Source organism: Somniosus microcephalus, chromosome 12, assembly GCF_052327205.1.
Source record: "Somniosus microcephalus isolate GS21.2 chromosome 12, FLI_Smic_1.0, whole genome shotgun sequence".
Taxonomy (NCBI): Eukaryota; Metazoa; Chordata; class Chondrichthyes; order Squaliformes; family Somniosidae; genus Somniosus; species Somniosus microcephalus.
This window is the reverse complement of record NC_140998.1, coordinates 55,347,339-55,491,517: the sequence shown is the minus strand read 5'-3', so window position 1 is coordinate 55,491,517 and position 144,179 is coordinate 55,347,339. Positions and strand designations below refer to the sequence as shown.

Sequence of the window (144,179 nt, the reverse complement as noted above, 5' to 3'; positions counted from 1 at the left end):
GTAAAACATTAAATAAAACTTAACAAATTAAATTAGAATTTGATTGGCCGGGGTGATGATGCACTCTAGTCCCCGCGGCACCCACCGGTCTCAGAAGGCCTCAAGTGTGCCGGCAGACACCACGTGCTCCATCTCCAGGGCCACCCGGGCGCGAACATGGCCACGGAAGAGAGACAGGCAATCGGGCCGAACGACAACTGTATCTATTACTTATTTTTTATTTACTAAGAAAATATGTAATTAGCCCCATCTGGCTATCTAATTTCACTGCATGTGACTTTTGGCTCATGTATTGGACAACACTGCCCCAGCCCATGGGCATTGGGGTTCAAGTGCTGCACCTCTGTCAAGCCTGGATTGAGATTTGTTGACCCAGGAAACGAACCTCCAATGTGATCCCACCACCAAACACATCTTCCCCTCACCTCCCCTTTCAGCATTCTGAAGGGACCGCTCCCTCCGCGACACCCTGGTCCACTCCTCAATCACCCCCAACAGCCCTTCTCCTTCACCTGGCACGCGCAGGAGATGCAACACATGCCCTTTTACCTCCTCCCTTCCCACTGTCCAGGGCCCCAAACGCCCCTTCCAGGTGAAACAGCGATTTACTTGTACTTCTTGCAATCTAGTATACTGTATTCGCTGCTCACGATGCGGTCTCCTCTACTTTGGGGAGACCAAACGCAGATTGGGTGACCGCTTTGGGGAACACCTCCGTTCAGTCTGTAAGGGTGACCCTGAGCTTCCGGTCGCCTGTCACTTTAATTCTCCGCTTCACTCCCACTCTGATCTCTCTGTCCTCGGCCTATTACATTGTTCCAATGAAGCTCAACGTAAGCTCGAGGAACAGCACCTCATCTTTCAATTAGGCACTTTACAGCCTTCCGGACTCAATATCGAGTTCAACAATTTCAGATAATAATCCCTGCCCCCATTTTTCATGCAGTATGATTTTGCCATTCCCATTTGCAACATTTTCACAGTATGTTCTTTCAATTCCTTCCTCCCCTCCTAGTCTCTGCACCTGCTTAATATGTTACATCTCCAGCTTTTTCCAGTTCTGATGAAGGGTCCCAGACCTGAAACGTTAACTCTGTTTCTCTCCCCACGGATGCTGTCTGGCCTGCTGAGTATTTCCAGCATTTTCTGTTATTATTTCAGATTCCCAGCGTCCGCAGTATTTTGCTATTATCTTGGACCTTTCTGCTCTTGTAGGACTCAGTGCCTGGTGTTGGTCCCCCCTGTGGGTCAGTGCGGTTTCACACCAGCAGTTACCTGTCATCTCTGCCATGTGGTCCTGCGGGATGCCCATCACTTTGTAACAAGCTTCGATCTGCTGAGCGACCAGGGGCTTGGTCGGGGCCATGAACACGATCTTGCCCGAGGGGTACCAGCGGTAGAAGTTGTACATCACCACGGCCGCGATGAACGTCTTGCCCAGGCCGGTGGGCAGGCACACCAGCGTGTTGTGGAAGAGCGCGGCCCGGGACATGTCCAACTGGTAGGTCCGCAGCGGCCAGTTGCTCGGGTAAATCCACAGGTCGCCGGAGGACGTGTCGAAGCCGGGGAGGGTGGCGGGGTCGACCCGGCTGTCGGAGCCCGGGGGACCGCCACCGCCCAGGCTCCGCTCAGCCTCAAACACCGCCACCAACAGCACGTCGTCATCCTCGCTGCCCTCAAAGCCATCCTGCGGGGCCGGGGCAGGAGCGGGAGCGGCCGTTTCCCTCGGGTCCTGCCGCCGTCGCCTCGGCCTGGGATCGCCATCGCCGCCGCCGCTCCGGCCCTGGGGCTGGGATAGGGTGGGCTTAGTGCCCCAGCTCTGGAACAGCGTCCGCTGCCGCCCGCCACTCATTGCAGAAGCGTTTGTGCGACTTTATTCAGGCGCCGCGCCGGGCCGGGCGCCATGGTTTAACCGCTCGGCCCGCCAGCCTCCGCTCGAAGTTGCCGCCTCTCGGTGACGCAACGAGGTCAAAGGAAACGCGAGCTCTGGGCTGCCGCTCACAGCGACACGGTGCGAGTTAACGTGTTGACAACACCCTAAAGTTTGGATGCCTGCTGCTTTATTCAGTTGAGTTTCCAATCTGGGTCACTTCGCTTTTCTTAACTAAAGAGACACTTTTTTTTCAGGCAGTGCATTCCAGATCATAACAACTTGCTGCCTAAAAATCAATTCTCCTCCAGCCTCTGTGTGACAGCCAGTGGCTCAGTTGGTAGCACTCTGGCCTCTGGGTCAGAAGGTTGTGGGTTCATAGTCCCACTCCAGGGACTTGAGCCCAAAAATCTAGGCTGACACTCCAGTGCAGTACTGAGGGAGTGCACCTCTTGGCTGTAGCACCGTAGACTTGGCCCTAAACAGACAATACAGCATGGCTGATTACCTGACCATGGTAAAGGATAGCAAACTGAGAAAAACCTTGACAATGTACAGACTTAGTGAACATAGCCTGGCGATCGAAAAAGGTAGACACAGGCAGACCCGGCTACCAAGAGAGGACAGGATATGCTCTCACTGCAGTCAGGGAGTGGTGGAGACAGAGATGCACTTCCTCACAGCTTGTAGAAAATATCAGGGCATAAGGGAGAATTTCTACCCAAAATTCACAAAAATATGTCCGGAATTCAGAAATTTGAATGACAACCAAAAACTCCCATACCTACTAGGGGAAGAGAGAAATTGTGTAACCTTAGCGGCACACTATGTTACAGCTTGCCATAAACAGAGGGACAACCACTAAATATAAGAAAAGAGTATATACAAATTATATGAATGTATATTTATACACTCAGGGATATATCTGTTTATACACTGTATGGATAGATCTGTATTTTTTGTGTTCAACCATGAATGTTTTTCAATGCTTTGGCAACATAAGATGTACCTTGTCATGCCAATAAAGCGATTTGAATTGAATTGAATTGAATTGAGTGCTACACTGTCGCAGGTGCTGACTTTCAGATGGGACGTTAAACCGAGGCCCCCGTCTGTTCTCTCAGGTGGATGTAAAAGATCCCAGGACACTATTTCGAAAAAGAACCAATATTTATCCCTCAACCAACATAACAAAAACAGATTATCTGGTCATTATCACATTGCTGTTTGTGGGAGCTTGCTGAGTGCAAATTGGCTGCTGCATTTCCTACATTACAACAGTGGCTACCCTTCAGAATTACTTCATTGGGTGTAAAGTGTTTTGGGACGTCCGGTGGACATGAAAGGCACTAAATAAATGCCTTTCTTTGTCTTTCTTTTCTGGTTCTTCAATTACCTTAAATCTGCATCCTCTGGTTACCAACCCTTCTGCCACTGGAAACAGTTTCTCCTTATTTACTCTAGCAAAACCCTTCATGATTTTGAACATCTCAATCAAATCTCCCCTTAACCTTCTCTGCTCTAAGGAGAACAACCCCAGCTTCTCTAGTCTCTCCACGTAACTAAAATTAAGCAAACACACGTGCCCCCTTGTCAAGGGGCACAACTGATAGAACACTAAATCATAAAACAAAGGAAACTTATCATTGGAACAGGAGGCAGCCATTTAGCCCCTCGAGTCTGTTCCGCCATTCAGTGAGATCATGGCTGACCTGCATCTTAACTCCATCCACCTGCCTTGGCTCCATATCCTTTCATACCCTTGTCTAGCAAAAATCTATCGATCTCAGATTTAAAATTATCTACTGCTTTTTGTAGGAGAGAGCTCCACACTTCTACCACCCTTTGCATGAAGAAGTGTGTAGTGTATGTAACCGTCCACCTTTAAGAGAACTATTTTAGTAACCGTTCCACCCTTAAGAGAACTACTTTAAGAGTTGCACTACTTTATCTTGGCTGCTGTATACTGTAATACCGGCGGTGACCACACCGGTATATAAGTGCTGTGTAATGATTTATTGGGCAGTTCCGCCCTGACCTTCGACTAGTAAAGACCTGTTAAAATTTACTCTTGTGGTCTGTGTAGTAATTCTCAATATAACACACAGACTTAACAGTGGCGACGAGTACGATCTTACCCTGCGGCAGAGATACATCCAAAGCAGTTTAACGGGCGTCGAGAAGAGGCATCCGCCCTCATCATTCTGCTGAGAAACGACTCGGGTCTGCAGAGCAAAGGAAGAATTCTGACACGAAGCCTTCCATCAGCAACAGGCAGTGATCATCCCTTCTATCACGGTGGTGGGTAAGCCGATCAGCGACAAGCAGCAAGTCGGCCACGTTGGCTGTGAAGTAGGGGAGGGAAAAACGGAGGATATAAGGGCGGAGAACTCGACCACGGCTGGGGAAAAGAGCCAGACAGAAGTCGGGGCCAGAGGCGCTGAGACTGGGGCAGCGTAAGACGCGGGAGAAAATAGCGGGCTGGGAGACGCAACAGCGTCGAGAAAGAGCTCGACCGCGACCGGTGAAAAAAGGCCGGGCAGCTACCGAGGCCGTGAGGCGCAGCGACCGGGACAGCGTAAGCGCGGGAGAAAATTTAAAAAAAACGCGGAGAACTCAGCCGCAGCCGGGGGGGAAAGGACCGGACTGCAAGAGGGGCTGTGAGGCACGATTTGAAAACCGCTGGGGAGGGCGAACGCAGCAATACGGCAATCACCATTACAGCCAGCGGGGGAGAAAGGCAAACGCGGGAAGCCGCCATTTTCGTAGGCGGGGGAAGAAGACGAGCGCGGGAAGCCGCCATTTTCGTAGGCGGGGGAAGAAGACGAGCGCGGGAAACCGCCATTTTGAAAATAAATAAATAAATAAAAGAAAAATTTCTTTTTGTCTCTCAAGAAGATTGCGAGGATGCCTAAGCATGATAACATCAACGATTTCGATCCCGATGTTGAAGATTGGGCAACGTATGTAGAACGCATAGAGATATATTGTAAGGCAAATAAAATATCAAATGAAGATAAAGCATTAACCTTACTAAACTCAATGGGTGCGAAGACATACGGGCTATTGAAGCATCTTCTATCACCAGCTAAACCGGCGGATCAGACTTTCGCTAATATTGTTGCTGTCCTGAAGGATCATTTGAACCCCACACCGCTGATGTTAGCGGAACAATTTAAATTTTATGCGAGAACGCAACTGAAAGAGGAAAGCAACGCGGAGTACTTAATTGAACTGCGTAAGCTAGCGAAATACTGTCAGTTTGGGGAAAGCCTGACAGAGGCACTGAGAGACAAATTCGTGTGTGGATTGTCGAAAGAAGGAACACAAAAGCGGCTACTTGAAGAGAATGATCTTACACTTGATAAGGCTGTCTCTATTGCAGCATCGCATGAAGCCGCAGCGAGAGGCACTGCGGAAATGCAGCTGAAGGCAGCGGTACTCAGCGTAGATCAAATGGCTTTGGGTACAACGAAATGTTATCGTTGTGGAAAGACAACACACGATCAGAACCAATGCTGGTTTAAAAACCAGGAATGTAGAAAATGTGGCAAGCTTGGTCACATAGCTAAAGTATGCCAGTCAGGAAAGAAGACCAGCAACAAAAAGCCACCGCAGGAAAGGTGCAGAAAGGTACATAAGGTGGCTGAGAAGAGTTCGGATGAACAGAATTCGGATTCAGACTCCAACAGCAAGGAACTGGGTAGTCTGAGAATTCACAATGTGAGTAAGGAAGCTGACCGACAAACTATCTGGGTCACACTGCGGATAGCTGGAGTCCAGGTGAAGATGGAATTGGACACCGGATCGGCGTTGACGGTCATGAATAAGCAAGATTACAAAAGGTTATTCAAACATATTCCCCTACGGGATACGAAGATAGTATTACAGACATACACGGGGCAAAGAGTATACCCCATCGGAAAGATAAAAGTCAAGGTGAGACACAAGGGCAAAGAACACCAAGGAATGGACTTATATGTACTATCTGAGGGAGGTCCACCACTTCTGGGACGGGAGTGGATCAGGAAAATAAATATGGACTGGCACTCCCTAAAAGCAATGACGGTAGATTCCGGAAAAAGAAAAGATGTCAAACCTGAACAATTGTCCAGAATATTGGATGAGGGCATAGGCAGCAGTGACAGTGACAAAGCAGGGAGTAAGAACTCGGTGAAGACAATCAGCTCAGACTCTGGAACTGATGATGGTAAGACCAGCCCATGTGCAAAAGACAAGTCTAAAATGGACTTGCATGCTAATGATGGAAAAACGAAGGAGTGCATAAATGCTTCAGGAGAGAACAAAGTATCAGAACAGAATTCCACTGGACAACAACAACATAGTTTGACAGAGAATTCTGATTCTGTCCAGTCTACAGACATGCACATTTCTGAGGAACACCGGGCTCGAACTCAACTCAATTTCAAACTACAACAGCAATTAGAACAAATGATTTGCCGTTTTGAGCAAGAGATGAATGCAACGAAAAAGTTCTTTGACACAGAGTGGGAGATTCTGGAAAGACAGCAGAAGCAGCTGATTGAGAAAATGGAACAGGAACACACAAACCGGCTGCGCGATGAGGCCAAACGAATCAAAGCTGAGCAAGAAAGGGAATATGTCAAATTCATCGATCAGTTGAAAGCTAAGAAGAAAGAGCACCCTTTTGTGAGCAGTGTCAGCAGTAATAAGCCACTCAGGGAATTGGTGACAGAGGCAAAAGCTGAAGTGATGGAGGAAATAGAAGACAATAGAGAAGAAGCAGAAGATGATGACTCATCTGAACCATTATCACCCCTACCAGGTCACGCACGTGGTCCCTCCGAACTGAGCCAAATCAGTCTGGAAGTAGAAAAACTTCCCAAGGTACTCGAGCCTTTAGAAGTCAGCAATGCTGGTTCTGAAGTTACGAAAGTTCAAGCTGTTAAGTCCAGTGAAGGACTATTAGATGAGTCACCCCAGCAACGAGAACCTACTACACCACCGAGAACTACTACACCACCGAGGCGTTATCCGGACCGAGTCAGGAAGCGCAGGAGGCGCCTCCGCAGAGGCTGAATCTGTGAACTGTTTTTACATGAAGTTGTGTATATATGTTATGATGTTATGTTTAATGGGGAATATATATACTGTTAAGCTAAAAAGGGAGGATTGTAGTGTATGTAACCGTCCACCTTTAAGAGAACTATTTTAGTAACCGTTCCACCCTTAAGAGAACTATTTTAAGAGTTGCACTACTTTATCTTGGCTGCTGTATACTGTAATACCGGCGGTGACCTATAAGTGCTGTGTAATGATTTATTGGGCAGTTCCGCCCTGACCTTCGACTAGTAAAGACCTGTTAAAATTTACTCTTGTGGTCTGTGTAGTAATTCTCAATATAACACACAGACTTAACAAAGTGTTTCATAACTTCTCTCCTGAATGACCTGGCTCTCATTTTAAGGTTATGTCCCCTTGTCCTAGACTCCCCCACCAGTGAAAAAGGTTTCTCTCTATCCTATTCTTTTCAAAAATCCTAACAACCTCAATCAAATCACCCCTTAACCTTCTATATTCCAGGGAATATAAGCCTAGTTTATGTAATATCTCCTCATAATCTAACCCTTGGAGCCCTGGTAACATTCTGGTGAATCTGCGCTGCACTCCTTCCAAAGCCAATATATCCTTTCTAAGGTGCGGTGCCCAGAACTGTACGCAGTACTCCAGATGCGGTCTAACCAGGGCATTGTATAGCTGTAGCAAAAATTCCTCCCCTTTATATTCTAGCCCTCCAGATATAAAGGCTAACATTCCATTAGCCTTTTTGATTATTTTTGTACCTGACTACTACATTTTAGTGATCTGTGTACATGGAACCCTAAATTATCAAATTAAATAATAATATTATTACCCGTGTCGACTATGCACTCCAGTCCCTGTGGTGCCCACTGGTCATGGAAGTCTACGTCACTCTTGCTGATGGTAAATCGTATATGACATTTTTTTTTCATACTAACATTATTACATCAAAATGCTGCAATGTTTGAGAACCATTATTTGCAGAAAAAGTATTTTGGGAAACTTATTGGAATGGAAACAGACCCAGTGACAGAAGGATACATTTAAACATGATTTCTATCACTGTGCTATATGTTTGTAAACAAAATAGGTTTGCCTAATAATTTTTCATGCTTTTTCTAAGTTTTCAATTATGCACTGTAACTTTGGAACAAATACAGGTTGACTATCCCTTATCCGAAAACCTTGGGACCAGCTGTGTTTCGGTTTTCGGAAATTTTCGGATTTCAGAAGGTATTATTTCAGACTGGGAAACTCTGAACATTAAATTAATTTGGTAATTAGTATTTGTATTTAATATAAATTTTAAAAGTTCAGGCTACCTCTTGCGACTGTTCCGTGTCTCATTCCCCTTCCTGCTTCTCTGTGCTGCCGCTCACAGTCTGTTTACAGCTCCCCCTGCTCCGTGTTTCATTCCCCTTCCTGCTTCTCTGTGCTGCCGCTCACAGTCTGTTTACAGCTCCCCCTGCTCCATGTTTCATTCCCCTTCCTGCTTCTCTGTGTTGCCGCTCCCAGTCTGTTTACAGCTCCCCCTGCTCCGTGTCTGAATTCCTTGACTTAGCGGGGGTCTGGGGCTCGACTGCCACCGCCAGTTGTGGGAAAGCCGGATATCGGCTGACTCCTACGCTAAGCTGGCCTGCAAATCAGGTCAGAAAAGCATCGGCCGCGTCGGGTCATGTTTGGCGCCACTCGGGTTATGTCGTGCGCACGACTTACGCTCCACAAAAAAACTTTCGGTTTTCAGAGGTTTTCGGTTTTCAGAAGTGCGGATAAAGGATAGTCTACCTGTACTACTATTGCAGTAATGCAGCTGCTCATATGTTGGGAATACATTTAGAATTTGGCCTAAAGTACAAAATTAAACACTAACATTTTTGATTATAAATAAAACAATTTTATTCTGCTCAGTTTGCCACATTTTCTTCCCATTCTCTGTCCCATTTTACTTGATAGTTTCTGTTAACAAGCTGTGTAAATACTACAAGAAGAAAAAAAGTCTAGCATCTATATAATGCTATATTACTTCTCAGAAACATCCTAAAATACTTTGCAAGAATTACTTAGAAGTGCAGTTACTGTTGTTATGCACCATTTTGCACACGGCTAGAGCCTACAACAATAAGATCAATAGCCAGTTAATCTGTTTTTTTTGGTAACGTTGCTTGATGTAGCATAATTACCTGTTCTCCTTCAAAATATTGTTATGCAATCTTTAACATTCAGCCAAACAGGTAGATGGAGGCCTTCATTTCATGTCTCAGCCCGAGGACAGCTGCTCTGACATTGCAGCAGTCTCTCAGTACTGTCAGCCTAGATTATATAGTTCAAGTCCTGGAGTGGAGCTTGAACCCACAATCTTTTGACTCAGGCAAGAATGCCATCAACTGAGTAAACCTACCACACAGGATTACTAATCTCTGGGCTCCGAGGCAGGGAGAGAAGTAAAAAGAGCGGCGGCAGTGATATAAAGAGGTGAGGCGCAGGTAGGCCTCAGAGCGGCGGCGGCGGCGGACCTGTGAGGACCGGCGGCAGTGATATAAAGAGGTGAGGCGCAGGTAGGCCTCGGAGCGGTGGCGACGACGGACCTGTGAGGAGCAGCGGCAGTGATATAAAGAGGTGAGGTGCAGGTAGGCCTCAGAGCGGCGGCGGCGGCGGACCTGTGAGGAGCGGCGGCAGTGATATAAAGAGGTGAGGCACAGGTAGGCTTACCAATCTCCAAGCTCTGAGGCAGGGAGAGAAGTAAAAAGTAATCGAAGTGTGACATCACCAGAAAGCAGGTAAGTGATTGGTTGGTGAGTATTTCTCTCTTTTTCCAAACTTAAACTCTGTGGTTTATAGTTTCTAAGCTCTCTGTGGTGTAGCGGGGGCTGTTGGTAAACCAGGGCCCTTAAGTATATCATTTAACTGTAGTGTAATTGGTGGGATTGATTTGATTTAATTCAATCTGAATTAATTAAAGGGTAAGTCATGGCAGGAGAGCTCGGCCCCGTGGTATGCTCCTCCTGCGCTTTGTGGGAACTCAGGGACACGTCCAGTGTCCCTGACGACCATGTGTGCAGGAATGTATCCAGCTGCAGCTACTGGCAGACCGCATTGCGGCGCTGGAGCTGCGATTGGATACATACTGGACCATTCGCAATGCTGAGGACGTCATGGATATCACGTTTAATCAGTTGGTCACACCGCAGGTAAAGGTTGCACAGGCAGAAAGGAAATGGGTGACCAACAGGCAGAGTAGTAGGCGCAGGCAGGTAGTGCAGGAGTCCCCTGTGGACATCCCCCTCTCAAACAGATATACCACTTTGAATACTGTTGAGGGGGATGGCTTATCAGGGGAAAGCAGCAGCAGCCAACTTCCTGGCACCAGGGGTGGTTCTGCTGCACAGGACAGGAGGAAAAAGAGGGGTAGAGCTATAGTAATAGGGGATTCTATTGTAAGGGGAATAGATAGGCGTTTCTGCAGCCGAAAATGAGACTCCAGGATGGTGTGTTGCCTCCCTGGTCCAAGGGTCAAGGATGTCTCCGAGCGGCTGCAGAACATTTTGGAAGGGGAGGGTGAACAGCCAGTTGTCGTGGTGCATATAGGTACCAACGATATAGGTAAAAAAACGGGATGAGGTCCTAAAAGCTGAATATAGGGAGTTAGGAGGTAAATTAAAAAATAGGACCTCAAAGGGAGTAATCTCAGGATTGCTACCAGTGCCACGTGCTAGTCAGAGTAGAAATAAAAGGATATTTCAGTTGAATACGTGGCTAGAGGAATGGTGCAAGGGGGAGGGATTCAAATTCCTGGGACATTGGAACCGGTTCTGGGGGAGGTGGGACCAGTACAAACCAGACGGTTTGCACCTGGGCAGGGCCAGGACCGATGTTCTAGGGGGAGTGTTTGCTAGTGCTCTGGGGGAGGGTTTAAACTGAAATGGCAGGGGTTTGGGAACCTGAGCAGGGAGACAGAGGAAAGGGAAACAAGGATAAAAGCAAAAGATAGGAAGGAGAAAAACAAAAGTGGCAGTCAGAGAAATCAAGGGTTTAAATCAAACATGGCCACAGTAAATAATAATTCTAATAGGTCTAAGAGCGTTAAAAAAACAAGCCTGAAGGCTTTATGTCTTAATGCGAGGAGCATTCATAATAAGGTGGATGAATTAGCTGCGCAAATAGAGGTAAACGAATATGATTTGATTGGGATTATGGAAACATGGCTCCAAGGTGGCCAAGGCTGAGAACTCAACATCCAGGGGTATTCAATATTCAGGAAAGATAGGCAAAAAGGAAAGGGAGGTGGGGTAGCATTGCTGGTTAAAGAGGGGATTAACACAATTGTAAGCAAGGATATTAGTTCTGATGATGTGGAATCTGTATGGGTAGAACTGAGAAATACCAAGGGGCAGAAAACGTTAGTGGGAGTGGTATATAGACCTCCAAACAGTAATGCGGAGGTTGGGGATGGCATTAAAAGGGAAATTAGAGAAGCGTGCAATAAGGGCACAGCAGTTATCATGGGTGACTTTAATCTACATATAGATTGGGCTAACCAAATTAGTAACAATACTGTGGAGGAGGAATTCCTGGAGTGTATACGGGATGGTTTCCTGGACCAATATGTCGAGGAACCAACTAGAGATCAGGCCATCTTAGACTGGGTAGTATGTAATGAGAAAGGATTAATTAGCAATCTTGTTGTACGAGGCCCCTTGGGTTGGAGCGATCATAATATGATAGAATTCTTCATTAAGATGGAGAGTGAAGTAGTTGACTCAGAGATTAGGGTCCTGAATTTAAATAAAGGAAACTACGATGGCATGAGGCGCGAGTTGGGTAGGATTGATTGGGGAATATCACTCAAAGGGTTGATGATGGATAGGCAATGGCAAACATTCAAAGACCACATGGATGAACTACAGAATTTGTTCATCCCAGTTTGGTATAAAAATAAAACAAAAAAGGTGACTCAACCGTGGCTAACAAGGGAAATTAGGGACAGCATAAGATCCAAGGAGAGGACATATAAATTGGCCAGAAAAAGCAGTCAACCTGAGGATTGGGAGCAGTTTAGGATTCAGCAAAGGAGGACAAAGGGATTAATTAAGAGGGGGAAAATAGAGTATGAGAGTAAGCTTTCAGGGAACATAAAAACTGACTGTAAAAGCTTTTATAGATATGTGAAGAGAAAAAGATTGGTGAAGTCAAGCGTAGGTCCCTTGCAATCAGAATCAGGGGAATTTATAATGGGGAACAAAGAAATGGCAGACCAATTAAATACATATTTTGGTTCTGTCTTCACAAAGGACACAAATAACCTCCCAGAGATGTCGGAGAACATAGGGTCTGATGAAAGGGAGGAACTGAAAGAAACAGTATTTGTAGGGAAATGGTGTTCGGGAAATTGACGGGATTGAAGGCCGATAAATCCCCAGGGCCTGATAATCTACATCCTAGGGTGCTTAAGGAAGTGGCCCTAGTAATAGTAGATGCATTGCTGGTCATCTTCCAACATTCGATAGAATCTGGAACAGTGCCCATGGATTGGAGGGTAGTTAATGTTACCCCACTATTCAAAAAAGGTGGTAGAGAGAAAATGAGAGAGCCTGACATCGGTAGTGGGGGAAATGCTAGAGTCCATTATAAAAGATGTAATAGCAGAGCACTTGGAAAACAGTGATAGGATCGGGCAAATCAACATGGATTTACAAAAGGTAAATCCTGCTTGACTAATCTACTGGAATTTTTTGAGGATGTAACTGGTAAAATAGATAAGGGAGAACCAGTGGATGTGGTGTATTTGGACTTTCAGAAGGCTTTCGATAAAGTCCTGCATGAGAGATTAGCGTGTAAAGTTAAGGCACATGGGATTGGGGCAAGGTACTGACTTGGATAGAGAACTGGTTGGCAGACAGAAAGCAAAGAGTTGGAATAAACGGGTCTTTTTCCGAGTGGCAAGCAGTGACTAGTGGGGTACCGCAGGGATCGGTCCTTCGATCCCAGCTATTCACAATATAATATTAATGATCTAGACGAGGGAACTAGATGTAATATCTCCAAGTTTGCAGACGACACAAAGCTGGGTGGGCTGTGAGGAGGATGCCGAGAAACTCCAGTATGATTTGGACAGGTTGGGTGATTGGGCAGAAGCATGGCAGATGCAATATATCGTGGATAAATGCGAGGTTATCCACTTTGGTGTGAAATCAGGAAGGCAGATTATTATCTGAATGGCAATAGATTGGGAGAAGGGGAAGTGCAACGAGACCTGGGTGTCCTTGTGCACCAGTCGCTGAAGGTAAGCATGCAGGTGCAGCAGGCGGTTAAGAAGGCAAATGGTATGTTGGCTTTCGTAGCGAGAGGGTTTGAGTACAGGAACAAGGATGTCTTGCTGCAGTTGTACAGGGCCTTGGTGAGACCACATCTTGAGTATTGTGTGCAGTTTTGGTCGCCTTATCTGAGGAAGGATGTTCTTGCCATGGAGGGAGTGCAGCGAAGATTCACCAGGCTGATACCTGGGATGGCAGGAATGACGTATGAGGAGAGATTGGGTCGATTGGGCTTATACTCGCTGGAGTTTAGAAGAATGAGAGGGGAACTCATTGAAACTTATAAAATTGTAACAGGACTAGACAGACTAGATGCAGGAAGGATGTTCCCGATGGTCGGGGAGCCCAGAACCAGGGGTCACAGTCTAAGGATAAGGGGTAAGCCATTTAGGTCAGAGATGAGGAGGAATTTCTTCACCCAGAGAGTGGTGAACCTGTGGAATTCTCTACCATAGAAGGCAGTAGAGACCAATTCATTAAATATATTCAAGAAGGAGTTGGATATATTTCTTAAGGCTAAAGGGATCAAGGGATATGGGGAGAAAGCAGCGACAGGGTACTGAATTTGGATGATCAGCCATGATCTCATTGAATGGCGGAGCAGGCTCGAGGGGCCGAATAGCCTACTCCTGCTCCTATCTTCTATGTTTCTATGTATCTATCTAAGAATTTTCATTGGAAAATTATATTAATTGTACTTTTTTTTGATATGCATCTTCCTATGAGGGGATACATTCTTGATTTTATCCCATTTTCTCCTGTGGACACTCCTTCAGGGCATGCACCTCCTCCAGTTAAAAAGGCAGTTCACCCTAAGGCTACAACATATGCTGCTTTTGGGCACCCAGCACACTGGTACATGGGGATACTCTGAGTTTCCTTTCCTCTTGTGGAGAGACACTTCCATTCAACATCTCCCTGCAGGGCACAGCTGAAATCAGAGACTCAACAAAGTGAGAAAATTGCACTACTTCTGTTTATTCTGGGGTTTTTTGAGTGGGGGAAAGAAATTAAAGTAGGTTGCACCAAGAACCACTGTGGTGCAGCCTTTATTAATTTTTTAAAAAGTATTTGGAGAACAAACAATTTTAACTCTTATATAGAATCATAGAATGATACAGCATAGAAGGAGGCCATTCGGCCCACCATGCTTGTCTTGGCTTTTTGAAAGAGCTATCTAATTAGTCCCATTCCCCTGCCCTTGCCCCATAGCCCTGCAAAGTTTTCCCCTTCAAATATTTATCCAATTCCTGTTGAAAGTTATTATTGAATCTGCTTCCACCACCCTTTCAGACAGTGCATTCTAGATCATAACAACTCGCTGCATAAAAAAAATTCTCCTCATCTCACCTCCGGTTCTTAATTACCTTAAACCTGCATCTTCTACTTACCAATTCTTCTGCCACTGCAAACAGTTTCTCCTTATTTACTCTATCAAAACCCTTCATGATTTTGAACACCTCTATCAAATTTCCCCTTAACCTTCTCTGCTCTGAGAACAACCCTAGCTTCTCTAGTCTCTCCATGTAACTGAAGTCCCGCACCTCTGGTACCATTCTATTAAATCTCCTCTGTGCCCTGTCTAAGGCCTTGACATCCTTCCTAAACTTTTGTGCCAAGAATTGCACACAATACTCCATCACAAGGCACAAGTCAGGAGTGTGATGAGATACTTTCTTGATGAGTGCAGCTCCAACAACACTCAAGAAGCTTGACATCATCCAGGACAAAGCAGCCCGCTTGATTGGTACCTCATCCACTGCCTTAAACATTCACTTCCTCCACCACCATGGCTGCAGTGTGTACCATCTACAAGATGCACTGCAGCAACTCACCAAGGCTTCTTCGACAGGACCTCCCAAACCCGCGACCTCTACCACCTAGAAGGACAAGGGCAGCAGGCACATAGGAACACCATTACCTGCAAGTTACATACCATCCTGACTTGGAAATATATATTCCTTCATCGTCACTGGGTCAAAATTCTGGAAATCCCTTCCTAACAGCACTATGGGAGCACCTTCACCACACGGACTGCAGTGGATCAAGAAGGCGGCTCACCAGCACCTTCTCAAGGGAAATTAAGGATAGGCAATAAATGCTGGCCTTGCCAGTGATGCCCACATCCCAAGAACGAATAAAAAAAAATCTGGGGCCTAACTAGTGTTTTATAAAGGTTTAGCATAACTTCCTTTATTTTGTACTCTGTGCCTCTGTTTATAAAGCCAAGGATCTTGTATGTCTTTTTAACGGATTTCTCAATTGGTCCTGCCACCTTCAAAGATTTGTGTACGCGCACCCTCAGGTCTCTCTCTTCCTGTACTCCCCTTTAAATTGTACCATTTAACACATAAACTTATTTATGGCATATTTAGCTTTAAGACTTTTCTTACTCAAATTTACTGTAAATGCTTTCATAGAGTTATTAAGACAAAGTAATTTTCAATTAACACAATGTTCAAAAAAACATGACAAAATATTCTTTTTCAAAAATACAGCATTGTGATTCCATTAAAGTGACAAGAGTTAAATATTAATGATTGGTAGAAGAAAGAGTTTTGCAAACTAGGCATGTGTATCAAGCAAATAACAGTGCTGTTGACTTTCTGTGTGTGACCTCCCTGCCAAGACACAAAGGTCAGTTTCACAACATTTTAATATTTCAAAAAAACAAGAGAACAGTAAATCACAAATTGCAGATTACTCGTGGGGAGAGCAGCTAATAAGTGGGTCCTGAAACTATTGGTAAAGTATTCAGCAAATTATGTTGGAGAACATTGTGGTACATTTTAGTAAGGCAGGATAGTCATTGATGAACAGCTTTGTAATGAATATTGTTAGTTTCACATTTTCTTATTGGACATCTCCAGACTAACACTAATTGTAAATAATCTAAAGGTTATTTTCTATCCTTTGTTGTGCTATGGTATGATTATGTGCTTTACCAAACACAGGGTGATATTTCAAGAATGCAAAAATCATCCACAACTAATGTTCACGTGTAAAATACTATTTAACAGTCACTAACAGAGACCATTTAAAGAAGTCCTAAAAGTTGTGCCAGGAGATGTATGGCTATAGAATGGAGAATGGGGTGATTCCACCATCCCATGCTCCCAGCTGTTACTTTAATTGAATTTGTCACGCATTGCGAGAGAAATGCAAGCCTTTATACATGTGACAAAATAAGTTTAAGTTGCAGTGAGATTTGGAGTCAGATATTTGGACTCAAGAGTCGTTACATCGACTTCTTAGTTTTCGTGCTCTATGTTTAAATATTTTCTGTATGTAATTGAATGGGGTTTATTTGGAGACTTGTGCTCGCAGGAAGCGCGGGCGGAGGAATTGGGTCTACAGCATTGTAGCCCTCACTGCAATCCACTCTCCCTGTGATCATGGAGTGCGGAATCATACCCAGTGGGCCAGATATTGCTGGAGTGGGGCATCTCGCAGTGTGCCCTGTTAATTAGACTTGTTCGTGCACATTTACGTTTCAAAAAATTTTGCCCACAAAGTTGCTGGAAGTGCAAGTTGATAACGGCGCAGCGAGGGCAACAGGGCATCTCTGGACCTTGGTGAATAACGGGACAAACCGTGTAACCAATGAGATATAAGGATTGAAAAATAAACAGAGGAAGGACTGAGATTATTGCTCAAGATAAAAAATCACGGGATTGGGGGTAATATTCTGGCATGGGTGGAGGATTGGCTCTCTAACAGAAAGCAGAGAGTTGGGATAAATGGTTCGTTCTCAGATTGGCAACCAGTAACTAGTGGTGTTCCGCAGGGGTCAGTGCTGGGTCCCCAACTCTTTACAATCTATATTAACGATTTGGAGGAGGGGACCGAGTGTAACATATCAAAGTTTGCAGATGATACAAAGATGGGAGGGAAAGTAGTGAGTGAGGAGGACATAAAAAACCTGCAAAGGGACATAGACAGGCTAAGTAAGTGGGCAGAGATTTGGCAGATGGAATACAATACTGGAAAGTGTGAGGTTATGCACTTTGGCAGGAAAAATCATAGAGCAAGTTATTATCTTAATGGCAAGAAACTGGAAAGTACTGTAGTACAAAGGGATCTGGGGGTCCTGGTGCACGAAACTCAAAAAGTTAGTATGCAGGTGCAGCAAGTGATTAAGAAGGCCAATGGAATGTTGGCTTTTATTGCTAGGGGGTTGGAATATAAAAACAGGGAGGTATTGCTGCAGTTGTACAAGGTATTGGTGAGGCCGCACCTGGAATACTGCATACAGTTTTGGTGTCCATACTTAAGAAAAGACATACTTGCTCTCGAGTCAGTACAAAGAAGGTTCACTCGGTTAATCCCGGGGATGAGGGGGTGGTCATATGAGGAGAGGTTGAGTAGATTGGGACTCTACTCATTGGAGTTCAGAAGAATGAGAGGCGATCTTATTGAAACATATAAGATTGTGAAGGGGCTTGATCGGGTGGATGCGGTGAGGATGTTCCCAATGATGGGTGAAACTAGAACTAGGGGGCATAATCTTAAAATAAGGGGCTGCTCATTCAAAACTGAGATGAGGAGAAACTTCTTCACTCAGAGGGTGGTAGGTTTGTGGAATTTGCTGCCCCAGAAAGCTGTGGAAGCTACATCATTAAATAAATTTAAAACAGAAATAGATAGTTTCCTCGAAGTAAAGGGAATAAAGGGTTACGGGGAGCGGGCAGGAAATTGGACATGAGTCTGGGTTCGGAATGGTCATGGCCCTGTGGGTAGTGGAGCGGGCCCAGGGGCCGTGTAGCCTTGTTCTGCTCCTACTGTGTTCTAATTCTGTTAGATTTCAGGAGATGGTTTTATTCCTGTTCCTGGCTGGGGTGGAGATCGCCTTTACAGAAGGTAAGTACTGTAGAAAATATAGGGACAGAGTGATCTCCTGGAAGAATTTCGATCGCCTAGATGGGTCGGAGAGGAATTTCCCAGATTTTTTTCTCCCAAATTGGCCATTGGGTCTTTATCTGGTTTTTCGCCTCTCCCGGGAGATCACATGGGTTCGGGTGGATGCAGAGTGATAGAAGATTTGAGGTTAGGATCAGATCAGCCATGATCTTATTGAATGGTGGAGCAGGCTCGAGGGGCCGATTGGCCTACTCCTGCTCCTATTTCTTATGTTCTTATGTAGAAGGAGGGTGAATTCAATGTCAAATTAGGTACAGAAAGAGAAATAAAGAGAAGGAAAGAAAGATTGGATTGAGAGAGAAAAAAGAGACAGGAAGGTAAAGTAAGAAAAAAATGTAAAATTAAAATTTGACATTAATTAAATCTCCTAAAACAATTTACAACCTAAAGGAATGAAACCCCACACTTATAATTGTTCACTTTCTGGGCAAGAGAGGTTGATTGGCTGTCATTAACAATTATCACATCATTAAAAGGGTACTTATGCTGTTAATTATGAGAGCTAACTTTCTGTGGCGAGTTTAATTGGCAATTAACATGTGTGATAAATCCATGTAGTGAGACAAGGACTCAAAGAGGCGAGGTATTAGGATTAATAAGAGTTCTTTATTAACAACTGGGAAACACATTTACAGACAGCCTGCATCAGCATCCTGGCATTCCACCTTGTGCTGACCTATACAGGAAGCAAACCTCTGGCCTTAACAGGAAGCAAACCTCTGACCTTAGCAGCAGCATTGGCTACAGCACCACCTGGTGGATAACCTTAATCATAACATCCCAGATTACTATATCCCTCCCCCTTAAGATTTCAGTATGAATTTCTTAACAAACAACCATTCCTGAGGGTCACATAAGGAGTCTCCATTCATCATGTTCCATACTTGACGAATCTAAAAGTTCAGTATCAATCTCTCTGGTGGCTTGCGAGACCTTTGTGAACGTCTAACAGTAAAGTCCCTGATTGTTTGTGGTGAAGCCACCAGCTGCTCCTGAGCAGTGCTCAGAGTATCTGACTCTGCAACGATGGTTTCCTCTTGACGAATAGGTTCCTGTGGAATTGTCTCTGTCCCTGGTGGTGGCACCACAGATGTACTTGGATAACTGGGGGCAACCCTGTCTTCAGTCATTGCATCTGGAACCTTCATTTCAATTTCCCCTTGTCTGGGAAGTATCTGATCTACATGTCTGCGTACTACTCTACCATCTCCCAACATGACCTTGTATGATACTGGACCTGTCATTGAGTCAATGAAGCCAGGAATCCACTTTGGTCCATAACTGAAATTCCGGGTTAGGACTGCATCTCCTTCTCCAAAACTTCGGCTCTTTGTTCTTTTGTCATGGTTCTCTTTTTGTTTGTTTTGTCTGTTTTCCATTTTCCTTTTTAGGTCTGGGTGGACAAGGTCAAGAGTGGAGAGTAGTCTACGACCTAATAACATCTCAACAGGAGAGAGTCCTGTGGTGGATTGAGGTGTTATTCTGTAGCTGAACAGAACCCATGACACTTTGGCTGCTAAACTCCCTTCTGCACTTTTTTTCATCATCTCCTTAAATGTTTGTACGGCTCTCTCCGCAAGTCCATTCGAGGACGGATGCTATGGAGCCGAGGTCACCTGCACTATGCCATTTTTTCTCAAGAACTCTTTTGTCTCTGTACTCACAAAACAAGTGGCATTGTCACTCACCACAATCTCCGGTAGCCCTTGATTACTGAAGCGCCGATGCAGGCAGTCTATAGTAGTAGTGGCGGAAGCAGAATTTACAAGATAAACATCCATCCATTTGGAATGTGCATCAATGATTATGAGGAACATCTTCCCCATGAATGGACCCGCATAATCTAAGTGCAATCTTCTCCATGGTTTATCCGGCCACTCCCAGGGGTGGAGAGGAGCCGCTGCTGGTGCCTTCCGGTGTTCCTGACAAGTGCTGCATGTCTTGACTAGATTTTCTATCTCTTCATCTAGCTTTGGCCACCACAAGTAACTCCTAGCCAAGGCTTTCATACACAAGACCCCAGGATGACACTGATGTAGTTGCTCTAGGATAGACTGTCGTGCTGGCTGTGGAATAATCACTCGTGCTCCCCACAACACGCAACCATCCTGCACACTCAGCTCTGTTTTCCTGACACTGTAGGGTGTGAAGTCAGCCCCTTCCGGATGCTGTGGCCATCCCCTCACCACATATTCTCGAACTCTAGACAGTACTGGATCTTTACCTGTCCATGTTCTTACTTGCTCTGCAGTCACAAGTGCCGTGTCAGTGTCCTCCAACATCAAAACTCTGTCCTCTGGAGCTGCACGGATAGGTGTGCCTGGCAGTGGAAGACGGCTCAAGGCATCTGCGTTCCCATGGTACTTGCCCGCCTTGTAGATGATGACATACTCATATGCCCTCAACGTCACTGCCCACCTCTGGATCCGGGGTGACACCATCTGTGGAACTGCTTTCATTTCATTGAAAAGAGAGAGAAGAGGTTTATGATCGGTGCATATGGTGAACTTCCTGCCATATATGTACTTGTGGAGCCTCTGTAACCCAAACATTACTGCTAACCCCTCTTTGTCTAACTGGGAATAGTTTTTTTCCGCTGGTGTTAGAGTTCGGGACATAAACCCTATTGGTCTTTCAGTTCCATCTTCCATGCAGTGTGAAAGAACTGCCCCCACCCCATAAGGTGAAGCATCACAAGAGAGAATGATGTCTTTCTCTACATTGTAGTGAACCAGCACATCCGACGACAGCATCAGTTTCTTGGACTGTTCAAATAAAAACCCCTGCTCCTCTCCCCACTGCCACTGTGTCTCCTTGTGCAGTAGTTTGTGAAGAGGTGCTAACACCGTTGACAAGTTTGGTAAAAACCTGTTATAATAGTTCAGCAGTCCCAGGTAAGCTTTTAACTCAGCCACATTTGTAGGAGCAGGGGCATCCTGCAGTGCTTGTACCTTCTCCTTGAGTGGATGGAGCCCGGTGGCGTCCACTCTGTGTCCCAGGAACACTGCCTCCTTCCCCAGGAAAGTGCACTTACTCCTCTTGAGCCGGAACCCTGCCCTCTCCAATCTCTGTAGTACCTCTCTCAGAGTGCTCAGATGCTCCTGGTCGGTTCTTCCCGTCACCAGAATGTCATCCAGATAGATGGAAACATGTGGAATCCCTTGCAGTACACCTTCGATTGTCCTCTGGAAGATAGCTGGACTAGATGAGACACCAAACGATGAGCGGTTATATGTAAACAAGCCCTTGTGTGTATTTATGGTGACATACTTCTTTGATTCGTCATCCAGTGTAATCTGCAAGTAGGCATGACTCATATCCAACTTTGTGAATTTCTTTCCTCCAGCCAGGTTTGCAAAGAGATCCTCTGTTTTGGGAATACTGCTCTAGTTTGGACACCCGATTGACTGTCAATTTATAGTCTCCACAGAGTCTTACTGAATTGTCCGGTTTTAAAACAGGTACTATGGGAGCTGCCCATTCCGAACATTTCACTGGCTCCAGTATGTTCTCTCTCAATAGATGGTCAAGCTCAGCCTCTACCTTTGGCTTCATGGCATAAGGCACAGGTCATTGTTTAAAAAACCTTGGCGGTGCCTCTTTGTCTACATAAATCTTAGCTGGGGGGCCATTAAATGTGCCAAGTTCCTCCTTGAACACATTCTCATGTTCACTCAACACTTCTTGCAAAGTCAACTGTTTGCCCGCATCTATTTGATGTACTGCGCCCCAGTCTAATTTAAGTTCTTTTATCCAGCCCCGACCTAACAGGTTTGGTCCGGTACCCGATACTATAACTACAGGTAGCTGTTCCACTGTGTCCCTGTGTTGCACAGTTACCTTAGCTGTACCTAATGTCGCTACTCGTTCACCTGTATATGTTTTAAGATGCAGGGAGCAAGGCTTTAACTCTGGAACTTTTGCACAGTTCCACAATTTTGAGTACTCTGCCTTGTTCATTATGGTCATGCCGCACCCTGTAACCACTTCAAAGTTCACCTTAGAGTCATTTACTGTCAGTTGCAATGTGATAGGAGCCACTTTTGGAATGTTCTCTAACATGCTATACATTATGAACATATCCTCTTCTTCCTCAGCTTCCCCGCTGATGTGGTGTGCTCCATGTTTTTTCACTTCTCTCCCTTGGTTTTGCTGTCCTCCCTCTTTTGGTTTGGATTCCTCCACAGGTAATTTCACCCTGCAAGCTCGTTTTATGTATCCTTGTTTCCCACACTTGTAGCACTTTTCCTCCAGAAACCAGCATTCACTCGCCAGGTGATCGCCCTTGCATCTATAACATGCCTTCACATGCTCACGTTGTGGTTTCTGACGCATGTTCAACTTGTGCACAACAACCTGACCTGCAACTTGCGTAGCATTAGCCCTGTATGAACCCTGTATTTCTTTTACATCTCGGTTCGCTGTCTCTATGGCTTGAGCAAGTTCCAATGCTTTTTCATAAGTAAGCTCAGTCTCGGATAATAATTTGCGCTGCATTCGGTCGCCCATTATTCCGCAAACTAGCCTATCTCTCAGCATTTCCTTCAGGTTGTTCCCATAATTGCAATCTTGTGCTAATTTACGCAACACCGCTACATAGTCCATTACACTCTCTTCCTCTTTCCTGTTCCTTGAATTAAACTTGAACCGCTGTACAATCTCACTAGGCTTAGGGTTGAAATGTTCTTTTAGCAAGGCCACTAATTCAACAAATGATTTGTCTCCAGGCTTTTCAGGACTGAGCAGATTCTTCATCAAACTGTAGGTTTGGCTTCCCACTGAACTAAGCAGAATGGCTTTCCTTGTTCCAGCATCATTTATTTCATTTGCTTCGAAAAAATAACCCAACACTTCACAGTATTCTTCCCAGGTTTGTGCTTGAATATCAAAAGCGGAAAGAGTTCCTACCATGGCAGCCATGCTCTCTTCCAGCTGGTAGCTAACCGTAGCTCGTAATTTTGTTGTTTAAACGTCCCGGCAGACTTTGCTTCTTTATGCAGGGTCCTTTAGTTTTCTCGTCGCCAAATGTGATAAATCCATGTAGTGAGACAAGGACTCAAAGAGGCGAGGTATTAGGATTAATAAGAGTTCGTCATTACCAACTGGGAAACACATTTACAGACAGCCTGCATCAGCATCCTGGCATTCCACCTTGTGCTGACCTATACAGGAAACAAACCTCTGACCTTAACAGGAAGCAAACCTCTGACCTTAGCAGCAGCATTGGCTACAGCACCACCTGGTGGATAACCTTAATCATAACATCCCAGATTACTATAACATGCAAATACAGCAACTTCAGGAAAATCACGGGGAGGTTAAGGGCAAGATGCCGTATTCGCGAAGCTAACGGCAGAGTGGCACAAGTTGTCCAGCAAGTTTTGGCAATTCCCAATTCACGGGGTATCTCTTCCTTGCTACACGTTGCTGGCTGATTTGTGCATTAATAATGGCGTGTGTCGTACAGACACCATTATTTTTTTCAGCAAATTCTGGGATAATGGTTTGTTCCTGTTATTTTTCTCTTCTCTCTCTTTCTCCTACAAATAGTAGCTACAGATCAGAACGTGCAACTGTTGAAGCAGATGTAATATTGGGGAACTGTAAAAACTACTCCAGTCATTAATGTATTTGAGTAAGTCATGCTCTGCTATGTGCAGAATGTGTCATTTACTTCTTCACCTGTTTGGTTTTAATTAAAAAAAGGGCTGAATTTGCTGAAATCTTGTGCCATATAGTCTATGGTGTATGTCATTATTATGGTGCAGATATTCCAGGAAATTATGGTTTAAGTGACTTATGCCATTACATACGCTACACCACTTTTACATCGCTCCATGGAGACCCTCGCCAAAAAAGTTGAACAGCTAATTATCATATATCCGCCCCAGTTAAAATCAATGGCGCGATGGAGTTTGCTGAACTAACGTCATTGTGATCACCACAGCCACTTAGACCATTGCAGAATGGCACTGGTGGGCTCAGTATGTTTGGTGCAATCACAGGAATTGTAGTTTACTGTTTAAATTAAGAAATAGTTGTGTTGCCCTCATTAGTTGTTTTTTTATTATTCAGTGGTGCAGTATTGACAGTGTCTAGGGTCACTGGTGCAAAGTGCAAAGCAACAGAGATTATATATATCTGGTCGGAGCAGGTTGACAGTTTCTAACCTTAAACTACCATCTGAATGTGACTTTTTTTTATATGTAATTCGGATTGTTAATCCTATGTGTTAGTGATCACAATGTACCCATTTATAGCTTATTAAAATCCAAGTTGTATATCAGAAATAGCACTGGGATTACAGATTATTTGAGCAATTGAAGACTAAAAGCCTCTGGTTACCATGTTGTTCATACAACCTCAATGGGAAGAGGAGAGGGTCACTGTTCCATCGAATGAACTAACCAAAGAGATATAAAAATAATCCTTAAGGCGAATCAGCTCTCTATAATTTGAATTTGTGCTTGTTTCTGCCCATCAGTTCAACCTTAAAAAAATCTATTTTAAACACTTCTGGGCCCAAGTAGCACCACATCACAATGGGTTTTACTTTCCGGGCCATTTCTCCATTGCTAGCGAGGTAAAAGGTAGCAAAGTAAGGTGGTTTTGCAATAGAATGCCAGAAGGCAGTGGTTGAAAGATTGGCCTCCGATGGTGGAGTGGAGGGAGTAAGAACAAGAGGTAATCTAAAGTCAGGGGAATGGAGAGTGGCAAATCCAAGGGATCTGTGCAGCACAGAAGGAAAGTACAATTGGAGTAAATACAGTGACTGTTTGGGGACAGGATAGGAGTAGAACCAGAAGAGCACTGTGTCACAGAACTGTAGAGGAGAGGCAGTGGAAGAGGACAGAATAATCAACAGCGTCAAAGTTGGCGGAGAGGACACGGAGAGATAGTGAAGCACAATCACACAGGGTGTCATTAGTGACTATGACCAGGGCAATCTCAATGTTGCAGGCAGGTGAGATACCAGATTGGAGAGATTTGATCAGGGAGTGATGAGAAAGGTGAATATGTGTTAGGTGGCAATGAAGCGCTTGGAGAGAAAAGGCAGTTTGGACATAAGGTGGTAGTTTGAAATAAAAATCGAGGAGTTGAGGGTGGACCTTTTAAGAAGTGAGTGGTGAAAGTAATTTTGAAAGGGATGGGAGCAATGCCAGAGGATAAGGGGAGACTGACAGTGTTCGTAAGCTTTTAAAAAATGTATGATTACATAAAAATAAACATTTGCACATTAATTAAACTATTGTAAAATAAATTACTCCAATAAGACTTTCTAGCTTTAATGGAATCATTCCCCCTGCCCCTTTCCTAGCCTAAAATACCCACCAACACCCTGGCTGAGATCAGTCAGCTCAGCAGAGACCAAAGATCAAACCTTTATTCAAAATGGCTCTAAATTCTTCCCGAGCTCTCCTGATGGAGCTCTTTTCAATCACCTAATGCCTGCTAACAATTGTACACTATTGCAGACAGACACTCAATTTCGCAACATTCTCAAATAATTCCTCAGGGTAAATGTTGCGAGTTCCTGCGCCACTGGCAGGACCTGACACGCAACCAATGCATATTAGAAAATCGCAGGCGAGCAGCCTGTAATTTTCCATCCATTGAAATCGCACCAACATGTATGTCATGGAGCTTTGTAAAATTTACCCCATAAATATAAATCACTTAACATTAGACACTGAGCTATCTGGGGATATTAGGAGTAAATTAACTGTGGTACTCTTCTTAGTGGTTGGGTTAAAATAGTATTTGCCGAGGCCTGGAAAGAGGTAACCGTCCCAACATTTCAACATGGTAATTTATAGTATGGAGAATGTGGAGGGGAGGAGGGGAACCTAAGGAAAATAATTTACAAAGGAGGCAGAAGAAGAATTATACTTTGAAATATTCAGATTTTCTTCCATTGAAAACAGGAGTCAAAGCGAACTGGTAAAAACCATGCTGCTTCCAGTAATTTTGCTGTTAATCATTTCTTCAATCACTGGGACAGAAGCTTCTGCAGTGAAGAAGAGACGTCATGACCATCATGAAGAAGACCTTCAGAGGCACGGGCAAGAATCTGATCTGGCAATGGTTTCTTCTGCAAATGCTGATTTTGCTTTCAATCTCTACAAAGAAATTGCTAACCGGAGCACCTCTAACATTTTCTTCTCCCCTCTGAGTATTTCCACGGCTTTAGCCATGCTGTCTCTGGGCACCAGATCTGGGACTTGTGAGCAGCTTTTCAAAGGACTCCACTTCAAGAATATGACACAGGAAAGAATAACACAAATGAACAGAGGCTACAAGCAACTTCTACAGGCCCTGACGGCAGAAAACAGTGAGCTTCAGCTGTTTACAGGAAACTCTCTTCATATTCAAAAGGGTTTTGCTGTATTGCCAAACTTTCTAAATGAGACTAAGAAGTTTTACAATGCAGAGGTGTTTACTTTGGATTTTAACCTGGATCCCCAAAACGCTAGACAACAACTGAATGATTATATGAAAAAGGTGACAAAAGGAAAAGTTAAAGAGTTTTTTACCACAATTGACCCTTCAACTAAACTGTTGCTTATTAACTACATCTTTTTTAAAGGTAAATCAACTTTTGATTTTGAATGTTTTGCATGCTATATATCTACTATTATAAAGAGCTAAACACACCATAGTTAATATTTTGCAAGATACGAAATTGTGTTTTTAATTGTATTTATAGTTCTTCCACTTTATGAATGTAATTATTACAAATAATTTTATTTAAAAATCTAATATTGAAACTTTAGTCAATAACATCTGCTCAATCATTCCAAAAGCTCCATTTAGTTCTACCTTGTATTTCAGTGAAAGTGGATATTTTCATCATATAACATTGATACAAGGGCAGACTAGCATAGAGCCCTTTTCCAGTCTCATAACAAACCAAAGAGCCGTCAGCTTCAAAGGCAGTTACATTATTTAGCAATTCAAACAGGGCCTCTCATTAAAAATATGATCAAACCACTATGGAAAAATGTGCAGTTCAAACAAAATAAGTTAAATTGTGAACTAAAGTGGATGAAAAGCTCAAAGTCTGGTAAACACTGAAGTAGATCATGAGTAATTCTTTACAGAATAGGAAAATACAGATAATTACATCCCAGAAACATGCACCAAGATGTCACCAGAATAAAATAGACACAAAAAATTGTTACTAAGTGTAGTCTTCATGTGAAGCCGAGTTAGATAGCAGGAGGTAAATTGACCATGATGCACAGACATCATTCAGTCTCCATTTTAAAATCATATATTCTGTTCTTATTTTTGATTGATTTGATATTTTTTTGTTAGATAGAAAAACTGATGGCATTTTGGCAAACAGAGAAATAGAACTGGTTGGAGCGCAGGACTTTTTCTGTAGTACAGGCTCCCAAGCTGGGAAGCACAAAATTGAGGTGCTACAGTGGCACCACTGGTGGGAGGGTGTAATTACAGTGAGACAAGATTACATTGGCTGATTTCTTTATAAATATGGACATAGGACTTTATAATAAAGCAGCAAATTAAGTTTTGCAGATATAAGATTATATATATATAATATATGTCCTTGAGTTGCTAACATTGAAACACTTGCTATTTATACTCTTCCCCCCTCCCCCAGCCCCGGGATGGCATTGTAACCCCTAAATATTACAAGAAATCAAGTTATTCTTCCTTGCTCCAGAAATGACGTTGTTACTTCTCCCAGCCTTTTATAACAAACACAGATAAAAAAATATAATGCATGAGAGAGTTTCTAGTCTTTTTAAAATAAAACATGTTTTGACTGTTTCGGGCAGTAAATCTCATAGCTTACTTATTACACCTTCAAAACTTAGTGATGGTACTTTGCTGCATAAAACAGGTAGTGTATTCGGAAGAGCCAACACCATTTCTTATCCCACTGACCAGGAACAGTAGCATGAGAAGACTGGCCAATTCAATTGGACTGCTGGCTTTTCTAAAGTTCAGGTGGTGATTGATGTACCTGTGTGGCCAGCTGGGCCTCTGTATGATGATGCATGTTTCATACATGAACAGAAAGGGGCTTTAATTCATCAATGTGTAGCTGCTCTGTGACCACCAGTCTGCTTCCTAGGCACCTCCCACAGTGCTATCATTTTGTGCCAATCATCTGTACAGATGAAGGGGAACTGGAAGGGGAGCAGGGCGGCCTTTTTCATCCCTGGCTAATACTGATCCTGGTGGCTTCCTGGGCCTCACTGTATCAGCACTCAGGTTGTTTTCCATGGCAGCCACGGAAAGAACCTGAGTTGATACGACGAGACCTAGGAAACCACCAGGATCATTACATAAGAACATAAGAAATAGGAGCAGGAGTAGGCCAATCGGCCCCTCGAGCCTGCTCCGCCATTCAATAAGATCATGGCTGATCTGTACTGAGTGTACCATTGGCAATTTGAAGCAGCATCTCAGATTTCTGAACATAGAAACATAGAAGATAGGAGCAGGAGTAGGCCATTCGGCCCCTCGAGCCTGTTCCGCCATTTAATGAGATCATGGCTGATCATCCAAATTCAGTACCCTGTTCCTGCCTTCTCTCCATATCCCTTGATCCCTTTAGCCTTAAGAAATATATCCAACTCCTTCTTGAATATATTTAATGAATTGGCCTCTACTGCCTTCTGTGGTAGAGAATTCCACAGGTTCAGCACTCTCTGGGTGAGGAAATTCCTCCTCATCTCTGTCCTAAATGGCTTACCCCTTATCCTTAGACTGTGACCCCTGGTTCTGGACACCCCGACCATCGGGAACATCCTTCCAGCATCTAGTCTGTCTATTCCTGTTAGAATTTTATAAGTTTCAATGAGATCCCCTCTCATTCTTCTAAACTCCAGCGAGTACAAGCCCAATCGACCCAATCTCTCCTCATACGTCATTCCTGCCATCCCAGAACAGATCAGAGTCTCATTACAGTGCAGCTCCTGTAAGGTCTCCAGGATCATTGTCGTCTGCGGCATGTTCTATAAACTTGCTGCATAAAGAGGTCGAACCATGAAGGAGGATAACAATCGAAAAACAATGCCGCAGTAAAAAGAAAGACTTACATTTATATAGTGCCTTTCATGACCTCAGGATGCCCCAACGTGCTTTACAGTCAATGAAGTACTTTTGAAGTAGGAGGCAGGTAGTGGCCATGATGATGAAGCTTCTCATACAGCGCCTTAGTTAAGCAGCAGTTGAAGTATTGTGTACCATTTTGAAATAGAACCAATAGAAAAGGTGCAGCATAGATTCACTAGGATATTACCAGGGCTCAGAGGTTACAGCTATAAAGAGACTTGAGAAGTTAGGGTTATTTTCATTAGAGTTGAGGAGGTTAAAGGGTGACCTGATAGAGGTCTTCAAGTTTATGAAGAATTATGAGAATTAAAGTGAAAGTTAGAAAAAAATCTTTACACAGGTTAGAATTTGGAATTCTCTGCTGGAAACTTGTTGAAGTAGAGTCCATTAACTCTTATAAAAAGGCATGGGATAGCTGCTTGAAAAATAGGAATATTGAAAGGCATGGGGAGCAAGTAGGAGAGTGGGATTAGACTGGGTGGCTTTTGTGGAGAAAAGCACTGGGGCAGAGGAAGATAGCTATTGGAAGAGAGCACTGCAATGGGATTAGTTTTGGATCATTCTAGCAAAGCGCCAACACATACACAATGGACTGAATATTGTAAATGTTAATGGTCTACATAGGACAGACGGTGTCAGACAGCTGTTCATCCTCAAGGCCATCCTGCCTGACACAAAATAAACATGCATCATGCAGTTAAGTTGGCTTACAAGAATTTATTGAGTGAATCTCCTTTGATGCCATGCCCAAATTGGGCTTAGATGGTTGCTCATTGTATTCCAACTATGCTGATATATGGCTATGCATAATAAGAAGTCAGTGCTCTGTTTCTCTCATGACAGTACTACCCAGATTGGCCCAATATTGCTTAGCATGGTTCAGTAAAAAGTGACTTACAGGTTCTGAGGGTAAATGTTGTGGCATTGCTACTTGTGGCAGGTACTAGACATTCCAAACCATATTTTAGTCTTACCACAGCTGCTTTCTTGAGGCCAGCCATCTTCTTCCTCACATTTCTCTAGGTTCATGAAGCACTTGACACTGCATTCACCTTGCCTATTCCTAAGCCTGTTGCTCTAGGTGCTTCTGGGGAAGGTACCCATCTATTCTATAAATCATAGAATCATAGAATAGTACAGCACAGAAGGAGGCCATTCAGCCCATCGAATCTGTGCTGGCTTTTTCAAAGAGCAATCCAGTTAGTCCCACTCCCCCACTCTTTACCAATATTCCTGCAATTTTTTCTCCTTCAAGTATTTATCCAATTTGCTTTTGAAAGCTACTATTGAATCTGTTTCCACCAGCCTATCAGGTAGTGCATTCCAGATCCTAACCTTTTGTTGCATAAAAGTGTTTCCTCATGTCGCCTCTGGTTCTTTTGCCAATCACCTTAAATCTGTGCCCTCTGGTTATCGACCCTTCAGCCATTGGAAACCATTTCTCTTTATTTATTCTATCTAAACCCTTCATGATTTTAAACACCTCTATCAAATCTCCTCTGCTCTAAGGAGAACAAGCCCAGCTTCTCCAGTCTATCCACGTAACTGAAGTCCCTCATCCCTGGAACCATTCTAATTTCTCTATAATTTCTCTCCTCTCCCCAATTTCTCTGGATAAGCATTTCCAGCACCTGGTCATCAAATTTGCCCTTCGATAGCCTGGATACCTGTATTGTATGGTAATCTTTGTAGAATAAACACCTGCCCTGCTTTCCCCAGTGCGAAAAACATTAATAGGAGTGGTATATAGGCCTCCAAATAGTAAAATAGAGGTTAGGGAGGGCATCACGAGGGAAATTAGAGAAGCGTGCAATAAGAGCACAGCTGTCATCATAGGTGACTTTAACTTACATATAGATTGGACTAGCCTAATCAGTAAAAATAATGAGGAGGAGGAATTCCTTGAGTGTTTAAGGGATGGTTATCTGGATCAATATGTCGAGGAACCAACTCGGGAACAGGCTATATTGGACTGGGTACTGTGCAATGAGAAGGGACTAATCAGTAATCTTGTTGTACGGGGACCCTTGGGTCAGAGCGATCATAACATGATCGATTTCTCACTCGAAATGGAGAGCGAAGAAATTGACTCAGAGACTAAGGTCCTGAATTTAAACAAGGGGAATTATGATGCCATGAGACGGGAACTGAGTAGGTCTGATTGGACAACGTTCCTGGGAGGACTGGAGGTAGATAAACAATGGCAAACATTTAAAGATAGAATGACAAAATTGCAAAAATTGTTTATACCAATCTGGCATAAAAGGAAATCTAAAAAGGTGACTCAACCGTGGATAACAGGGGAAATTAGAGACAGCATAAAATCCAAAGATAGGGCGTATAAAATAGCCAAAAAAAGCGCCAGAGCGGAAGATTGGGAACAGTTTAAGATAGAGCAAAGGAGGGCAAAGGGCATAATCAAGAGGGGCAAAATAGCTTACGAAAACAAGCTGGCGGAAAATATAAAAACTAACTCCAAAAGCTTTTATAAGTATATCAAAAGGAAAAGACTGGTGAAAACCAAAGTTGGTCCATTGCAGTCAGATACGGGGGAATATATAATGGGAAATAAGGAAATGGCAGATCAACTAAATGCATACTTTGGGTCAGTCTTTACGAAGGAAGACACAAAAAACCTCCCTGGGATATCGGGAAAAATAGGGACATTGGCAAAGGAGGAACTGACGCAAATCAATATCTCTAAGGATATGGTGTTAAGGAAGCTAAAGGGATTGAAGGTGGACAAATCCCCAGGGCCTGATAACATGCATCCTAGGGTACTGAAGGAGGTGGCCCTAGAGATAGCGGATGCACTAAGGATGATTTTTCAGAATTCATTAGACTCGGGAACAGTGCCCATGGATTGGATTGCAAGCATTACCAATCCAAGATGGCGACATCTGGAGAACACATTTTGAAAACCTCTACAAAGACATCCCAATAAACGAAACAAACCCAAGTCAACATCAGGTCACAGAAAAACTCCACACATTAGAAGCAACAATCAAAGACAACCAAAACCCTCTAGACTCCCCAATCACATGGAAAGAAATGGCCACAAAAACAAAATCTCTCCACCTAAAGAAAGCCTGTGGCCCAGACAACATCAAAAATGAAATGCTCAAGTTCAGCAATATGGAGATGCAGGGTGCGGTACTCAAATTATTCAACATCATATTACGTTCAGGCTGTTTTCCCGATATCTGGTGCCAAGGACTAATCTCCCCCATATATAAAAGCGGAAACAAATCAGACCCAAATAACTACCGCGGCATCTGTGTCAACAGTTGTCTAGGGAAGTTATTCTGCAGTATTCTAAATAGTAGATTACTTGATTTTCTTAACAAACATAATATCCTCAGAAAAAACCAAATAGGCTTTCTTCCAAAACACCGCACCGCCGACCATATCTATACCCTTCACACCCTCATTGAAAAACATATACACCAAACAAAAAATGGGAAAATATTCGCCTGTTTCATCGACTTCAAGAAAGCCTTTGACTCTATATGGCACGAAGGGCTCTATTATAAACTTCTTCAATGTGGAATAGGGGGCAAAGTCTATGACCTTATTAAATCAATGTATCTGAAAAACAAATGCGGGGTCAAAATTGGAGACAAACGCACCGATTTCTTCACCCAGAGAAGAGGCGTCCGGCAGGGCTGCAATTTGAGCCCGACCCTGTTCAACATATACATAAATGAATTAGCAGACATGCTGGAGCAAAGCGAGTCACCAGGTCTCCGTCTCCTGGATGGAGAAGTGAAATCCCTGTTCTATGCGGACGACCTGGTTCTGCTGTCTCCCACAGAACAGGGATTACAGCAACAACTAGACCTACTCGACAAATACTGCCAAAATTGGGCTCTAACAGTAAATCTAAAGAAAACCAACATCATGATTTTTCAAAAAAGGCCCAGATGTCAGGAAAACAAATACCAGTTTACCCTCAGTGATATCACTATAGGACACACTATGAGCTACACCTACCTTGGTCTAACTATTACAGCATCAGGGAGCTTCAGCATAGCAGTGAATGCACTAAAAGAAAAAGCCCGAAGAGCCCTATATGCAATAAAAAGAAAATTCTACAACATCCAAATCCCAATCAAAATCTGGCTCAAAATATTTGACAGCATAATCCTGCCCATTGCACTGTACGGTAGTGAAGTATGGGGCCCGCTAAATCACCAAAGCTACACTAAATGGGAAAAACATACAATAGAAGCCCTACATGCAGAATTCTGCCGAAGCATCCTTCGCACCCAAAGAAAAACGCCAACAAATGCATGCAGAGCCGAACTAGGCAGATACCCACTGATAATAAACATCCAAAAACGAGCACTAAACTTCCTAAATCACCTCAAATCTAGCTCCCCAGACACCCTTCATTTCAAAGCCTTTCAGACCCAAGAGCTAAACCCAGAAAAGAGTCCCCTGAGTCAGCTGCTACGGAAACTAAGTACTCAGCCGGACCCTGACCAGCCCCAGACCAACACAGCCGTCCAAACACCAATCCGAGTGAACCAAATCATTAAAAAATGCAAAGAAACCTACCTGGAACATTGGAACAAAATAACCGAAAGCCAAAGCAGATTAGAATGTTACCGGGCCCTAAAAAGAGAATATAAACTGGCAGACTACCTCACGACCATCAGAGACACAAAACAGAGACAGACCCTCACCAGGTACAGACTAAGCGACCACCAACTGGAAATTGAAAAAGGCAGATACAAGAAATCCTGGCAGCCTAGAGAGAATAGAATATGCGATCAATGTCTGGCTGGCGAGGTTGAAACAGAAATGCATTTCCTCCTAAAATGCGAAAAATTCAACACATCAAGAAACATATTATTCAACAAGCTAAGCCAAACAACCCCAGATTTCAAGGAATTGGATGATCTGTCAAAATTGAGATTAGTCCTAGGAGAAGGAGACAGACCATACCTTGGGGCCAAATATGTAACAACATGTCACAACCTGAGGACTGTTTAAAATTAAGACTGTTTAAAATTAATATTGAACGTACCAAATGAAGTACAAAGACTGTTTAAAATTAATATTGTTTAAAAGTAATATTGTATGTACCCAACAAATGTCAAATCGATTGACACCTACAGAATGTTGGAAAACTGTACCTTTTTGCTATGTAAGCTTTGGCAATATGGTTCTCTGTAAACTTTCATGCCAATAAAGCATTTTAATTGGAAATTGGAATTGGGTAGCTAACGTTACCCCACTATTCAAAAAGGGGGGTAGGGAAAAAGCAGGTAATTACAGACCTGTAAGCCTTACATCAGTTGTGGGCAAAATGCTGGAGTCCATCATTAAGGATGAAATAGCGGAGCACTTAGCAAATGGGGACAGGATAGGACAGAGTCAACATGGATTTACAAAGGGTAAATCGTGCTTGACTAATCTATTGGAATTTTTTGAGGGAGTAACTGGTAGAATAGATGGGGGAGAGCCAGTAGATGTGGTGTACCTGGACTTCCAAAAGGCCTTCGATAAGGTCCCACATAAAAGATTAGCATGGAAAATTGAGGCTCATGGGATAAAGGGGAAAGTATTGGCGTGGATAGGGAACTGGCTGTCAGATAGAAAACAGAGAGTTGGAATAAACGGCTCATTTTCTGAATGGCAGGCAGTAACAAGTGGGGTACCACAGGGATCTGTCCTGGGCCCCCAGCTGTTCACAATTTACATTAATGACCTGGATCAGGGAGTCGGATGCAGCATTTCCAAATTTGCAGACGACACTAAACTAGGAGGGGGGGTGGGCTCAGAGGAAGAGACCAGGAAGCTCCAGAGCGATTTGGACAGACTGGGCGATTGGGCGGATAAATGGCAGATGCACTATAATGTGGACAAGTGCGAAGTTATCCACCTTGGGTGCAGGAACGGGAGGGCAAATTATTATTTAAATGGCAATAGATTGGGAGAGGGGGAAGTACAGAGAGACCTGGGTGTTCTTGTACACCAGTCACTGAAGGCGAGCATGCAGGTGCAACAGGCGGTCAAGAAGGCAAACGGTATGCTGGCCTTCATAGCAAAAGGGTTAGAATACAGGAACAGGGATACCTTGCTGCAGCTGTACAGGGCACTGGTGAGACCACACCTCGAGTACTGTGTACAGTTTTGGTCGCCTCATCTGAGGAAGGATGTTCTTGCCATGGAGGGGGTGCAGCGGCGATTCACCAGGCTGATACCAGGAATGGCGGGAATGACCTATGAGGAGAGACTATGTAGTTTAGGGATGTACACACTGGAGTTTAGAAGATTGAGAGGGGACCTCATAGAAGTGTATAAAATTCTGACAGGTCTAGACAGACTGGATGCAGAAGGAATGTTTCCCTTGGCGGGTGAGAACAGAACTAGAGGACATAATTTAAGGATAAGGGCTAAACCATTTAGGACAGAGATGAGGGGGAATTTCTTCACTCAGAGAGTGGTGAACCTGTGGAACTCATTGCCACAGAGGGCAGTGTACGCCAGCTCATTAAATATATTTAAGAGGGAATTAGATATATTTCTACGGGCAAAAGGGGTTAAGGGTTACGGAGAGAAAGCGGGGACGGGATACTGAATTAAAGGATCAGCCATGATCTCATTGAATGGCGGAGCAGGCACGAAGGGCCGAATGGCCTACTCCTGCTCCTATCTTCTATGTATCTATGTATAATGTTGGGCCAACGCTTATTGTCTGTGAATTGTTATTAATAATTATTAGAAATACTTTTACAGCAGTTGAAGTGCTCACTGCCATTCTGATAACATTCATAAGTCTGTGAAAGAATTCAATCATAACCAAGGTTGCTGTATTTAAACAGGCAACCCCAAGGATTGAAAGCTGCAATGTTTACATTGTAAAACGATTGCTGCTTTACCACCAGAAGTCAACCGTTGATAGCGTCATGCCAAAGGACTGAAATTCCCAAATTCCTGCTCCACCACTAGAAGATCTAGGGAGCAGGACTCCCTGCCACCTGCAGGTAGGCCCCATCCTAAAGGGATGGGTCATTAGCATCTTTGGGGTGAGTGCATTGTGCCTGTAAGGGTGCATCAGAAGTGCCCACCCCAGTGGAGGTTGGAAATGTCAGAGATATCTCCATGCTGCTCCATGTAGCAGAGAAGGCCCAGGGAGGGCCTCACAGTAAAACAGCCACAGAACACTTCAGCTCCCAAAGGAACTATCCAGCCATCACTGTAAAATGGCTGATCCCTTCTGAGATTATTTATTTTTTCCCCACAGGCATTTTGGGGCTGTAATGTATATACCTTTAAGGGGGGAACTATCTTTTACAGCTCATGTATACTGCAGTACCGGCAGTGACCACACCTGTATATAGTACTGAGTAGTAATCTGTACAGATCAGTTCCAGTGTGAGCCACGTTGAGTAAACACCTGTTGTACCGTTCTCCTGCAGTCTGTGTCTTATTATACACAGACACAACATTGGCGACAAGGCAAGTTCGAACCTCCCTGCAACTCTGCATCACCTCCCGGGGATTCATTCCTGGAGATCAGTGGATTGGAGGTCAAGGCCAGAGACTCGGGCGTCGACCATGGGCAACTGCCCAGTCATCCAGCAGAGACTCGAGAATTGCGGGGGAGGCTGTCGAGAGCCAGGCTTGGCTTTCCAGTCGAGGTGGTTCAGCGAAACGGGCTGGCAACAGGTAGTGCGCAGACCCTTCCCGGACAGTGGTGGGCTAGAGCCCGACCGAGCGGCACAGCAAAGGGCCGAGCAGCGTCGACGGGGGAGAGAGAGAGAGGGCAGAGCGCACAGGGCACAGCCGGTGTTCAGGGGCCGAGCAGCGTCGAAAAGAGAGAGAGAGACGCGCAGAAACCCGCAAGGCGCCGCCATTGCCACGAGGACCGCCGAGAGCGGCGTTGGCAGCAGCGCAGGAGAAGCGCGCGAAACCTACAGGGCGCCGCATTGCCACGAGAACCGCCAGGAGCGGCGTTGGCAGCAGCGGGGGAGGAAGGAAAGCGCGGGAGACGCCATTTTAAGCCATTGGGAAACGCCATTTTAAACCACACCCAAAATGCCGAAGAGTGGCAGTATCACCGCATTTGACAATGAAGTCGAAGATTGGACTACATATGTCAAACGAATAGAGGTATACTGCAAGGCAAATGAGGTGTCAGATGACAAGAAAGCGTCGGTATTGTTAAATTCAATGGGTGCAAAGACATATGGTTTATTACGAAATCTATTAACCCCAACGAAGCCAATGGAAAAGAGTTTTGAAGACATAGTAACGATACTACAGGAACATTTAAACCCCACACCGCTGCTGATAGCAGAAAGATTCAAGTTTCACAAACGGAACCAGCATAAGGATGAAAGCAATGCTGATTATTTAACAGAACTGCGCAAACTATCGAAACACTGCCAGTTTGTAGCGGGACTGGCAGATACCTTAAGGGACAAGTTTGTGTGTGGGCTTCAAAGTGAAGGAACCCAGAAACGGCTTTTATCTGAAAAGGACCTTACGCTGGAAAAGGCTTTCAGCATTGCGGTATCATATGAAGCAGCAGCACGGGGCGCTGCAGAGATACAACAGAGACCGCAAGAATATGGCACAAACGAAATGTCATATAGAACAGAGAAGTGCTATCGCTGCGGCAGAACAACACATGACCAGAATGATTGCTGGTTCAAAGACAAAGGCCTAGAAATTCACTGGCCTTAGCGCCGCTTTTGAGGCGCTAGAGGGCCTAGCGCCGAAGTTATGGCCAGTTTAGAAATTGACAGGGGCCCTAAATCGGCGTTAGGCCAGTAGCGCTGCGCCGGCACCGATGACGTCATCGGTGTGCGCAGCGTCCCGGTTGCCATGGTAACCCGCCCGAACTCGGAAATTGAGTTGCGGCCGCCTCGCCCGTGGCAGCCGCAAGCAACGTTCTGGCAGAGGTGCCTTACAGAACTTTGCGCCGGCGCATTAAAGGCCCCGCGGCGGCCGGCCGCTTTCCCGCCGGCCGCCTGGCCGCAGCTCCCTCCCCGGACTTCCCCCCGCCCCCCCCCCCCCGGAACAGAAGCAAGCCCGGCACTTGTCCGAGGTGCCGGGCTCATTTTTAAAAAGATTATCGCGGGCCGCGGCCGGGTGCAGGCAGCTCCTCCTTAACGGAAGGAGGAGGCCTGCACTTCCCGAGCCTGCCGCACCGCAGCGGGCGCCGCAGCGCCGGAATAGCGCCGCAATGCGGCGCGTGGCGCCAGTTTTGAGGCGATGAGACCCCTCAGTAGCGCCGGCAGCCGTTTGGGCGCGGCGCTACTGAATTTTTGGCGCGCGCAGGGGGACTTAGCACCGGCACTAACTTCCGGCGCTAAAGCCCTCGCTGCGCCAAAACCGAATTTCTAGGCCAAAGTGTGCAGACAGTGTGGAAAAGTAGGACACATAGCACGAGTCTGCAGGTCGGGAAAGAAAACCAGCAATAAGAAACCTACCAAAGAAAAGTACAAGAAGGTACATAAGATGACGGAGAATAGTTCAGACGAACAAAATAGTGATAATGACACCGAAAGCAGGAACTGAGTTGTCTGAAACTACATAATGTGATCACAACGGAGGATCACCGAACCATTTGGGTCACTCTCAAGATAGCAGGAGTCCAGGTAAAGATGGAATTGGACACAGGATCAGCCCTAACAGTCATAAACCGACGGGACTACGAGTGGCTATTCTCACACATACCCTTGAGAGACACAAAAATTATTTTGAAGACGTACACGGGGCAAAAAGTCTACCCCAAAGGAAAAATAAGGGTGACCGTTACATATAACGGTAAGGAAACACCAAAACTAGACCTGTATGTATTGCAAGGTGGAGGACCACCATTACTGGGACGTGAATGGATCCGGAAAATACAACTGGATTGGCATTCCATACAGGCACTGACTGTGGCTGACAAAAAGGATGACGACGTCACACCTGGGTGACTGTCAAAGATCCTAACTGACACGAAAGAAGTGTTCCAGCAAGGACTCGGAACATTAAAAGGCATGACAGCGACGATTAAAATTGAAGAAAACGCAAGGCCAAAATTTTTTAAGGCCAGACCGGTACCTTATGCGATCCGCCCAGCCATCGAAGCAGAGCTGGAGAGTCTGGAACGTTCAGGTGTACTGTCCAAGGTAGACTGGAGCGAGTGGGCTACACCCATCGTCCCTGTGATGAAAAAGTCGTTGAGCAGCACGCCTGGGGAACCAAGGAAGGTTCGCATCTGTGGGGACTTTAAAGTAACAGTGAACCCGGTCCTTCACACCGTACAATATCCACTTCTGCGGATTGAAGATATTTTCGCCTCGCTATCTGGAGGGAAACGCTTCACTAAGATTGATCTGGCCCAGGCGTATCTGCAAATGGAGGTAGAAGAAGCATCAAAATAATACCTCACAATCAACACCCATAAAGGTCTCTACCAATACAACCGGCTGGTATTCGGGGTAGCATCAGCTCCAGCTATTTGGCAGAGGGCAATGGAACAAGTCCTGCAAGGGATCCCAGGGACCCAGTGTTATTTGGACGACATGCTGGTCACGGGCGAAAATGACAGTGATCACCTTGCCAACCTGGAGCAGGTGCTCACTAGATTGCAGGAATATGGGCTCCGAGCTAACCGCCTCAAATGCGAGTTTTTTAGAAAACAGATCTCGTATTGTGGCCACGTTATCGATAAAGAGGGGTTACATAAGTCCCCAGAGAAGATTGAGGCAGTAGTCAAGGCTCCAGCACCGGAAAATGTGTCACAACTGAGGTCGTTCCTCGGGCTGGTAAACTACTACCATAAGTTCTTGCCAAATTTGTCTACAATACTACACCCACTGAACACCCTACTGCAAACTGGGGTGCCATGGAAGTGGAGTGACGAATGTAGATGAGCTTTCCAGAAGAGCAAAACACTAATCACATCGAAAGAGGTATTGGCCCATTACAACCCGGCATTACCAATTCGGTTGGCATGTGATGCGTCACCCTACGGCATTGGAGCGGTGCTGTCGCACAAATTCTCGGACGGCTCAGAGAGGCCAATAGCCTTTGCGTCATGATCACTAACCTCAGCTGAGCGTAACTACGCCCAGATTGACAGGGAGGCCCTCAGCCTAGTGTGGGGAGTGAAAAAGTTCAATCACTATCTGCACGGGCAGAAATTCACCTTGCTGACTGATCACCAGCCTCTTGTCTCCATTTTTAATCCGAAGAAGGGCGTTCCGGTGATGACTGCGCAACGACTACAAAGATGGTCACTTTTTCTAGGGGCGCACCACTATGAGATTGAATATAAGGGCACGAAACAGCATGGAAATGCTGATGGGCTATCACGCCTGCCACTGCCTACTGCGGAGGAAGCACCAGCAGTGGATCCTGTCGAAATATTCCATTCGACTATAGTTGAATACCTACCGGTAACTAACGCTTGTATCGAAAAGGAAACCCGAAATGACCCGACACTGTCTCGGGTATATGATTTGACGATGAAGGGATGGCCAGCACATGGCGACTCACTGTTGCCAGCATTCTCGACAAGGAGAGAACAGCTGTCAGTTGTTCAGCTGTCAGCTGTCAGGGGGACCTTGATGTGTGGATCCCGAGTGGTAATTCCACCCAAGTTAAGGGATAGAGTGCTCAATGAGCTTCATGAGGGTCATCTGGGAGGGGTAAAAATGAAAAGCCTAGCCAGGGCTTATGTGTGGTGGCCGGGAATCGATAAACAAATCGAGGAGCTGACCAAGAGCTGCTCAGGATGCCAGAAAGTCCAAAATGCACCACCACAGGCCCCTCTACACCCATCGGAGTGGCCCTCATCTCCATGGCAACGGGTGCATATTGATTTTGCTGGTCCATTCATGGACTCAATGTTTTTAATAGCCGTGGATGCGCACTCGAAATGGCCTGAGGTGATCAAAATGACCTCCACCACCACGGAGAAAACGATTGCAGTCCTACGGACCATTTTTGCCAGGAATGGCTTGCCAGAACAGATTTGCTCCGACAACGGACCACAGTTTGTGTCCGAAGAGTTCCGGAGGTTCTTGAAAAAGAATGGGGTAAGGCATTACACATCCGCCCCGTATCATCCAGCCACAAATGGATTGGCTGAGAGGTTCGTACAAACTTTAAGAAGGCAATAAAGGCTATGTACGATGACAACATTCCGCTGCAGCACAAGGTGGACAATTTCCTGTTCGCCTACCGGAATGCGACACATGCAGTCACCAACCAGGCCCCAGCCATGATGTTCTTTAACCGAAGGTTAAGATCTCGCCTGGATTTGCTCAGACCAAACGTACGAAGAGATGTTGAGAGTAAGCAATTCCAGCACATCCATGAGAAGCCAACAAGGAGCTTCAATGTAGGGCAACCAGTCTTGGCCTGCGACTACCGAACAGAAAAATGGCAGCCAGGAACGATATGCACATGGCAGGGCCCACTAATGTACACAGTGGACGTTGGGGAGAGCATCGTGAGACGCCATGCTGACCAGATCCTAGAGTCACAGGAACAAGTCAACCCCATGCCTCGCCCATACGTACCTGGTGATGAACCCGACGTACAGGTCGCATCTACCCCAGAAACAGTAGCATCGGAAGCTGATGAACCAACCGACGACAGGGGGCCAGAATCGCCTCCGCACCAAGAGCAAGACACTCGGGAAAGGCGCTATCCAGAAAGGATCAGGAAGCCTCCCCAAAGACTGAATATATAAATAGACTATTTTCAGCTAATGTTGCATGTTAAAAGTGTTAATTGTAATTAGTTTGATATGTAATTGTTAAATGAGTGTTATGGTACTGTTAATCTAAAAGGGGAGGAATTGTAATGTATATACCTTTAAGGGGGGAACTATCTTTTACAGCTCATGTATACTGCAGTACTGGCAGTGACCACACCTGTATATAGTACTGAGTAGTAATCTGTACAGATCAGTTCCAGTGTGAGCCACGTTGAGTAAACACCTGTTGTACCGTTCCCCTGCAGTCTGTGTCTTATTATACACAGACAAAACAGGGGCCTTTACCAGATCCCTAATGGAACACACTGGCTCTCAACTGGCATGGGGTCCATTGGGCAATCAAGTGGTGGAATTTCCTAGGGCAGTCCAGGATCTCCCAGAGACATGCCCCCTTTGAAGTTGGAGTGGCAGGCGAAAGATCACCCAGGCCCCACCCCACTGAAATTTCCTGGCATCTTCTCCAGGGGACAGAATGCTGGTGGAACTGAGTTTGGCTCCATTTTCCATCACCAACAGTTTCAAGGGAGATGGACCCAGGATCGGTGCAGAATTTCAGGCCCCAAGTGTGTTATAACAGTGTAGCAATGATCTCACACATGCTGTCCACTTACTACTACTTTTTGTGTTTTCAGAATCAATTCATGAGAATTAACTTTTGCTGTGTTACCAAACTCTGCCATATTTATGTCTGACAGGAAAATGGAAGAATCCATTTGATCCAGCAGCTACTGAAGAAGCATTCTTTAATGTGAACGAAACTACAAAAGTAAACGTTCAAATGATGTACCAAAACAATCGGTTCAGTATGATATCTGACCAAGAGTTTTTCAGTAATGTAATAAAACTTCCTTATATTGGGAATGCATCTATGATCGCCATCTTGCCTGCAGGAGGAAAACTAGAATATGTGGAACAAAATCTTTCCCGAGAAAAATTTGAAGACTGGCTACAGCAACTTGGCTACAGCAAGTAACTAAAATCTCATTCCAAACAGTCAGTTTAAATACATGAAAATCTTCCTCAAATTGCTATTTTGAACCTGCACAAGTGTCACTTGTTTAAAAAACATTTTGCTTTCTTTCTCCCTTCTGTTCAATATTTTGTTGAGCAGAAAATTACTTAGGGTCTCCTTTCCAAAACTATCATTGTCAAAGTCATACGAGTTGAAAAATATCCTAACGGAAATGGGTGTGAGAGATTTATTTACATCCGATGCCAACCTTTTTGGAATAAGTGAAAATGAAAATCTGCAAGTTTCACAGGTAGGTTGCTGGTTTCTGCTCATTATGATGGGAAATATCTTCTTTTGTTCTGGCAGATGCACATTTGGGACGTATGTATGCGTATTTTAACCAGAATGAAAATAAGAACATTTCTTCCCAACTTCAACTTTTTTAACCAATTGAAGTCAAACCTACAATTTTCTGGCCTTGGGGTCAATTGAATGATTTTGATGGGCTTTCCTCAGGAATCCACAACAGCACTGGTCCTGAGTGAAGGAGGAGAGCAGCACTGCTGGGAGTGGGAGCTGCCCAGCACTGCTGCTGACAAACCCACAGTGCTGCCTGAGATTTTCTTTTTAAAACTTCCCACAAACCCGCTGTTGGATTGGCTTTTTCCACCAAAGGACAGAACTAGAGTTCCATGGACTGGATAACAGCAGGAAAGGGCCAGGTTTAACCTGCAGGCCAGGCACCACCGTCTTACAGTGCCACAGCTGGAAGCAGCCCTGAATTCAGTGGTAATGCACTGAAATAAATAAGGTGACCCTGCTGCTTCTGGAGGTGCTGAGACTCACCCCGAAGATGACTTTTGTTTGTGTCTCTGAGCAGAACTGCATTGGGCCAGCAATATAAATGCTACTTATGGGGCCAAAAACTAGCACACTGCCTGTATATACAGACCAGTGATGCAGTTTTGGGCGCCCCATTTTAGAAAGGACATTAAAGCCAAAGAGAGTGTACAGCACTGATTCACTAGGATACCAGGGCTGATGAATTCAGTGGGGGCTGGTGACCTTTTTGACAGGTGAGGCACCTGCTATACATGTCTAATCAAGCCAGCTTGTTACCGTGGCAATGACCCATCTGCACATGCGCAATGCATTTTACTTTCTTGTCGTTAGTGATCTTTTATTATAAGAAGAATGCAAGGTCAAAGAAAAGATTGTGGGAAACTGATAAAACAGATGGGAGGAAAGGAAGCCAATAATCACTTTAGCGAATCCAGCCCTTTTTCTTGAACTCGTTCCTGGCGATGTTCCCCTAAAAAAAAGACTTGGCTGATATAACCACACTCAAGAGGAGCGGGGAGGCTCATCATTAAGGTAACGCAACAGCGGAATTAACCAGGCAAACAGAAAATAACTATTCCGGTGAGCACCCCTTGGTCAAATCTATAGGAGAGTCACACACAATCTCCACCGCCTATCTGATGAGTCACCTCTTGATAAACTACAGTTACGAGAAGAGACTTGCGATACTGGGACTATTTCCAGTAGAGCTGAGAAGACTAATATGAGATTTAAAGGAGATGTTTTAAATTATAAAGTATTTTGATGGGGTGAGTAGGGAAAGATTAGGGGTAATTTTAACCCCCGAAAACGGGTGGGTTGGGTTCGTGTGAGATGTAAAAAAAAAATTAAATCTCAAACCCGACCCCAACCCGCCCAGCTCCAGGTTTAACGGAGGCGGGACAGGGGGCGGGCAGCCAACTCACTCCCAGAGGGCGGGTTGGCCATTTAAATGTTATAATGAGGCTGGGAGCCTCACATTTAACTTCCCTTACAGGTTTAACCCTGACCAGCCGGGTTTCCCAGGCCTCAGGAAACCCGGCAGCTTAAGGGAGAAGAGGACTGCTTCGGGGTAAAGGTAAGTGCCTTGACAGCACTGCTTGTGGGCCAAGAGGAGCAGGAGTGCTTCCTCCCAGCCCCCCAAGCTTACCTGCTTCCCTGGCATTGCACTCCCCCCCCCCCCCCCAACCCCCCCGAGATTGGACCCTCCCCATCCTCCCCCATGCCCAGGATCGCGCCTCCCGGGGTCAGGGATCGGACCCCCCTGAGATTGCCCCCCCCCCCCTTGCTCTAGCAGCTGCAGGCTCCCTACCTGCTCCTGCAGTCTGCTCCAGAGTGGTCCCCACCCGACTGGGAGCCAAGTCGCTCGGAAAACCCGCCCCTGTCAATATTGGGGCCATTACTTCCTCTGGTGGGGGAGTTAGTGACAAGAAGTCATCAACTTAATGTTATCAAGAGAGTGAGGATCAACGCTAGGAGAATTTCTTTTATGCAGAGTATTGTTGGGGCATGAGGCAATAGCTGAGGCAGAGAGCATTGCATCTTTATAGAGGAAAAATAAATAAATGCTGGGCATGTCCTTGGAGCTTCTCCAGCTCTGCCTCTGCAACTTTGGCGGAAGTTTGGTGGACAGTCCGTTTACGCCCGTATATGGGGTTTCTGCTGAATTTCCACCAATGATACTGTGGCAAAACAGGAGCAGCTCCAAGGAATTCGCAACAAAACATGTGAAGCAGGGGAAGATACAAGGCTATGGGAGGAGAGCAGGGAGACCAGTTTGGATTGCACGATGGGCTGAATAGCCCCGTGTTGTGAAGTTTTATGTTTGTATGATGCAGATTACCGATTGCTTGCCTTGTCAAACCTTTTCCAACCATCAGGGAAAGCCAAGGGCCAGAAAATAAAGTCATGCATCATAATTTACAGTGCATCTGTGACTGTAAGCTCAATTTGGCTAATATCTATTTATTTAATACCTTTTTTATTTTATTTCATAAGGTTGCTCATGAGGCAGTGCTGGATATTGATGAGAAATCCACTGAGGCGGCTGCAGTCACTGAAGTAAAAGTTATTCCACTGTCAACGCAGACTTCAATCAGATTTAACAGGCCATTCCTTCTGATTATCTATGAGGAAAACACAAACAACATACTCTTTTTTGGAAGAATAAAAGATCCATCCAAGAAACGTTCTCCGTGAATCTAAATTGTACAGTGAAGAAATCAGGCCACTCCTCAATTCTAAGGCTTGAAATGATTGACATATATAATCAACCCAATATTAGGACACATCACCATCTTAATTAGTTCATTATTTTTTTCAGAAATTGGTGGAAATACGCAGCAAATTCATCAGCATCTGCAAAGAGAAAATACAGGTTAACATCTCGGCTGTAACCCTTCATCAGAACTAAAAACTGAAAGTTAAGCAATCATTTTAGTGGGATTGGGGGAAATAAGGGTGAACATTTGATACTCCAATCACAGAGAGGAAGTTAATAGGCAAATTGCTTAACAGAAAAGCAGGAAAAAGTTAGATGATTTAAAAAAAAATTCTCAGTGACATTAAAAGACCAAAAGAACATTCAAGTAGCTAAGATACATACAAAAGTACCAGCTGGTCCATCGAGCCTGTTCTATACGACACAGTATACCTTCACCAATACCTCTCTCTCCCCAAACACACACACACACACATGTAATCACACAGAGTAAAAAGCCTTAGGCCAATACAGGAAAAAAAAACTCTGGGAAATTTCTCTCTGATTATGGAAAGGATCAGGCAAGAAAAAAAAATATACGAAAATTGGGGAGAAAATAAAAAATACACTCGACAGGTGCAGGAGGTGTGAAGCGGGACCAGAAAATGCTGGAAGTACACAGTAGGTTTGCTGGTCTCAAAAGGACTAAAACAGACCAATGTAAACCCTCCAGCTCTCCCCTGCTGGAACTGTATTATGACAGAGGGTCTACACTCAAAAGGTCAAGTCACCCCCCTCTCCCTAAATGCTAACGGACTCTCCCCACAATCGTAACCTCCCGTGCTGTAAAGTAATGAGGGATATAGCTAAGGTTTGGTTACTAAAACCAATGTTCAGACTAGAGGGCTACAATGTGTCCAGGAAAAAGATGAGATGCTGCGCCTTTGCAGTTTTTGTTTCTGTTTCTTTTCCTTATTTTCTGTTTTATTGATCAACAGAAATTAGGTAATTAACACTTCAAAATAAACGTGCATAAAATTCATGAAGCACAGTGATCTGTTAACTCTTACCTTATAAAACAGAATGTAGACATGTGTGTTTCTTTATCTTCCCCCTATAGCAGCCACAATAAAAATAACTTGACTTTCTAGTGAAATGTTATGCTTTCGTACTAGTGGTTGATATTCAGGAGGAAGACACAGTATGATGTATTCCTGAATCGGGCTGCAATCTAATGTTTCAATATTTATCAGCCACCAATAATGTTTTATCAGTGTTCAATAAATGAATTGATCTTTATTCACACTGTCTTCTATCCGTTTTGATAAATTACATATTATTTCAGCCAATCTTCCGCCAAAGTTACGACAGGAGATCAGGGAACTTCTCTGCACTGTCTTCAACACTGGAATGTTTGTGTTACTTCTTGGTGACCAGAATTAGATTCAAAGTGTGATCTGACCAGAGCACTGTAAGGTTTGATCATTAATTTTTCAATTTCAATTTTATTTGTCACATAACCAAATACAACAAGTGAAATCCAGTCAGTGAAATGCTTTTTTCTTAACGAGCTGAGCGCACCAAACAGCAAAGGACACTTAGCTGCTGGTACACACGGAGCCCGCAAGGATGGCAGCCATCTTCATCGGCGCCATCACAATAGGGTCCGCTCTCGCCTCACTCTGCCTTTCCCGCACTCCTGCCCGACAATCTTCAGCCGCCGTGGTACCGACGTCCCGGGGCCTGCTTCTCCCTGGCTCTCCTTCCACCCGGTCTGATCTCCGAGCCTCCCGCGGTGACCGACCTTCCAGGGCCTGCTTTTCCCGCCCTCGGTCCGCTGGCCGCCTCCCCTCCTCCGGTCATTGGACTCTGGGGAGCTGCAGTGGCGGCGCTCCTCTCCGCTGGAAGACGCCGTCCACAAACACCCCGTTCTTGCCCAGACACTTCAGGTAGAAGCCGGCGGCGGTGGGGGCAGCAGGGGCGGCGGCCGCCTCCCCGCCGCAGAAGATCTCCAGGTGGCGGCGGGAGATGAAGCTCGAGTGGCCCATGTTGACGTCCACCAGGTCCTGGCTGGAATTGCGGCCGATCATCACGCTCCTGCGCTTCATCAGGAACTCGAAGTCGCGGCCCTCCAGCCGGGCCAGCGCCTCGGCCCCCGGCGGATGCTGAAGGTGACCGTGGCCCGAGGAGGAGGACGACGACGACGAGGAGCCGCCGCCGCCGCCACCTTCTCAGCCAAGTGGAAACAAAAAAATTACCTCCTCTACCTATATTCTACCAGTTTGCCTATGTAGTTCCATATCCTATTGGCTCTGTTGATTGCTGCTCTGAATTATTTGGCCAAGGCCACTCAGCTCCCAACCTCATTACAGCGTTGGTCCAAACATGGACAAAGGAGCTGAATTCCAAGGTGGGGTGAGAGTGACTGCCCTTGACATCAAGGCAGCATTTGACCGAGTGTAGCATCAAGGAGCCCTAGTAAAACTGAAGTCAATGAGAATCAGGGGAGAAATGCTCCACTGGCTGGAGTCATACCTAGCACAAAGGAAGATGGTTGTGGTGGTTGGAGGTCAATCATCACAGCCCCAGGACTTCGCTGCAGGAGTTCCTCAGGGCAGTGTCCTAGGCCCAACCATCTTCAACTGCTTCATCAATGACCTTCCCTCCAACATAAGGTCAGAAATGGGGATGATCGCTGATAACTGCACAGTGTTCAGTGCCATTCACAACTCCTCAGATAATGAAGCAGTCCATGCCCGCATGCAACAAGACCTGGACGACGTTCAGCCTTGGGCTGATAAGTGGCAGGTAACATTTGCGCCACAGAAGTGCCAGGCAATGACTATCTCCAACAAGTGAGAGTCTAACCAACTCCCCGTGACATTCAACGGCATTACCATCACCGAATTCCCCACCATCAACATCCTGGGGGGGTCACCATTGACCAGAAACTTAACTGGACCAGCCACATAAATACTGTGGCAACAAGAGCAGGTCAGAGGCTAGGTATTCTGTGGCAAGTGTCTCACCTCCTGAATCCCCAAAGCCTTTCCAACATCTACAAGGCACAGGTAAGGAGTGTGATGGAATACTCTTCACTTGCCTGGATGAGTGCAGATCCAACACGCAAGAAGCTCAACACCATCCAGGACAAAGCAGCCCGCTTGATTGGCACCCCATCCAACACCTTAAACATTCACTCCCTCCACCACCAGCGTACCATGGCTGCCGTGTGTACCATCTACAAGATGCACTGCAGCAACTCGCCAAGGCTTCTTCGACAGCACCTCCCAAACCTGTGACCTCTTCCACCTAGAAGGACAAAGGCAGCAGGCACATGGGAACACCACCACCTCCAAGTTCCTATCTAAGTCACACACCATCCTGACTTAGAGGTATATTGCCGATCCTTCATCGTCGCTGGGTCAAAATCCTGGAACTCCCTACCAAACAGCACTGTGGGAGTGCCATCACCACACGGACTGCAGCGGTTCAAGAAGGCGGCTCACCACCACCTGCTCAAGAACAATTAGGGATGGGTAATAAATGCTGGCTTTGCCAGCGACGCCCACATCCCATAAACGAATTTAAACATTTTTTAGCATTGAGTCTACTAAAACTGCAAGGTTTCTTCAGCTTCACCTGTAGCTATTTCAACACCATGAGTATGAATGTCGTCTATTTTTCCTTTCTATTTGCAGCACTTTACAATTAGTATGGGATAATATCACCAAGAGAGTCAACCGAATATCCTTCAGTCCCTCCGAGATCATGCCCTGTATATTTTGCAATCTGGTTGACATTGATGTTTCCAGATGCTCCCCCCAGGATCTGCAACTTTCCATTCAATGCTTCCATTTCGACATGCCTGGATCTCTCATCAAGAAGAGGAAAGTTTGCAGATGCTCACTTTCTCCAGGTTGCTCTGCAATGAGTTGAATCCCTCTCAGATGGTGGTGCACAGCAGGGCTGTTGCCTCCACCACCATTCCAGCCATTTGCAGCACAACTTGCGAGAGGCCATGTAGAACCTGATATACCTATCAATTCGTCCAATAAAAAGCGACGAGTTAGGAACGTAACTAAAGGTTTTTATTGACTAAATAACAGAGCCCACCCTCGTGGGTGATCGGGTCCAACAAGGAGGAATACCAGCCAGTCGACTACCTTTATACCTGGGCAGGTAGGTGGAGCCATGGGCGGAGTCGGAGGTGGTCAGCCCAGGTATAACAGCGCGACAAGACGCGACCTTGTATCGTGATACAACAGTGATAACGGTGATAACAATACAACAGTGATAACTATAGTGTAACGATAAAAGTGGTTTACCACATTCACCCCTTGTTTAGATTTGAGTCCGGCGGGGTGAAGTGTACTACCAGTTCTGGTATGTCAGTCTGTCCGGAGGCCTCGTAAGCCTCTCCGATCGTCGCAGCGGCGGTGCTGCATTATCCGGTGTTAGTGCTGGTGTCTGCGTGGTCGGCGAAGGCTCGTGGGGTTCCGGCATGCCGTCTACCTGGGCTGGAATTGGGGGGGTGGTGAGGGGGGGTAAAGGTAGTGTCTCCGGAGTGCCCGAGGGTGCGAGGTCTCGTAAGGAGACAGTGTCCTCCCGCCCGTCTGGGTAAGCCACGTAGGCGTACTGGGGGTTGGCGTGCAGGAGGTTCACCCTTTCGACCAGGGGGTCTGTTTTATGGGCCCTCACGTGCTTTCGCAGCAAGACGGGCCCCGGAGAGGTCAGCCAGGTTGGTAGAGTGGTTCCCGTAGTCGACTTCCTGGGGAAAACAAACATTCGTTCATGGGGGGTGGCGTTAACGGCAGTGCAAAGTAGTGACCGGATGGAGTGCAGCGCTGTCGGGAGGACTTCCTGCCAGCGGGAGGTTGGGAGGCCCTTAGACTTTAAGGCTAAGAGGACGGCCTTCCATACCGTCGCGTTCTCTCTTTCCACCTGGCCGTTCCCTTGGGGGTTGTAGCTGGTGGTCCTACTTGCTGCAATACCTCTCGCTAGTAGGAACTGAAGGAGTTCCTCGCTCATGAAAGAGGAGCCCCGGTCACTATGTATATAGTTTGGGAACCCGAACAAGGCGAAGAGGTCGTTCAGGCATTTAATGACCGTGGTACTGGTCATGTCTGGGCAGGGGAAGGCAAAGGGGAAACGGGAGTATTCATCAACAATGTTGAGGAAGTACACATTACGGTCAGAGGACGGGAGGGGCCCCTTAAAGTCGATGCTCAGGCGCTCGAAGGGGCGGGTGGCCTTGATCAGGCTTGCTCTGTCCGGCCTAAAGAAGTGCGGTTTGCACTCGGCGCAGGTCTGGCAGTTCCTGGTTATGGTCCTGACCTCCTCGATGGAGTAGGGCAGGTTGCGGGCCTTAATGAAGTGGTAAAGTCTGGTGACCCCGGGGTGGCAGAGGTCGTTGTGGAGGGTCTGAAGTCTATCACTTTGCGCGCTGGCGCATGTAATTCGTGACAGAGCATCGGGGGGTTCGTTCAGCTTACCTGGCCGGTACAAGATATCATAATCGTAGGTGGAGAGCTCGATTCTCCACCTCAAGATCTTGTCATTCTTGATTTTGCCCCTCAGCTTGTTATTAAACATAAAAGCGACCGAACGTTGGTCGGTAAGGAGGGTAAATCGTTTGCCTGCCAGGTAGTGCCTCCAGCGTCGTACCGCCTCCACAATCGCCTGGGCCTCCTTCTCGACCGACGAGTGTCGGATCTCAGGGCCCTGTAGGGTCCTTGAGAAGAAGGCCACCGGTCTCCCCTCCTGGTTAAGGGTGGCGGCTAGGGCGAAGTCGGATGCATCGCTCTCGACTTGGAAGGGGATGGACTCATCCACTGCGTGCATCGTGGCCTTGGCAATGTCTCCCTTAATGAGGGAGAAGGCTGCGCACGCTTCCTCCGTAAGGGGGAAGGATGTGGACTTCATGAGGGGTCTGGCTTTGTCCGCATAATTGGGCACCCATTGGGCATAGTAGGCGAAGAGCCCCAGGGTTCTCTTAAGTGCCTTAGGGCAGTGGGGGAGGGGTAGCTCCATGAGGGGGCGCATTCTTTCGGGGTCGGGGCCGATGAGTCCGTTCTCTACTACACAGCCAAGGATGGCAAGGCGCGAGGTGTTAAACACACATTTCTCCTTATTGTAGGTGAGGTTCAGCCGTTGGGCTGTACGGAGGAATTTCTCCAGATTCACGTCGTGGTCCTGCCGGTTGCGGCCGCAGATGGTGACGTTATCTAGGTAGGGGAATGTGGCCTGCAGTCCGTTCTGGTCAACCATCCGGTCCATCTCCCTTTGGAAGACCGAGACCCCGTTGGTGACACCGAAGGGGACCCTAAGGAAGTGGTATAGGCGCCCATTCGCCTCGAAGGCGGTGTACTGGCGGTCCTCGGGGTGGATAGGGAGTTGGTGGTAGGCCGACTTAAGGTCGATGGTCGAGAATACGCGGTATTGTGCAATCTGATTGACCATGTCAGATATGCGGGGAAGGGGGTATGCGTCCAGCTGGGTGTATCTGTTTATGGTCTGGCTGTAGTCGATGACCAGGCGATTTTTATCGCCGGTCTTAACGACCACGACCTGGGCACGCCAGGGGCTGTTGCTCCCCTCGATGATGCCCTCCTTCAGGAGACGCTGCACCTCAGAGCTAATGAAAGCTCTGTCCCCAGCGCTGTACCGCCTGCTCTTGGTAGCGACGGGTTTGCAGTCGGGGGTGAGGTTAGCGAACAGGGAAGGTGGCGGCACCTTGAGGGTGGATAGGCTGCAGGTGTTACGCGGTGGGCGGTTTAACCTTCGCTGGTTGTCGACTGTGAGTGGGGGGAGGGGTCCACCGTATGCTAGGGTTACACTTTGAGGTGGGATTGGAAGTCCAGCCCTAGTAGGACGGCAGCGCAGAGCTGGGGGAGGATGAGGAGTTTAAAGTTTTTATACTCTGTACCCTTAACCGACAAGGTCACAGCACAGTAGCCGCTAATGTCCGTGGCGTGGGACCTCGATGCCATCGAGATTCGGTTGCGCGTTGGCAGGACAGGGAGGGAGTAGTGGCTCACCGTGTCTGGGTGGATGAAGCTCTCCGTGCTTCCGCTGTCGAACAGGCAGGTCGTGGCGTGGCCGTTTACTTTGATGTCCATCATCGACTTGGACAGGTGGTGTGGGCGGGCTTGATCCAGAGTGACGGAGGCTAGCGTGTAGGTAAGCGAGTCGTTGTCGTCTGCGGGCGAGGCGGTCGTCGGGTCCGGGGGCCCGGTGGCAGTCGGGCGTGGTGTGTAAAATGGCGCCTCCCACGAGGTAGGACAAAATGGCGGAGAAGATGGCTGCCCCCATAACTCACATGAGGCACTATTGGGGTCGGTTGCCTTGATCAAAGATGGCCGCCCCCATGACTCACGTGTGGGGATACCGGCCTCAGTTGCCGTGAAAGAAGATGGCCGCCCCCACAGTTCGCATGAGGCACTGCTGGCCTCTGAAGATCCGCTCCTGCAGGCCTTAGAGAAGTGGCCTTTCTTCCTGCAGGTTGTGCAGGTAGAGTTCCTGGCTGGGCAGCGCGACCTCGGGTGCTTCTCCTGGCCGCAAAAGAAGCAGCCGGCGGCCCGATCGCGGGTGCCCGATGTCGGAGCCGGTACCGGGGGTGGCGGGCCCGGTCGGGTCCGGGACGCCGACGCTGAGGTAGGTCCCGGGGGCGGCGCTGCGAAGGGTATTGCGGTAGGGGTCGGGCCCGAGTCCCAGGGTCGCGAGCAGTACCTGGAAAACGCCTCCTGGTCCTGATGGGCCACCTCCAGGGAGAGAGCGAGGGCTTCAGCTTTGTCCAGGTCGAGGTCTTTAGCTTCAAGCAGTCTTTGCCGTGAGTAGTCGGACCGTAGGCCTTTCACAAAGGCATCGCGGATATTATCTTCCATATTTTCAACAGCCGTCACCGCTTTAAAGTCACAGTTCCTGCCGAGTGCTCTTAGCGCCCGTAAAAATTCAGCTACAGACTCTCCTGGCTGTTGCGGGCGGGATCTTAGGAGGTGCCTGGTGTACATGTAATTTACCGGGCTGCGGTACTGCTGTTTCAGTAGGTTGATAGCGGCCTCGTACGTAGTCGTGTCCTGTATGAGTGCGTATACTCTCGGGCTCGCTTGGGCGTTCAGAAGTCTTAGTTTGGATCTCTGCGGGGCGCCGGATTCTTCCAGGTAGGATTTGAAGCAGTCCAGCCAGTGTTTGAAGTTGAGGGCTGCGTTTGCTGCCTGTGGGTTTAGATCCAGGTACGGTGGTTTGAGGGCTTGCAGCCAAGCCGGCTGGTGTGGCTGTGCTTCTGGGAGGGCTTCTGGCTGGCCAGTAGTAGACATCTTTAAAATTTAGTCAATAAAATTGATATACCTATCAATTCGTCCAATAAAAAGCGACGAGTTAGGAACGTAACTAAAGGTTTTTATTGACTAAATAACAGAGCCCACCCTCGTGGGTGATCGGGTCCAACAAGGAGGAATACCAGCCAGTCGACTACCTTTATACCTGGGCAGGTAGGTGGAGCCATGGGCGGAGTCGGAGGTGGTCAGCCCAGGTATAACAGCGCGACAAGAGGCGACCTCGTATCGTGATACAACAGTGATAACGGTGATAACAATACAATAGTGATAACTATAGTGTAACGATAAAAGTGGTTTACCACAGAACCCTCATACATGGCTGATGATCTGCTAGTATCCTTTTCTTTGTAGGACCCTGAGATCATCATCCTTTTGACGAAGTTGACATGTCTCCTGCCTTATCTCAATTACATCAGGCTCCACTTCCACATCTGCATCTTTTAGCTTCTTTGTACTCTGTGTCTCACCAGGTATCAATTCCTCATCTATTTTATTTATAACCCCCTCAAGTGGTGTCTCTGGGCTGCTGAGGGTAAGGGAGAGGGTGAATAATGGTGTGGGTGGGTGGTCAATAGTGTTGCCAGAGGTAGAGGGGACTGTAAGGTCTTGCTCTTCTGCAATCCTCTCTGCTGTCTCCTGATGCAGCTTTCGGAGGAAAAAACTGTAATGCGAACTTTTGCACTGCTTGAATAGCATTCTATTTTGATCAGCTACTTTGTGGATTTCTTATGAGGAAAGTGGGAGCTGGTGAACAAATTGAAGAATACATAGAAACATTAACTCAAAAAAGGTAAACGTTCTCACAAACTCACTGAAAACACAGGGACTCCAACATATCCAACCCCAACTGCCAGGCCAGAGTTGCAATCAGTTATGGCCATTGCTTCCACTTTATGTGCTGTTAAATGCTGGATTTTGGCACATTCTCCCCCAGTGCCTGGCATTGTCTGCTGCCTTCTCCTGGAGAGTGAAAGCATAATATTAATTGGCTGCTGCTTTCTTCAGATCCTGCAGTCACAATCAGTCAGGATTCATGGAATGAATTCTAGTAATAGTCGGTGTCAGGGAGCTAGGACCTAGGTTGTGAGACTTCAGTGTGTTACTATACATTATAGGATGCGAGGCTCTTACAATGAGTGCTGCCATGTGACCTTGCTTCTGGGACAAGGGACATGGTGCCATGCAGTACTCTGCTGGGCAATGCTCTCCTTTTTCCCTCTTTGAGTCCAGACATTTCAATCCAAGAGTCTGCTCAGCTCTTTAACTGCGCAGATCCTTTTAAATTTAGAGCTTGCCTCTTTACTCCACCTCCTTTCCAAATTTGCTGGGCTCAACAGGGGTCATCCTAGGATCCTGAGAGAGATGAGGGAGGAAATTGCAGAGGCCCTAGAAATTATATTTAGGACTGCAGACTGGCCAATGTAGTACCCATTTTGTTTTTACAAAGACAGACAGTTAAGGTAATTACAGGCCAGTTAGTTTGATGCCTATGGTAGGGAAAATTTTAGAGTATTTAATTAAGGATTAAATTACCACATATCTAGATAAAGAGAAAATAGTTAGACGTAGCCATTACAAATTTCAAAAGGATTGATTGTGCTTGACAAACTTCAGAGAATTCTTGGAGGACCTAATAGACAGATGGGGGAACGGCAGTGGATGAAGTGTACATGGATTTTAGGAAAGATTTTGACAAGGTACCACACAAGAGATTACTAGAGAAGATTAAGGGATATGGAATTAGGGGGAGGATAGCAAACAGAGAGTAGGAGTTAAGTGTTCAGGGTTCAGTTCTGGGGCGACTTCTATTCACTGTGCATACCAATGATATAGGCCTAGAGGGAGTGGTGTCAAAATTTGCAGATGATGCCAAAATAGGAAGTATGGTTAATTCTTTGAAAGACCAAAGGAAGCTAAAAACGGATATTGATAAGATAAGGAAATGGGATAAAACATAGGAGGTGGAATTCAATATCAGCAAGTGAAGATTTAAAAAAAATAACAACAGTAAATTTACTCTGAATGGAAGCAGGCTCAGTGCTGTGGAAGACCAAAAGAGCAGGGGGATTTGGGGGTACAGGTTCACAGGACATCAGAGGCACTACCTCAGGTTGATAAGGCTGTAAAAATAAGCCAATGAAATTATAGGTTTTATCACAAGAGGTATAGAATATAAAAGCCAAGAGGTAATGGTGATCCTACAGAAAGCCTTCATTTAGAGTACAGTGTGCAGTATTGGGCTCTAAACATTAGGAAGGGTATCAAGGTTTTAGAAAGGGTACAACCCAGATTCACTAGGATGCTGGCAGATATGAGGAAATAAAAATATGGGTCTTTTTTCATTAGAACAATGCAAAGTGCAGATGATATAATATAAGTGTTTAAAATTATGAACAGTTGGGACAGAATAGACAGAAGCAAACTATTCCAGTCATTGAGGGGGTCTAGAATGAGAGGCCATAGATAAAAGATTAAATGTAAGAGATTTAGAACAGAGAGCAGGAAAAACTTCTTCACACAGAGAGTTGTGAGGCTGTGGAATTCACTTCCAGGGTTAATGGTTGAGGAAAAAACTGTGGGGTCAATTTTAACCCTAACCCACTGCCCCCCACCCCCCAGTGGAAAACCTTCAGGTGGATGAGGCGACGATCTAAAGCAGGCAGGGGCCTCATGAATTGATGCAAATCAGGGTCCGACTACATCAAAAAGGACCCCAGGTGCATTTTAACTGGGGCTTGAGTGGGGAAGCCATTGCAGCTTTCCCGTCAAACTGAAGTGGGTCTGCTGCTGGGGAAAATGAACTTTTAAAATAAAAATGTCTTTCATAATTAAAATTATGCATTAAGTATCAAATATACTACTATATAGAAATTCCAGATTATTTTGAATATCTTTGCACTTCAAGGATATTTTTTAATTTAACTATGATTGGGCTTTTACGTAAATCTAGGAACAGATCACGCTGTCCATCACTGCACCTACAGACTCGCAGAATAGTACTGCACCTGACACCAAATTGTCTCGTTCGGCCCGACTGCCTGCCTCTCTTCCGCGGCCACATTCGTGCCCGGGTGGCCCTTGTGTTGGAGCACGCGGTGTCCGGCGGCACGCTCAAGGCCTTCCGCGACCGGTGGGCACTGCAAAGACTGGAGTGCATCATCACCCCCAGCAAGCAAATTTTAATTTAATTTGTTGAGTTTCAATTTAATGTATTTTTGTCAAGTTACAATTTATTAGTTTATGGGTTGCTCAAAAGAGTACACCAAATTGTCAGACATCACTGCTGCTCTGATGTCTTTATAGAAAGACTTGCATTTATATAGCATCTTTCACAACCACCAGAGGTCTCAAAGCGATTTACAGCCAATGAAGTGCTTTTTGAAGTGTAGTCACTGTTGTAATGTAGGGAAATGCAGCAGCCAATTTGCATACAGCAAGCTCCCACAAAATTCAATATGAAAATGGCCAGATAATCTGTTTTAGTGATGTTGATTGAGGGATAAATATTGGCCAGGGCACCTTTTCCATCCTTTTTCCAATGTACAATCGGTAAGACACTTCATTCTAGTTCGTTTAGAACCGTAGATAATTTTTAAAAAGTATCAGCAATGATTTTTGCTGTCTTTTTTTCTTCTGTGGGCTGTGAGTTGGGATTTTGCTGACACTGAACCAGCCCACAATGCCTAGTGGTGATGTTTCCAAGATGGCGGCTGTGACTATGTCGTCTCGGCGGCCACTGGGCGGCGGTGTCGCGGGCTCGGTTCGCTGGGAGTGTGAGGGGGAGAGACGGGTAGCGGATGGTAATGGCCGCCGAGCCAGCAAGGCAGTGGACCGAGCAGCAGCTGAGGAGTGAGGATGTGGCCAAGAAGGAGATTATCCAGTTTCTGCAGCAGAGCGCCTCGGAGCTGGTGAGAGAGAGAGAGAGAGAGCGCGCGCGAGAGGGAGGCCGCTGGGCTGGCGAGAGTTTGTCCCGGGAGCAGACCGTCGCCTGATCCCCAGAGTCAGCCTCCGCACCCCGGCAACACAGGCACGCGGCTTGGCCTTCTCGCTTTCTGCATTTGCAAAACTGCAGTGGCAGAATCAATCTTAATCGTTTTTACAACAGTCCCGATCACCCAAAAGTTCATATTCGGATCTAAAGTCTCTAAATGTTTTATGTGGGTGTTGTAAAGTTCTGAATATTTTTATTTTATAAATGCAAGTATTTTATTTTAAATGCATAAACATGGCAAAGTTACAATGCAAACACTTTCAAGTACAACATTGATTATCTTTTGAATATCAGAAGTTGACTATTAATGATTCTTTCTTTGATAGTAGTATTCAACGTGGCATTGTGTTTTTTAAATTAGTTTCTTGGTGAACATAAGTTAATGGGAAACATCAAGAATGTTGCCAAGACTGCAAAGAAGGAGCAGCTAATAACTGCCTACAACCAACTTTTTGAAACTAAGGTGAGAAGTGTGCTCATTATTTGATGCAATGATAGAATTTTCAGGTGTGTTTTAAATACCTAGTGTTCACATTGTTATAATAATTTCAACCATTTTTATCAGTAGAGTATGTTAGATTATTGCTTCAAACAAAATCTGTATTTGATCGACAGTTGTGAATTTCTGGTTTGCAAGCCAAAAATTGGTTCACTTTAGAAGAATCCAATGTAGGGATGGATTGTTAATTCACCATGATATTGATTTAATACTTGCTTTTATGTAGCATCTTACGGGCATATGTCTCAAAAGCACTTTGCAGAACAAATGACTTTTGAAGTTCAGTGACTTATGTAAGTGAACATACAAAAAATGACAGATAGGAAAAGACCTATTTGTTCATCCAACCTGTTCCATATAAATTGTGATGTGTTGTGCATCACAGTTCATACACTACTCACCTGGAAGCCATGTAATCTCCTGGGAGGCAAAAAACAGATTTTAAAAAACCCTAGCCAATTAGAGAAAAAATCTGGAAATTTCCTCTTGGACCCCCTTAGGTGATCGAATCTAGTCCAGGAGATCACTCTGATCCTGATTAATAATGTTATACGGTACCTACCTCTTGTACGAGATGATCTCCACCCCAGCCAGAAACAGGTCCAGCTTTTGTTTGAAGGAAGTCGGCGAATCAGCGTTCACCACACAAGCTGGCAGCCTGTTCCATAGATCCACTAATCTGAGGGAATAGAACCACCTCCTAACATCTAACCTAGTTCTGACTACATAACTTGAGATTGTGACGCCTGGTTCTTTCTAACCTATTTAGTTGAAACAAATTGACTACACAAACACAATCTATTCCCTTTGTCACCTTATAAACCTTGATCAAATCTTTAGAGATCTATGCACTAGCATGCCCAGATCTCTCTCTCCACCTGCTTTAATGTTTTTCCCTGAAGCATTTTTCCAATTTAACCATAATTTGCCAGTCACGGGCACAATCCCTCAGCACATCTAGACCTGCTTGTAGTAGTTAAGCTTCATCTACAGTTCTGACTCTCGCACATATCTTTGAATGATCTGCAAATTTACAGATTATACTATCAACACCTATATCTAGATCATTAATGAAAATAGTAAATAGCAACATGGCATTCTATAACCGCGATACCCTCACAAACATCAATGGGATGAAATTTTGAATAACTGGAAGACAAAGAAATACACTTGCATTGCTATAGCACATTAGTACTTCTCTCAAAAACCTCTATACTTCAATTACAGTGAATGACTCTGACTGTTGTGCAAGAAAGAACTGGCATTTATATAGCGCCTTTCACAACCTCAGGACGTCCCAAAGTGCTTCACAGCCAATCAAGTACTTTTGAAGTGAGTCACTGTTGTAATACAGGGAAATGTGGTACCCAACTTGTACACAGCAAGGTCCCACAAACAACAAGAAGATAAATAACCAGATAATTTGTTTTTTTATTGGTTGTTGGTTGAGGGATAAATGTTAGGACACTGAGCGTCGTCCTCTGCTGCTCTTCGAATAGTGTTGGGGATCTTTGATGTCCACCTCGGAGCACCCAGAGCCTCGGTTTAATGTCTCATCCAAAAGACGTAGCAAACGGAGCTGACACTGCAAGATCCCACTAACAGTAATGAGATGAATGACAGTTGCACTGCTTCAAAAATTGACCATAATATATTGCAGTCTGCTTCTTGGAGGACAGTTCTGTGCTGTTAGCATAATCGCTCCTCTCCAATAGGCCACTAATGACCCTTTAAACAGTGCCAAATTGTGTACGGGATGAACATTTACATCAAATTTACATTCACCATATTTGCATAAGAGTAAAATAAAATCACAAGTTCTTACTTTTGGTGGCTATTGTGGTCTTTTCTTTTTTTTTAAAAAAACTATTGTGTTCCTTGGCCTGCAGAGGTTTAAAGGCACCGAAAGTGTGGAGAAAGTCACCCAGCAGCTAAAAGATGTGAAGTTAGTGGCTGCGCAGGACAAACCAAAGGACAAAAAACCTGAAGTGACTGTAAATGAGGTTAGAGCACTAAAAAAAAATCAGCATTATTGAATAGAAATGTGTACAGCAGTTCTGTTAGTGTTAACTTATCCAATTTTATTTATAGAAATATTTCTGGAATATGACATGAAATAATTCATTGGCCCAGATTTTGCTGAAGCGGGGTGTACCCAGTTAGTTAGACTTGTTTGTGCACATAGAAACATAGAAGATAGGAGCTGGAGTAGGCCATTCGGCCACTCGAGCCTGCTCCGCCATTCAATGAGATCATGGCTGATCATCCAAACTCAGTACCCTGTCCCTGCCTTCTCCTCATATCCCTTTAGCTTTAAGAAATATATCTAACTCTTTCTTGAATATATTTAATGAATTGGCCTCAACTGCCTTGTGTGGTAGAGAATTCCACAAGTTCACCACTCTCTGGGTGAAGAAATTCCAACTCATCTCAGTCCTAAATGGCTTACCCCTTATCCTTAGACTGTGATCCCTGGTTCTGGACTCCCCTGCCATCGGGAACAGGTCTGTCTAGTCCTGTTAGAATTTTATAAGTTTCAATGAGATCCCCTCTCATTCTTCTAAACTCCAGCGAGTATAAGCCCAATCGACCCAATCTCTCCTCATACATCATTCCTGCCATCCCAGGTATCAGTCTGGTGAATCTTCGCTGCACTCCCTCCATGACAAGAACATCCTTCCTCAAATAGGGCGCCCAAAACTGCACACAATACTCGAGGTGTGGTCTCACCAAGGCCCTGTACAACTGCAGCAAGACATCCTTGTTCCTGTATTCGAACCCTCTCGCTACGAAGGCCAACATACCATTTGCCGCCTTAACCGCCTGCTGCACCTGCATACTTACCTTCAGCGACTGCTGCACAAGGACACCCAGGTCTCGTTGCACTTCCCCTTCTCCCAATCTATTGCCGTTCAGATAATAATCTGCCTTCCTGTTTTTGCTACCAAAGTGGATAACTTCGCATTAATCCACATTATACTGCATCTGCCATGCATCTGCCCAATCACCCAACCTGTCCAAATTGCACGTTTAGGTTTTAAAAGATTTTGCCCACAAAGTTGCTGGAAGTGCAAGCTGATCACGGTGCAGCGAGGGCAACCGGGTATCTGGGACCTTGGTGAACAACGGGACAAACAGTGTATCTTCTTAACCAGTGAGATTAAAGGATTGAGAAATAAACAGAGGAACGACTGAGGAGGAGGGTGAATTAGAGTGGGTGAATTGAATGTCAAATCAGGTACAGAAAGAGAAATAAAGAGAGGGAAAGAAAGATTGGATTAAGAGAGGAAAAGTAAGAATTTTTAAAAATGTGTCCTCTAGAAAATCACCTGACAATTCACAACCTGAAGGAATGAGACGCCACACTTTTAGTTGTTCACTTTCTGGGCAAGCAAGTTTGATTGGCAACATTAACAATGATCACACCATTAAAAGGGTACTTGTGCTGTTAATTACTAGACTTAATTTTCATGGAAGTCACAGGGAGGTTAAGGGCGAGAAGCCGTTTTCACAAGGCTAATGGCGGAGCAGCACAAATTGGCCAGCAACCTGTGGCGATTCGCAATTCACGGGGTATCTCTTCCTCGCTACAAGTTGCTGGCTGAATTGGTCATTAAAAACAGCATGCGTCGTTCACTTGCTGTTCTTTTTTGAGAAAATTCTGGGCCATTGTTTCCAAAAGCTCTAATATTTATACCTTGGATAATGTTGGTTTTATTTAGTTTGTTTGAAATATTACTGATTTGAAAGCTAAATAAGAGAATGAGATGCTGTTGTAGCTATAGTTTCAACATTTTGTGATCAATTCCAGGAACCACCAAAATATACCAAAACCATGTTGCAAAAAGGAGACAAGACCAACTTTCCCAAGAAGGGTGACACTGTCCACTGTTGGTACACTGGAACACTAGAAGATGGGACAGTGTTCGACTCAAATGTTGCTTCCAGTAAGAATCCTATAGAACAGAAATGTTTTGTAATTTAGAGGAAATAATTCAGGGTATGAGCAAGTTTGTAAAGTATGATGTTGCTTCTTATTCCAAACTCATTCACATCTGTACATTTTAAAGGACACTTGTGCTTTTTTTTTTATTATGAGTAAACTTGTCACATGTTTAATTATAAGCTCAGATCAGCCATGTCATTTACCCAGATTTTGTGTAATAGAGGGAGGGTATTAGGCATCCTTCAGAGATGATGAAAACATTGAGCAGGATGTCCTCTTCTAATACTTTGAGTATAATATTCGGAGGGGAAACTATTTTCCCTTTTTGTAAAAAAAAAAGTTCCACTCTTTAAACACCTTCCCCATTCTTAAATGAAGGGGGCAACAGTCTGCTTTTACATTTCTTCCTACAGAGCTGACAAGGAAGAAATGTGAGGAGTGACTGACATTGAACACCCATTTACACGTATGGAGTTTTTAGTTTTCAGTGAGATACATCAGTGTAATCTGCTGTTTAAAACACAGTGGCTGATTTTTGCCCTCCTAAAGAGTGACAATTTCAGACCTGTATCCATGACTTATTCTATTTCCTGGATACAAAGGAAACTAGAGAGTGGTGTTGGTTGACTTTCCTTCCTGAATTTTTTGTTGTTGCTCCCAGTGGAGCAATGTCTTGACTTTCCCTGACGGTCCAGTTGACACCATATAGCAACCAAGGGCACAACCTGCATCCTGTTATTTCAGGGCACAGCATTGTGATAAATTAGCCTATTTCTTGATTTCTAAGGAATTGTTATAAATAACATATAAAATACACTTGGAGATTTTTTTTTTTAAGTCCTAAGCAGTTTCAATTGTTTATCTGTGACTTATGAAAGTATGATTTGAAAGCTTGCCTCTTCCCCATCTCTGCTAAAAGTAGTGATTTTTTTTAAAATTTATTACTCATTCTGGGATGTGGACGTCGCTGGCAAGGCCAGCATTTATTGTCAATTCTGAATTGCCCTCAAGAAGGTGGCGGGGAGCTGCCTTCTTGAATACAACTGAGCGGCTTGCTAGGCTATTTCAGAGGGCAGTTAAGAATGAACCACATTGCTGTGGGTCTGGAGCCACATATAGGCCAGACCAGTTAAGGACGGTAGATTTCCTTCCCTAAAGGACATTAGTGAACAAGATGGGGTTTTACGACAATCCGGTCATTTCATGGCCACCATTTATTCCAGGTTTATTTAATTTAATTTAAATCCCCCAGTTGCTGTGGTGGGGTTTGAATTCATGTCAATAGTCCAGGCCTCTGGATTACTAGTCCAGTAACATAACCACTGTTACTGTACCAACATGCTTGGGTATAGTTCCGCTGCTGCTGGTAGACGTTATACTGAGGCTTTGTTGGCCCGCTTAAGTGGATGCAAAAGAACCCATTGCAACATGGGATAGAGAATGCTGAGTATAGAATAAATTATTATAATGGGGTAAAAGAGCTTTAAGAGAATTAACTTTAAAATTTTTACTGGAATTTCTTTTTTACAGGTTCAAAAAAGAAAAAGGCAGCAAAGCCTCTGAGCTTTAAAGTAGGAATTGGAAAAGTTATCAGAGGGGTAAGAGCATAATTTATAGAGTTGACAGTGTGTATTTGTATTGGCCAAAACTGCCTTTAAGTTGGTATTTGCTTCTGCTTTTATTTCCCACTCTTCTCGCCTCCTGTCCCAAAGTTGCTGGAGTTGTTAACTGGCACTGGTAGCCCTTTGGTAAATGTCCTAAGTGATCATTTGTCATGTGAGCTGTTTGTAAGCAAGTTGACTATGGAGGACATGATTATAACAGTCTGATCCTGTAGTCACCAAACACTTGCACCTTACATCAGGAGCTGGAATCTTGACTGCAATTTCCCTCCCTTTCTCAAGGGCACTGAGACCAATTGTAGCAAGCTAGCTTGATTGAAATCAGCCAACTCCGCACAGACCAATGATGAAACTAGGCCCGTATGGTCTGTATTGAGAATTATCTTTACCAATGCTGAAGCTTATGTTTTGAATGACTGACTAGCACTTGTATCATTAAGACTGTTCTCTCTGCAGTGGGATGAAGCACTCCTGACTATGAGTAAAGGAGAAAAGGCCCGGCTACAGATTGAATCCGATTGGGGATATGGCAAGAAAGGGCAGCCAGATGCCAAGTATCCTTTTCTCTATGATAGCTTGATGAAAGTTTTTTTTTTACTATTGCCAATGAGGAGGAGCACATCTAGAGCACTTCTATGTAAAGATTGTGTGACTATTAACTTTACTGAATGGTACACCAGTGAAATTATTTTCTTGAGAATATTTGCTGTTCAGTTCTATAAGGAAGATCTTTGTAGTCAGAAATATTCACTAATATTTGGACTTTATGCAGGGAGTGTAGTTGTGGATATTTGCATTCAGCAGGAAACAGGCAATCTTGTGCAGTAGTTTAACCTGGCACATGCACTGGAAGTAGCAAAGGATTGTGAGGTTCGCTACTAAATAATGCATGTTTTTACTTTTTTTTAATGTCTATTTCCAACTATTACATGTGATCATTGATTTAAGTAAAAGGCAGAGCTATGGCATTTTAAGGTGATTATCTAACTTCTGTAGGATTGTGATGCCAGTTCACACATCAATTTTTTTAATACCTGTCAGCAAGCTAGTAAGATGCATAGGGTATAAAATTTTATTTTGCTAAGTAATTATATAACTTATTGAAAAAATTGAGCTTTTGGTATAAACTGATTTTCCTTAACTGTGTAACAGGATTCCACCAAACTCTAAACTCATTTTTGAAGTTGAACTTGTGGATATTGATTAACTAAATGCAACATCTTCAGGTTGATGCTTCAAAATACCATCTTTGAATTGTCCAATATTGCTCAAAAAGCTCAGTAAAACAAGATTGCTAAATACAAAAAATAGGCAGCTCATGGACAAAATTGTGTATTTGTATAAATCCTTACTGAATTTCAGTGCTGTACATGATTGCATACCATGCCCGAGAGGTGTGTGAAATACAGCTGGTAATTTTTTGCTGATTAGTTTAATTATTGCACTGCAAAACATAGGGTGCTTGGAACAAGATGAAAATGAGCAGAATGTGTTAAACAAAAATAAAAATGTTTTGGAGCCATTTTGATGTCCATGTATTGTATTTTTTTTTAAAAACAGTGTGGTGTTTGATTGAGTTGCATTACAGCCCTATATATCCATGCAGGCACCTGCCAGCCTTTTGTGCACTTGAGCCAGGCATATTTCCCCACTGTTAGCTTGGGTACCATAGTCAATTGAGAGAAACTGAGAGAATAAATCAGACAGCATAGCTGCCTATGGTCACTCTCCAGTGACTCCAGGAGGAAAGTGTGGACTAGGATGCAGAGTGAGAACAGGATTAGGGTCAGCTGTGACATCCCAGGCTGAATAGTTGTTTGGACTTACTCTCTTAAGCTCAGATGTGAAGAGCGGCCACATGAATGAGCTATTGGCAGCTGCAGTCAGGAGAAAATTGTAGGCAAAAAAATTAATGGTTATTATTATACATATGTTTAGCATCAGTCCAATTTGAGTTTTGCATTTGTAGCAAGTCTTTACAACACTAGTGTGCATGTGAAGAACTAACTTAAAATAACTTTCACTGATATCTGCATTTTAATTATAGAAAATAACTCCCATTAACTTTTTTGATGCTGGAATGTTCAAACTTCCTGTGGAGGAGTTAAGATTCTGGAATTTCAGGTCTTTCACTGCCAAATGTTCTAATTAGCAGCTGTTTGGTCTCCTGTGTTAATCATTCTATGACATTCAGCCCATCTGGTTTACTCAATTTTTCAAAAAGAAATTAACTCGTGACAAAGAAAAAGTTGCTCAGTGCACTTTCTAATTATAGAATACAAAATACCTACAACAGGTGTGTAATTGATAGTCTTTTGTTCTTCCCAACAGCCTTTTTTTTTTAAACAACTTCCTGAAATGTTTTTGGAATTTTGCTTTGGTTTTTCCAAATAATTAAGAAATTACTACCCACTAAAGAAAAACATTCCTGCAATTGAATGTACTGGTGCACCATGGCCGCAAAGTTTGGAGTGCATTAGAAAGGGTACAGGAGACTTATAAATATTGCTAGGACTGGAAAATTTTAAGCTATGAAGATTGAATAGGCTGCCATTGTTTTCTTTGGAACAGGGGAGGCTGAGGGAAGACTTAATTGAGGTGCAGAAACCCTCATTGCATTTAAAATGCACTTGAAGTACTGTAACCTACAAGGATACAGACCAAGAGCTAGAAAGTGGAATTAGACTGGATAGCTCTTTTCCAGCCAGCAGACATGGGCCAAATGGCCTCCTATGCCGTAAATTTCTACGATTCAAATTTTTCTAACTGCCTCAGCCTATTGTTCAATTTCAGGCCGTTGGGATAGGTTGAGACCTTCAAGTAAAAAAAGGCATTAAAAGACAGACAATTCAAAATAAGTTTAGATTCAAGTGTAATTTGAATGTCATTTTGTGCTCTTATATATTTACAATAGAAACCACCTTGATTTGTCTCACTATAATTGCACACTCCAGCCATTGGTGGCACTTCAGCATCTCCACCAAAAAGGTAATCACATGGCATCAATAAATTCCATTATACATGGTAACATACAAGTTAACTGCATGTATAGATCAATAGATCACAAACACACTAGCTTCAGAGAATGGCTTTGAGACATGTAGACATAGAATTGCCCTTAAAAATCAGATGTCTCAGTAGCAAGGGCACAGAAACTGGCTGCCAAACTCCTGGGCTAGAGAAAAATTGGCCAAGATTCCTGATCAACAACCCTCACGACAAATACTTGGTTTGTACAGGATCAGTAATAATGCTCCCCTGCAGTCAAATGTGCCACGGTTCTAGTTGTGGGGGATGGGGAAAAAGGAAGAATTGGCATGATAGGCCCAATGACCACCTGTGCTGTATAGAAATTTCTAGGAAGAGAAAAAAACCATTTAATTTATTTATTGCCTGTGGCATTGTTAGGTTTAACCAAGCATGTCCTTAAGGCCACTGCTCCGATACTCCCCGTGGGGATGTTGGTCTAAATAGGTTGAGGTTAATCACTAGTTTTTGTGTGATGGATGCACTCGATAGATACATTCTTCAGGCATCCAAATAGGTCTTAACTTCAAAATATTTAAATATAGAAACAGGCCATTTGGCTTTGATAGCCTGGGTTGGTGTTTACAGGCCATGTGAGCCAATAGTCCAACCCAAATCGCATTTACCAATTGTGTGTGTTCGCTGATCCTTTCTCTTGCTCCATTAGAGTCTAATCTTAATTTGAATTGTGACTTTAAGAACTAAATTCAGTAACTTAAATTGCTTAATTCAAATCTATTTGTGCAAAATGACTGAATTACCAGGAATAGACTAAGGTTTTCTATGTTAGACCAGGTTATATTTTTTACATAGGACCCTTGGAGCACCAAAGAAATGTATCCCATCCATCTGCACTGGATTCAAATGCAGGATCCAGAAGTAAAAGCATAGCATGCTAGCCAACTTCACTATCCTCACATTCCTGAATAAAAGCAAGTCTCCTTGCACTCACCATTTCCAGATTTGTTAATAATACTGTAGTCACCAGACTAATTACCCAATATATGCCTCTTTCAGCTGAAATTACTTTACTCTCCATCTCACTTGGGAAACCGCTGCCAAAAAAACTGATTGCACAGTAGCACTAATCTTCATTATTCTAGGTAACTAATACGTACAATTATTCAGCACCACCACAAGTTGTTAAGGAATAATTTTAAAATTTATTTTACCTTCCTCCACTTTTGTTATGGAAAGGGCTGCTGTTCTGCTAGCTGATGCACCTGGTAGAATAACATCTGTAAAGACAATGGACCCAACATTCACCATAGTACTTGCCCAGCTCCAGCAATGATAGATGTGTGGAGGGAAAGTTATTTCACTGATATAAAATCCAAGTCAGCTCACCAGTATAGAATTCAGCAGATGCATTTAAAAAAAAACACTTCTTCAGGAGAACAGTACTATGAATGTGTGGAAGAAGGAATCTATTTATGTACACCAGCTGACATGAAGGCATATATTTTGACAGCTTTGTTACATTGATCATATGGTGGCAATAGATTTGGGGGCAGGGGGAAGAAATCAGGACTTTATAATGGATATATATAGTTATACACTTGAACAGATTGAAGTGAGATGAGTATTCACTCATTTACAAACTGCTGGAAACAAAAAAATTATACTGAGACGATACACAAATGTCAAGTATTTTTATTAGTCACATTACAGAATTTAAAGGACTAATATCATGCAAGCCAATCACTTGATTTCTGAAATAGTTCTGGTATAGCCAACCATGCCTGTAAGAGGCAAAGAGAAGAAGCACAGATCTCAATTCATTATCGAATCAAAACAAACTTATGAGTTTGAATTTGGTCCCTTCCTCTTGCCAAAGTATGGCACAACATTTACAAAACGCCGATTGTACTGCATGCGCCTCTTTGCACGGCCAGTCTTCTTTTTCCTCTTCTCTTGCTTTGCCACCTATGTAAAGAATAGTAATTGGTGGCATCATTAGTTTGTGAAAATTCAAACAAGGATTATTATACGAACATAAAACAACCATATTTTATAACTGACATAGCAGAATTCACGATTAGAGACCTTTATCCTTTTTTAAAGTGCACATAGGGGTCTCATTTGCATGTACAGGGCTTACATCGTTGTGCAATAACATGCAGCCCATGGTTTTGAGACATATAGCTCCCAGCTCCAAGGCTGGACATCTCTGCTCTAAGTAAAAGATTTCCTCCATAAAAAAAAGGGGAAAAAATGAGTTTACTGCTGTATCTTTATGATGATGAAAAGTATAAACATTTTCCAATTAAAATGAGCACTGTAACCAAACTGGAAAACAGCTGCACATCAGAAGAGACACAAAAACCAGCCAACAGCAGAGATAGATTCAAATAGGAAACTGCTCATCGTATTATAGAGATCGGAATTGTCCCACCTTTATTTGATTCAGTGTCTCTATAATAAAATCAAACAAACCTCAACCATGAGTCTAGTCATTTTACGTACATATGCATCCCACAAATGTTACAGCAAAATCTCCTGGAGATGCTTTTGTTGTGGGCATGGTTTCAGTTAAACTTACCTTTGGAGTCTGACCTTTTACTTTTCCAGCTCGAGCAAGGGATCCATGCACCTTACCTAACAGGGGAGAGAAAAAGTCATAGTATTTTTAGTAGTATACTTCTTCAAGACAGACATCATAAACTAGTTTACAGATTAAACTTCTTTTCTATCACGTCACCGTACATCCTATTGAAGTGATTAGTGTACAAGGACAGCCAGGTCCCTCTGAACACCAACATTTCCTAACCTCTCTCCAGTTTAAAAAATACTCCGCTTTTCTATTTTTCCTACCAAAGTGAATAACTTCACATTTCTCCACATTATATTCCATTTGCCATGTTCTTGCCTACTCACTTAGCTTGTCTATATCCCCTTGAAGCCTCCTCACAACCCCACCCAGTTTTGTATCAGCAAACTTGGATATATTACATTTGGTCCCCTCATCCAAATCATTGATATAGATTGTGAATAGCCGAGGCCCAAACACTGATCCTTGCAGTACCCCACTAGTTACAGCCTGCCAACCTGAAAATGACCTGTTTATTCCTACTGTTTTCTGTCAGTCAACCAATCCTCAATCCATACTAGTATATTACCCCCAATCCCATGAGCCTTAATTTTGTTTAATAACCTTGTATGGCACCTTATTGAATGCCTTCTGAAAATCTAAATGCACCACATCCACTGGTTCCCCCTCATCTATTGCTAGTTACAACCTCAAACAGATTCATCAAACATGATTTCCCTTTCATAAATCTGTGTTGATTCTGCCCAATCCTATTATTATTTTCTAAGTGCCCTGTTACCACATCCTTAATAGATTCTAGCATTTTCCCTACTACTGAGGTCAGGATAACTGGCCTGTAGTTCCCAGTTTTCTCCTCCCTCCTTTCTTAAATAGTGGGGTTACATTTGCTACCTTCCAATCCGCAGGAACCGTTCTAGAATCTATGGAATTTTGGAAGATGACAACCAATGCATCCACTATCTCTATAGCCACCACTTTCAAAACCCTAGGATGTAGGCCATCAGGTCCAGGGGATTTATCAGCTTTCAGTCCCATTAATTTCTCCAGTTATATATATTTTTCTACAAATACTAATTTCTTTCAGTTCCTCATTCTCACTAGAGCCTTGGTTCTCCACTATTTCCGGGAAGTTTTATGAGTCTTCTTCCGTGAAGACAGACACAAAGTATTTGTTTAATTTCTCTGCCATTTCCTTATTCCCCATTATAATTTCTCCTGTCTCAGCCTGCAAGGGACCCACATTTACTTCGCTAATCTTTTCCTTTTTACATCCTATAGAAGCTTTTACAGTCTGTTTTTATGTCTCTCACTCGTTTACTCTCATTCTATTTTCCCTTTATCAATTTCTTGGTCCTCCTTTGCTGAATTCTAAAATTCTCTCACTCCTCAGGCTTACTACTCTTTTTGGCAACATTATAAGCCTCTTCCCTTTGATCGAATACTATCTTTAACTTCTTGTTAGCCACGGTTGGACCCCTTTTCCTGTGGGGTTTTTGTGCCTTAAAGTAATGTATATTTGTTGTAAATTATGTATTAATTCTTTAAATGCTAGCCATTGTTTGTCTACCGTCATACCTTTTAATGTAGTTTTCCAATCTACCTTAGCCAACTTGCCCCTCATACCTACGTAGTTTGCTTTGTTTAGATTTAAGACCCTAGTTTCGGATTAACTAAATCACTTTCAAACTTAATATAAAATTCTATCACATTATGGTCAATCTTCCCTAAAGGCCCCTTTACTACAAGGTTATTAATTAACCCTTTCTCATTGCACAATACTAGATCTAAAATAGCCTGTTCCCTAGTTAGTTCCTCAACTTACTGATCTAGAAAATTATCTTTTATACATTCCATGAATTCATCCTCCACACTAATACTGCAAATTTGGTTTGCTCAGTCTATATGTAGATTAAAGTCCAAGATTACTGTATTACCCTTATTACATGCACCTCTAATTTCCTGATTCATACTCTGCCCCACATTACAACTACTGTTTGGGGGCCTATAAATAACGCCCACCAACGCTTTCTGTCCCTCGCTGTTTCTTAGCTTCCTTTCTCTCTACTGTCTTTATCGCATCCTTTATTATCAGGGTTATCCCTCCTCCCATTTCTATTTTGCCTATCTCTTCTAAAAGTTAAGTATCCTGGAATATTTAGTTCCCAACCTTGGTCACTGTGCAACCATGTCCCCATAATAGCTATTAGATCAAACTGTTAAGTTCTGCGCTATTAATTCATCTATTTTGTTGTGAATGCTTCGCACACTCAGATATAGTGCCTTTAGCTTTGACATTTCTATTTTTCCCTGATGTCACCTTAAGTCACTGATATCCTATTACCTTTGTTACTCTGTCCCTTCCTGACCCACTGCTTATTTTTACCCAAAACTCTACTCTGCTCTAGAGCCTTGACATTTCTCTTGCTGCTTTTAAATTTACTCTTTCCTGAATCCTTCATTAGTTTAAAGCCCTAGTTATTCGATTCGCCAGGACACTGGTTCCAGCCCAGTTTAAGTGGAGCCCGTCCCAACAGAACAGCTCCCTTTCCCCAGTACTGGTGCAGTGCCCCAATAAGCAAAACCCCTGCCTTCCACACCACTGAGCCATGCATTTAACCTTCTAATCTGCTTATCCCTATGCCAATTGGCAGGTGGCTCAGGTAACAATCCAGAGATTATTACCTTTAAGGTTCTGTGTTTTAATTTGGACCCCAACTCCTCAAACTCTCAGCAGAACCTCATTCCTGGTTCTGCCTGTGTCATTGGTTCCTAAGTGGACCACAAAAACTGGATCCTCCCCATCCCACTCCAAATTCTTCTCCAGCCACAAGGAGATGTCTTTAACCCTGGCACCAGGCAGGCAACACAACCTTCGGAACTCCCGGTTGCAGCTGCAGAGAACAGTATCCCTCTGACTATACGGTCCCCTACCACAACTACATTCCCTTTCACTCCCCTCACTGGAATGACCTCCTGCACCATGGTGAGCTTGCGCACCCATCCTGCAGGTCGACACAGACAGCAAGAACCTCATACCTGATGGATAAGGACAAATTCCAAGGTTTTTCCAGCACTGCACCTGGGGTCCTTTTACCTGCGAGTTGCAGTTACACCCTACTGTCCTTGACCACTAACCAGACCTGTACCACTACCTAACCCAAGGGATGTGACTGCCTCCTGGATCAAGTGTCCAGGTAACTCTCCCCCTCCCTGATGCCCTGCATAACCAGAGAGACCATGGGGTATATGTACACAAATCGTTGAAGGTGGCAGGGCAGGTTGAGAAAGCAGTTAAGAGAGCTATGGGGATCCTGGGCTTCATAAATAGAGGTATAGATACAAAAGCATGGAAATTATGAACCACTTGTATAAAACACTGGTTCGACCTCAACTGGAGTATTGTGTCCAATTCGGGGCACCGCACTTTAGGAAGTACGTGAAGGACTTGATGGTGCAGAAAAGATTTAAGAGAATGATTCCAGGGATGAGGAACTTCAGTTACGTGGATAGACTGGAGAAGCTTGGGTTGTTCTCCTTAGAGCAAAGAAGGTTGAGAGATTTGATAGGTGTTCAAAATCATGAGGGGTCTGGACAGAGTAGATAAGAGAGAAACTGTTCCCATTGGCAGAAGGGTCAAGAACCAGAGGACAGATTCAAGGTGATTAGCAGAAGAACCAAAGGCGACATAAGAAAAAACATTTTTAACGCAGTGAGTGGTTTGGATCGGAAATGCACTGCCTGAAAGGGTGGTGGAGGCAGACTCAATCACTGCTTTCAAAAGGGAATTGGATAAGTAGCTGAAGGAAAAAAAATTGCAGGGCTACGGGGAAAGGGCGGGGGAGTGAGACCAGCTGAAGTGCCCTTGCAGAGAGCTGGCACGGGCTTGACAGGCTGAATGGCCGCCTTCCATGCTGTAACCATTCTATGAATTGTGGCTTAGTTAATGAACAGAAAACAGCAGGAATAAATGGGTCATTTTCAGGTTGGCAGGCTGTAACTAGTGGGGTACCACAAGGATCAGTGTTTGGGCCTCAGCTATTCACAATCTCCATCAACGATTTAGATGAGAGGACAGAGTTTAATGTATCCAAGCTTGATGATACAAAAGTAGGCGGGAAAGTAAGCTGTGAGGAGGATGCAAAGGGATATAGACAGGTTAAGTGAGTGGGCAAAGAACATGACAGATGGAATATAATGTGGACAAGTGTGAAGTTATCCCCTTTGGTAGGAATAATAGAAAAGCAAAATATTTTTTAAATGGTCAGATTAGGAAATGTTGGTATTCAGAGGGACCTGGTTGTCCTTGTACACATATCAAAGTTAACATGCAGGTACAGCAAGCAATTAGGAAAGCAAATGGTATGTAAGCCATTATTACAAAGGGATTAGAGTAAAGAAGTCTTACTGCAATTATATAGGGCCTTGGTGAGACCACACCTGGAGTACTGTGTAGTTTTGGTCTCCTTACCCAAGGAAGGCTGTATTTGCCTTTGAGGGAGTGCAACAAAAGTTCACTAGACTGATTCCTGGGATGAGGGGATAGTCCCGCAGAGAGATAGAGTAGACTAGGCCTATAGTCCCTAGAGTTTAGAAGAATGAGCGCGATCTCCTTGAAACATAAAATTCTTAAGGGGCTTGACCGGGTAGATGCTGGGAGGATGTTTCCCTGGCTGGGGAGTCTAGAACTAGGAGTCATAGTCTCAGAATAAGGGGTTGGCCATTTAGGACTGAGGTGAGGAGAAATTTCTTCACAAAGGGTTGCAAATCTTTGGAATTCTCTACCCCAGAGACAGAGCCATAGATTTTTCTTGTGTTATGATGGAGAAAGGAATAGATGGCCATGCTAATAGGCTTAGATGAGGTAGGGTGGGAGGAGGCTCTCGTGTGCAGACGAAACACCAGCATAGACCAGTTGGGCCAAATGGCATGTTTGTGAGCTGCAAATTCATGTAATCCTATGTATCTGTCAACCTGCCATGGTATGTGCAGGCAATATTGTAAAAATCAAGCACTACATTGCTTACATAGTAAAGTAAATAGAGAAATTCAAGTCACTAAAATACATACCACCCAACAATCGAGCAACTACTTCTAGAGTGCAGTGCTCAGTGATACCACATTGGCTAATGATGGCATCATCATCTAAGGGAGTGCCAGCCAAAAGGATCACTTGGTCAACAGCAGATACTCCTTCCAGTGATTCAACATGGGCCTAGATTTAAAAAAAAGGATTCATCAGTACAAAAATTCTTGGGACAAATTGAATTCTCATTCAAGAATCAATAATTCACATAATAATCAGCATTTTAAGATTCAAATGATACAGGAGACAGCAGAGAAGAGGTGTATCATTTTGTGCTTTTAACCCAACACACAAGCTAAAAATTGTGCTTTTACTGGTTTAAAAAGTATTGGGACATTGTGATGATAAACGCAAGTATAATACCGATCCTTAAAACACATTTAATCTAAACACCTCAGATTTTATGTATTTACTTTTGGTCTGGGTGTGATCTCCTGACTAATACAAACCTCCTAAACTGCAAACAAGAACTACAGCACCGACAATGGCAATTAAAAGAATAGGAACTGCCAAAGAAGAGCATGCTGACACTCTAGCAAGTGAACTATGTTGGCCTTTCTAACGAGGGGGTTTGAGTACAGGAACAAGGATATCTTGCTGCAGTTGTACAGGGCCTTGGTGAGTCCACACCTTGAGTATTGTGTGCAGTTTTGGTCACCTTATCTGAGGAAGGATGTTCATGCCATGGAGGGAGTGCAGCGAAGATTCACCAGACTGATACCTGGGATGGCAGGAATGACATTGGGTCAATTGGGCTTATACTTGCTGGAGTTTAGAAGAATGAGAGGGGATCTCATTGAAACTTATAAAATTCTAACAGGACTAGACAGACTAGATGCTGGAAGGATGTTCCCGAGGGCGGGGGAGTCCAGAACCAGGGGTCACAGTCTAAAGATAAGGGGTAAGACATTTAGGACCGAGATGAGGAGGAATTTCTTCACCCAGAGAATGGTGAACCTGTGGAATTCTCTACCACACAAGGCAGTTGAGGCCAATTCATTAAATATATTCAAGAAGGAGTTAGATATATTTCTTAAGGCTAAAGGGATCAAGGGATATGGGGAGAAGGCAGGGACAGGGTAGAGTTTGGATGATCAGCCATGATCTCATTGAATGGCGGAACAGGCTCGAGGGGCCGAATGGCCTACTCCTGCTCCTATCTTCCTAACTCTGGGTGAATCCCTCCCACATTAGTTGGGTGTGCAAATGGCCATGCACACAGTCATCACTATTCAATGATCTGAGTTTGTGGGGATTACCTTGGTGGTGATATTATGGTGTGTACCAGATCATTTCTTCAACTTATTTATAATCTGGAGCCAAGAGCGGCTGATTACACCTCTATGAAGCACCTAAGGACATGTTGATACATTAAACACGCTACATAAATGCAAGTGGTCATTAGATCCCAGGAGGAGTAACTCATTTTTGGTTTCATTTTTTTAAAATCCTTCCTAGTCCCTCAGCAAACTTGCCCTTTGGGACCCGAACAAGACTAAATTTGCCCTACAGTTTACTCCTGAAGCCACCAGGAGCTGGGCTAGACAGCGAGGTCCAGAGACTGAATTGAACCACCAAACCTTTAAGTGAATACTATTTTTGGAGGGGAGCCATGTCATTAAGCTAAATGGTGCCAGCACTACAGAATGGAACATTATTCACTTTTGTGACAACACACACAGATTCATGTCCTTCAACAACGTCAAAAGAGCAAACCCCCTCCCAAAATGGTACCAGTGTGAATCATTCCATTTACAACAGCCACCATCTGGACTTTCTGGCCTACACCCACTACAAAAAGTGACAAGAGACTGCCCCATACTCATTTCAGGTAGGACTCACACCAGCAGAGATTTCCCCATCAGTTGTATCTAGATTCAAACCAAAGACCCAGAGGTGATAGGGCAGCATGCTAACCCAGTGCACTATGCAGATCCAGCACCTCTAAAAATTAAAATTAGTAAATATCAATTAGCAAATAAAACAGTCTAATCACATTCTCACAGGGAACTTGGTAATACATCTACTTATCATTGGCACTGGGTTTGGATTTCTTGCCCATCACAAAGCCTATCTATATCATACCAAATTATAAACAGTGCCTCTGCAAGCATACGTGCCACATGCAAAACAATCTTAAATGCTCTGTGCTTCGGATCTGCAGTCTGAAGATAGGTACGGTCCAATCTGAGGCAGATACATTCTAAATCTGATCAAGTTAACTGCGAACGAATTGGGATTTTACTTTCTTAGCCTTGTAGTGGCAGCTCCAGTACATAGGAGCTCCTCCCCACTTTTCCCACCCCAAAATAACTACAAAGCCCAGGACCAAACAAGCTTCCTTGGCTCCTGAGCTACACTTCAAATGGAAAGAGAAATGGCATGGTGATGCATTCCTTCTGCAGGCATGGTGCTGGAAGGGTACATAGTAATTCATAAACTACATATGCAAATCTACACTTCTAAAAAGGGTGCATTGCATATTCAAATGTACCATGGCCTCAACTTTTCTATACAAGTGTACTCTTTATTGTATAATTACTTCATAAAATGCAAGAATGTACATCATGAAATATGATTAAATATAATGAAAAAGCAACACAGCTGAACTTTTACCAGCAAAATACCCTGCATGGTATAAAATTTGTCCTTATAGTAGTTGAAGTGCTATCTTATAAGCAATACCACAGGAGATTAACAATTTCTAAAAGACCCAATTCAAAAAAGAATCTATTTTAAACCAGAAGGACTCAAAATTGCCAAAGACTCATTGTGTCATGTGATTGTTAAAATATACAAATAAAAACAATTCCTTCTGCTTACTATGTTAACCGTTTACTTATTGAATTTAAAAATCTTGTTTACTGTGTTGTAGGCAGCCTACCTTAAGTTCCCCAACTGTCTCTTCTCCAGTCACATCAAGGGTGTGGATGTTTTGAGTACGTAGAAACAGCTGCATGGTGGTTCTGTGGAGCAAAAAAACAAATAATGATTTCTCTCGTGTATAAAAGCAAAATTTAACTTAACCTTTTTGAACCCAGTCAAATAGCACTAAATATAACTAGGCAGCAATTAATAAAAGAATATTCCAGCAAAGGATCACAAATCACTTATGGTCTAAGCATAATCATGGCTGATCTGATCTTGGCCTCAATGCCACTTTCCCACCTACTCCCCATAACCCTGGACTCCCCTGTAGCTCAAATATCTGTCCATCTCCACCTTGAATATATTCAATGTCTCCACCTCCACAGCTCTCTGGGGTAGAGAACTCCAAAGATTCACGACTCCCAGAAGAAATTCCTCATCTCCGTTTTAAATGGGCGACCCCTTAGCCTGAAACTGTGCCCCCTAGTTCTAGATTCCCCCATGAGGGGAAATATCCTCCCAGCATCTACCCTGTCAAGCCCCCTCAGAATTTTATGTTTCAATAAGATCACCTCTCATTCTTCTAAACTCCAATTAGTATGGGCCCAACCTACTCATCCTTTTTTCATAAGACAACCCCTTAATCTCAGGAATTAACCTAGTGAGCCTTCACTGAACTGCCGCCAATGCAAGTATATCCCTCCTTAAATAAAACAAGACCAAAACTGCATGCAGTACTCCAGGTGTGGTCTCACCAGCACTCTGAACTACTTTTATACTCCATCCCCCTTGCAAGAAAGGCCAACCTTCCATTTGCCTTCCTAATTACTTGCTGTACCTGCATGCTCACTTTTTGTGTTTCATGTACAAGAACCCCCAGATCCCTCTTTACCACAGCATTATGTAGTCTCTCTCCATTTATTTAAATAATAATTTGCTTTTTTATATTTCCTACCAAAGCGGATAACCTCACATTTTCCCACATTATACTCCATCTGCCAAATTTTTGCCCACTCACTTAATCTATCTATATCCCTTTGCAGACTCTGTGTCCTCCTCGCAACTAAGTTAAAGGCGCTTTATAAACACACAAGTGTTCAACCCCTCTCCCCCTTTCGCACTTTTAGAAACATAGAAGATAGAGGCAGGAGTAAGCCATTCAGCCCCTCGAGCCTGCTCTGCCATTCAATGCGATCATGGCTGGTCATCCAAACTCAGTACCCTGTCCCTGCCTTCGCCCCATATATAAGCCTTAAGAAATATATCTAACTCCTTCTTGAATATATTTAATGAATTGGCCTCAACTGCCTTCTGTGATAAGAGAATTCCACAGGTTCACCACTCTCTGGGTGAAAAAATTCCTCTTCATCTCTGTCCTAAATGGCTTACCCCTTATCCTTAGACTGACCCCTGGTTCTGGACTCCCCTGCCATCAGGAACATCCCTCCTGCATCTAGTCTGTCTAGTCCTGTTAGAATTTTATAAGTTTCAATGAGATCCCCTCTCATTCTTCTAAACTCCAGCGAGTACAAGCCCAATCGTCCCAATCTCTCCTCATACGTCATTCCTACCATCCCAAGTAGAGAATGGGAGAAAAACACAATCCAGATAACGAATATCACTATTTCAACAGGTCATTTTAAGTTATCGACTAGCAAATATCTCTTCCTCCAGCCCAGCCCAGTCTTTAATTGTGCTGCATTAATACCCGCAGATACAAATTCACCCCACCCAGGTGAACAGAGGCACATTTGACAGCCACTGTGCACCAACTGCATTCACATCAGAAAGACTAGTTTGAACATTAAAATTTCCACACAGGTGTCAGTGAGAAACTACCACACGTCGCACAACTCAGGAGACCGCGTGGTTGGAGATTGCCCAGCGCATCCGGCGGGATCACGGCCGTCTGACCCCGCCGAAAAAAAGGACTCGTCCAATGGCACAGGGCTGCTTTAAAAGGGCGCCTTGCCCGAATGAAGAAGACGCCGCTGCCGAGGAGCCGTGGCCCGCACAGCCCCGCAGGCCCAGTCTGGAAGCGAAGACCCGGCCTCCCCGCCAGGCCCGCCGCCATTTGCTTCGACTCACACGTACCGCCCGAAAACGCGCGTCTCTACAACTGGCAGCACAGCCAGGGCGAGGAGAAGATAAACTCGCCGTTATGGACATTTAGAGTTCGTCAGCCGTTCCTTAAAATAAAAAACCCGCCCGGGAATCTCACCCGAAGGTCGGCCCGGTTCCGCAGCGACGACCAGCCAACGACGTATCAACACGAAAAAAGAAAGAGCGAGTGCGCACGCACAATTTATCCACGAGCACGCTGCACATGCGTACATTCGTGTGCGAAAGAATCGTACTGCGCATGTATGGGGTGAGCTCATGAAAGGAGACTGCGCATGGGTGAAACCGCTGGGATCGAGTGCGTGGCGCGCGGTTGACGTCACGGGGACGGGACTGAGTGTTGTGTGGACAGGTCCTGTCTGGACATGTGAATTCTCCTCTCTCTTACTGCCCTCCCCCCCCCAATATCCGTTTACTTTATTGCGTCGCTCAGTAATTGAGATATACAGATGGAAAATGCTGCGTGCAAGAAGCAGCACCTCCCAAACAAGTACCGTATACCACATACAGAAGCAAAATACCGCGAATGCTGGAAATCTGAAATAAAAGCAGAAAAATGCTGGAAATACTCAGCAGGTCAAGCAGCATCTGTGGGGAGAGAAAGTTGACGTTAAAGGTCATGGAGTATTTCCAGCATTTTCTGTTTTTACCTCTACCACATAGCAGGGCGGCAGGTGCATGGGAACACCACCACCTCCAAGTCACACACCACCCTGACTTGATCATATAAGCCCATGCCTCCATCATTGCTGGGTCAAAATCCCAGAACTCTCTACCTTCACCACAGAATGCAGCGGTTCAAGAAGGCAGTTCACCATCACCTTCTCGGGATGGGCAATAAATGCTGGCTTTGCTAGTGACGCCCTTACCCCAAGAATTAATTTTTAAAAAGCAGCCCACAAGGGCCAATGGGAAGGCCAGTTGCAGATGCTGACACATTTCTGTGTGAGCACATTGATCCAATGGCGAGAACATGGGCTTGATTTTGCCAATTCTCAGGCCAACAAGTTCCCAATTTTGGTTGTTCCTTGTAGGGAGCAACATCGCAGAGAACAAGCATCTTCCATTTGGAGAAATATAGGAGTCATACCTGCGCACTTCTCAGCATACATGCCAACCAGACAAAACTCAGAAAAGCTGATTTAGAAATAAAAACTTGCATCTCAGAACAAATGAGAAAATGCACCTTTATCTTTTAATGGGCTGAGCAGGTCACTGCTTCAAGACAACTAAATAAGCTAAATTCCTTATTACATTAGATTTCAGAATTTTATCACATTCCACAATTCTATTGACTTTTTCAACAAAAACAATTTCATAAGAACATAAGAAGTAGGAGCAGGAGTAGGCCATACGGCCCCTTGGGCCTGCTCCGCCATTCAATAGGATCATGGCTGATCTGAATCTAGACTCACGTCCACTTCCCTGCCCTCTCCCCGTAACCCCTAATTCCCTTATCTGCTAGGAAAATGTCTATCTCCGTTTTAAATTTATTTAATGTTGCAGCTTCCACAGCTCTCTGGGGTAGCAAATTCCATAGATTTACTACCCTCTGAGTGAAGAAGTTTCTCCTCATCTCAGTTTTGAAAGGGCTGCCCCTTATTCTAAGATTATGCCCCCTAGTTCTAGTCTCACCCATCAGTGGAAACATCCTCACCGCATCCACCCGATCAAGCCCCCTCACAATCTTATATGTTTCGATAAGATCGCCTCTCATTCTTCTGAACTCCAATGAGTAGAGGCCCAACCTACTCAACCTTTCCTCATACGTCAACCCCCTCATCTCCGGAATCAACCGAGTGAACCTTCCCTGAACCGCCTCGAGAGCAAGTATATCTTTTCTTAAATATGGAAACCAAAACTGCACGCAGTATTCCAGGTGTGGCCTCACCAATACCCTGTATAACTGCAGCAAGACTTCCCTGTTTTTATACTCCATCCCCCTTGCAATAAAAGCCAAGATTCCATTGGCTTTCCTGATCACCTGCTGCACCTGCATACTAACTTAATGGGCCAGTAATTCCGGTCCCAACGCGTGAGTACGGACGGGGTACTCACGCATGGGCCCGATGGAAGTGCCGGTTTTCAGGATGCACAGTGCATGCACTGAAAACCGGCATTTCCTGTCCTCTGAACCAAGGGGTTAAGAGGCGGAACGCGTACGACGTATCAGGCAGCGCGTGCACGCTGAATTTCCTTTTTTTGTAAAGAGTTGCCCGTGTGTAAAGGCCTCCGGTTTTTACGCTTGAAAATACCAGACGTAAGTACTTAGTTTTACAGGTAAGTGGTCTATTAATACAATTTAGAATTTTTTTTCCACAGGTTTATTATTTTTAAAGAATTTACAGTAAGGTAAGTGTATTTTTAGACCCTATTTGTTAAAAAAAAAAAATTTAATTTGATTAATTGTTTAAAATAGTTTTTTACAGTTATTCATAGTTCATTTATTTAGTGGGATTTTTAAAAACTTTTATTTGTAGTTTAAGTGCTGTTTTGGGCGCCCTGAATTTTCATGAGTTTGACAGTTCTTACTATCAAACTCATGAATGAACTTTTGCAACCTCCCATTGGTTGCCCAGTGCCCATGTGATCCCAGCCGGCTCATCAAAATAACTACGCTTTAATTCTGTTTAAAACTACTTTACATTCTTCAAAATAATTTAAAAGTATTTAAAACTTTATAAAAGTTACCTAAAGATTAATAAAAATACAAAAAATTTCTTTAAAATGCTGCTCTGCATGTAGAATTGCTTTGCAGCTTGTGTTAAAAATTGGGGGCGTGGCCTATGTTAAGGAGACCTCAAGGGGCGTGTCTAACTTAGACTCTGCGCTCGAGGCTTCGCGCTGGCTGCACTCCTGGGTGGCGTGACGTCAGACGCTGCCCGGGAGTAATCAACTCAAAACAGGAATTGCAAGCGTCCCGGGAGCCGAACGGCAGGCGCGCCGGGTAAGTGCTCATTGGGGGCTTGCACGCGCGGCAAGCCCCCGAGCCTAATTTCTGGGCCTTTGTGTTTCATGCACCAGGACCCCCAGATCCCTTTGTACTGTAGCACTTTGCAGTTTCTCTCCATTTAGATAATAACTTGCTCTTTGATTTTTTCTGCCGAAGTGCATAACCTCACACTTTCCAATATTATATTCCATCTGCCAAATCTCTGCCCACTCACTTAGCCTGTCTATGTCCTTTTGCAGGTTTTTTATGTCCTCCTCACTCACTGCTTTCCCTCCCATCTTTGTATCGTCGGCAAACTTGGATATGTTGCACTCGGTCCCGTCCTCCAAATCGTTAATATAGATTGTAAAGAGTTGGGGTCCCAGCACTGACCCCTGCGGAACACCACTAGTTATTTCAGTGGCCTCAGCTACGACATATGAAAAGTAGCAGAGCAATGAGACATGAATTTGTCGTAGTTAAAATTGCAGATATACCCAATGTTCTATCAGTTGCTTTATTGGGGCAGTACAGAGAATTTGAGTTCAGTTGAAAAATATGGAAAGCTGGTATCAGTAAAAAAAAAGCCACAAAGCTGTCAGATTGTCAGAAAAACTCAACTGGTTCACTAATGTCCTTTAGGGAAGGAAACCTGCTGTCCTTAACCGATCTAGCCTATATGTAATTCCAATCACACACCAACAATGGTTGACTCCATAACTGCTCTCTGAGGTGGCCTAGCAAGCTACTCAGTTATATCAATAACTTAACAGCATTATGGGTGCTGTTCACAGGGTGGACTACAGCAGTTCAAGAAGGCAGCTCACCACCATCTTCTTAGGGCAACTGGTGATGGGCAATAAATGCCTCATCAGCAGCGCCCAAATGAATTTGAAAAATAAGTTAAAAACTGCCAACAAATTAACGCTCGTTATACTTTAAAAGCCTTTCTTTAGGTGTCTTTTGGGTATAGGACATTATATTCATAGCCTTAAGAGAACACAGCCATATTAATTATATCCATATTAATGACCAGCTTAACCTTCACATTATTTATAAAAAACACATCAGCTTATGGAGAATGACTATGTTCGGAATAATCCGAAGTATTTAATTGGCTGTAAAGAGCTTTGGGACGTCATGAGAGATGCTGTATAAATGCAAGTAATTTTTTTTAAGCGCTATTGCAGTAATTTCAATTATAGAAAAGTACTTGCATTTGTATAGCACCTTTCATGCCTTCAGGACGTTCCAAAAGGCCTTCAGAGCGAATTATTTATTTGAATGTGTAATATTATTATGTAGGAAAATGCAGCAGCCAATTTGCTCACAGCAAGTTCCCACAAACAGCAGTGAGATAAATGAACATTTAATCTGTATTGTTGGTTGAGGATTAAATAATTGCCATAAACAGCAGGCAAACACCAGTGTTCCTCTTTGAATAATACCATGGGATTGCTTACCTCACTTGACAGACAGATAGAGCCTTGGGCTGACATCTTATCTGAAAGGCAGCACCTCCAATAATGCAGTGTTATATTAAATTTTAGTCTGGGTTAGTAAGAGGCTGTCTCAATTTACAGCTGTCCAAACTGTAGATTAATAACTTGTCAACCTGTTATTTCGGATTTCCAGCATCTGCAGTATTTTGCTATCGTACTAGTGTTTGGTTCACTGCCACACCTCTTCTAGGAATGCTTACCTTGAAGAAGTTCTGCTCTTCTCTTCGACGAGATCTCCGTTTGGCTCTTCAACCTTGTTCATCTTCATTACTTTCAGTTTCCCTTCTCATGTTTGATCAGGTATCTGCCAAGACTCGGTTTCACAGCCACATCATTTTCCTCAGCAACTGTCTCCGGTTCCGACTTATTCCACGTGGATTCCAACTAAACTTCACCCTTCGTGTTTCGGATCCACCCAGGATTACAAATATCTCCAAGATATTCATCGTTCCTCGAACTACTGCTCTCGCCGCATCCTGAGATCCACGCTCAACGCCATGCGGCACCACATGAACACTCTCGACCTCTCTCTTCAGCAACACCGGTGTACTCTATCTCAAAGCTGTACGGGTCCACAGTTCCATTTCATCCTTCGACTCATCCGACGCTTCAACAAAAAACATTTTTTCTTCCTTTCCGATGTCAAGGATCGCAAGCTTCATCAACTCTTGGACACCAATGCCCCTCCGGAACCTTCTTCCCCTTCACTTTCCTCTGACCCCACTTCTCACAATCTCACCCCCTGCTGCGTTTTCACTATCCCCTCTGACCTTCCCCTCTCTGACCCCGAACGATCAGTCCTCAGCAAAGGCCGGAGCTTCATCCCCTTACGCCCCCACCTCAATGAATTTTGAGCTCGGCATGATGTTGAGCTCTTTTTCCGCCGCCTTCATCTCCGTGCCCACTTCTCTGGCCAGGAGTCTTCCCCCCGCACGACTGACCCTTTCTCCCGCTTTCAGAATTCTCGTTCTACCTGGACCCCTCCCCCTGGCCTCCTACCCTCTCTAGATCTTTTCATCGCTAACTGCCGCCGTGACATCGGCCATCTCCATTTCTCTGCTCCCCTCACTCACTCCAACCTACCTCCCTCTGAACTTGCAGCACTCCATTCTCTTAGATCCAACCCTGACATTGTCATTAAACCTGCTGACAAGGGTGGTGCTGTTGTTGTTTGGTGAACTGACCTCTACCTAGCGGAAGCTGAACGCCAACACTCTGACACCTCCTCCTACCTCCACCTGGACCATGACCCCACTACCGAACATCAAACCACCGTTTCCAAGACTGTCACTGACCTCATCTCCTCTGGAGATCTTCCCCCCGTGGCCACCAACCTCATAGCTCCCCAACCCCGCACAGCCCGCTTCTACCTCCTCCCCAAGATCCACAAACAGGACTGCCCTGGTAGACCCATCGTTTCAGCCTGTTCTTGCCCCACGGAACTTATCTCTTCCTATCTCGACACTATCTTTTCTCCCCTTGTCCAGTCTCTTCCCACCTACATCCGCGACTCTTCGGACGCCCTCCTCCACTTTAACAGTTTCCAGTTTCCTGGCCCCAACCGCTTCCTTTTCACCATGGACGTACAATCCCTCTACACCTCCATCCCCCACCAGGATGGCCTGAGGGCGCTCCACTTCTTCCTTGAACAGAGGCCCGACCAGTCCCCATCCACCACTACCCTCCTCCGCCTGGCTGAACTTGTTCTTACATTGAACAACTTCTCCTTTAACTCCACTCATTTCCTCCAAATCAAAGGTGTTGCTATGGGTACCCGCATGGGTCCTAGCTATGCCTGTCTTTTCATGGGCTATGTGGAACACTTTATTCCAGTCCTACTCAGGTCCCCTCCCTCAGCTCTTCTTCCGATACATTGATGACTGTATCGGTGCCGTTTCCTGCTCTCGCCCGGAACTAGACAATTTCATTCACTTTGCCTCCAATTTCCACCCTTCCCTCACCTTCACATGGTCCATCTCTGACTCTTCCCTTCCCTTCCTCGACTTCTCCATCTCCATCTCTGGGGATAGGTTATTGACCAATATTCACTACAAGCCCACTGACTCCCACAGCTACCTGGACTACACTTCCTCCCACCCCACCTCCTGTAAGGACTCTATTCCATTCTCCCAGTTTCTCCGTCTCCGCCGCATCTGCTCCGACGATGCCACCTTCCACACTAGTGCTTCCGACATGTCTTCCTTTTTCCTCAACCGAGGATTCCCCTCTACCGTGGTTGACACGGCCCTCGACCGTGTCCGTTCTATCTCCCGCACTTCTGCCCTCACCCCTGCCCCTCCCTCCCGGAACCACGATAGGGTTCCTCTTGTCCTCACCTTTCACCCCACCAGCCTCCACATTCAACGGATCATCCTCTGCCATTTCTGCTACCTCCAAAGTGATCCCACCACCAAACGCATCTTCCCCTCCCCTCCCCTCCCTTTTCAGCATTCCGTAGAGACCGCTCCCTCCGAGACACCCTAGTCCACTCCTCTATCACCCCCAGCACCCCTTCCCCTTCGCCTGGCACCTTCCCGTGCAAGCGCAGGAGATGTAACACCTGCCCCTATACCTCCCCCCTTCCCACTGTCCAGGGTCCCAATTTCAATTTCAATTTTATTGATCACATAACTAAATACAAGAAGTGTAATCTAGTCAGTGAAATGCTTTTTTCTTGACGAGCCGAGAGCACCAAGCAGCAAGAACACTTAGCTGCCTGGTACGCACGGAGCTCGCAAGGACGGCAGCCATCTTCATCGGCGCCATCACAAAAAAACACATACCGACATATACACACATACATATTTTAAATATAAATAAAGCAGACATAAAATAAATAAAAGACATAAAAAAGACAGCACATAAAATGAACAAGCAATAATGTAAAAAAAGTAATTTCTACAGTAATTACATTGATATTTCTACCCAGGCTTCTAGAATAATCTCTGGCTACAGGGTGGCCGCACTGGGAGAGCATCGTGAGGAACTCACAACTTTAATTAAATAAATTAAATTAATTAATTAATTAATAAAATAAAATAAATAAAGTGCCCCCTCAGTCTTTCTCGATGTTTCCATCTTGGTCTCTCTCGATGTTTCCCCTCTCTCTCTCTCGATGTTTCCTGTCTTTCTCGATGTTTCCTCTCAGTTTTTTCTCGATGTTTCCATTCAGTTTCCTCCACACACCTGGCCTGTACATTACCCCTGGCTGTCCAACTTGGCATCCTGGTAACCGGGTTCCACTCCAGCTCTCGTCCTTCAAACTGTCTCTCCAGCTCTCGTCCTTCAAACTGTCTCTCCAGCTCTCGCTCCTTCAAACACCCCTTCCAGGTGAAACAGCGATTTACTTGTACTTCTTGCAATCTAGTATACTGTATTCGCTGCTCACGATGTGGTCTCTTTACTCATCCTATCACCATCTCGTCTCGTTTTGAATACCTCTTAATGTCGATTCACTTGTTTTGTTCCCTCCCCAGCCCTCCTTTCGATCTATTTCATTTCCTTTCGAAGTTTTGAAAAAGGGTTTCGACCTGAAACGTCGACTCTAATTTCTCTCCACGGATGTTGCCCGGCCTGCTGAGTTTTTCCAGCATTTTCTGTTGTTATTTCAACATTAATTTTGTTTGATCAGAAGAGGGAGTCAGGAACCAGACATATTTGATTTTAATCCTTTTCTTAGTTTATTTACTGTTTCTACAGTTCATAATTGGACACTGTGCCCTTCCAGGTGCTATCTGGGTCTGCAGATCCAAACGATGACTTGGTTCTTCTGTTCCTCGCACAGGTTGGCTAGTCACCATGTCGAAGGCCTGCCGCTGGCATGAGAATCTTATCTTTTTCCGCATACAGTTCAATTTTTGTTTACAGAAGCTTAATTAGAGATAACAACAATGATTCATAATGAACAAGTATATATAATGATTAAAAAAACAGCAGCGTTCCTTCTGTACTGCACTGAAGCATCTGCCTAGATTACGGGATGAATTTCCATGGGGGTTCTCCAGCTAATCTTCTGTAACTGAAGGAAGAGCTGTGGAAACCCCAGAAAAATGGCGTTTCCGTAGCTCTTCCAAAGTTACAGCATACGAGCAGGAGAACCCCACGGAAATTCACTTCCTATCTGCCCTAGTCACTGGAGTAGGGCTTGAACTCATGATCTTCTGACGCAGAGGTGAGAATTCTACCACTGAATTTAGTTGGGTCGGGGGGGGGGGAATCAAATGGAACACTTCAAAATGTTTTTGTGCTAATGCTAGGCAATAGGAATAAAATTAAGATTTGCAGGCACATGCATCCATGGAGAATTTAGATATTATAGGAACCTGAAACCTGGTTAGTGATAGATCTAAAGGGCAGCTGAAAGGATAGCGTGTCATGGGGAATTTTAATTATCCTTCCTTAAAGTGGTCTGATAGTTGATAGTTCAGAAGGAGGCAAGAACAAGTTATTTGTTGATACTGGCAACAATTGCTTCCTCATTCAGCATATTAACGAGAGGAAAATTTATTAGATTCAGTACTCGGCAGATATGACACAACGTGCAATCTCCATGTGGAGGAAACAACTGAGCTAGAGCGAGTGGGTTAGCTTCCAGCTGATGAAGCAAATTAATGCTGCTGATAATATTTGTATCTGATTTCATGATGGCTGGATTTTCACACGAGAATATTTGAGGAAGTGGGGCATGCTGTTAGAAAATTGCAATACAGAGAAGACCTAATTTTTTGGCCTACTCCTGCTCCTATTTCTTATGTTCTTAATTTATTTAAACAATGCATAGAAATCCCTAACATAAAAGGGTTCATAGTAAAATGAAGCCTAAATGGCTAAATAGGAAGGTCTGTGGGGAAATTTACCTATTAAAAATATTTTACTGGGCATAAAATGTATAATTGTTAAGATAATAGATATAAGTTTATAAACAGCTGAGGGTAAACAAGAAATAAAAACAGAAAATGCTGGTAACACTCAGCAGGTCATGCAGCAAATGTAGAGAAGGAAGGGTTAACGTTGCAGGTCAATCATCTTTCCTGGATAACCAAGGTCAGTATTAGTTATGCTAAGAAGCATTAAAAATAGTGGGAAACTAGTGGTAATGGAAAGGTTGTTTTTTAGTTGACAGAAGTCAGAAAATTTAATAAGCAGGTTACAAGAGCGACATTCACTGCTCCCCAAAGTCTGTTTCACAGCGTCACAGGAGGCTGAAAAGCTAAGGCGTGGCTGGACCAGCAACATTGCGTCCTTCACCCACCCGGGCAACAGGCTGCCTCAGCACAAACGGACCTCTACCTCTCTTCTATATACACACACTAAAATCTGTCCGAGACCTTTGTCCTTGACAGGGGGTTGTCGATCCTTTAAACCCCGCACCTGTCCACAGAAAGATAATTGGTTCTAGGGAACTGCGTCATCGACAGTATTACCCTGAAAGATCATCAAATATAAAGCAATAGAAAGTCTCCGTAAAATCATTTTACAAACAATCTGAAGATTTGGCGGACCCCTTGAAACATTTCCGCGGACCCCGGGGGGCGGGGGCACGGTCCCCCAGTTGAGAACCCCATATAAGGGATTCATCAGAGTAAGTTAACTATGAGGATACAGATACATCTGATGAAAGTAAACAAATACTTTGCTTCAGTTTCAAGTCTGAGGACGTTAGTGTGCTCCTGGTAGATCAGGATTGATGCATTGCTAAAATTGCCTCGATACAAGTTATTGTTGAAATGGGCTTAGGTAAGATCAAGATGCATAAAGCTGATAGGCACTTTTTATTCCATGTACCGCAGTATGCTAAAGGAAATAGGGATGTCGTAAGTGAGCTACTAGCTCAAGTCAATAGCTTGACATCTGGGCTGGCTCCTATGGCTTGGATTACATGGTCCCATTATTTAAGGGGAAAAAATTGGATCCTGGAAATTATGAGTTTGTTGTCAGTTATAGGAAAGCTGTTGGAAAGTGTTATACAGTATGTGATTTATGATCACGTAAAAAGTTTAGCAGTTACTAGGGATCCCTGGCATGACTTCAAGAAATATAGATACTGCTTCACTAACCTGGGAAGTTCTTTGAGGAAGTAACCAGACTGGTGAATGATGGTACTCCTATCCATATCATACCTGGATTTCCAGAAAATGTTTGATAAAGAATCACACAGGGTATTGAATGAAGTTAGATTATATGGTATTAGACAAATATTATGCTGAATATGTAACTGGTTATTATCTCATAGGCAGAGGAATGGATTTGAACAGAACCTGGTATTAAGGACTTCCACAAGGCTTCATGTTGGGACTTAATGCTGTTCATTTTTATTAATGAATTCGATGAGGACATAAAAAGATAATCAAAAGGTAAGACAACTGGACGATCTAAACAGGTTAGGGAAATGGGGCTATTTGTGGCAGATGTCCTTTTTTGTGGACAAATGTAGTTGTTTTGGGTTTAGGAAACTCCAGGTATGTTTATTCCATGGAAAGGTATCTATTAATTAATGGTAACAGATTAATAAAGGGGTCTGAAATAATTATTGATCACTCATTAACAGTGCACAAGCAGTGCAAGATGACAATAGGAACAGCAAACAGGATTTTAGGTGGTACAACTAAGATCATTGATTTAGACTATATATGACTGGTATAATGTAATAATATGGCACTTTTAATACCATGTCCAGATTTGGTTCCCATATATGTTAAAGAATATTGAGATGAGTAGGTGCAGAGAAGGGCAACCAGAATGATATAACTAAGGTCTTGGGTAAGCTACGAGTTAAGCCTATTTAGTTTAGAGAAACAAAGGCTTAGAGGGCATATGACAAAGTTTTTATTCAAAGAGGAGAGATTGGACTTAGGTTGAATAGTTATTGAAGATGGATAGAGATGGTAGAATTAAGGGCATATAATACCATAGGTTTGAGTAGGTGCCAGGAAGTATTTCTTCTGTGTGGGGAAGTCATCATCTTCTGGAACAGACCACATGAACATGTGACAGATATGGATTTGCTGCATAAGAAGCACATATCTAGTTATGGATGGGAAGTTGCTAGTAATTGATGTACCGAGTTATCTGGAACTTTGCTTGACTGTCGTAGGGAGAGCAATTTCTCAGAACTTTTTCTGAATTGGTTGCAGATTTTTCTACCACATTTAAATTACATAATTTAGGAACCAGATAACATGCATAATTGACTCATTAGCAAAATTAAAGCAAGTGATGTTATGAAATCAGCCAACAGACAGAAAGCAGAGAGTAGTGGTGAATGGTTGTTTTTCAGATTGGAGGGAAGTATACAGTGGTATTCTCCAGGGGGTGTTATTAGGACCACTGCTCTTTTTGATATACATCAATGAACTGAACTTGGGCGCAGAGCATAATTTCAAAGTTTGCAGATGACACAAAACTCGGAATTGTAGCAAACAATGAGGACAGTAACAGACTTCAGGACAGACAAACTGGTAAAATGGGCAGACACAAATTTAATGCAGAGATGTGTGAAGTGATACATTTTAGTCGGAACAATGAGGAAGAGACATGTATGTACACAAATCTTTGAAGGTGGCAGGACAAGTTGAGAAGGCTGTTAAAATGCAGGTGGAATCATTGGCTTTATTAATAGAGGCATAGAATACAAAAGCAAGGAAGTTATGCTTAAAATTATAAAACACTGGTTAGGCCTCAGCTGGAGTATTGTGTTCAAATCTGGGCACCACACTTCAGTTATGCGGAGAAAGTGAAACATAGAAGATAGGAGCAGTAGGCCATTCGGCCCCTCGAGCCTGTTCCGCCATTTAATGAGATCATGGCTGATCATCCAAATTCAGTACCCTGTCCCTGCTTTCTCCCCATATCCCTTTAGCCTTAAGAAATATATCTAACTCCTTCGTGAATATATTTAATGAATTGGCCTCAACTGCCTTGTGTGGTAGAGAATTCCACAGGTTCACCACTCTCTGGGTGAAAAAATTCCTCCTCATCTGAGTGCTAAATGGCTTACCCCTTATCTTTAGACTGTGACCCCTGGTTCTGGACTCCCCCGCCATCAGGAACATCCTTCCTGCATCTAGTCTTGTTAGAATTTTATAAGTTTCAATGAGATCCCCTCTCATTCTTCTAAACTCTAGCGAATATAAGCCTAATCGACCCAATCTCTCCCCATAGGTCATTCCTGCCATCCCAGGTATCAGTCTGGTGAATCGTCACTCCACTCTCTCCATGGCAAGAACATCCTTCCTCCGATAAGGCGACCAAAACTACACACAATACTCAAGGTGTGGTCTCACCAAGGCCCTGTACAACTGCAGCAAGACATCCTTGCTCCTGTACTCAAATCCTCTTGCTACAAAGGCCAACATACCATTTGCCCTTTTAACCGCCTGCTGCACCTGCATGCTTACCTTCAGCGACTGGTGCACAAGGACACCCAGGTCTCGTTGCACTTCCCCTTCTCCCAATCTATTGCCGTTCAGATAATAATCTGTCTTCCTGTTTTTGCCACCAAAGTGGATAACCTCGCATTTATTCACATTATACTGCATCTGCCCAATCACCCAACCTGTCCAACTCATACTGGAGTTTCTCTGCATCCTCCTCACAGCACACACACACACCCACCCACCCAGCTTTGTGTCGTCTGCAAACTTGGAGAGATTACATCTAGTTCCCTCGTCTAGATCATTTATATATATTGTGACTAGCTGGGGTCCTAGCACCGATCCCTGCGGTACCCCACTAGTCACTGCCTGCCACTCGGAAAAAGACCCATTTATTCCAACTCTTTGCTTCCTGTCTGCCAACCAATTCTCTATCCAAGACAGTACCTTACTGCCAGAAGCTGGTGTTCTCTTTAGAGCAGAGAAGGCTTAAAAGGAGATTTGATAGGTGTTTAAAATCATGAACCATTTTGATAGAATAAATAAGAAACTATTTCCAGTGGCAGAAGGGTTGATAACCAGAGGACACTGATTTAAGGTGGCAAAAGAACCAGAGGAGACATGAGGAAACTTTTTTTTTATATAAACACACACACAGCAAATTGCTGTGATCTGGAATGCACTACCTGAAAGCAGATTCAACTGTAACTTTCAAAAGGGATTTGGATAAATACTTGAAGGAAAAAAAAAAAACAGGGCTATGGGGAAAGAGCAGGGGAGTGGCACTAATTGGATAGCTCTACCAAAGAGCTGGTACATGCACGATGGGCCGACTGGACTCCTTCTGTGCTGTATCATTCTTAGATGCAACTAACCCCATACATTCAAGTCCTCTTTCAAGATAGGTATTGATTACATTCTTTAGTGCTGCAGTTACTTTTTTATAGAATTAAGTCAACAGAAGTTTTATTTTTTCCTCAGTAGAATCAACTTTGCAACTGCCTGTTGAAGTGCTATCTAGACATTGAAAGTTAATTTCTTAAAGACTGTAGTAAACAATTGGAACGCACTAATTTTTCCCTCTTAACCACAATTTGTCAATGCTATGCATATTCTGTTACATACCGTGTAAATTTAGTAAAAAGTACAACTTTTTTTTAAACAAATGATTTACTTCCACGTCACCCAGCAGCATTATCACCATGGTGCACAAGTCCCAATGAGAAAACAGATGTAGATTACTGGCAAAAAGGATAGGCTATAAAATGGATGCCTTTTCCACAAACAAAATTAGTCCCCAAAAGTAGATGGATAAAATTCACTAATATTTTTTTCTAGCTGTAAAGTTTAGGTTGGATTAGTCATCAGTAGCTGAAATATTAATAACCCTGGAATATGGCTAATAGTGATACTGAGCCATGTGTGATTCAGAGGCAGCAACAAGGAAGAATAATATTTCAAATATACCAGCTGATTGTTTCACTTCATTAGAGGACTGCAGGAGTGATTGTGAAAGGATGCATGAACTCTGATTTTATATGAATCAGAATAGGAACACAGCTCGGATATTACCAACTTTCTGGAGTGCTTGGTGTGACCTACTTTCAGGTGGCCAGTTTTACTCGGAAATGCTCATCTTTTGACATCATACTTTCTCCCTTTACAACTGTAAGATTGCATTGGCAATGTAAGTCTTGTAGATGTCGAAGTGGAACACACAGAGCAAACCTACTAAATCAAGAATTGAGCTCGGTAAAACTCTGATTTATATTAGAAGAGGCTTGAATCAAGAAAATCCTTTGGCTCATTTGAATTTCATTCTTCCACAATACCAGTCTGTTTATCGCCCCCTCACAATATCTAGCTGTTTCTTAAATAAGTCCACAGTTCTATCCTCAAAGTCTGTTCCTGACAACCTAGCTGTTGATCTAAAAACAAAATAAATCCCAGTGTCTTGTCTTAAACTTGCTGCTCTCCATCTTGAATCTATATCCTCTTGCTGCCCTTACATACTTAATGGGAAGTCATTTTATTTTTTGAATGTGTCAAGTTTCATGTTCTGTGACAGTTTTTTTAGAAAAAGGAATGCTCAAAAATAAAAGCCTCTAAATGGTATGTGTGCAATACCACCTCTTTCACACTTGCTGCTTATTAGCTGATATAGCTATTGTTTAATAAAATTGCATCTTAAATTAGAACAAGTGCATTTACAAGAGGCAGCTCTATGTTTAATGTTGAACAGACTGGAACCACGTAGCAACTCACTTTCAGTTTAGTGTAGTCGGGAACGGATCCTCAAGATCCCATTACATAAATCGGTTTAAAATAATTACTGGATACTTCCACAAAGCAGGAGGTATCATTGACTTTTAGGTATGAAAAGTCAGGTCTCTCAGATGTGTAGGTATATTTTAATTAAATACAAAAAGCAAAATACTTCTTTGAAGTTAACCTCTCTCAGAATTACAAGTGTACTAGTTGTACTTTAAAACTTTGTTACATATTTTCTCAGCAATTTTTCAAAATTCTGTTTGCATGAAATTGCCAGTTAAGAAACTATACCATCAATAGTGCTCTGCAGCATTTAAAAAATTTATTTGCCTATTAACAAATTAAAAGTATGAAGAGATTTTTTTTAATTTTTTTTTTTTATATCATTCAAAAAGATAGAGAATTCAAAATGTTTTTGAACACAAACCATGCCTGACCTCAAATATTTTGCAGTAAACAACTTTTCCCCAGTTTTATTCCTTCAAAAAAAATAATTTCACAAGTCTTGGATAACTTATCCATTAAAATGCAATATTTTCCACTTTTTACTTCTAAAACGAAAGGAAACACTTCAGTCCTGCAAGAAATTCCAGCAAATTAGGTAGGAGGAGGTGGGTAATACTGCCCATAGTTCCAGGGAGTTGGATAATTGTACTGTTGGAGAAGACAACAAAAACTGGTTAAATATATAGTACAGAGAGGCTTGTAAACAAACTTTTGTTTTAAAAAAAAACTTTAAAAAATGTTTGTCATGGTGATCATACCATTTAGGGCTCCCAGTGTCAACATTACGTACTTCCAGGTCAAGTAAATAAAAGCTCCTTTTACTTTGCCGTGCTGCAGCCCCAACTTTAGAAGAGCACCTCTACTGCTCCAATGTGATATTTTACCCTTTCCCACACCAGTCAGCTGTTCTGTGGCCTGAATGTCAAATAGTATTGAATTAGGTGAAGTTTGTGCAGGCCTATGATTATTAGATATTGGACAGGTAACCAAAGCTAATGTTGTGCAAGACTCAGAGCCAGCAGACTTCCATTCCAGCATATGGACTGGATCTGAACCCAGGTGATCGAGTTGAAAAGTCAGCATCCAACTCAATGATACCCAGTCCACCAAATGCTTCCTTTCCTACTTCACATAGGTTCCCAATTCTTTTGACATCGAGTAGTGTTGAGATGTGTATGATAACATAGCACGAAAAAGAACGTGGAAAAATATGGTAACCAGTATCTAGCATTCTCATGACAGTATTATAAAATGAGGGTGAATAATTTTTTTTAATTCTCAGGATTTGGGTACAGCTGGCAAGACTGGCATTTATTGCTTACTGCAAGTTGCTCTGAGAAAGTGGTGCTGAGCCACCTTCTTGAACCGCTACAGTCCACATGGTGAAGGTGCTCCCAGTCATATTAGGTACAGAGTGCCTGGATTTTGATCCAGCGATGACAAAGGGACGACAATATATCTCAAAGTCAGGATGGTTTGTGACTTGGGGGGCGGGGGGAGAAACTTTGGAGATGACAGTGTTCCCATGCACCTACTGCCTTTATCCTTCTATTTGGTGGAGGTCGTGGGTTTGGGAGATGCTGCGGAAGAAGCCTAGGTGAGCTGCTGCAGTGCATCATGTAGATAGTACATAGGCAGCCATGGTACAGTGATGGTGGTAGAGAGGGTGGCTGTTTAGGCTAGTGGATGAGGTGCTGATCAAGTGGACTACTTTGTCTGGATGGTATCGAGCTTCAAATGTTGCTGTAGTTCCACCCATCCAGGCAAGTGAAGAGCATTTCAATACACTCCTGACTTGTACCTTGTAGGTGGTTGGAGAGTCAGGAGGTGACCCACTCACCACAGCATAACCAGTCTTTGATCTGCTCTAGTAGCCACGGCATTTGTGGCTGGTCGCGTTGAGTTTCTAGTCAATGGTGACCCCCCCAGGATGTTGGTACTGGGGGACATGGCAATGCACTGAATGTCGAGGGGTGGTTAGGCTCTGTTGTGATGGTCATTGCTTGGCTCTTGTGTGCGAATGTTACTTGCCACTTATCAGCCCAAGCCTGGAGGTTGTCCTGGTCTTGTTACACATGAGCATGGACTGCTTCATTATGTGAGGAATTGCAAATAGAGCTGAACACCATGAAATTAGCAAACAGCTACACTTCTGACCTTATGATGGGGAAGGTCATGGATGAAGCAGCTGAAGATAGTTGGGTCTGAGATGCTGCCCTCAGATACTCCTGCAACACTGTTCTGGTCTGAGATGATGGGCTTCAACAAATACTACCACCTTCCTTTGTGCCAGGTACGACTCCAGCCACTGGAGAGCTTCCTCCCTGATCCGCACGGACTTCAGTTTTACTACAGCTCCTTGGTGCCACATTCTGTTAATGTCTATATTTAGGCTAAGGTTGTAATAAGGTCTGGAACCAAGTGGTCCTGGTTGAACCCAAACACAGCATCGGTGAGCAGGTTATTGGTCAGTAAGTGCCGCTTAATAGGTGTACTGACAGCTCCTTCCATCACTTTGCTGACGATTGGAAGTAGGCTGATAGGATGGTAATTGGCCAGGTTGGATGTGTCCTGCTTTTTGTGGATAGCACAAGTCTGGACAACTGCCTACACTATCGGGTAGATGCCAGTGTTGTAATTACTGGAACAGCTTGGCTACGAGAGTGGCTAGTTCTGGAGCACAGATCATCAGCAATACAGCCAGGAAGCTGTTGGGGCCCATTGCCTTTGCTGTGTCCGGTGCACTCAACTATTTCTTGCTATCACGAGGAGTGAATCGAATTTGCTGAAGACTGACACCATGATAGTGACAACCTCAAGAGGAGGTGGAGATGGATCATTCACTCAGCACTTCTGGCTGAAGATAGTTGCAAATGCTTCAGCCTTGTCTTTTGCACTCATATGCTGGACTCGGATATTGTTGAGGATGGGGATGTTCATGAAGCATCCTCCTCCCATTAACAGTTTCATTGTCCACCACCATTCACAACTGGATGTGGCAGTGCTGCAGAACTTTGACCTGAGCCATTGATTGTGGGATTCCTTAGCTCTATCAATAGCATGCTTCTTTTTCGGTTTATCATATATATAGTGCTGTTGTACCGTCACCAGGTGGCACCTCACTTTTAGGTACTGGTCCTAACACGCTCTACTACACATCATCATCAAACCAGGTTGGTTGCTTAGAAGGAACATACATTTTTGCATTCAGATTACTAATCCACACATTATAGGTGGAATTGGTAGACATAATTTTCTATCCTAATTTTATTTTCAAATAAAGGCTGTGAGCAGAAAACTGATCAAATGGATATAGGACAAGTGAACTTTTAACTGCTTGCCTTTATACATGCTGAAAAATCAAAACCTGAAAAGTACAAGAGGAACATTGTACTTTTTGGAAACACTAATTTTGCTCCTCCTGAAAGTGGTACAGGTCGAGCGACCCGAATCCGGCAACCTCGGGACCGAGGCCGAGCCAGTTTGTGTGTTTTTCCGGACTTCGGAACGTGTTTCTGATGTCCGAAGTCCGGAAATATCGCAACCTGGGCTCGGGCGTTTCCGGACTTCGTACATCAGAAACACGTTCGAGTCCGGAAATGCCTGGGCCAAGGTTGCGGTTTGACAGGGCGTCCGGATTCTGGACTTTGGGCGCTCAACCTGTACCTCCTTTTGGATGAGGTATGCAAAAGCAACTGGAATCCATGGAACTACACTCCAAATGGTAATTTTCAAGTATGCGCCTGGACAGTGAGAATCCGTAGACTACCCAACCATGGGAACATTACAACTGACCCGATCCAGTCCTCATGTAATACACATACGGGTGCATTTTCCAGACGGAATAGTAATTGGGAATGGGAATACTGGGTGACTTTTCCCCCTCCATTTTCATAGTTCAAGGATGTCAAAGCAACTTTAGCATCCTCATCACCATCCCACTTGAGATCAGATAACGTCGCACAGACCAAAAAGATACATCAGAGACCTTCCTGGTCTCTATGGATCACTGCACTATCGTAGATTGAATATTTGCTCTATTCAATTCCCAGCCTGAGCTATGCTGATGGGAAGCATCCCCTTACAGGTGAATTTGAGGGAAGTCACACCTGAGCAGACCTTAGTGCTGTTCTGCAGTAGAAGTGTCCAGCTAAGCAGACTGAACATGCACAGCTGCACAAATTAAACATCTGAAAACTCGATCCAAGACAATATTTAAATTAGAATTCTTTTTTTACAAAATGGAGCATCAGATATGCATTAATAAAATACCAAACTGGATAAGGAAATTCAATAATCTTCCAAAGAAATCAGAAATGAGTTTTATGATTCTCAGTTTTACAGCAATTTTTTTGTTGATAATCTGTAATTTGAGCAGAAACTACCCACCTGATACCAAGCATTGTAGTTATATGCAGCCTGATTAGCCTGCAAGTCCCCACTCATCAGCTGGGTAGATGCTAATGTTGCATCACTCCTTTGCTTTTTCTCCTCTGGCTCTTCTGACCTGTCACATTTAGACATATATATTAAATGCACTTCATTCCACAGCAACATATTTATTTAAATGGAAGACATTTGTTGTGAAAATTCTAAGACAACCATATTAGGTCACAGAAAAACTAAAAAAATACTTTTCGTTCAAAAATTACAAGGAGGATTGTTCTATGGTAATAAAGTAAAATTACAGACATATTTAAACCTCAATCTTGTTGGACTGGATGGCAAAGTTAGAACACCATTTCAACTCTGCGCCGAGATTTCAATCCAGACAAAACAGAATAAAAGGATAACATCAACATTGGTCCATGGTGGTCTCAGGCCTTGCTCTGCCCTATGGCTCTTCTCCAGCCTAACACCCCCCCTCCCCCCAATGCACAGCCAATGGCTGCCTTCATCCCAGCCTTTATGATTGGCATTGCACCCTCACTTCCCAGTTGGCCATGGTTATGGCGGCTCTGTTCCCATGCTCACCACTTGGATTTTAAAGGTGCTTCTGCTTCTCAGTGGCAGTTAGAGCAGTCCCGGTGCATATTAATAACTGCTCCCCACATCCTGGCTTGCGATTAAGGCAACCCCAGCCAACCCACTCCCCACTTGGCCTCTGACCTTTACAGCCACCCCAGTAGTTGGCACTAATGGCTGCTCCATGCTCTACCAACCTTTCCTGCTTATGGATGCCCCACTTGACCTTACTCGGTTCAAAATTTCCTACTCCCCATTAAAAAGAAAACTCTGCGGCCGAAATTCACTCCTTACTTATGCCAGCTTGGCACTTTGGCCTCACTGCTCGTTTATTGTGGCTCCATTCAGACCCGCTGCCTACTCCGCCTTTACCAGCTCAAAAAATTACAAATTGAGCCCGTGCACCCCCCCCCACCCCTACTGTGTGGCCTTTAAAATATTTTTCAAACTATTGTCCTAGTGCCCATCCTGGGGTGGGGTAGGTTTGTACAAAAATAATTGAGGTGCAACCCAGTGGTCCCACTCCCCACAGAGATGACTAAAAATAAATTTATAAATGCGGCCACACTCTCCCTCTTCCCCCCCCCCCCCCCCCCCACCCCCACCCCACAGACTTCACCGTGTGAAATGAATAGTTTATACGTCAAAAAAACATTAAATGTGGAAATCTAAATTTTAATAAATTCTTCCCTTTCTCTTTTATGTTCTTATTGGCGATAGGGCCGGTGAATGGAGTGGAGGCAGAAGATCAGCCATGATCTCATTAAATGGCAGAGCAGGCTCCAAGGGCCAAATGGCCTACTCCTGCTCCCATTTCTTATGTTCTTGGTCCCTTGCCAGCACATACAGTGAGTAACCTACTCTTAGGCCTCTACTAATGGCACTTCTGGTGGAACCAAGGTGGGTAAATGGAGTTAAGATGCAAATCAGCTATGATCTAATTGAATGCCAGAAACAGGTTCAAGGGGCTGAATGGCCTACTCCTGTTCCTATGTTCTGTGAGCCACTGCAAGGTGCATTAGTGCAGCCTAGGGCAACTCTCCTTTTGGGGAATCCTCAGATCCTAAGCACCAAACACTATGTATAAGGAACTTCAAATGTGAATTGGTGTCCTACCACTTTATGACAGTGGGCTGATGATCCAACATACTGTCATTTTAAGTATAGATCAACTGATCATACCATTTTTGGCTGCAAGCAATAAAACCCAAATTTTACAATGGAGTACATAGGAAAGAGAAGACTCATCAAGGAAACAAAACATTTACAATGAAGGATGACCATTTACCACAAATACCTTGGGGTTCCTCAATCAACTCTTGATCCATTGCTGTTTATATATTCATAAAAAAAAAGCTACTTGCCCATTTTCTGCCTTTCTTTTAGATGACTCCTGCTCTTTTAAAAGTTTTTGATGATCATCATAAGCCACCATGAGTCTAGGATATAGAACACAATTAATGGCGGTTGCTGGACAAAGATTTCAAAAATACTTGTGTGTAATAATTTGATGCTCAAAAATACATCACATGCTAGATCACTAGAAACAGGCCAAAGGCTATCATTAGTGTCATTCTATTAAAAGGAATTATTCAAGCTGATTAAGACAGAAAAACTGACAAATAGTTGCTTGAAAGTTGATGCCTGCTTCAAAATGTTTTTGCATCTTCCAACAACCACATTCACTGCTCAATAGATACATTATTCCTCCCTCAGAATACCAAAATGCACACATTTCATCCTATCTAATAATTACAACTCCACTTAAATCATATTGTGAAGTAAATTGGGGTTACATAAAATATTGTAGGTAAGCTGCATATATCTCTCACTATCAATGCCTGAAATGAATGATTCTTTACTAGTTACCACTAAACACCATGATGCTACTGCTGCATACAGCTTGAACAATTTCCATATGATATAGTCATTAATGTTTATTTGTTTTGATTTTGAAACATAAAATCATAGTACTTAAAAGTATAAATATCAGCAAGTAGTTCTATTCTCTATTTTGTCTGGGTACTGATGTATACACCATGACTAATCTAAAACTGGAAATTAAAAAAAAAAAACATTAAGGTAGTATTTATTGGCTATCCCTAGGTACTGTAAAGACATCAAAAGTCAACCACATAATGTGGAACTGGGGTCACATGTTTGATTCGGGTAGGGGTAGCAGGTTCTCTTCCCTGAACCCAGTTGGGTTTTTATGACAGTCCGGCATTTCATGGCAATATTTTCTGGCGCCATCCCACATTACCAGATTTATTGAATGTAATTTCACAACTTGCCATTTATGCTAGTCCAGTACCATAATCACCAGGCTGCTGTACCCATGCATTTCTCAGGTAGTTAATTCAACACCTCTCAGTGTACTAACTGACATGGATAGCCCATGGTCTAAGCCTAAAGGGAAATAGCAGCCCTAACTTAATACAAGAGATCTGAAAGTATAATGTGTGGGTCCATGGCATGTTTACATAATATTCCCGACTTGCTCTCTTCAGCAGCATACTTTGTACTAGATTTAATAAACTGAAACACCAGGTTTAATTTGGTTGTTCGGAACTTGAATGTATATGGTTGGAACTGAATACACTGCTGATATGAAAATGTAGCTAATGCTTTAGTCCTGTTCCATGCAGAGACAGTTGTAGTAGAAACTTCAAAATATATTAACATTTTAAAATTTGGTGTTGTTGATGATAAAAGTAATATTGCAACTCCCTTTAAATGTGTATTTTTATTGGCAATCACAAGCAGAGCACTGCCACTGGTGTGTGTTCCTGTTATTGTGTATTCTAACCAGATTTCCAAGTGGTATTGGTAAACTGACACACAGCAGGCTCCAGATCATGTGTTGCTCTACTTAACCAATAGAGAATGAGGATGAAGGTGAGCCAGCTAAGTCAGGATATCAATCCAATAATGAATTAACAAATAATACCTTTAGAATAATGTAAACAGAGTAACACAAAAAACACCACCTTAAGACAAAATTAAACAAAGGTCATTATACCTGAATAGGCTTTTCCAAAAGGGAAATTCTGATTATCAGCTATTGTATGGATTTTTCTCAATCTTGTTACATATTTTAGGCTTTTCCAATTAAAAAACCAAACTGGTAAATTGTGATTTATTTTGTAAAACATCCTTAGATTATGGATTACATGGGAAGGTAACATTCTGATAAAGAGTTCAATGCAGAATTCTGTTGAAAAATTCCACTTGCATTTAAAAAAAAGAAACATGCAATTTAAAGACAAGGTCAACAATAAGAGCCACAATTTCAGATGTTTTAAAACAACAAATCTTTATTATCTATTACTACTCTCACCAGTTTCTCACCAAGTAAGCAAACAAATTTAAAAATATTGAAATTGTTTTAATCAGAATTATCACCTTGTTTCCTACTGTCTAAGCATAAATAAAATTCACCTTTTCACATCAGAGCCAAAGTCCTCCAAAAATTCAACTTTTCGCTGGGAGAAGGCTATCCTTGTTTCTATCGGCATCGAGCTATTTATTGCGGTGTCAAAAGCATTCAGAATGTTTTCCTCATTCAGTTTGAGATCGGAGTTGTATTCAAGTTCCAACAGATTCAGATATAGTTTGGTGCTTTCCTAAAAATCACAAAACAGGTCGACACCATCATCATCCAAATGTTTGCAAAACCCAGTAATACTACCTAGTTAAAAGATGGCAATACTTTACTCATTTCATAGAAACTAACTGACTACATTTAATTGGTGAGCTCCCAAGTCAGAATCCGGAGTCGGATTCCCAGTCTTGACAAGAATGTGCACTTGGGCTTCCTTGGAGGAGTTGCACTCGTCTTAGACAGCCTGGAGAATGGGAGGGAAAATAAAAATCAGCACTTTTTTGAAAAATACATATTCTGAACAGGTGACAATTTGTGTCACAGGATGGGAGTAAGAGAACATACCCAGCTGTATACAGCATGGTATATGGTCGTAGAATAAAGCCATTAGAGCTGTTCCAATGGGTCAAATTACTGTAGAAGGTAATCTGAAAATACACAGGAATGATGAAAGTGAAAGCTCAAGTAAAAATGGTTCTGTTCAAATTGCCCACAAATGTGTTTATGAAAAGACTAATTCATATAGAAATATTGCACATTACCAATGAGCCATATATTGAAGCATTTTACTGAAGACATAACATTTTTATCCAGCGTTTAATACATGTTGTCTGACCTAGCCACAATAGATACTAATCTTTGCAGAGTACAAGTTTCTTTAGGAATCCATTGATAGAACTAAAAACTACAGTTAAAGAAAACACAAGGTCTCATGTTCAGAGAGTTGTTAAAGTTGCACATCACAATTAAGGGATTAAAAAAAAATGTAAATACTGTGGCAGTTGCATCCTTGTGACTTGTTAATAAGGAAATTGGAAATGCAGTGAGTACAGTACCCACAAGACTACCAACAGGCACACAGGCTTTTGAAAATATGTTGGTGATTTGAGAAAGGTGCAACAGTTCCTCTCTCCTCATGGAACAGGTTAAAGATTAGCAGCTTGTCCTCCTGAACATTAGGCATGTAACCTCAGTTTGGGATGATATTATCAACCAACAGGGATTAAGACAGTGCTGATATTTCAGAGTGTGGCTTGCTACATTTGTCTTACAAAAGTATTCCTATTTACAGCATTTGAATTGTACTTCGTACTCCTTTGGTCACTCCAGCTAACATTTCAATATTGTACTCAACAATCTAAATAAAGGGCAAGCCTAACCCTGCTGGGTTCAAAACATAGCTTCCTCCTCACTGAACGGGAGGAGAGGAGGAGACAATGATCTGGGGCTGGGGGGGGGGGGGGGGGGGGGGCGGGGGAAATGGATAAAAGTGAGAATATAAAGTCAACCAAAAGAAGTTTCAAATCCACCCCTTATAATAGTAAAATAACTTAGAAGTGGAGCTATTCCACCCTATAAACAGCTGATGAAAGCAAAAAACTGGTTGTCTGCATAATCCAACTGATTTTCTGTAATTTAATTTAAATACTGGATCAGTTACTCTGGCTATTATATAACAGTACAGAACTGACCATATTAAGTTGGAGAAGAAACTCTGCATGCAGTGTTTCACCTTTTTTCTCTGTTGGTGAAACAGCCTCACAGCAGGAGAAACTGAATGTACATAGCTGCTTGTGAAAGTGGCTCTGTACTGCAAATGAGTTAGCGGTATTTCTCTCATGGGATTGGTAAAGAATCTTAGCAGCCACCATGTGATCCAATGCAACTTAGGTTTATATTTAAAAAGCTCATTAAAATCAACATTACTACTATATTTTAATGCAGAATGGTTCCAGACAGGACAAGCTGCCCCTTAACCCCACCAGAACTAAAGTGTGCTTCTCTGCTCTACAAGCTTGGTTCGCACAAGTCACTGATTTAATGCTGAAGTTTACATTTTAAATAATTTCCATCATACCTTATCAAAGTTTATTGCTTCCACCAGAACCTTCCTGGCCTTGGGAAGACTCTTCTCTACTTTGAATAAAAGACGGGCCAACTTCACAGCATAGAAAGATGCTTCACTGGGCGTTTTACTGTTTTTAATAGCATCTTGTAGCAGAAACTCTGCTTCATCTATATTTCCATGGCGACGCTCTAGGCTCACTCGTCTTAAGCGGATCATGGCTAACCCTGGTACAGATTCTTCCAATGTTTTCAGGATTCTTCTTGCCTCATTAATGTTCCCTGGAAACAGAAATGACAAAATAAAGACAATCGTAAGTGAATAATTCATCGCCACAACTCAAAGGATTTATATGAAATGGAATTAAACAGTATAGATTCAGTTTTATTTTGATAATTTATAGTAGCTTACCTTGCTGTTCCTCAAAAGCTGCCCAAAGTAAGTGAACCATGGGTTTCTTTGAGAGATGAACTGTACATGCTCTGCTGTAAACATGTCGCACACCTTCATTACTGTGGTTTTCCATGTATTTAGCATACTGAAAAATTTGAAAATTCATAAATAACATTCCTTGTGACTTAAGCTAGTGACTAGGTTATAAATTGGTAAATACATTTTACTCTGAGGTTTTGATATTTTTGAATAAATAAAAGTAAATGATAGCGCTAGTTGTTCAGTTGATCCATTTCATCTGATTCAACTTCACTGCCAAGATCAACTTTTGGAAAGGACAGACTGTTTTTGTACTTTGATGGTAAACTCATTACAAATATAACTTGAATGACCTCAAATTATTGACTTTAACCAGTCATTGGAAGGATAGAACTCTACAATCTATGACACTTCCAAGGATACAGTAAGTGCATTTAACAGCCTGGCAATCCTACCCTTTGAGGAAACTCAAGTCAGCGGAGATCAAATCAAACTTCATTTCAGTGTTGAGAGTCCAAGGCTCACAGCTTTTGGGCACCCTTGAAACTTTTTTTGGGCCTTATTACAGTCTAATACTACAAGCCAAACAGAATTCCAGTATAAGCTGCAGATTCAGGGTCTTGCTCTGTATGTACCAAGTAAAAAAATGGTAACGTTTAAGTAAGGTTCTAACATAAACACTTGCCTTTATCCAGAAGTCTTCATAAAGGGCACAAGCGACAAGGCACCTCTCAAACAAAACCACCACACGTTCAAGGGTTCCATTTTCTATCTCAAAGTCAAGATAATCTTTCCAGTTTTTTAGCTGTGCTTTTTCCAATGGCTTCACATGGAAGTAAGGCCGTTTAATCTATCATAGAAGGCAAATAAATTACAAATAAATGCTTTACCAACATACAATTTAGATCTTGGTTTTTCTACAGGAAAAAAATGCTTGGGGGAGGTGGGACCAGTACAAACTGGATGGTTTGCACCTGGGCAGGACCGGGACCAATGTCCTAGGGGGAAGTGTTTGCTAGTACTGTTGGGGAGGGTTTAAACTAAAATGGCAGCAGGTTGGGAACCTGTGCAGGGAGACAGAGGAAAGGGAAGCAAGGATAGAAGCAAAAGACAGGAAGGAGAAAAGCAAAAGTGGCAATCAGAGAAATCAAGGGTGTAAATCAAACATGGCCACAGTAAATAATCATTCTAAAAGGTCTAAGAGTGTTAAAAAAAAAAGCCTGAAGACTTGTGTCTTAATGCGAGGAGCATTCGTAATAAGGTGGATGAATTAGCTGCGCAAATACAGTAGATGTAAACGGATATGATATAATTGGGATTACGGAGACATGGCTCCATGGTGACCAAGGCTGGGAATTCAACAGCTAGGGGTATTCAATATTCAGGAAAGACAGGCAAAAAGGAAATGGAGATGGGGTAGCATTGCTGGTTAAAGAGGAGATTAACACAATAGTAAGCAAGGATATTAGCTCTGATGATGTGAAATCTGTATGGATAGAGCTGAGAAATACCATGGGGCAGAAAATGTTAGTGGGAGTTGTATACAGACCCCCAAACAGTAATGCGGAGGTTGGGGATGGCATTAAATGGGAAATTAGAGACGCGTGCAATAAAGGCACAGCAGTTATCATGGGTGACTTTAATCTACATATAGATTGGGCTAACCAAATTAGTAACAATACTGTGGAGGAGGAATTCCTAGAGTATATACGGGATGGTTTCCTGGACCAATATGTCGAGGAACCAACTAGAGATCAGGCCATCTTAGACTGGGTATTATGCAATGAGAAAGGATTAATCAGCAATCTTGTTGTGCGAGGCCCCTTGGGGAGGAGCGATCATAATATGATCGAATTCTTCAGAGAGTGAAGTATTTGACTCAGAGACTAGGGTCCTGAATTTAAATAAAGGAAACTACGATGGTATGAGACACGAGTTGGCTAGGATGGATTGAGGAACGTTACTTTGGTTGACGGTGGATCGGCAATGGCAAACATTTAAAGATCGCATGGATGAACTACAGAATTTGTTCATCCCTGTTTGGCATAAAAATAAAACAAAAAAGGTGACTCAACTGTGGCTGACAAGGGAAATTAGGGATAGCATAAAATTCAAGGAGAGGACATATACATTGGCCAGAAAAAGCAGCAAACCTGAGGATTGGGAGCAGTTTAGGATTCAGCAAAGGAGGACAAAGGGATTAATTAAGAAAGGGAAAATAGAGTATGAGAGTAAGCTTGCAGGGAACATAAAAACTGACTGTAAAAGCTTCTATAGATGTGAAAAGAAAAAGATTGGTGAAGTCAAGCGTAGGTCCTTTGCAGTCAGAATCAGGGGATTTTATAATGGGGAACAAAGAAATGGGTGACCAATTAAATACATACTTTGGTTCTGTCTTCACAAAGGAGGACACAAATAACCTCCCAGAGATGTCAGGGAACAGAAGGTCTAATGAGAGGGAGGAATTGAATGAAATCAGTATTTGTAGGGAAATGGTGTTAGGGAAATTGATGGGATTGAAGGCCGATAAATCCCCAGGGCCTGATAATCTACATCCTAGGGTACTTAAGGAAGTGGCCCTAGAAATATAGTAGATGCATTGCTGGTCATCTTCCAACATTCGATAGACTCTGGAACAGTTCCCATGGATTGGAGGGTAGCTAATGTAACCCCACTATTCAAAAAAGGTGGTAGAGAGACAACGGGGAATTATAGACCGGTAAGCCTGACATTGGTAATGGGGAAAATGCTAGAATCCATTATAAAAGATGTAATAGCAGAGCACTTGGAAAACAATGACAGGATCGGAGAAAGTCAACATGGATTTAGAAAAGGTAAATCATGCTTGACTAATCTACTGGAATTTTTTGAGGATATAACTGGTAGAATAGATAAGGGGGAACCAGTGGATGTGGTGTATTTGGACTTTCAGAAGGCTTTCGATAAGGTCCCGCATAAGAGATTAGCGTGCAAAGTTAAAGCACATGGGATTGGGGGTAAGGTACTGACTTGGATAGAGAACTGGTTGGCAGACAGGAAGCAAAGAGTTGGAATAAACGGCTCTTTTTCCGAGTGGCAGGCAGTGACTAGTGGGGTACCATAGGGGTCGGTGCTAGGACCCCAGTTATTCACAATATATATATATATATAGACGAAGGAACTAGATGTAATATCTCCAAGTCTGCAGAAGACACAAAGATGGGTAGGCATGTGTGCTGTGAGGAGGATGCAGAGAAACTCCAGTATGATTTGGACAGGTTGGGTGATTGGGCAGATGCAGTATAATGTGGATAAATGCAAGGTTATCCACTTCGGTGGCAAAAACAGGAAGGCAGATTATTATTTGAACAGCAATAGATTGGGAGAAGGGGAAGTGCAACGAGTCCTTGTGCACCAGTCGCTGAAGGTAAGCATGCAGGTGCAGCAGGCGGTTAAGAAGGCAAATGGTATGTTGGCCTTCATAGCGAGAGGATTCGAGTACAGGAGCAAGGATGTCTTGCTGCAGTTGTACAGGGCCTTGGTGAGACCACACCTTGAATATTGTGTGCAGTTTTGGTCGCCTTATCTGAGGAAGGATGTTCTTGCCATGGAGGGAGCGCAGCGAAGATTCACCAGACTGATACCTGGGATGGCAGGAATGACGGATGAGGAGAGATTGGGTCGATTAGGCTTATATAGAAACATAGAAGCTAGGAGCAGGAATAGGCCAGTCGGCCCCACAAGCCTACTCCGCCATTCAACGAGATCATGGCTGATCATCCAAACTCAGTACCCTGTCCCTGCCTTCTCCCCATATCCCTTTAGCCGTAAGAAATATATTTAACTCCTTCGTGAATATATTTAATGAATTGGCCTCAACTGCCTTCTGTGGTAGAGAATTCCACAGGTTCACCACTCTCTGGGTGAAGAAATTCCTCATCTCTGTCCTAAATGGCTTACCCCTTATCCTTAGACTGTAACCCCTGGTTATGGACTCCCCTGCCATCAGGGACATCCTTCCTGCATCTAGTCCTGTTAGAATTTTATAAGTTTCAATGAGATCCTCTCTCATTCTTCTAAACTCCAGCGAGTATAAGCTCAATCGACCCAATCTCTCCTCATTCCTGCCATCCCAGGTATCAGTCTGGTGAATACAGGAGCTTGAGTAAGAAATACTAGAAAGACAGTTGCAAAGGAAATTGGCAGGCAAGCAAAGTCTGAGATATGGTTACAGTGGGCTGAGGAAGAAGACTACATCCTGCTTGTGGACCGTGATCAAGGGCAGAGTTTAGAGATCTGGGCAAGAAGTGGTTTTGGTATGTGATGTGACAGCAGGTTAGATGAAAGAGTCAGAGGGAGGCATTGTAATTCCATTATGGTTGTCTATGACCAGAATCTCACCCCATCCTTTACCTCAGGATGTCGTCTTAATCCTCAACCTATTCTGCCCAAATCTCGGACATTGTTTGCTGCTGATCGTGTTCTTTGCAACTGCCTGCCTTGTATTTCTTATTTGTGGAATAAATTCTTACGCAGAGATTGAGAAATTATTGCTATTGATGATTTTGGTAGAGTTATATAAAGTGGAAATAGTATTTAGAATTTCTGTCAAGAATTTTAAGTAAATGCTTAATATAGCAAAAGCAAAATACTGCGGTTGCTGGAAATCTGAAATAAAAACAAAAAATGCTGGAAATAGTCAACCGGTCAGGAAGCATCTGTGGAGAGAGAAACAGAGTTAACATTTCAGGTCAATGACCTTTCATCAGACCTTCATAGAGCAGATATATAGGGGTCGATTTTCATTTAGCAGTCGGGACTACAACTTTCGGGTTGTAGTCCCGCCTACATCGACGTCCGGCCAAACAACGCGATTTTCCCTTGATTGACCTTGTTGAGCCTGCTGGGCGGGCTCAGCAGGCCAATTAAGGGCCACCCGGCAACAGGTGACGTCACAGACTGAAATTTCATCTGTCAAGAGGTCTTGACAGATGAAATATCAGTATTTCACAGCTGTTTGAAGCTGCCAAACACCGACAGTCTGACTTCTAACCCGAGTCCTTCTACACAGACTCAGTTAGAACTCTCACCGGCAATGAAAGCTGAAGGCGGTCACTTTTGACAGCTCGCAGCCATTTTGCTTTCAGTGCCGGCTGAGTGATGGACTCCCGACGCCTACAGGAAGAAAGGCTGTTAAGGTAAGTACAGGTAATTTAAACTTCTTTACACACTTTAGACACACTTACCTTTGCACTCATGCACCCATCACTCACCTGAACACAGACATCGCGACCCCTCCAAGTCCTTCAACCCGACGGCCCGCCTGCTCTAACCTGGCGTGGTTTGGAGCCGTCGGGAATCCCACACAACACCCCTCAAAATAGGGATTAGGCTAAAAACTGCCCGTTAACTACCTGTTAACAGGCAGTTAATTGGCACTAATCCCTTCCCGCCTCGGGTCGGCGGGTACTCTCCTCCTTTGAAACTTACGTGGAGGCGGGTTTTGGGCAGGATGCGGGTTTTGGGCGGGATGGTGTCGGGACCCCCGAATTCGGGATTTTTGCCCCCCCCCCCGCACGCCTAAAAGCCCGCCTCATGGCACACTGAAAATCAGCCCCATAGTGTTTTAGCTTAAGGGGAAAGAATGGACTCTTCATCTGTTTCAGCCTATAGGAAGTAGACTTCAGGGTGACATTTAGAGTCATATTGGAATTAGGTGCCCTTCCTATTGACTGGCCATGATAATGAAGATACTAAATGAACATTAGGTAAAATTCTAAGTAAAAAACAAACAAGTTGAGGTTTGTGCAGTGGTTACTTTTAGTTAAAGATTCTGAACTGCAAGTCCAATCTGAGGACTCCCCAGAAGGAGGTACAATAAAGAATATTACTGATAAGAACAGAAGATGTCAATGGAAATATGACACAAACCTCTAACACAATGGAGAGGAATTAATTCTGTGTACGAGACCTGGAGAATAAGTGCATGGAAAATATAGACTAGCAAGGAGTTTTTCCCTCAGTGGTAATGGGTATACAGAATAAGTGAAAAGATATTTCAGAGAAACCTCAAAAGCATAGATGCATTCAACAAGAGATTGATATATTTTTGACAAAGGAGGGACATAAAGTATAAATCTGTAGTAAACAGAAGATAGCTGGAGGTGTAGTTAGAATGAGAAAAAACCGTGAGAATTATAGGAATAGACAGCTTTCAGTTCGGAGTTGAAATATGTGATAGAAATAGCTGTCTACATTTTTAATGCTTAAGCTGCCATTACAGAGAAATAGACTTCATAGCCTGACTAAATAATCATTCCTCTTTTGCTTTGTAATAATGTTATTGTGGAGCTATGTGCCACTTACCCCCACCTCTGTGAATAAGTACTTAGATATTCCTTATTGAGGAGTATAAAATTATGAGGGGCCTAGATAAAGAGGATAGAAAGGACCAATTTCCCTTAGCAGAGGGGTCAAAAACCAGGGGGCAAAGATTTAAAGTAATTGGTGGAAGGTTTAGAGGGGATTTGAGGGGAAATTTCTTCACCCAGAGGGTTGTGGGGGTCTGGAACTCACTGCCTGAAAGGGCGGTAGAGGCAGAAACCCTAACCACATTTAAAAAGTACTTAGATGTGCACTTGGGATGCTGAAACCTGCAGGGCTACTGTGCTGCCTTCCTTTAGGTATGTGTGTTAGTTTTCCAGTTAATTCAGGGGTTTGAGTAATTTGGGTCGATTTCCAGTTTCTTTTCTTTCCAGTTTTGAAGAAGGGTTCAACCCGAAACGTCAACTCAAATTTCTCTCCACGGATGTTGCCTGACCTGCTGAGTTTTTCCAGCATTTTCTGTTGTTATTTCGGATTTCCAACATCTGCAGTATTTTGCTATCGTACTAGTGGATATTTGGTACCTAGCAAGTGCAGTAAAGTAAACTGCTGTATATCACAGACCTGTAGCTCGACACATGGTCTGGGAAGTTATTTTCTTGTTACGCTCCGGCCTTGGACACTATTTGTCTGTAAGTACTTGAGAATGTTATAGATGATTAGTGTACACTATATTTTGCAGAAAATGTTTAGTTTGTAACTTTTCTCTGTAAGCAAACCTGCACAGCTAGCCGTGAAGTGCTCGCTCTCTGTCTAGCTGGTTAACTTGTAGCTGTATTTGATGCACTATGTACAGGGCTAATTTAAAGTGAATGCCTTTCAGTTTGCTAAATGTATATTCACAGTAAGCTGCGTTTCCACGTGTTTTGGTAAGTTACATGCCAAATGTACTGTGTTGCTCAGGCTTACCTAAATTTGTGTATGCATATCAGTTATGTGCTTGTGTACTAATGTGTGCTTCCATTTCTGTATTGTATTTCAGTTTCACAATAAGAATCTTTCAGTAAAGTTTACAAGGAAAGTCAAGCCTTGTGATTTTTATGGGAAGATATCAAGTTGTTAGCTACCTGTCTAGCTCTGCATAGGAACGCGCTGCAAGGGCAGAAAAGCTACAGACCTAGAGCTAGGAAGTGGGATTAGGCTGGCTGGCTCTTTGTTGGCTGGCGCGGACACGATAGGCCGAAATGGCCTCCTTCTGTGCTGTAACTTTCTATGATTCTATAATAGGTATACGTGCTTATATAGATGCGCACAATGGAATTTAAATTTAACCCCACAAAGTATTACCCACATTTGTTGTGCTGGCGGTCGAGAGTTGCTATACCAGAGGAATTTTTAATAATTACTTTTCAGCTAAATCAACCAGTGGATTTTTTTTGTATAATATCTAGAGAATATAGGCTTATATTCACTAGAGTTTAGAAGAATGAGAGGGAATCTCATTGAAACTTATAAAATTCTAACAGGACTAGACAGACTAGATGCAGGAGGAATGTTCCCGATGGCAGGGGGAGTCCAGAGCCAGGGGTCACAGTCTAAGGATAAGGGGTAAGCCATTTAGGACTGAGACGGAGGAGGAATTTCTTCACCCAGATAGTGGTGAACTTGTGGAATTCTCTACCACACAAGGCAGTTGAGGCCAATTCATTAAATATATTCAAGAAGGAATTAGATATATTTCTTAAGGCTAAAGGGATCAAGGGATATGGGGAGAAAGCAGGGACAGGGTACTGAATTTGGATGATCAGCCAGGATCTCATTAAATGGCGGAACAGGCTCGAGGGGCCGAATGGCCTACTCCTGCCTTCTATGTTTCTATGTAAAAATCACAGAATGCTGCAGCACAGAAAAGACCATTCAGCATACCAAGCCTGCACTGGTGTTTTTCTCCAGAGTCATCTGGTCTAATTTCACTCTTCTACTCATTTTCCATACCTTTTAATATTTATCTTTTTCAAGCAATTATCTAATCCCTTTAAAAAGAAAAGAACTTATGGACTCAGTTTCAATTGTTTATGACAGAGAATTCAACAGCCAGGAAAGACTTTTTTTTTTTTAAATATCCCCTTTAAGTCTTTTATGACTATTCTAAAAGTTGCGACCTTTTGTTACTGTCTTGCTGACCAACGGGAAACAATTCATTATGTATTCTATCACAACCATTCATAACTTTGAAGACCTCCACAGATAACCACTTTACCTTCTCAGTTCTTGTGAAAAACCCTAAATCTATAAAGTTTTTCTTCACAATTGTAATTCATCATCCCATGTAATATCCTGGTGAATCTATAGTGAGTCTTTTCTACTGCTTTCATATCATTTCTCTATTAGGGTACCCAAAGCTGTGTACAATATAGTCTTAAATTAGTCATTTAAATTAAATTATCTGCTGCATCAAAAAAATTTCAGCACTTTGCTGTGATAATGTTTCAACCTTGGCTCCGTGGTAGCACTCGCCTCGGGAGTCAGAACTTGTGGATTCATGTCCCACTTGAGAGACTAAGCTGACACTCCAGTGCAGTACTGAGGGAGTGCTGCACGGTCAGAGGTACCGTCTTTCAGATGAAAAGTTAAACCGAGGCCACATTTGCCCTCTCAGAACATAAGAAATAGGAGCAGGAATGGGCCACTTGGCCCTTCGAGCCTGCTCTGCCATTCAATAAGATCATGGCTGATCTTGGGTTCAAAGCCACTTCCCCGCCCCGCTCCCCATAACCCTTCACTCCCTTATCTTGCAAAAATTTGTCTATCTCCACCTTAAATGTATTTAACGACCCAGCCTCCACAGCTCTCTGGGGCAGAGAATTCCACAGATCCACGACCCTCAAAGAAATTCCTCCTCATCTCAGTTATAAAAGGGCGATCCTTTATTCCAAAACTGTGCCCCAACGAGGGGAAATATCTACATTGTCATGCCCCCTCAGTATCTTATATGTTTCATAAGATCACCTCTCATTCTTCTAAATGCCAATGAGTATAGGCCCAACCTGCTCAACCGTTCCTCAAGTCAACCCCCTCCGTCTCTGGAATTAACCTAGTGAATCGTCTCTCAACTGCCTCCAATGCAAGTATATCCTTCCTTAAATAAGGAGACCAAAACTGTACACAGTACTCAAGGTGTGGTCTCACCAATACCCTGTACAGTTGTAGCAGGACTTCCCTGCTTTTATACTCCAACCCCTTTGAAATAAAGGTCAACATTCCATTTGCCTTTTTGATTACTTGCTGTACCTGCATGCTAACTGTGTTTCATGCACAAGGTCCCTCTGAACTATAGCACTTTGTAATCTCTCTCCATTTAAATAATAATTTGCTTTTTTATTTTTCCTGCCAGTGTATAACCTCGCACTTTTCCACATTATACTCCATCTGTCAAATGTTTGCCCACTCACTTAGCCTGTCTATATCCCTTAGCAGGTTCTTTGAGTCCTCTGCACAACTTGCTTTCCCACCCATTTTTGTATCATCTACAAACTTGGCTTCATTACACTCAGTCCCTTCATCCAAGTCATTAATGTAGATTGTTAATAGTTGATGCCCCAGCACTGATCCCTGTCACAGCACTATTCGAAGAGGAGGAGGGGAGTTCGCCTGGTATTCTGGCCAATATTTATCCCTCAACCAACTGCTAAAACAGATGATCTGGTCATTTATTTAATTGCTGTCTATGTGAACTTGATGTGAGCAAATTGGCTGTCGGGTTTCCTGCATTACAACAGTGACCACACTTCAAAAGTACTTCTCATTAGCCAGAAGGTGCTTTGGGACATCATCGGGTTGTGAAAGGCGTTATAGAAATGCAAGTTCTTTCTTATTTACAGTTTCATTCAAATTATTGGTTAATTTAAAATTTTCAGTGCAAAGTACAAATTTGAATTATTAGTAGGCTATACTCAACTGCAGCATAAGATTTTCTACAAGATCAGCATTAGCTGTGCTTTTCCATTTTGTGCCTCCAGATACAAAAATCAAGGATTCAGTTTGCTTTTTATTTAATGGCTTTCTCTACTTGCGCTGCCACATTTAATGATGTGTATATCTGCATATAATTTAAGGTGCATTGCCTTTCCCTATTCTTCCAAAATAGATTAGTTCACATTTTTATACATGAACCTGCATCTACAAGCTATCTACCCACCCTGCTAGCATAGTCTTTCACAATCGCTGATACTTGGTATCACCAGCGAATTACGATAATGTTCCCTCAGTTCCCAAGACCAGACCATTTACATATAAAGTAAATAGAAACGGGCCCCCAAAACCATCATCTATAGAACACCATTCCTTCCACCTTCTGTCCTCTAATCATCTCTGCATCCACGTAGACACATTCCCCTTAAATCTTCGAGTGATTATCTTTACCACAAGTTTCTTACATGGTGCTTTATCAAATGCTTTTACAAAATCCATATGAACCACTTACAAAGCATTTTGTTTATCCTCAGTTATTTCTTGAAAAGAATTCTTTAAGAGATCTCAAATATGATGTGCATTTTAGAAATCCGTATGGATTGGTCCTGATGATGTTTCCTTCAGTGCTTAGTAATTTCATCCCATATTGTAGACTAGTAGTTTACAAACAACAAAGTAAAACTTAATGACCTATAATTTCCTCACTCCATCTCGGTCCTTTTGTCTGCAGAGAGTCACATATGCTCTCCAGACCTCTTGCACAATTTGCCTTTCCACAGAACTTTGGAAAATTATAGTCAGCGCCTCTGCAATTTCTTCAAACAAAAACCCAAATGATTTCTTGCATACTGAATCAGACCTTTGTCACAACAATGCTTAGAAGTTGCAGGGTCCAACTACTTCAGCTCTTAGCATTTTTTAAATGGTTAAACAGTCACTTTCAGGTTACCAAATGTACATGCCATCAACTGCTCTGTACTACTGAATAGGTGAAGAATACTAAATGCAAAAATACATTTAATTACATCTGCAATCAAAACAAATTTTGAATAATAAGTGAGACAGGAGAATCACACGTGGCCTGAATTGGCTGGTTTTATAAGGGATCAATGGTGCAGGGAACAGATTGATTGCATGCTGCCTTTGGGAAGACAACATGGCAAAGTATGACCATCTTTTTCTGTACTATTTGCGACAGAGAACAACCCTATTCAAAAAAGAGGAGAAGGATAAACCTGGTAACTACAGGCCAGCTAGTCAGTGGTGGGAAAACCATTAGAGACCATTGTCAAGAACAAAATCAATTGTCACTTCAAGAAGCTTGGGTTAATAAAAGGGAAAGTCAGCTCAGATTTGTCAAAGGCAAATCGTGTCTGAGTAACCTGATTGAGTACTTTGATGACGTAACAGAGGGTTGATGAAGGTAGTGCAGTAGATGTTGTATATATGGACTTTCAAAAGGCATTTGATAAAGTACCAAATAGAAGCACATGGGTTTAAAGGGACGGTGGCAACTTGGGTCTGTAATTGGCTAAGGGATAGGAGGCAGAGAGTAGTGGTGAACAGATTTTTTTTTGACTGGAGAGAAGTAGGTAGTGGGGTTCCCCCATGGATCAGAATTAGGACCATTGCTTTTCTCGTAATATATGAATGACCTGGATTTGGGTATAGGGAATACAATTTCCAAGTTTGCGGATGATACAAAACTTGGCAATGTAGTAAATAGTAGGCAGGCGAGTAGCAAACTTCAGGAGGACAGAGAGACACATGCAGATGCAATTTAATGTGGATAAGTGTGAAGTGATGCACTTTGGGAGGAACAACATGGAGAGGTCGTAATATCTAAATAGCACTATTGAGGGGGTGCAAGAGCAGAGGGACCTAGGGTTGCATATTCACCAATGTTTGAAGGTGGTACAGCAAGTTGAGAAGGCAGTTAAGAAAGCATATGGGACACTTGGCTTTGTAAAAAGGGCATTGAACACAAAAACAAGTCAGTCATGCTAAACCTTTACAAGTCACTGGTTAGACCGCAACTGGAGTATTGTGTACAATTCTAGGCACCACACTTTAGGAAGGATGTCAAGGCCTTGGTGAGGGTACAGAGGAGGATTACCAGGATGAGGGACTTTAGTTATGTATAGAGATTGGAGAAGCTGGGATTGCGCTCCTTAGAACAGAGAAGGTTAAGGAAAGACCGAATAGATGTATTCAAAATTATGAGGGGTTTTGTTAGAGCAAATAGGGAGGAACAGTTTCCTTTGGCAAGTGGGTCAGTAACCAGAGTTCATAGATTTAAAATAATTGGCAAAAAAAAGGGGAAATAAGGAGAACCCCCCCCCCCCACGGTGGGATGTGGCACTAAATTGGAAAGCTCTTTCAAAGAGCCGGCACAGACTTGATGGGCTGAATATCTCCGTCTGTGCTGCAAGATTCTATGATTCTAATCACAAACTCAAGAAGTCTGTAAACTCAAGAAGTCTGTAAATACCAAGTGCAAAATAAGTGGGTTACTTCCATAACTGATGTTCTTTTAAATTTACAGGGGAACAAAATCATGTATATATTTTTCCTCACAAGTTCATGGTTGTACTGTGCAATTATAAAGCTTAAATACACATAGCATACTTCAGATTTTTAGAATTTTTACATTGAATTTACTTCTGCTAATATTTACAATTGTTAAAAATACTTACCCCTTCCTCAAAAGTCCATCGTCTGCTAACTTCATTCTCATTATGATTATATGTTTCCTGACGAACTTCAATTATTTTATGACGCATATTCTCTATTTCAGAAACAATCTGGAAGAACAAGAATATCAAATTCTCACCAGACACAAGTGATAACAAAGGGAACTAATCTGGGTGAGACCAAATAAGGAAGTAAACAATTGAACATCCCAAAAACCAGACATGAAACCAGAATTAATGGTACTGAAGTCAAGAAATCCCCATCGCTGCAAAAATGTGTAAGAGTGTGTATGTGAGAGACAGAGAAAGAAATTATGAGTGAGTGAACATGAAAAGGAAAACTGCAGGAGTGGTGGGAGAAAAAGACAAATGATAAAATAAAGAGAGACATATACACAGAGAGAGATGGAAAGAATAGAGAAAGAAAAAGCAGAGGACAGACAGAAGAATAGAAAGAGAAAATGGGACAGAGGGGTAAAAGATGGCAAGAAAGTAATGAAACAGAATGAAAGGACAGGTAGAATAAAGACAAAGCAAGGAAGAGAAAGACAGAGGGAAGGGTAGAGAGAAGAGGGAGAAATAGAGGGGCAGATAGAGAGAGAGTAAGGAAGTGAGAAAAATACAGAAAGCAGGAAAGAGGGGAGGAAAGGGTAAAGAGGGAAAAAAAGATTAAAAAACAGAAGAGAATGGGATCAAGATACAGAGACAGAAAATGTGAAAGAGAAAACAAAGGATAGAAAAGGTAAGAGAAAAGAGAAAAAGTGAGAGTGAGCAATGGAGAGAAAAAAAGATTGAGAGAAAGAGGAAAAGGGAAAGAAAAGCAGGATAGACAGAAAACAAGAAAGACACACACAAAGTTATAAAAGAAAATGAATGAGAAAGTACATACTAGTATTCCTGCTTAATTAGCCCAGTTTATAATGTTTGCCTTTTAGAAACATAGAAGATAGGAGGAGTAGGCCATTCGGCCCTTCGAGCCTGCTCCGCCATTCAACGAGATCATGGCTGATCATCCAAACCCTAGCACCCGGTCCCTACACCGACAGCCATCCCACCCAAGCCCTATCCCCATAACCCCGTAATCCCACATATTTAATCCCCCCTAACACTAAGGGTCAATTTTTTTTAATTTTTTTTTTTTATCATGGCCAATCAACCTAACCCGCACATCTTTGGACTGTGGGAGGAAACCCACGCAAACACGGGGAGAATGTGCAAACTCCACACAGACAGTCACCCGAGGCCGGATTTGAACCCGGGTCCCTGGCGCTGTGAGGCTGTTGATTACAATGGCGCTGTTGATTACAATGCCAACAGATGCCTGGTGCTGACACATTATATTTCATGATACTTTATGTTCTGGTTTCCTTAACTCAATCTCCATATAAACAACATTAACTCCAGTGTTTGCAAACTGAAGTAGTTTGTATAACAAACCAGATAAAGACATTGGTTTGATCTTTGGTTAGGGATAAGGAATGTTTATAGATTTTCTATTGCACAACTGCATTCCTGCTCTGAGGAGGGAGTTAATTCTTAAACTGAACATGTATGTAGATTAGCTCTTTCATCTGTGAAGGAAGGTTTAACTCAAACGGTAGCAGGTATACAATTACAGAAAGCAAGGAATGTGAAGAGACAGAAAAAGAAAATAATGAGATATTAAATTTCAGTATTACTGAACCCAAGACATTTTTAATTAGATTAGGTTAGATAATTTAGCTAGCAGCAGCCATAATATTCATTACATTCCTTTCACCTTCAAAAAAGTTTCAATGTAATTATTGTTTAACAAAACAGGAACTAGGGAACCACATACAAAAGAAAGTACCATAAAATTCAAAATAGAATATTGAATCATAAAATAAACATACATTTCTTTACTTTTTAAAAACTCTCTTTATATACTTATAATCTTGGTCAAACTATAATTCACTTTAAAACTAACTAATTTGATAAATAAACCAGAGAGAGGTCAAATCTTCACAATCACTATCTGACTTACAGGAATAAATCGGACAATATATAAATCTTATAAATACTGCACTTTAACAAGTCTGTAATTGTGGGTGGGCGAGGAGAGAACTGATCAACAACAACTTGTATTTATATAGCACCTTTACCATAGTAAAATGTCCCAAGGTGTTTCACAGTAGCGTTATAAAACAAAATTTGACACCAAGCCACATAAGGAGATATTAGGGCAGATGACCAAAAGCTTGGTCAAAGGGGTAGCTTTTAAGGAGCATCTTAAAAGGAGGAAGGAGAGGTAGAGAGGCAGAGAGGCTTAGGATGGGAATTTCAGAGTTTAGGGCCTTGGCAGCTGAAGGCACAGCCACCAATGGTGGAGCGATTGAAATCAGGATTCTCAAAAGGCCAGAATTAGAGGAGCGCAGATATCACAGAGGGTTGTGGGGTTGGAGGAGATTACAGAGATAGGGAGGGGGGGGGCGAGGCCATGGAGGAATTTGAAAACAAGGATGAGAATTTTAAAATCGAGATGTTGCTTAACCAGGAGCCAATGTAGGTCAGCGAGCAAAGGAATGATGGGCGAATGGGACTTGGGGCGAGTTATGACACGGGCAGCAGAGTTTTGGATGTCCTCAAGTTTATGGAGGGTAGAATGTGGGAGGGCCAGCCAGGAGTGTATTGGAATAGTCAAGTTTAGAGGCAACAAAGGCATAGATGAGGGCTTCAGCAGCAGATGAGCTGAGACAAGGACAGAGTCAGGCGATGTTCCAGAGGTGGAAAAGGTGGATTTGGTGATGGCGTGGATTGGTGGTCGGAAGGTCATCTCGGGGTCAAATAGGACACCAAGGTTCTGAACAGTCTGGTTCAGGCTCAGACAGTTGACGGGAACAGAGTTTGTGGCGGGGGCCGAAGACAATGGCTTCGGTCTTCCTAATATTTAGCTGGAGGAAATTTCTGCTCATCCAGTACTGGATGTCGGACAAACAGTCTGACAATTTAGATACAGTGGAGGGGGCAAGAGAGGTGATGGTAAAGTAGAGCTGGGTGTCGAGAGCGTACATGTGGAAACTGACACTGTTTTCGGATGATGTCACTGAGGGACAGCATGTAGATGAGAAACAAGAGGGGGCTGTAGATGAGAAATAAGAGGGGGCCAAGGACACCAGAGGCAATAGTGCGGGAGTGGGAAGAGAAGCCATTGCATGCGATTCTCTGGCTACGATTAGCTAGATAAGAATGGAACTAGGCAAGTGCAATGGTGGAGAGGCTTTGGAGGAGGATGGAGTGGTCAACCGTGTCAAAGGCTGCAGACAGGTCGAGAAGGAGGAGGAGGGATAGTTTACCTTTGTCACAATCACATAGGATGTAATTTGTGACTTTGATAAAAGCCCTTTCGGTACTGTGGTATGGGCAGAAACCGGATAGAGGGATTCAAACATAGGAGTTCCGGGAAAGATGGGTATGGATTTGGGAGGCGATAACACATTCATGGATATTGGAGAGGAAAGGGAGGTTGGAGATGGGGCAGTAGTTTGCAAGGACAGAGGGGTCAAGGGTTGGTTTTTTTGAGAGGGGTGATGACATAGAAACATAGAAAAATAGGAGCAGGAGTAGGCCATTTGGCCCTTTGAGCCTGCTCTGCCATTCAATATGATCTCGGCTGATCCTCTATCTAGATACCATATTCCCACTCTCTCCCCATACCCCTTGGTGCATTGTGTCTAGAAACCTATCTCCTTCTTAAATATATTCAGTGACTTGGCCTCCACAGCCTTCTGTGGTAGAGAATTCCACAGGTTCACCACCCTCAGTGAAGAAATTTCTCCTCATCTCAGTCCTAAATGTCCTACCCCTATCCTGAGACTGTAACCCCTTGTTCTAGACCCCCCCCCCAGCCAGGGGAAACATCCTCCCTGCATCCAGTCTGTCTAGCCCTGTCAGAATTTTATACGTTTCAATGCGATCCCCTCTCATTCTTCTAAACTCCAGTGAATACAAGCCTAGTCGACCCAATCTCTCCTCATAAGACAGTCCTGCCATCCCAGAAATCAGTCTGGTGAACCTGCGCTACACTCCCTCTATGGCTAGTATATCCTCTCTTAGGTAAGGAGACCAAAACTGCACACAGTACTTCAGGTGTGGTCTCACCAAGGCCCTGTATAACTGTAGCAAGACATCCTTGCTCCTGTACTCAAATCCTCTTGCAATGAAGGCCAACATACCATTTGCCTTCCTAACTGCTTGCTGCACCTGCATGTTTGCTTTCAGTGACTGGTGTACAAGGACATCAACATTTCCCCATCTATCATTTAAATAATACTCCGCCTTTCTGTTTTTCCTACCGAAGTGTATAACTTCATGTTTATCCACGTCATACTGCATCTGCCATGTATTTGCACACTCTCAACTTGTCTAAATCGCCTTGAAGCCTCTTTGCACGCTCCTCACAACCCCACTTAGTTTTGCGTCATCAGCAAACTTGGAAATATTACATTTGGTTCCCTCATCCAAATCATTGGTATATATTGTGAACAGCTGGGGCCCAAGCACTGATCCCTGCGGTACCCCAGCACTGATCCCTGCGGTACCCCACTAGTCACTGCCTGCCACCCTGAAAAAGACCCATTTATTCCTACTCTCTGTTTCCTGTCTGTTAACCAATTTTCAATCCATGCCAGTATATTACCCCCAATCCCATGTGCTTTAATTTTACACACTAACCTCTTATGTGGGACTTTATCAAAGGCCTTCTGAAATTCTAAATACACCACATCCACTGGTTCTCCCTTATCTATTCTACCAGTTACATCCTCAAAAAACTCCAATAGGTTTGTCAAACACGATTTCCCTTTCATAAATCCAGGTTGACTTTATCTAATCCCATTGATATGTTCTAAGTGTCCTGTTACCAGGTTTGGTATGATGACGACGATGACAACAGATTTGAAGAAGAGGGGGACAGTACCCAAGGAGAGAGAATCGCTAACATGGGAGCCAGGAAGGTAAGTTGGGTGGTCAGCAGTTTAGTGGGAATAGGGTCGAGGGAGCAGGAAGTGGAGCTCATGGACAAGATGAGCGTGGAAAAGGCATGAGGGGAGAGGAGAGTTCAAGGCTAAGGCGAGAGACAACCTTACAGGAAGTTTGGCCCGGTGGGCTAGGGGAAGGGAGGGAAGCGGCAGAGGCAGCTGATCGGATGGGCTCAATCTTAGTGACCAAAGTCTATGAGCTTCTCGCTCTTGTTGTTGGAGGCGAGGGTGGAGACAGGGGAAGAGGGGTTTATGAAGACGGTTTGCAGTAGAGAAAAGAAGCCGGGGGTTACAAATAAAAGTACTCGCGTCCCAGGGAAGGAGTGTGGAGTACGAGGAGAGAGAAAAACACAGCTTTACTAAATAATTTCTTTCTACATTTTGTGTCATGAGTGTATGGCTAGAGACAACAAACCCACACATCTTTGATTTGCCCTTGGTGACTACAGGCGTTAAACAGGAAAATCTGATTTCCCAAACCGTAATAAAAAAGACAGAATTCCTGGCAACAACAGTGTCCGGGAGAGAGCTCCTCAGCCAGCAGCAGGAGATGAAGCTTTGCCACTGATTTTGTGCGTACTTTTTGTACTGATACAGAACATTGAGGTTAGCTGCAACAGTTTGTCTTCCTGGCATAAACATGAAAGTATGGCTTAAGCATTACACGTTGTCCTGGTCATAGATGTCAGCCTTGGTTCAGTGGTAGTACTCTCATCAGAGGTGAGAAGATATGGGTTCAAGCCCCACTCCAGAGACTTGAGTATACAATCTAGGCTGGTACTTCAGTGCAGAATTGAGTATTGCACTATCGGAGGCACATTTTTTTCTGTTGAGATGTTAAATCAAGGCCGCAGGTGTCCTTTCAGGTGGACATAAAGATCCCATGGTATTATTGAAAGAGCAGGAAACTTCTCCAGTGTTCCGTCCAATATTTATCCCTCAACTAACACCAGTAAAACAGATTATATAGTAATTATCTCATTGTTGTTTGCGAGACCTTGCTGTGTTGCAATAGTGGCCCAGAAATTCGGGTCTCCACGGGCGAGTACGCACGGGGTACTCACCCGTAGGCCCAATGGAAGTGCCGGTTTCCTGCATGCACTGGAAACCGGCACTTCCGTTCCCCTGAAAGAAGGGGTTCAGAGTAAGGCCTGCTTTTTACAAGTGGTGAATTAATTAAAATTAAAACATTTTTTCCACAGGTTTATTACAGGTAGACTACCCTTTATCCGGACTTCCGAAAACCGAAACCTTCTAAAAACCGAAGGTTTTTTCGTTCAGCGTAAGTCGTGCGTACGAACGAAAAAACCTTCGGTTTTTAGAGGGTTCCGGTTTCGGAAGTTCGGATAAAGGGTAAGTCGTGCGCACGACCCCCCGCCGACCCAGACAACCGCGGACCCCGCCAGCCTCGACAACCGCCGATCCCCCCCGCCGACCCCGCCAACCGCAACCGCCGATCCCCCCCGCCCCAACAACCGCCGACCCCCCCGCGGACCCCGCCGGCCCCGACCCCCCCGCGGACCCCGACAACCGCCGACCCCCCCGCGGACCCCGACTGACTTACGCTGAGCGTCAGCGTAAGTCGTGCGCACAAACCCCCGCCGACCCCCCCCGCCGACCCACCTTCCGAAATCCGAAATTCTCCTTTATCCGAAACTCGGCTGGTCCCGAGGTTTTCGGATAAAGGATAGTCTACTTGTATTTTTAAATACTTTAAAGCAAGTTTATTTTTAGCCCCGTTAGAAAATAAAATTATTTTCTATCAAAAATTTAAATTGTTTAAAAGTTATTTCATGTAATTTATAATTTATTTAAAAAATGTGATTAAAAAAAAAAAAAATTATTTGAAGATTTAGTGATGTTTTGGGGCCCGTAGTATTGAATGGGCATTCCCTGCTTCGATTGGCTCGCCATGGCCCACGTGATCCCAGGAGACGCATCGAACTAACTGCGCCCCTGGGATACGCAAGCACTGTGCGCCTTCAGTTGGAGCAGGCCCAGGATCGGAATTCCACGGGGGCCCACAGCTCAACGGCCGGCGCGCTAGGTAAGTGCAGGTCGGGGGCTTGCACCCGCGGGAAGCCCCCGACCCGAGTTTCTGGGCCATAGCGTTTCCCTACCTTACAACAGTGACTAGACTTCAAAAGTACATCATTGGTATTAATGGGCATCATGGTGTTGTGAAAGCTGCTACATAAATGCAAGTTCTTTCTTTAATCTAGTAGGGGACTGACTATCTGACTATATTTCCCATGGAGTAAGATGACCTACTCTCTGAAGTCTTTCTCCCTACCCAAAAACTTTGCCATGCAGGAGGTCACCCTCCAAGAGTGTGCATGATTTTGAAGTGTATAAAATCCACATAAAAAGTTCACCACCGTCAATGCTAGCCACACTGATGAAGCATTGGCAGGAATAGATACAGCTTTTTAAAAAAAATATTTACTCTATTATGATTCATTGCTAACTTGTATTTGATTATTAGAAATTGTAACACCAGGAACAGAAGACAAGCCACAAATATTTGAGTTATGGTTTCTCCCTCCCTTCTACTGATATTTGACATTTTCCAGTCCAAGGGCACAATCCCTGGATCTAAAGAGCATTGGAAAATTATGACTATTGCATCTGCAATTTTTTCCACACATTTATTTTAACAAGTTGGGGTGGAAACCATCAGGTCTGGAGATTTGAAATACAAACAGAAAATGCTGGAAATACTCAGCCAGCATCTGTGGAGAGAGAGAGTTAGCGGCCCCTACGGGTGTCTATGTGCCCGCAAGTGAAAACCCAGAACTTGCAATGTCAAGATTGACAGATCTAACATTTCCCCAAGAAAAGGGCATCTGCAGGCGGAGAGTTGGGCTATTTGCCCAACTTCTGCCCAGCGAATGCCCATGAAATTCTTACGCCTGGTAAAAGCAGGCATAAGGCCTGCTTTTACCAGCACAAGAGTTTAAATGAACATATTTTTAAATCATTTAAACATTAATAACCTGTGAGAACATAAGAAATAAGAGTAGGTCATTTGGCCCTCGGCCTGCTCCGCCATTCAATAAGATCATGGCTGATCTTCTAACTCATCTCCACTTTCCTACACTATCCCCATATCCCTTGATTCCCTTAACATCCAAAAATCTATCGATCTCTGTCTTGAATATACTCAATGACTGAGCCTCCACAGCCCTCTGGGGTAGAGAATTCCAAAGATTCACCACCCTCTGAGTGAAGAAATTTCTCCTCATCTCAGTCCTAAATGCCTGACCCCTTATTCTGAGACCGTGACCACTGGTTCTAGTCTCCAGCCAGGGGAAACATCCTCCCTGCATCTACCCTGTAAGAATTTTTCTAAAACATATTGTTCTAGAAAACTGGCCCGAATAGATTATAAAACTTCATTGCCTTTACTACTTGAACTTTGTTTCTCTCACTCTGTGAAAATTAAAATCTCCCATTATAACCATATTGTTTTTGCTTCACATTTATACATCCCCGTACCCTCCACACTATCAGGAGGTCTGTTGACAGCTCCTACCAGAGTCTTGCGTCCTTTGCTTTTCCTCAGCTCTACCCATACTGCCTGACCACCTTTACTGAAATCCCTTTTTAAAAAACTCTATGATCAATATTGCTACTACCCATTCTCTTCCGATTTCCCTGTCCTTTCTAAAGATCTGTAGTCTGGAATATTTATCTCCCAATCATGCTCAGGTTGTAGCCAGGTCTACTTGTGTACTTATAACTCACTTGTTTGATGCTATGTGGATTCCTATACAGAACTCTTACCTGGGTATGTAGCCCCACCTTGCCCAGATGTCCTGCAGGTCTTTTGCTCACATTTCCCCCTTCCACCCCCAAAAAGAGTTTAAATCATTCCTCAGTGCCCTATTTAAACTCTCCAGTTTAGGTTAAGACCATCCCATCTGCACAGCCTTCCCTGGCCTCAGAAGTGGTCCCAGAATCTGAAACCCTTTCCTCAACATCACCCTTCCAGCCACATGTCGTCAGTCCTAATCTTTCTCTCCCTATCTGGTCCAGCATGTGGCATGGTGAGTAAACTACTCTGAAGATTCTGCTCTTTAATTTAGAACCTGGCTTCTTGAAATCCCCTTGTAGAACGTCCCACCTACTCCTATCTAGGTCATTGGTTCCATATGAACCACGACCTCAGGCTGCTCACATTCCCATTCCATTCCCTGTGGTATTAGCTCCGTGATGTCCTGAACCCTGGCACCAGGAAAGCAACATGCCATTCGGGATTCTACGAAAGAAACTATCACCCCCCCCCGCCCCTCCAACCATAGACTCCTCTCTTACTCCCTGCACTGCGTCTCCCATGGATATGTGAGCACTGCATTTATTAGGCAGTTTTATACTGGCGCTTGTTTAATTTGGCAAGAAGACTTGTGTCCATGAGCCAGCTCCCTCCATTTACACTACAAAATTCAGCTCCCTTATCCTGGTGGTAAAATAGTAGGTCTAGTTTTCATAGTGGATATGGGAGCCAGATTTAGTAAACACAGGGAGCTGACTGATAGACGTAGGTCAACCAGGATCTGAACAAAATGAACACCAGGATAAACCAGATGAGATTCATAAAAGCTACTCATTTCATTGACTATCAAACCAGAAACCTGGCTTTTATTGAACCTTCCTGTACCACAGCCTTACCAAATATAGCCCCACAATGTCCTACTGTGGATGTCCAATGGGACCCTTCTGGTTGTAGACATATGGGCCCAGAAATTCGGGTCGGGGGCTTCCCGCGGGTGCAAGCCTCCGACCTGCACTTACCTAGCGCGCCAGCCATTGTGCTGTGGGCCCGCGTGGGATTCCAATCCTGGGCCTGCTCCAACTGCCGGCACGCAGTGCTTGCGTATCCCAGGGGCGCAGTTAGTTCGAAGTGTCCCCTGGGATCACGTGGGCCATGGGGAGCCAATGGTAGCAGGGAATCTGTATTCATAGATTTGACAGGAAGACCTGTCAAATCTATGAATACAATTCAGCCCCAAAACATAACAAACTTCAAATATTTTTTTTTTTTTTTTTAAATCACATTAATATAACTATAAATTACATAAAATAAATATTTTAAATTTGAAAAAATTAATTACAGTTTCCAACGGGGCTAAAAATAAACTTACTTTTCTTTAAAGTATTTAAAAATAATAAACCTGTGGAAAAAATGTTTTAATTTTACTTAATTCAGCACTTACCTTGTTAAAAGCAGGCCCTGCGACTGCTTTTTATAAGCGTAGCTGCTGGAGACTTACCCTCCCGGAAAAACCTGGGGAAAAAAATGGAAGTTCCAGGCGTACGCGCTGCCTCTCCGGCGCACGCGTTCGACCTGTGCGCCCCTTCCTTTAAGGGAACGGAAGTTCCGATTTCCCACGCATGCGCAGTGCATGCACGAAACCGGCACTTTCGTTGTCGTTGGGCTTACGCGCGAGTACCCAGCGCGTACTCACCCGTGGGGACCCGAATTTCTGGGCCATGATCACTTTCAATGCATTACATTATTTTCTATACAAGTGTGCCATAGGTGGCTCACTATAGAATGACATCAAGCTGCTGCTATACTCATATTTTGGCACTATAAGCCACAACACAAAAGTGTAGACTTGTGTGTTAATATACTTTTATATATACATAAATTAGATTCGTTTTTTCAAAATTAATTTCCCATGCATTGCACAAACTAATGAGAAGTGTTATACTGTATAATGCATAATATATTATTTTTGCTAAGCTGGAGTAGTGTCCTTTTGAGAACGCAAAGTCTTACTGTTGTTAAGCAAGCACAGGTTTGGGTCAGAGCTTAAATTGTGTGGTCAAGGAACTTTGCATATTGGGATGTGGATAGTGTCAGACGACAGCTCAGAAGCATCAGCATTTTCAGATTGTTTTGCATCTACAACGATGCAAGAATAGTCATGGGACATCAGTGCGTGCTGATGGATAATTTTTAAATTTATTAACCAGTGGATCCCCTGTGGCATTGTTAATGAAGAGTTGGAGGATTCAATGATTTCCAACAGTGGTAAAATGCATTGTAACATACAATGTATGATCCGTGGAGAGAGAAATGGAGTCAACGTTTCAGGTCGAAACCCTTCGTTCGGACTGAAAAAGCACCGGAAATGAAACAGATTAAAAGGCCAGTTTGGGGGCTGGGAAATGGGGATGAGAGAACAAAAGAGAAGTGAAGTGAAGAGACATTAAGAGGTATTCAAAACGAGATGAGATGGTGATAGGACTAGTGGAGACAAAAGACGGCTCTAGATTAGGTGTGAAATGCGCTGGCAGAATGGGAGACAGCTGCCATGTGGGAGAGAAAAAAGGGGGAAGGGCCAAAACAAAGGTGCAGATAAAAAATATGTAAAAATGTAATAGGGGCCGAGGTTATGATCTGAAATTGTTAAACTCGAGAGTCCGGAAGGCTGTAAAGTACCTCATCGGTAGATGAGGTGCTGTTCCTCGAGCTTACGTTGGGTTTCCGTGGAACAATGCAAGAGCCCGAGGACGGTGAGGTCTGAGTGAGAATGGGGCGGTGAATTAAAATGACAGGCAACCGGAAGCTCGGGGTCACCCTTACGGACTGAACGGAGGTGTTCCGCAAAGCGGTCACCCAATCTGCGCTTGGTCTCCCCAATGTAGAGGAGACCACATTGTGAGCAGCGAATACTGTATACTAGATTGCAAGAAGTACAAGTAAATCGCTGTTTCACCTGGAAGGGGTGTTTGGGACCCTGGACAGTGGGAAGGTATAAGGGCAGGTGTTGCATCTCCTGCGCTTGCACAGGAAGGTGCCGGGCGAAGGGGAAGGGGTGCTGGGGGTGATAGAGGAGATAGAGGAGTGGACTAGGGTGTCTCGGAGGGAGCAGTCCCTATGGAATGCTGAAAGGGGAGGGGAGAGGAAGATGCGTCTGGTGGTGGGATCACGTTGGAGATGGCGGAAAATGATCCGTTGAATGTGGAGGCTGGTGGGGTGAAAGGCGGGGACAAGGGGAACCCTATTGTGGTTCCGGGAGGGAGGGGCAGGGGTGAGGGCAGAAGTGCGGGAGATGGAACGGACACGGTCAAGGGCCGTGTCAACCACGGTCAAGGGCCGTGTCAACCACGGTCAAGGGCCGTGTCAACCACGGTCAAGGGCCGTGTCAACCACGGTCAAGGGGAATCCTCGGTTGAGGAAAAAGGAAGATATGTCGGAAGCACTGGTGTGGAAGGTGGCATCGTCGGAGCAGATGTGGCGGAGACGGAGAAACTGGGAGAATGGAATAGAGTCCTTACAGGAGGCGGGGTGGGAGGAAGTGTAGTCCAGGTAGATGTGGGAGTCAGTGGGCATGTAGTGAATGTTGGTCAATAACCTATCCCCAGAGATGGAGACGGAGAAGTCGAGGAAGGGAAGGGAAGAGTCGGAGATGGACCATGTGAAGGTGAGGGAAGGGTGGAAATTGGAGGCAAAGTGAATGAAATTGTCTAGTTCAGGGCAAGAGCAGGAAACGGCACTGATACAGTCATCAATGTACTGGAAAAAGAGGTGAGGGAGGGGACCAGAGTAGGATTGGAACAAAGAGTTACTTGTACTTCTTGCAATCTAGTATACTGTATTCGCTGCTCACGATGCGGTCTCCTCTACATTGGGGAGACCAAACGCAGATTGGGTGACTGCTTTGCGGAACACCTCCGTTCAGTACGCAAGGGTGACCCCGAGCTTCCGGTCGCCTGTCATTTTAATTCACCGCCCCATTCCCACTCAGACCTCACCGTACTCGGGCTCTTGCATTGTTCCATGGAAACCCAGCGTAAGCTCGAGGAACAACACATCTTCCGATAAGGCACTTTACAGCCGTCCGGACTCAATATCGAGTTCAACAATTTCAGATCATAACCTCGGCCCCTATTACATTTTTACATATTTTTTATCTGCACTTTTGTTTTGGTCCTTCCCCCTTTTTTTCTCCCACATGGCAGCTGTCTCCCATTCTGCCAGCGCATTTCACACCTAACCTAGAGCCGTCTTTTGTCTCTCCACTAGTCCTATCACCATCTCGTCTCATTTTGAATACCTCTTAATGTCTCTTCACTTCTCTTGTTCTTTCATCCCCATTTCTCAGCCCCCAAACTGGCCTTTTAATCTGTTTCATTTCCGGTCCTTTTTCAGTCCTGACGAAGGGTTTCGACCTGAAAGGTTGACTCTATTTCTCTCTCCACGGATGTTGCCTGGCCTGCTGAGTTTTTCCAGCATTTTCTGTTGTTATTTCGGATTTCCAGCATCCACAGTATTTTGCTATCATACAATGTATGATCATGGCCACGGATCGACAACTGAGTAAGTCAAATAGTCTTCTGATTACATTGTACTAGGAGGAATTTAAAAAGAGGATTCTGGAATCTGAGAAGGGGCAGAGAGGAGAATTATGGGACATAGCAGCAGTGCGGCAACACTGGGGTGAGGATTCCAGTCTGTCAGTTATTTTTTTTTTTTTTTTTTTATATAAAAGATTTAGGGCTTCCACACTTGGGGGTGGGAGGGGGATTAGAGTTTAGCAACATCAGGGAGGATCCCAAAATTCCATCAGACTGTGGCGATGGTGGTGGTATCAACAGCTTGTCTTGAGAACGAAAAACATGTTGAGTCAGGGCCTCAAAGTGGCAGAAATAGGGAGTGTGGCAGGGCTGGAGCACTGACAGATGTGCTTGGATGGGTTGGAACTCAGGGCGAGGGATTCCCGGGTGAGTGCCAGGGTCAGGAAGCAAGTGTCCTGAGATGAAACATAAAATATGTATGTCGTCCATGTTACCTGTGCAGGATCATTTATATCAATTCCAGCTGCTAGATCATTTCCTGGAGTATCATTATCGAAGTGTTCATTTGTGGATGCCAGCTCTCGACGTAGTTGAATAAAATCCTCTGAAGAGATTATATCTTTAGGCAAGTGATACTGAACATGATCTTTGAACCTGAAAAACAGTAAAATCATTCATACTTCATGTAATACCCCAGATTTGCGAGCCTTTTATTACCAGACAAAAAAAGTTAGGAAAGAAAATTCCAGTTTATAATACAAAATATTGGGTACACTACAGGAATTTTCCTACCCTGAAGATTCAGTTTATTGAGAATTTCACATTTAATCCTTTGTTGACTGTAGTAGAATTTCTGCACAAAAATAAAAATAAACTATTACAATTTTTAATTTACTGAGAATATGGAGAATTTAAAAAATATTCGAGGTTCAGCACAATTCTTGAATTTCAGTTTGTAATGATTTTTGCAGAAGTTATTGGTCAGGAAACAAGGGCATTTTAAAAGTTGAGAATGGTATTAAGTTCGGAACAATTAGACACTCACGAACAGCCCAATAAAATACAACGTCTGCAACAATAAAATTCCTAACATTGATTAACTGACATGTACAAAGACATTATACAAGATGGAACCTGTGCCAGCCAACTAGTGAGCCAACTTCCTTAAACTCCATTTACTTGACAACAAAAACATAAAAGCTCTCTCCCTCTATACTTATCAATCTTTAATTTTCTTTCCATTTCTAATTTTTTGTATTTTACAATATTTCAGTTTCTATCTTCATTCCTCAAAGTATAGAACAAGATTTTCAACAGCAAGATAAGATTCCAAGCATAAATATAAATGTGACAAAGAATTGTTTTCAGTTTTGGTTCTTCTAGTTTACCTTTGAAAGTGATGACTGTAAAGCTGTGTTGGAATACCAAGAATCCGATCGTAAATTCCCGTCACCTCTTCCAGATCTCCCCTGTCATTTTCCCAGTTAATGTAAGTTTCCCACAGTCTATCCGAGCGGAAGTCGGTCCCTGCAGCTAACACAGCATGTTCAAAAACACTGTAGGAATATAGAAAAAAGATTCGTTTGTCATTGTGGCCTGGAGTTGCTGCTCGAATGCGCTGGGTTTTTTCGGCGCAATTCCTCAGATATCGGCGTAATGGCGCAAAAGATCGCAGAATTTTAAGCGCAAATTGCATTCAGTGCAATTTGAGTTTCTGCAAGCTTGTGCTAGTTTTAAAAAACCATCACGCTAGAAGCAAGCCCCGCCCACAAAACTGGCCAGGCCCCCAGGGTGAATCAACCACCATTGGGAGTTTCTGCTAATTGCGCTGGTTTGCAGGCCTTTAAAGGAGGCTCTAAAAAGCAAGCTGGATCTTTTTTGGCACAAGGACACGAATAGGTACATTTTGAAATTTTTGAATGAATTTTAAAAATATTTACTAAAGGAACTGACTACTGTACACTAATCTAACTATAAAATATTTTGTATATTTAAGTCATTTTCAGGAATTTAAAATTGGGTTACTCACAGGTGGTAGATTGACACTGATTTAAAATGCTTATTTTTGTGATTTTTCAGCTATATTAAATCAAACTTTATCAAGTTACCACTCAAACATATCAAGGAGTATTTTTCTTTTAAATTAAATTTTAAAACGCTGTCCAATTGTGCTGGTTCATGGCAGATTTTGCATTCGGCGATATGCAAATGTGTTTGAGCGGAAACTCGGAGGGGGACGGGGACTTTTCAAAATGGGTGCAATTTGCGCTGAAATCGCCAATTGCGCCCAAAGCTTAAACTCTACCCCTGTATCTTTTCATTTCCTCCCCTTCCTTCTTGACTTCTCAGTGGGGTATGGCTCCACAAACTCCAGTTGTTTTCAGATAGCTTACCAAAGGTTGGCATGCAATTTGACTGCAAGGGTGATCCCAGCCAAGTCCAATCCAATCCTTGCCCAAAAACTACACACTTCCCACTGGATCTGGCTGATTTTCCCCTTCCTAACCCAAGGACTCTACCTCTTTCAGAAGTCGAGATCACATGCGGGTACACAAGTAAGCAAATACAGTGACCAGGGTTTCTGTTCGACCCTGGGCTTGCTAGTTACCCAAATATTGTGTGTGTATGGTATGCTCTGATTGGTATGGAGTGAGGGCTTGCTTAGGGAATTGGTGCTTGGGTGGTGGGGTGGGAAAGAGACAATACTATTTTGGACTCCACAGGAAGCACCTGGTTGAGTTTAACATTTGATGCATCTTTTAATGTTTAATGCCTTTGTTACTACAGGGTTATAGCCTATGAAACTCAGGCAGAGGACCTGCGGGAAGGAGGGAGGAGGACAGGAGGAGTATGTTTGTGTTTGTGTGCTAGGCTGATGTAGCAGAGCCTGGTTTCCAATCTTCTTGGATCCCCTTGCCATTGGACCAAGACCTTGCTGTGTCAAGCCCGTGGGGTAGCTGGTGTGCAACGGCCACCCCACGTTAAAAGAATTCATGCACAGGCATCTTCCACCCTTTAAAATGAAGTTCGGGACCTGGAATGTCAGGACCCTCATGGACAACCCCAACAGCGACAGAGACTGTAGGTCCCGCATTGGACTCATCAGTCACCCGAGAACTCATTTTTAGTGTGGAAGCAAGTCATCCTCGGTTCCGAGGGACTGCCGAATAAGAGAAGGTCCTTGACAAAGAAGAAGAAAGTATCGGAGGTAAAAGTTCAAAAACATAAGCGGTAGCAGCAAAGGTTGGAATTAGACTATCACTTACAGACCAACAAGTTATTCGAACTTTTAAATTTAAGTAAAATGAGCAATAACAAGCAGCAGTATTCCGAATGTGTACAAGGGCCAAGATACACACGGACAGCTTAACTCATTGCAGAAGAACAAGGAATGTATGTACCAGTTAGAAGTGCTGAAACTGGAGAATGCAAAGAAACAATACAAACTCCAGAAGGAATGTTTCAAACCCAAGAGGCAGGAGTGTGACAAAATTAATGTATGTTTTTACTAAGTTTTGAATTGTTATCCATCTCTTTTGACAGCTAACTAGAGCGAAGGTTTTGCACCAGACCGGTCCTGACTTAATATTGCAAGGTTTGCTATTGTGGTACCCAGGTAAAAGGCTCAAGAAGATACAATTGTCAAATATATACATGCTACTTTGTGACTGGTGCAACTTATACTTGAGTGACAATGAATGAATGAGAGAGAGAGAGAGAGAGAGAGAGAGAGAGAGAGAGAGAGAGAGAGAGAGAGAGATATTCTGGTCTATAGTTGGACTATCTCATGACAGTATAAAATCTCGAGAGGTCAAAAGACTTTTAAAATCTTAGGACAGTTTCTTATTGCTGATGGAAGAGAAAATTTGTATATTTAAAAGTTACCTACAAAAGTTTAGTTTAGCTTAGAGTTAGAATTGTTTGTTATTTTATCTATTTGGAGTTAGATAGAAGATGTTCTATTGTAAATATGCAACAGTATTTCATCACTGTTGCGTTATTAACTTGTTCATTCAATAAATTTACTTTGTAATTTAAATGAAGTCTGTTGTAATGCTCTACAGCTTTTGAAGACTGAAGGTGAGAATTTATGGATGCATAAGTAACCCAGCACTTAAAAGCAGTTACCGAATAGGGTTTTTTGTTCATATACCTAGGCACTTTACTGAAAGCCAACTTAGATCTCAAGGCAAGGATAAGCACTCGATGGGGAATGGGGAATGAGTGATTAACATTCAAACATCAAAATAATGTACATTAAAAAAAGGTCAGAAAAGATCCAAAAGTATAACAAAGTGCAAAAGTGCAAACAACAGGTAAAGAAAAAGCAGCAGCGGCATGTTCTTGAACTGCTGGCGAAAGACACATCGACGACAAGTCCTGTAAGTGAGGATGGAACTGATCAAGCTGCAACTCTGTACAGTCATTTTACTAAATTCAGTCTAATGCCAAATTTTAAAGGGGTGACATAGATGGATTCTTAAGGGTTTTTGAATTAACAAAATCAACCATAAATGGAAGAAAGCAGTTTGAGCAGAGGCCAGAGCTCTCATTTAGCAGTAAACTGCTTATTGCTTTCTTGCATGCAAGTCCAATAGGCAGCACAGGTTATGAATTCGCAAAATATTCTATTCTTTCTGCATATGACTTGACACCTGAAGCACAAAACAAAAATTTAAGTTACGGTATTTGGTAGTCTTAGTCCTGGAGGATATTTAGAAATTGTAGCTGGACAAAGACAATACAAGAGTATAAGCATTGAGCAAGGCGATTTGTTCAGCAGGCAAGCTGCGACAAGGCAATGCAAACAGGAAGGACCCTCAGCCTTGCCACAAAGTACATGGAGCTACAGCAAAAGGTGCCGGGGTGCCAAATGCAGGAGTGGCAGGTTTCCACCCAGCTTTGGAACACCAAGACTTAGGAGGCTTGGCAGGCCACACCAGCGAGCTGAAAATTTAGCATTATGGCCATCGAACCAGAAGTTTACAGAAGGCAGCCATTTAGCCCATCATGTCTATGCCTGCTCTTTCCTAGAGCAATTCAAAACTAATCCCACTACCTGTGTTCCTCCCATGAGGCATCAGGGTCACTTGTGAGGGACTTATTGGAGGGTTGGAAGAGAAAGAGGGAAGTAATGTGAAAAATGCTGGTTTATCCCTTTTTTTGTTCTGTCTTTTTATTATGGTTCAGTCAAGTTCACCAGGTTCACTTAAAAAAAAAAGCAAACCCCCATGTAAAGTTATGATGAGGAACTTTTTGTTTCAGGTCCAGTTTTACTATGAACTTTCTGCACAAGCGACAACTATTTGTTTTTTTCTATATTCCAAGGAGGAGTAGCTTAGCTGTGTGTGTTACTGTGTGGCCTACAATAATGTTTTCTGTTAAATACAAATATATTGGGGTGAAGAGCAGAGTACAGACCCCCAAAAAATCACTAACACACAAATGTAATAACATTCAGCAGAAAGAGACACAAACATAAAGTGAATAAAAAACATTTAAGTTAAAATTATAGCACATGCCAAAAGGTCAGTAAAGTTTTGCCTACTTTTTAAGTTATACAGTGATTTGCAATGCAAAACTTGATAAACCGTGTAATGGGAGACAGACATGATGGGCCTTCTGTGTTGTAAATTTCCAGAATTCAATGAAACAGGAAGGTTGACACCTATTAGTGTTTTGGAATCAAGTCATATAGTAAAACTCACAACTTTCTCAGTTCGTTCAACTGAGCTTCAAATTGAGAAATTCAGCAGCAAGATGCAAACTGAGTCAAGATGCATGTTTTTTGTGTCAAAGATTCAGGTATCAATCCACTATTACCTTTTTATTTTGGCATCAGTCTCTTGATTGTTGCTATCCAAAGTTTCTTTTAAGAAATTGACATAGTGAAGCCAAAGATCAACGCTAAGAGGTATTGCTTGCAGACCTCGTCGGTATATCTGTGACAAAGAGGTTTCTAGTAATAACTAAAATTTATTAATAACAGAAAACCACCAGCAGAGTCTGTACACTGAAAATGTTACTTTCTGGATAACTTTGTTTTCAGAAATGCAGATAAAAATCAGGAATGTGTTTGAATAATCTGCCATTACCATTGTGTGGAGGGTGGAAAGAACATCACAATGTTCTGCTCTCCACGCGTACAGCCTTGATCTTCAGAGTGTGAGATGGCTCCTGCATTCTGACCAGGTAGGGCAGGCTTGGGGTACAGACCATAGGGCACAGACCCATTAGAACATCACTGACAGCCTCTAACCACAGATGTCATAAAATTCAGCAAAAATAGAAACACAAACATAAAATAAGGAAAAACCAATCGAGATTAAAATCATAGCACCCAAGTAAAACTGTTAGAAAAGCCCTGCCCTACTTGTTAAACTGCATTGATTTGCACTGCAAAGCTTGACAAACTGTAGTACTAATGAACCTGTTAACAAAGAGAGAAGATATTAGCTGAAAACTGCTACGGGAAAATGTTTTCTTTCAAATGTGAAAAAGTGGATGAGACCTTGAAAGGCATCTACTAAAAGCCAAGATCAAACTCTCAAAATCGCTTGCAAGCCTGAGTTGCGCTTTAGCCTTTGAGTAGAAGCTGGCTTGGAGTAGTAGTCTGAAACAAGGCCAGGTTAAAATTAAAAGTGAAAAACCAAAAAGAAAAAGTCACAAGGAATCATTCACCTCATCTGCCCGTTTCATGTCGTCATGTCGCCGCTCAAGGTCAGCATACTTTTTCCAATAGCCATAACAATACGGGTAGTGGGACAAAAAATGATCAAAAGCTTTTCTGGCTGCCAGGATGTGGTTCTGCAAAAATGGATAATATGCTTCAGTTTATTTTCAACACATACACAAATGCTACATTATCCCATTTTGTTTCTAATTACAGGTAGACTACCTTTTATCCGAACTTCCGGAAACCGAAACCCTCTAAAAACCAAAGGTTTTTTCGTTCAGCGTAAGTCGTGCGCACGACACGACCAGAGTGGCGCACGACCCCGACCCCCGCCGCCGACCCCGACCCCCACCGACCAACTCCCGCCGACCCACCCCCCGACAAATTTCCCAGTCTTATAAAATACCTTCCGAAATCCGAAATTTTCCGAAAACCGAAACACGGCTGGTCCCGAGGTTTTCGGATAAAGGATAGTCTACCTGTATCATGATACTGTAGGAATTAACGAATTCCAACGAATAACGGAGATCGACACAAGAGAACAACTAAACAGGTCTTTACTCAACGGAGACGCCAAAAGGACTGCCTGGGCAGCCCCGTGGTTTGCGACGTGACGTCATCGCGTTTGCCCGTGTTTTCCCGCGCTCTTAAAGAGGCCACGCCCCGTACATGCAAACTCTATATACAAAACACAGTAATGCCTAACACAATGGTACAGGTTTAGGCTGGTGTTAGAACATCATTAAAGAGAATTATATACAGTTAGCCAGAGTCATTCAGTGGTTCTGCCACATGCGCCCCCCCAGAATTCGCTTTAACGGACAAAGTAAAACGGTGAAGGGGTCTGACGAGCCCGTCAGAACGACTCCTGTACTCTCGAGGCGAAGGGTGCTGGTCGGCTGGCGGTCGGTCGCACTCGGTCTGCCGTAAAGACGATGGGTGGCCGACCCCGTCTCGGCCTCAATGTGCTGGCTTTAAGCGGTCAACCGAAATGTGGTCCGGTTTACCACCGACATCTACCGTGAAGGTTTTGTCCCCTGCTTCCAACACGCAGAAGGGGCCGGTATATGGGGCCTTGAGCGGATCCCTATGTGTGTCATGGCGAATAAAAACGTATTCAGCCTTGTGAAGCTCCGTGGGAACGTGTGACTTCTGCAGCCCGTGGTGCGAAGTGGGCACCGGTGCGAAACATCTGGTAGCCTTTTGGTGACTAGCAAGCTGGGCAGACGCGGACCATGGCTCCGTCGATATTGGTAGGAAGTCCCCTGGGACTCGCAGCGGCTGACCATACACAAGCTCTGCTGATGAAGAGTGAAGGTCTTCTTTGGGGGCCGTGCGAAGGCCCAACAGGACCCACGGTAGCTTGTCTGCCCATCCAGTGTCCTGGAGGCTGGCCGGCCCGCCCTCAGGGCGGCTTTCATTGACCGGTGGAAGCGTTCGCAGAGGCCATTCGCCTGTGGGTGGTAGGCTGTGGTGCGGTGTAATTTGACAGAGTCCTTGGGCCACTGCATTCCAGAGTTCGGAGGAAAACTGCGGTCCCCTGTCTGACGAAATATCTGCGGGCATTCCGAAACGGGCGATCCAGGAGGAAATGAACGCCCTGGCCACGTCCGCCGAAGTAGTGGATGACAGGGGGACCGCCTCCGGCCATCTGGTGGTGCGGTCAACCATGGTCAGGATGTGTGAAAAACCACAGGAGTCCGCAGCGAAAGGCGTTCGTCTGCCGCCCGGCCAACCGGGTCCAAAGGCCCGCCGCGTTAACCACGAGGAACCCCGGGCTCGCTTCGGAGCGATGGGCACCCGGCCTCCCGTTGTCGGACTGACTCCGTTCCGGTACCGAGGTAAGTTGGGCCGGGCCTGAGGTGCTAGGGAGGGAGAGGGAGGGAGACAGAGCAAAGGAGGGAGAGACAGGGGGAGGGAGAGAGGGGAAGAGGGAAGTGGCCAGCCCACCAGTCTCATGCCCAGGCTTTTTTGTAAAACTGGTTAACGCCGGGCACCCCAGATAGTGTATAATAAATGAACTGTTTTAACATTGGTACTAGTAATTTCCACCAACTGGAATGCTGTCAGATTACAGTTTATAATTTTTCCCTCCCAGTCATCTTAACAACAGTCAAAATATTACATCATGTTGTTGCTTACTTCCAGTATTTTTAGTGAACAGATTATATACAAAAATGACTTGTTTCTTAAATGGATACCGAAATATTAATGTAGAATTTGATTTGCATTTCCTATCCAGTATATAGAATTAATGCCACAATGTAAAACTACAATGACAGTTTAATCCAACTAATACCGGAGGTAGGATTTCAGTGATAAGATACCGTGTTGGGATCAGAAAAAGTAAATTCTTTAATATTGAGAAACTCCCAGAACGATTGTTTTGATCGTCCTGTACAAACCTCAGTCCAGCAATACAAAATATAACCAACATTTAGTCAGATTTCCTCTTTTATAGTTGAAATTAGAGTGCAAGGATTCAGCAGGGTGCCACAATGAAATCTGAACTGTACTTCAATCTTTTAAAATGTGATTTACACAGGAAGCAATGGCAGTACATCACTATTCTCACCAGCATTTCAGTTAATTACTATATATTTAAATACAGACTTTCCAACTTACCCGCATTTCTGAAAAATTACACTCCACACATTCTGAATCATGTGATAGATGGTAAATATGCAAATGTTCAGAAGTCTGGGTGAATTGAAAAGTCTGTCAGTCAATTAGCTTTCTGTGCATCACATCAAATAAGCATTTTCAATGATTGGTAAGAATTGTTACTAGCACCAGCAATAAAGCTTCTGTTAATAATAATGAAATAACTCAGCCCTCAGTGTGCTAATATGACACCACCACTATTTCTAGATGTATTTTAGGCGATGAAAAATTACAAAGGAAGCAATATTTCATACAATCTGCTCACTCACCTCTTGCTCCACATATTGTAACAAGTATGTCCAACCTGTGAAGTCCTGGGGGTTGTCCTCAACCACCTTCCAAAACTTTTCATATTCTGTAGGAAAGGGGATTTCTGAATCATTAAGTTCTACATTTTCTATATCTTCTACTATTCTCTCAGGTGGGGAGTTCTCAGGTTGAGAGTTCTCAGGTTGAGATTCAGTGTCCATTGATGCAGATCCTTCAGGAGATTCTACTTGCACCGCTGATGTATCTGTCAAATCTGTAAAGGGCTCCACAATGGCCTCCTGTTCATCAATTTTATTCTTACTAACCACAGCTTCTAGTTTAGAAGTGTAGATCTCGCTTGCATCAGAAGGCTGCAAGTTTGGCGTGAGCATCTCTTTTGGAAGAGAATTGCCTGTGGTGGAAATATTTTTATGCAAGTCACATTCATCTGCAGAGTTAAGTCCGTCATTCTGTGGTGACGCCGTCTGATTTGAGTCTTAAAGGAAAACAAATGGAAAATTAAAGACCATGACCAAACCACAACATGGCAAAACTTATGTTTTCTCAGTTTCATTTCTGTCTTACAAACAAATACAAAATCCTCACATATATCTGTTGGCCTCTTAGCCTGCCTCCCAATTCCATAATCCTCAGCTCAACCAGAACTCTGCTGCCCGTGTCCTAACTCGCACCAAGTCCTGTTCACCCACCAGCCCTGTGCTCGCTGACCTACATTGGCTCCCGGTCCGGCAATGCCTCGAATTTAAAATTCTCATCCTGGTGTTCAATCCCTCCCTGGTCTCGCCCCTTCCTTTCTCTGTAAGGTTCTTCAGCCCGACAACCCTCCGAGATCTCTGCGCTCCTCCAATTCTGGCCTCTTGGAGCATCCCCGATGTTAATCGCTCCGTCATTGGCGGCCGTGCCTTCAGCTGCCTCGGCCCCAAGTTCGGGAATTAACTCCCTAAACTGCTCCACCACTCTTTCCTCCTTTAAGATGCTCCTTAAAAGCTACCTCTTTAACCAAGTTTTTGGTCACTTCTCCCAATTATCTCTATGTGACTTAGTGTCAAATTTTGTTTGATATTGCACCTCTGAAGCGCCTTGGGATGTTAAAGGTACTATATAAATGCAAGTTGTTATGATGAATAAATTCTACAATTGCTCACTTCTCACAAATGACTACTCAAATATTAGCCTCACGGACTGAAAAAGACATGCTGCCAACCATATCACAAATAGAGTAGAATGTGACCCACCAATTGCATGACTACTTAAAAAATAATAAACTCAAAATCAATTGTCACAAACTTCAAAATGTACTCACTCATAATACAGCTGCAACTCTAGGCACTAATGTTTTCACAATCTGGTCCACAAGAGGATCCCAGAGGTCCCCACGGTCAGATTTTCACTTTAAAAAAAGTGCTTCAGTAAGACAACAACTGTTGCTATACACTAATATTTTCTGCAGTGTTTAACCTGGGGTGCTAGCAGTTTTTCAGAAGACAGGACAGGTAGTCCCCCAGAAGCGCACTGGGTGCGGGAGGTCCACTATATATAGAAAAATCTTGAAAGCGCAAGGTCACACTACTTGATATTGACTACTTGAGTAGCTCTGCTTTCTGTGCCCCCTATAGGAGTGGAAAATGGCACTGCGTCAGGCTATTCAATTATTAAAAATCAAAGCTTCGTGGAACAGGTGCAGTCTCGCAGTCAGGGTGAAAACTAAGTGACTGCTACTAATCCCATGACCTGACTTCATACCCCTCAGCTGCCACGGGGGTGGGCAGAGAGATATTTTTAGACGCAGCCGCGCTACCACATTAGGGCATAGGCACGGCTGGACGAGGAGCGGCGACTCATGCCGCGCCTAAACGCTGGTCGGCACCAGTTCAAAGCTGAAACATTCAGCGCAGGCCGGAGAGCCCGAGCTCCAGTGACCAAGGCAAGGCGCGATAAGGGGAGAGGCTGGGCTGTGGTAAAACGAGGAACGGCAAGCAGCAAAGCCGAAGCCCGGTGCTCCAACTCCTCACACACGGCCGGGGCGCCCACTCGCACTCACCTCGCGCTTCCATACTGCCGTCCGTTAATGTCGTTGCTGTCTCGCTCTCGCGCTCGCACTTCCTCCGCTAACCGCTCACTCCCACTCCCACCCCAACGCGCAAGCGCACAACGCCCAAGCCCCGCCCACCCCTTCGCGTCAGCTGATTGGTAAAGAGCACCAACCAATCAGGCCTCCGCCGGGGAGCTCCCAACCTTTATTGCGCTGCTTAAAAAAAGTTTTAAAACGAAGGAACGGGAGGATTTTCGTATGCTGTGGTATGTATGTATTTGTGTCTATTAAAAGGGATCGT

At 43.6% G+C, this 144,179-nt stretch overlaps 5 protein-coding genes across 16 annotated transcripts in view; 2 read left to right on the top strand and 3 right to left on the bottom strand.

Moving 5' to 3' along the window:
* Nucleotides 1-1,971, bottom strand: part of fancm (FA complementation group M) — a 133,019-nt gene extending 131,048 nt beyond the window's left edge. For both annotated transcript variants that reach the window (XM_086002919.1, XM_086002920.1), the window contains exon 1: nt 1,276-1,971. In XM_086002919.1, the coding sequence (XP_085859045.1) occupies nt 1,276-1,852 (577 nt within the window). In that variant the 5' untranslated portion in view covers nt 1,853-1,971. The remainder of the gene's footprint in view (nt 1-1,275) is intronic.
* Nucleotides 1,972-15,930: 13,959 nt separating this feature from the next.
* On the top strand, nt 15,931-47,283 carry LOC147109210 (alpha-1-antitrypsin-like). 2 transcript variants are annotated; one of them, XM_086002917.1, is made up of 5 exons: nt 15,931-15,990; nt 26,091-26,752; nt 42,688-42,961; nt 43,104-43,254; nt 45,783-47,283. In XM_086002917.1, exons 2-5 carry the CDS (start codon nt 26,116-26,118, stop codon nt 45,981-45,983), a joined length of 1,263 nt encoding a protein of 420 aa, XP_085859043.1. In that variant the 5' UTR covers nt 15,931-15,990; nt 26,091-26,115; the 3' UTR covers nt 45,984-47,283. The 2 variants fall into 2 exon arrangements, with proteins under 2 accessions (XP_085859043.1, XP_085859044.1); XM_086002918.1 differs by having other exon boundaries at nt 15,951-15,971.
* Nucleotides 47,284-58,075: 10,792 nt separating this feature from the next.
* Nucleotides 58,076-65,904, top strand: fkbp3 (FKBP prolyl isomerase 3). Its single transcript, XM_086002913.1, has 7 exons — nt 58,076-58,231; nt 58,676-58,777; nt 60,703-60,816; nt 62,625-62,760; nt 64,290-64,357; nt 64,838-64,935; nt 65,534-65,904. The coding sequence occupies exons 1-7, from the start codon at nt 58,121-58,123 to the stop codon at nt 65,586-65,588; spliced, it is 684 nt and encodes a 227-aa protein (XP_085859039.1). The 5' UTR covers nt 58,076-58,120; the 3' UTR covers nt 65,589-65,904.
* Nucleotides 65,905-69,045: 3,141 nt separating this feature from the next.
* faua (FAU ubiquitin like and ribosomal protein S30 fusion a) lies at nt 69,046-80,271 on the bottom strand. 3 transcript variants are annotated; one of them, XM_086002914.1, is made up of 5 exons: nt 80,132-80,271; nt 77,927-78,008; nt 75,027-75,171; nt 69,951-70,006; nt 69,046-69,334 (listed from the first exon to the last, which is right to left on the bottom strand). In XM_086002914.1, the coding sequence occupies exons 1-5, from the start codon at nt 80,236-80,238 to the stop codon at nt 69,209-69,211; spliced, it is 516 nt and encodes a 171-aa protein (XP_085859040.1). In that variant the 5' UTR covers nt 80,239-80,271; the 3' UTR covers nt 69,046-69,208. The 3 variants fall into 3 exon arrangements, with proteins under 3 accessions (XP_085859040.1, XP_085859041.1, XP_085859042.1); XM_086002915.1 differs by having other exon boundaries at nt 80,068-80,137; XM_086002916.1 differs by lacking the exon at nt 80,132-80,271 and adding an exon at nt 80,005-80,028.
* Nucleotides 80,272-92,053: 11,782 nt separating this feature from the next.
* LOC147109207 (pre-mRNA-processing factor 39-like) lies at nt 92,054-143,978 on the bottom strand. Of its 8 annotated transcripts, none has more exons than XM_086002905.1 (15): nt 143,888-143,978; nt 141,846-142,321; nt 138,918-139,043; nt 138,060-138,178; nt 133,625-133,792; nt 132,731-132,890; nt 118,933-119,040; nt 106,647-106,811; nt 105,941-106,067; nt 105,542-105,810; nt 103,521-103,705; nt 101,444-101,518; nt 99,504-99,621; nt 95,873-96,029; nt 92,054-95,762 (listed from the first exon to the last, which is right to left on the bottom strand). In XM_086002905.1, the coding sequence occupies exons 1-15, from the start codon at nt 143,898-143,900 to the stop codon at nt 95,680-95,682; spliced, it is 2,349 nt and encodes a 782-aa protein (XP_085859031.1). In that variant the 5' UTR covers nt 143,901-143,978; the 3' UTR covers nt 92,054-95,679. The 8 variants fall into 8 exon arrangements, with proteins under 8 accessions (XP_085859031.1, XP_085859032.1, XP_085859033.1 ...); XM_086002906.1 differs by lacking the exon at nt 143,888-143,978 and adding an exon at nt 143,150-143,556; XM_086002907.1 differs by lacking the exon at nt 95,873-96,029.
* Nucleotides 143,979-144,179: the final 201 nt, after the last annotated feature.

Bases quoted from the DNA above. Each gene is read 5' to 3' on its own strand.
- faua (XM_086002914.1), bottom strand. From the start codon at position 80,238: ATGTGCAGCGTGCTCGTGGATAAATTGTGCGTGCGCACTCGCTCTTTC. The intron at 78,009-80,131 runs GTGAGATTCCCG...TTTGCTCCACAG, and splicing joins GGAACCGGGCCGACCTTCGG to AACCACCATGCAGCTGTTTC. The intron at 70,007-75,026 runs GTATGTATTTTA...CTCCCCTGTTAG, and splicing joins AGTTGCTCGATTGTTGGGTG to GTAAGGTGCATGGATCCCTT.
- fkbp3 (XM_086002913.1), top strand. From the start codon at position 58,121: ATGGTAATGGCCGCCGAGCCAGCAAGGCAGTGGACCGAGCAGCAGCTG. The intron at 58,778-60,702 runs GTGAGAAGTGTG...CTTGGCCTGCAG, and splicing joins ACCAACTTTTTGAAACTAAG to AGGTTTAAAGGCACCGAAAG. The intron at 64,358-64,837 runs GTAAGAGCATAA...TTCTCTCTGCAG, and splicing joins TTGGAAAAGTTATCAGAGGG to TGGGATGAAGCACTCCTGAC.
- LOC147109207 (XM_086002905.1), bottom strand. The intron at 119,041-132,730 runs GTAACATGGACG...TTGTTCTTCCAG, and splicing joins ATATAAATGATCCTGCACAG to ATTGTTTCTGAAATAGAGAA. The intron at 95,763-95,872 runs GTATGATCACCA...CTTCTCCAACAG, and splicing joins GACACTGGGAGCCCTAAATG to TACAATTATCCAACTCCCTG.
- LOC147109210 (XM_086002917.1), top strand. From the start codon at position 26,116: ATGCTGCTTCCAGTAATTTTGCTGTTAATCATTTCTTCAATCACTGGG. The intron at 42,962-43,103 runs GTAACTAAAATC...TTTGTTGAGCAG, and splicing joins CAGCAACTTGGCTACAGCAA to AAAATTACTTAGGGTCTCCT. The intron at 43,255-45,782 runs GTAGGTTGCTGG...TTATTTCATAAG, and splicing joins AAAATCTGCAAGTTTCACAG to GTTGCTCATGAGGCAGTGCT.